The sequence below is a fragment of the Schistocerca cancellata genome, chromosome 8, assembly GCF_023864275.1.
Source record: "Schistocerca cancellata isolate TAMUIC-IGC-003103 chromosome 8, iqSchCanc2.1, whole genome shotgun sequence".
Taxonomy (NCBI): Eukaryota; Metazoa; Arthropoda; class Insecta; order Orthoptera; family Acrididae; genus Schistocerca; species Schistocerca cancellata.
Genome location: NC_064633.1, coordinates 4,247,857 through 4,392,035, shown reverse-complemented (window position 1 = coordinate 4,392,035; position 144,179 = coordinate 4,247,857). Strand labels below are relative to the sequence as shown.

Sequence of the window (144,179 nt, the reverse complement as noted above, 5' to 3'; positions counted from 1 at the left end):
TCCTTGAAACTTTGTTAGCATAGATTCTCATGATATTTTACATCTATCTTCAAGAGCTTGCCAATCCACTTTCCTCAACATCATTGTAACACACTTGCAAGGGCCAAACAAACGTGACCATTTGTGCTGCCCTTCTCTTTACACTTTCAATATCCCCTGTTAGTCTTGTTTGTTATAGGTTTCAAACACTTGTGCAATATTCCAGAATGGGTCACATGACTATTTTGTAAGCCACTGTAGACAGATTGCATTTCCCCAGTATTCTACCAATAAACCGAAGTCTACTGCCTGCTTTACCCACAACTGAGATCATTCCATTTCACATCCCTACAAAATGCTACACCCAGGTATGTGTACTGTTGGGTGATGCCAACTGTGACTCATTGATATTATAGTCATAGGATATTATGTTTTTCCATTTTATGAAGTGCACAGTTTTACATTTATGAACATTTAAAACAAGTTGCCAATCTTTTCGCCACTTGATAACATTTTATCAAGATCTGATTAAATATTTATGCAGCTTCTTTTAGACTGTTCTTCATTACAGATAAATGTATCATCTGCAAAATTTCTGATGTTACTATTAATACAATTACTATTGTCTGCAAGATCATTAATATACAGCATGAACAGCAAGGGTCCCAACACACTTCTCTTGGCCAGAAGTTACTTCTACATGACAATGAATCCATCCAAAATATCATGCTACGTCCTCTCTACCAAAAGTCCTCAATCCAGTTACAAATTTCATTTGGTACCCCATATTATCAAAGTTTTAACAATAAATGTATGTGTGGTTCTGAGTCAAATGCTTTTCATAAATCAAGAAATACTGCTTCTACCTGATTACCTTCATCCACAGCTTTCAGTATGTCATGTGAGAAAAGTGGAAGTTGCGTTTCACATGATTGATGTATTCGGAATTCATGCATGCTGGTTGACATGGAGAAGGTCATTCTGTTCAAGATATCTCATTATGTTTGAATTCAGAATATGTCCTAAGATCCTACAACAAATTGATATCATTATGACGCTGGCAGGTCCCCCTTCCTGAAATGCTGGTTATGGTGACATATTGATCTGCAACGTAGCCATAAATCTAGGTTAAGTTGTAACTTGGTTGTGAGTTGGCAAAGTCAATGAATGTGATACCAAATAAAGGCTGTGGTAACAGACTGACCTGTATTTAAGCCTAATGTTTACATTCAGTCTATTAAAACTGCAAGGTAAATTCAGAAAAAAATATATAAGATTATGAGAAAATTTCCAAGTATTTTGATGCATGTTATGTACATATATTGTAAATAAACCACACAAATCAAGCCTCTGATAGTTAGTAAATCAGTGGCAATGTAATTGTAATTTTGAGTAAAACATTTAACACATATTCCATTGGAGTGCACCTCAGTTGCCTTACAGCTAGATATTAAATGTACACATTTACTCATCCAAATATTTTGAGCAAATTTTGTATGATCACTGCCAACAGTGGTTGTGAAGCTGATATGAAGCTTAATTTCACCAATGTGTGTGTGAAAGTGTTACATGCATACCGTGTAGGTCAAGCCCTGAAATGTGGAGGTGACCTGTGTCAAGGATGGGAGAGGAGGGCACTGAATGGGATGGCTGTTTGAAATAAAAGACAGACATTCATTGAACTTGGGATCAATATTCTCAAATATGGCATACATGAAGGCTCACTCTAGGGAGTGGAAGTTACAGGATGGCTGCCAGTCTAGGATTTTGGCCACAGAAAGTGGGTTATTCATCTGAGTGGTTAAGATTTGGGAGGAATACGTTACAGTAGTTTTTATAGTGCACTTGGGTGGAGGGGCATAGATGTCAGTTAATTTTCAAGTTCCATCAGATCATTAAATAACAAGAAATACCAAATTCCATTTGTTGTGCAGAAAATACTAATGGGAATCATAACTGTCAGAATGGTCAGAGCTTTAAATAGATGAAGCTAAAATCATGCTATAGAGCTTTGTGAAAATGGAGTGAATTATTATGGACTGTGTTGTGTTGAGGACAGTCAGTAGCAGAGAGGTGAGTTTGGGTTGTCTCTTCATTTTGAAGCAAAATTTCAAGTTAAACCATAATGAAAATGTATTCTGGTTCAGTATACAGCATCACCAGGAGGACACCGCCAGTTATCTGTTCGGTTCAGGAGACAGCAGAGAAGAGATCATTACCTTCATGGCTACATCTCTTCATTGATCGCCCCAGGGCCTCACATCATACCTCCCTTGCACACTATTAGTCCCCTCTGAGTGGACCACACTGCGGCAGTACCATCCACCCAGCATTTTTACCCATGGCTGAGTGGTTTTCATACGAACAGCGTGAGGCACAGCCATGGTGGTTAGCCACACCAAGCCATTTCTGATCAGGGCTTCTATGTTAGCTGAAGTTTAAAGACTGATAATTAAAAAAAAAAAACTTTTTTTTCCTCCCACAATTCCTTCTGAAATAGCAGCTTTGCGCACAACTTCCCCTTCCACACGAGCAGCAATTACATTTTTAAATTATTTAAAGAAGTGTGAAGTTGCTCCCTCAGACAGGGTGGCATTGAGCATAGGGATTTTACGGACTAAAAGGTAGGACAGGCTCTACTTTTTACTTTCAGTTAGTTATTTTGCATGGATGGAGTTTGCAATAAATTGGTAATCGGTAATTGCTGCTGCATGGTGGATGGCTGAATGGCCTGCCAAACACTTGATTGCGTCAGGGTGGCATGGTGGACTGCAGAACTGTAGTTTGCAGCTGGTGTCTGTCACCGGGCACACATATCAGCTGGAACACTCGCACAAGGTGTATTTTAGTACAGGCCTTGGAAGAATGCTAACAAATGTAACAGAGGTACATGTAAAAGAGGTACATAATATTGAGGTAACAAAATAAAGTGTACATGGTCTCCAAGGCAGGTCACAGACATGCAGAAGCAGCATTGATTCCTTGCCACATTAAACTTACCTTAAGGTGTATTTACTTGTAAATCATGCGAAATGGGAATACTAGACATTACTGCTGCTAAGTTTTGAAGAGTTACCTCCATATTAGATCAGGTGTAATGCTGTATGTTGTTGTAGAAAGTCAGGGCTATTTGTTGTGTAAGTAATGGCTCATTGTTTGTGTAAATATGCTGTGGCTACATGTGTAAATATAGTATGAATACCCAAACATCACTTGTCTGAAGCTAACAGGATGTTATAGGCACAGGGTGACAGAATACAAGGTGAAAGAAAACTTACTGTGTGTGGAGGAAGAGCAGTACACTGAGCTGCAGCAAAAGCCGGCCTTGGTGTGCTTCGTCAAAAACAGTTATGGTGCCGCAACTGAGTGTTACCATTCTTGGCAGAAAGCTTGCTAACAGCTGTAACTGGTGTGACCATCCATACACGTGTATACATGGATGGTTTGTATAAAATTTCCTTTGGCACTAGGTCAGGGGGGATGCAGAGGTTGTGAAGTTGTGAATGCACAGTGTCTTTCAATGTACATAGCAAATATGCCATATTGCATCGGTGAGTGCACGTGTTATGTAATGGGATGGTGCATGGCACAGTCTTCATGTGCAAGGTACCAATGCGGAAGAATACAGATGGCTCAGTACAGAGGAAAAAATGAAGGGAAGGTTACATGACTCTAACATCAAAACGACTATCACCTCACTTGTCTGGTATGGCTGTTCGTAATTTAGTATTCATGGACAAAAGTCTGTTGGCTTATCACCTATCTACTTACTAATGATGGGTGCATAGATTAATCAGGGCATGGTGGCTAGCACACCAATCCATGATCGGCCAGTCCACCTCATGGTAGCAGCTCTAGGCTTCAACAAACTTCAGCATGAACACAACTTTATGGAGCCTACAGAGGGGTCTGACATCACAGTGGAACCACAAACAGGACTCTTGCATCACAGCTGAGACTCTCAGGTGAGGGGAGAGATACAGGAGGAAAAGCATGCATCGGTTCTACGTGGTGGCTCAAGAATGTGTTACCTTGGGGGGGGGGGGGGGGGGGGGGGGAAGAGGGAGGCACAGGTGGAAGACAAGTGGTAGTAAGCAAGGTGTTCAAAGAAAGAGAGGGGTGGAGTTAGGGTGATGCCTTACTTGTCAGTCTGGCAATAGCAACATTAGTTGTAATATTAACTAGGCTTCTAATTATAGGCTTCTCTAACCATCTTCACAGAATAAGTCTCTCTCCTTTAACTGATAGTTTAGTGGTAAACAAATATGTCAGTAGTAGCTGAATGGAACAAAACACAAAAGATATTTTTCACTACACAGTTGCAAAGATATTTTTAGAAATGGAATTATCTGAAGGCAAGTGGCAGTAGAATATCAGGTTGTATTTAGAATGCTGCTAGTCAACATTTTATAATTCATTACTAGTACAGTACTTACCTTGTTTCTTTGTTTAGTATTCAAGCTAAAATAAATGCAGTGGTAATATTATTCATGACTTTGCTTGTAATTGTTTACAGAGCAATGTAACAAGATGTATCACCTGACTAGTGTAGTTTAAGTCTACAGCCCTCAGAATATAGGTGTAGGAGTAAAACTGATGTCTTCTGTTGGTTTCTGCTTACAGTTAAATGTGGAATACCTGCAATTCATAGAACATGATATGAACTACACAAGTGTGTGAGATCTAATACTTAAGTGATTCTCAGTGACGTCACTGTGTATCCATACCCCTTCTGGTACAACTGTTGTCATTAGATTATATGACAGAGGAATGAAAGATTATGAATCATGGATTCTAGGCTTCATGCAGCAATGTATGGCATGCACAGCATAACACATAGGCAATACCCAAATAATTACCATTCCCTCATAATCATCATTAGTCATTTTACTCATTGCCGAGTGTCGTGACCTCATTTCCTCATTCATTCTTATGTAGTTGAAACTTCAGACAGGTATCTCCATCCACAGTGATCTTCGGCCTTTCTTAATGATGTGAAGTGGCAGGCTGGTAATCTTTTTCACTTGATCCAACCATTTGTTTGCTGCTCTCCCGCCCTCAATTTTTTCCTGCATGATGGTCTTCTCTAAACTGTCCCCTTTCCTTCTCAAGATGTGCCCAAGGAACTGAAGGTATCTTTGGCTGACATGAGAAACTAACCTTCTTGTGATTTTAAGTTCTTCTATTATTGAAACATCTGTTCTTTTTTGTGTCCACGGTACACGTAGCATCCTCCACCAACACATCTCGAAGGTGTCAGTGCGGCTCTTATCACTACCTTTCGCAGTCCAGGTCTCATATCCATATAAGAATACAGGAAACAACAATGCTTCTACCAAGCACATCTTCATTGTTTTGGATATTGCTCGATTCTGCCATATCTTAGTGAGTTTGACCATTGCGGCTCGGCCAAGAATGATTCATCATCTTATCTCTTTATCACACTTTCCTTTGCAATTGATCAGAGAGTCTAGATATCTCCAGATTCCTTAAGCATCCTGTAAGTTGGTTTTGATCAATGCCTTGGTGATTTATAACCATTAGTTTGGTTTTTTTATGTTTATCTCTAGGCCAAGGTTTAGGCTATTATCTATCACTCTTGAGAACAGATTACCAATTTCTTCCTCAGTGTAGTATCATCTGCAAAGCATAAATTGTTGATTTTCCTGCTGTCAACTGAAATCCCACTGTCCCAGCCATCCAGTGCTTTCCTGATTACACACTCTGCATAGATATTGTAGAGCTGTAAATATTTCCTTGTTCATACTTACAATCTCATCTTCCTCTTTGATCTACATTACTGTTCACTTGGATGGTGGGCAGTAATGGGGTGGGCTGCCTGTACTACAACTTTCTTGCTCAATTAGCACAGCAGGTGGTGAGGAAACATTTTCTTTACAGTTTTGCCTTGGATTGTTGGTTTTGGGATTGTTCTGATTGCTATGCTTCCTCTTTCAGTTAATAGTAAGACCCTGGCTTGGCTTCCTCAGAAGCTTAGTGTAGATGGTTGCATTTATCTCACATATGTGTTTTTGTGATTTGGCTGGTTTGCTGGTACAGTGCTATGACCAAAACTTTATTGGTCCCACATCTGTGGACAATGCCTCCTCATATTCCCAAATTGATGGCACTGTGGACAATAAGGAGGCAGTCAATGGTGAGCACTGTAACAGATCTGGCCACATCGGCAACAATTTGTCGCTTCTGTGAACATATGGCATAGTTCATTTCTTTGTGGGGGTGAACCGTGAATTTATAAACTTCATTCCAAGGAAGTCAACTCTGATGGCTTCATCCTGGGAAGGGGTGTGACAACCTTTACCTGAACACCTATGTGAGTGTTTATCCCTCTGATAAAGACATATATTGCTCAATACTCTGTTTCCTCTCTGAGTCCATCATTTCATGCAGCATTTGGCCCTAATACATATGTGTGGCAGAAAACAGCCTGAACTCTGTCACTAAAAGCTTCAAACTTCTCAATTCCCTTTTAAGGTAGATAACTGATCCCGGTAATAACTCACTCCTCTTTTGCCATAATAGCGTTCTAGTATGAAGACAATGATGTAACTGTGGCTGTGTTGGTTGATATTGCTGTGTCTTGGCTGCAAAAACTCCAATTTGGTCTAGTAATCTGCCTAGGCTAGTCTCATTGGGCTCGCAGGTGGTGTCAACAGTGGAAAAGGTAGTCAATTCTACTTAACTTCAGATTTTTTAATGGCTACTTGTGTCCCTCCATTCCAAACTTGGAGGCATGGGGAGGGGGGGGGGAGAAGGAGGGGAGAAGCAGGGATTTTCTCTTGTAGCTCCTCAAGCTGTTTCTCCAATTCTAAAATCTAAATTAAAAACTGTTTGTGATTGAGAATGTCCTGAACCTCCGATTTCTATCCTTACATAATGTGGCTATCTGCATATGGAGTCTCTTGTTTTGTGATGTCAGTTCTTTGTTTTCCTCTAACATTCTAGTTAACTTTTCTTCTAGCTTTTGATTCTTTTGGATTAACCACTGTACTTCTTTTTGAAATGCTTCTGCCAGATTCTATAATGCTTCTTGATCTCATTCTAGATTTTGGAGGTATGGTTACAAAAATGAGGGCACCTAGCCAAGTAATACAATGAATAAAATGAAAATAAACTCTTACAGTGGACACTGTGAACATAAGCACTTGTCAAAAGATAAATTGGAGGCGGTATTTACTGTTTGTATGGATGGCAGTTATGACACTGGCAGCATGCAGGCATCATCAGTGGGGGACACAGCATCAGAGGGGGTTTAGGCAGCATTGGAGGTGGAGGTGATGTGCAGGGATGTGGCAGCAATGTTGGCAGAGTGTTGGCACAGTGTCAATGACACTGCCACCAACATAGGCATGGAAGACCCTGGCGTCGATCCTGGACTCTCAGGCCATTGATGGCAGAATGTTATGGTGACAGTGGTGATTTCTGCATCACATCATCAGGTGGCAGCTACTTCTCCGCAGGGATGAGGGAACATTTCTGCACAGCACGGCAAAGGGTGGCACTAGTGTAGATCATGCAAGGACATGCAAGGACAGCCAGCCAGAGCTTCACTGATGGTCTTCTGTTCTGGTGCATGATGCTAACTTGTAACAACAGCAGGTGCACTACATAATGTGGACTACAACATTCGGCTCCCTACTTGTACAGGTTAAATATCATGGCACCTAGCCATAACTTATCAGATATTTTGTTTATGAAGAGACCAAATGGCAAGGATGCATGCCACTTCTGACACCAAATTGTTCATGACAGTCCGGAGCAGACAAGTGAAGCTGGGGTGGAAATTTATTCAGGTTTGGTGTACAGCACCACCAGGAGGACACTGCCATTTCACAGGTGTTGAAATAGGGGGACTGAGAGGAAGCCATCAGGGAGACACCGGTAGATGCCTCTGCTCAGCATCACCTTTGTGGCTACATCTCTTCATCGATCAACCCAGGGCCTTGCATCGTACATCCCTCGTGCACTACTGGTTCCCTCTGAGTGGACTGTGGAAGTATCAGTGAGATGCACTCAGAATTTTTACCCGTGGCTGAATGGTATTCACATGAACAGCTTGTGGCATGGCTGTTTGGTTAGCCAGGTCAACACGGCTCTGAGCTGGCCTTCAACGTTAACTGAAATTGAAGGACAGATAATAAAAAAAAAATTTAACTTTTTTTTCCTACCATAATTCCTTCATAACTATAGTTCAATTCTTTTATCTTGGCGGCTCGCGCATGCCTGCCCAGACGCGGGAGATTGCTGTGTTGCCAGTTGCACACGACGCACGCGCCAATAGAAGCAGCGCCATAGTGTAGCATAGTTCGCAAGCTTACGTTTAGGGGGGAGCGCGCAGTTCATGAAGTAAAGCCACCATGGCCACATTAACCCTTTCGCTGCTACAAAGACGTGCTCCCTGCATTCCGCGCTGTGCGCGGTTTTGTCACTGCACTGCTCGCCTGTGCAGACACATGTGTTCCGACTGCTTTGACGCTCTTATCAATCGATTCCACAAAAACTATTTGGCCCAAAAATTAGATTTTTACACATCTTCTTGACTGATACCTTCCCCCATAAATGACTTAATTTTGTTTCGATGTTCAACGCAGTTATTATGCAGCATTAAATATAGTAAACCATTGCACGAAATTTTGAAGAGTTTGCAGAGGTAAAAGTCCATAGAGTATACTTTCCGTATGGTCGATTTTAGTTGCCACAATGTTTAGAATGAAATGTGGACAAGGTACCTAAATTTCATATAAAATTTACTGTATAACAATAGCTCATTTAAGTACCACATAGGTGTCGTGTGTAATATTGAGAAATATTCCGTCTTTCACGACTGTAACAAAAGTTTATTTACACTGAGAACGTTTGGCTTTATTTTAAAGCACTTCAATCAATCAAAAGGAAGTAGACAAAATACATTAAACAAAACTGTGGACTTACAAAAACATTAGGACTTGAATATACTGTCTATCAGTGAAGTGCTCTGAGCTATGTCAAATATAATTTTTGTGTGTGGCACACACAAACATCATTTATTTGCTAAAACACTGATCTGCCAACACAAACATTGAATATTGTGTTACCGCAACAGAAAACTACGAAAGGTGACTTGGCAATGGAGGAGACAAAATACTGTCCACTAAATAAGCCCCTTATTACAGTTGCAGAAGAGGAATATATTTCAGTACCATTGGTAAAACTGCGACTGTGGAACAAAAACAAGAAAGAGAACATGAGTACTATTGTGCATGTGCCATACATTTCCTTGATTGAAGTGCTTTAAAATAAAGCCAAACGCGTCCAGTGTAAATAATACTTTTATTACAGTCGCGAAAGACGGAATATTTCTCAATATTACATACGACACCTTTGTCATAGTTAAATGCATTCAAACGAATATAGTTCGTGAAGTAAGGCACTTCGATATCGTTTTTAAATAATGAAAATATTAAGCACCGCTCAAGGTTTGTTCTCATAACCTTTCGCATACCAGCCCAATACCCTAACCGTTATGCTAACGCACCTCGTCTATCTACATAAGGCGATGACGACTATAACACATCATGCAAAATACTGACAAACACTGTTGGTATGACTATGAATTACTCACGCTTCGTCGAAGTACAATAGGAAATAAACAATTACTGCTGTTCTTTATTGCGAAAAAGTGGTTCGTGAGAGTGATACAAACACCTTTCCTTGCTATCGACTGAATTAGGAGTCTCATTGCTTGTTTGGTTTAATTAATTAATAGAATATGAAGCAATTGGTATAAAGAATGCTTTTTCCAAACTTTCTATAAAAGAATGTCTGCTATCAAGACATTGCTTTTGTTCTATTACGTTATTTATGACTGAACATTTCTAAAACTGAAGACACTCGTCCATGCTCTGCACTGCAGTCGAGATGTGGCAACGTCGTTCTCTGTTCATTGGCTGACTGAGTTTTGTGATGTCAGATGCGCAGAACGAACCTAAACTCGGCCGCCAACATAAATGACGCGCACTTTAGCAGCCCTGCACAGTTTTATTGAATAGAATTTCTATAATTAATTTCCTGTTGCAATATTAAACTCAGTGTCATATTGCGCAGATGCTGGCTGAACTGAATCAGCAGTGATGTTTTGTGTGTTACAGATGTTTTACAGGTAGCCCTAGGAATGTGTTGTTGTCTGTGTTGTGTGGTAAACATTATCTCATAGCTACATAGTGGAACTGTGGTGTCACCGCCAGACACCACACTTGCTAGGTGGTAGCTTTAAATCGGCCGCGGTCCATTAGTACATGTCGGACCCGCGTGTCGCCACTGTCAGTAATCGCAGACCAAGCGCCACCACACGACAGGCCTTGAGAGACGTACTAGCACTCGCCCCAGTTGTACGACGATGTTGCTAGCGACTACACTGACGAAGCCTTTCTCTCATTTGCTGAGAGATAGTTAGAATAGCCTTCAGCTAAGTCCATGGCTAAGACCTAGCAAGGCGCCATTAACCATTTCTATAGAGAGTCTCACTTGTATCATCAAGAACGCTGTATACAAATGATAGATTAAAAGTTAAGTATTCCAGCAGCTATGTACTTTTCTTTATAGCATTCATTACGTATCCTGTTCCAGACCTCACACCCGTCTGCGTTAGATTATAGCGTGCATTTCGGCCTCGTCTATCTACAAGGTGTTGGCACATTTGCCAACACATCAGGAACTAATTCAAAAAATGTAAAATACATCTATATTAATGAATACTGGTTGAGTCAATGAATTAAAATTTGTATCCTGGCCAGCATTCAAACATGGATCTCCTGCTCCCTAGGCAGATGTGCTAACCACTGCATCACCCTGGCACTGAGGCTAACACAGCTGCAGAGATTACCCTAGTACATCTCACTACCTAATACAAACTCCAATTCATGTACTAGCGTAACCTGTGCAGCTGTGTTAGTCACAGTGCAAGGGAAATGCAGTGGTTAGCGCATTTGCCTAGTCAGCTGGAGACCTAGGTTTGAATTGTGACCTAGTACAAATTTTAATTCATTGCTTCAGTCTGTATTCATTATCATAGATAAAGTTGAGACTTAATATGTCTCCAGTACATATTATTTCATCTGTAAAGTACACCACCAACGTAACAGAATACTTAGTCCTATGAAAATCAATGTATCTGTTCTTCCAAAAATAATGAATCAACACACTGTAAAATATTAATACTCAACTTGGATTAGAACTGGATTAATTACATTTGAGAAAGAGTAATAAGAAAGTAAAATGCTGCTACATCCTCCATCCGTTAATTAAAGACAACAGTTGACGATAAAAAAGAAGATAAAATAAGTTTTCTCTGTTAATTGTGCCACACAGTTCAATTATAAAATATTCAGGGGTTTAACTGAGTTAGTCTAACAGCAAACTCACAAGTTACTAATATTAGAGTGCTTAGATCTAGATGCAGGTGATACTGTACTTTCTATAACTTGGAAAATTATTGCAGATGGGATTCTATGCTCCTTAAATGCTTTGAACATGACATAATTTTCCCAGTATCTGGTCTACACAAAGTACCAGTCATTTAACTATCACAGTGTAGTATTAGATGTTAACCCAGCAGTGTTTCCACTTGTAATGAGTGCCTTAAAACTATGAAAGTCAGAGGATAATGCTTTAATAATACATCTTAGTATAGGGCACTCAAACATCACTGGCAGATAAACTACATCTCCTGCAAAATTACATTAAGTGCTGGATTCATGTAATGCAAAAAGTAAAGATACACCTATTTGGTTAAAAACTTCTTAATTTACCTCATGGGATAATAGTCCTAATGCACATCACTTAGTTAAAATGATGCAAATAGCTTTACACATAGATTAACTAGGCATAATTGAGGCAAATGAAAATAAACAAGGTTTAAGTGTGACGAAGTTGTGATCAGCTTGGTTATAGGTTTGCACAACACTTCCATAGGTGAATACCTGTAAACCTCACATCAATAGGTGACAGTTAATATTTTTCATAAATTACTGCTCAAGACTGAACACAACTGTTCAATTGCTAAATGAGGATGTGGTGTGATCTTAAATGTTTGTGGAGTGAATGCATCTAGAGTAAGGGCTTTTCAGACAACATATAGTTTGAGCTTAACACATCGACCACAAAGAGGCCACTGGCAGCCCAGCAGAACTATCTGTGGTGGCCACCATTGGTCACATGGTTGTCAGTGTGTTAAGCTACTCATTGGTCATTTAAAATACATGGTCGTTTGGTCAGTTACCAAAAGTCCAGAAACACAAAGTAAATATCATTAATCTGTACCATCTCATTACATCACTGTTATAACAACATGAAGCAAAAAAGTACCTCAGGGAGCACATTCATGTCAAATCATAAAACCTAAATACATGATAAATGCATAAAAGAACAAAATTATCAAAATACATCCCCGATAAATTGTCAATGTCCATCACATGCAAAATGCTACTACACTCATTCCACATCAGTTAGCTTATGTAAGAATGCTGTACACCAATCATTTAGGTATGGCCTCATTGAAAATGAGTAAAACATTAATTATCCTGAAAAGTTTCTTGATATATTCATAAAACAAAATTAAATACACTCCTGGAAATTGAAATAAGAACACCGTGAGTTCATTGTCCCAGGAAGGGGAAACTTTATTGACACATTCCTGGGGTCAGATACATCACATGATCACACTGACAGAACCACCGGCACATAGACACAGGCAACAGAGCATGCACAATGTCGGCACTAGTACAGTGTATATCCACCTTTCGCAGCAATGCAGGCTGCTATTCTCCCATGGAGACGATCGTAGAGATGCTGGATGTAGTCCTGTGGAACGGCTTGCCATGCCATTTCCACCTGGCGCCTCAGTTGGACCAGCGTTCGTGCTGGACGTGCAGACCGCGTGAGACGACGCTTCATCCAGTCCCAAACATGCTCAATGGGGGACAGATCCGGAGATCTTGCTGGCCAGGGTAGTTGACTTACACCTTCTAGAGCACGTTGGGTGGCACGGGATACATGCGGACGTGCATTGTCCTGTTGGAACAGCAAGTTCCCTTGCCGGTCTAGGAATGGTAGAACGATGGGTTCGATGACGGTTTGGATGTACCGTGCACTATTCAGTGTCCCCTCGACGATCACCAGTGGTGGACGGCCAGTGTAGGAGATCGCTCCCCACACCATGATGCCAGGTGTTGGCCCTGTGTGCCTCGGTCGTATGCAGTCCTGATTGTGGCGCTCACCTGCACGGCGCCAAACACGCATACGACCATCATTGGCACCAAGGCAGAAGCGACTCTCATCGCTGAAGACGACACGTCTCCATTCGTCCCTCCATTCACGCCTGTCGCGACACCACTGGAGGCGGGCTGCACGATGTTGGGGCGTGAGCGGAAGACGGCCTAACGGTGTGCGAGACCGTAGCCCAGCTTCATGGAGACGGTTGCGAATGGTCCTCGCCGATACCCCAGGAGCAACAGTGTCCCTAATTTGCTGGGAGGTGGCGGTGCAGTCCCCTACGGCACTGCGTAGGATCCTACGGTCTTGGCGTGCATCCGTGCGTTGCTGCGGTCCGGTCCCAGGTCAACGGGCACGTGCACCTTCCACCGACCACTGGCGACAACATCGATGTACTGTGGAGACCTCACGCCCCACGTGTTGAGCAATTCGGCGGTACGTCCACCCGGCCTCCCGCATGCCCACTATACGCCCTCGCTCAAAGTCCGTCAACTGCACATACGGTTCACGTCCACGCTGTCGCGGCATGCTACCAGTGTTAAAGACTGCGATGGAGCTCCGTATGCCACGGCAAACTGGCTGACACTGACGGCGGCGGTGCACAAATGCTGCACAGCTAGCGCCATTCGACGGCCAACACCGTGGTTCCTGGTGTGTCCGCTGTGCCGTGCGTGTGATCATTGCTTGTACAGCCCTCTCGCAGTGTCCGGAGCAAGTATGGTGGGTCTGACACACCGGTGTCAATGTGTTCTTTTTTCCATTTCCAGGAGTGTATGTGTCTACAATGTAAGAAAAAGAAATATAGCTACTTACCATAAAGAAGACATATCAAGTTGCAGACAGGCACAATCAAAAGACACTTACATAAAGCTTTTGACCACAGCCTTCATCAGTAAAAGAGAGACACACACACACCATTCACCTCACACACACACGACCACCAACTCCAGCATCTCAGGCCGGAATATGTGTCCATAACTGTAACTGAAGAAAAAGACTAAAATGATTCTGTCTAGGAAACTAGTTGCTCTTGATCATGTACAGTGGGATAAAACTTAGATACCTAGTGGTGGAGTGGATATAGTTCATATGTAATAAAGTTAGTCATTGGAAAAATGTGAAGGCAGCTAACTATTAGTGATAACCTCAGAGCATCAGTTGGTGTTGTGCCTACTATGAATCTAGTGAGATACATCAGGGAAGTACAAAATATAAACTTATAGGCAGGAAGAAATACACAAACAAAACTCTGAAAAAGGTAAATAAAATGTAAGTGTTCACAGCAACAGAACAACTAAAAATATTGTTACCTTAGACATTACCTCTAAAACATCACACAAAGAGAGGGAAGGATTGCATTGAGTGTCTGATCAGTTCATGAAATACTAAAAAAGGTCATTTTCAGAATGTTGTATAGTGTGATACAGGTCACAGGTGTTGTGTAAACAAACTTCAGACAGGCAGCTACCGATCACGTGGATGGCTTCTCATGGAAGGAGAGATAAACAATGTAGTGGCCACTCTACTGATGAATGAGGGAAGGGGTGGCGGGGAGAGGAGGATGGGGTACTTCCTGCAGCATACACCATGGTTCTGTGTGGCTAAAGAGGGTAGGGGTGGCTCTGCACAGCAGTCTGTGAAAAAGGGGGGAGGGGGAGCAAGTCATGGTATTGCTGGAGAGGTCAGCAAGGAAAGCTTGTGTTTAGGTGCATGAGAGGGAGATACTGCTGGTGGGCTTAGAGAGGAATGCTTGTAGGAATGCTTGTAGGCACATGTGTGTTGCTAAAGCAAACTTGATGTAAGCATATTTTGTAAAGCACAGCCAGTAATATGTTCCAGTAGTATGATACTAAGTATGCATAAAAGAGAGTATAATAATGTTATTTCTCAGAAACATGCACACCGATAGAAATAAGACAAAGCAGAGGACAAACTGACACCAATTTTGTGCATGAATTTTATGGGGCACAAGACTAAGCACTGATGCTGTTTTGTACAGGCATATTCAGGAATTAGAATAAGGCAACCAATAGCTAATTAAGAGGTAAGACAAGGAGTAGTGGTTCAAACAGGCACCTCTGGTTTGAGATTTTTGTGTTCTCAGTGCTCCTCCATGTCAACTTCCAGTAAAAATAAATTCAAAAGACACTGATCTAGCATCATAGGAATTTGCTACCCACTTATAAACCACAACAGAACTGCCCAAAAATTATGAAAATTTTGATGTTGAAGGACAGGAGAGTGATAAGGAAAACTGCAGTTCAGACTTCAGATACAACATCAAACATGTAGGTAAGAAAAGAGTGCAGATTAATTTCACTGGACACAGGTCAGACAAATTTTATAAACAGAAACTGGGGGAAGCAGCCAGTCCAGCAAACATAAGAATTAAAAACATACGGCTGTTTTTAATCCTTATGAGTGGCACCAACAATGGGCTTAGGTCATCTGCAGAGCAGTGGAGCATTAGTTACAAAGAGTTGATGAAAAATTGAAGTATAATGGTCCATTGAAGAATAAAAAATTAAAACAGTAGACACTTCAAAAAAAAAAAGGCTGGACTTGGCAATAACGCTGAAATGTGAAATGTGTTTTATTCATCTTGTAACACACAGAATTTCAGAACATATGTCTGAAGTACAGGAGACATGTCAAGGTTACAATTCACTGATTTGAAATTTTGTCACACTTAAAATATTACTTTGTGAACAATTTACTTATTTAAAATTTGTCAAACTTACAATATTTACATCCACAGTAACTAATATAAATAAATAATTACATAAATAAATAATATAAATAAATAACTAATATAAATATATAACAAAGCAGAAATGTAAGGCAGTATTGTAGAAAAACTTAGGTAGAAAAGTGAACTTAATGCATTCTTTCAAAAGAAACCCCAAAATAAACAATGTAAAATCCTTGTCAACAAAGGAAATCTCTTCAAGAGACAGTACAGTGGTATGATCATTCATGGCAACACCATGGTGGCAGCTGTAGAAAACGTGAAGGTGTAACTGAAAGCACACTTATTTGAAAGTGCATTCGCCTAGATAGTGGCTGATACCACAATTATATTTATGTTTTCCCCTTAGATCAGATGATGGCCAAAAAAGACTGTTGAAACCAGCCATCTTGGAACAATAAAAGTGTCTACACTGTGATCATGGTTTCTAAAGTGCGTTCATTCTCATATATATTGTGTCATGTTTAATAAAGTATGTTTTGTACTCCATACCAACAATGTTCTCTATTATTTGTCATCGTTGTGTACCAGAGTGCTGCAGCTGGTGACCCATCAATCATCACAAGAGCTTTTCATGCTCCTTAACACACAGTGCTTCTCTAAACAACAGAATATATATCCTCAACAGGAACAGTGGCCTTCACTTTCTTGTTCGTACCAGTTCTCACATTAGCACTTCACCACCTTCACCTTCCCTACCAACATCAGACACACTGCATCTCCAGCCTCCAAAGACTCCATCATTACTGTTCAATTACTGTTCATGGTTCTCATCTCCACATATCTGCTCTGGGATTCTCCAAGCTGTTCACTTGGATGTTAATGATTGCTGGCATAAGCGAACTGATTCCCAGTGCTGATTTCCATTGGAACTTTCACCTCATTCCTTCACATTGCACATAAGTGAGTTAAACCACTTGCCTTTAAAATGTTATGCCAAGGGAATATGTGATCCTGTCAACTCAACAATGTGTCACAAGTGCACCAACCCATGAAAAGATCATACAACTTGTTCCACCAAGCAGTACCTGTGACAATCTATTGATCACATTGAACACATTGAGAACATCAAAACTCTCCAGTTCAGCACTAGTGGATCACAGAGTCAGGTCCAGAATGACAATTAAATGCTTTGCCCTCACATCTGTGTAGCCAAGAAAGCCTTTCTGAGACTTGGCGCATCTTTCTACACCTGGACCTGTGCCAGCTGCACACCAACACAAGTTGCCTGACACACCAGCTACACCCAGAGAGGTACTACAAGTTAGTTACACACCTGCCACTTGTGCTCCACACCTTATCTCTCAGTGCCATTTGGGACTCGACTACTATTTTTGCAATTAGGAATGGAACATCACACCAAATCAACACAACCTCTGGGCTCTCAGTCAGGCAGTTCCCTTGCAGACTACCCCCTGAATGTCTCTGTATGGCAACGGCTACAGTGGATGAACTTCCGGTGGGCATTGTTCATCCTTTGGATTGTTGCTGGGCGTCACTGATATGCCTCATCCCCAAAACAGACAGTTCAATCATATGAGTGGTGACTATTGCACTCCCAATGATCGCACCATCATACACAATTACACTATACTTAACATTCAGGATTTCACACACTACCTAGCCAGCCAGTGCTACAGGTTTTAGCACCTCTGAAGCAATCTGATATTCGTACAGGGTTTACAATGGTATCAGATGGAGTAGGATGGCATTCACATGTTGTACAGCTGTTACAGTGCTCTCCACGACCACCAGTAGTGTACGTCGGCCCCACATAACGCCACCCCAAAACAGCAGGGAACCTCCACCTTGCTGCACTCACTGGACAGTGTGTTTAAGGTGTTCAGCCTGACCAGGTTGCCTCCAAACACATCCCCGACAGTTGTCTGGTTGAAGGCATATGCGACACTCATCGGTAAAGAGAACATGATACCAATCCTGAGTGGTGCATTCATCATGTTGTTGGGCCCATCTGTACCAGGCTACATGGTGTAGTGGTTGCAAAGATGGACCTCGCCATAAACATCGAGAGTGATGTTCCGCATCATGCAGCCTATTGTGCACAACATTCTGTGGCTGCACAAAAAGCATTATTCAACATAGTGGTGTTGCTGTCAGGGTTTGTCTGAGCCATAATCCATAGGTAGCGGTCATCCACTGCAGTAGTAGCCCTAGGGCAGCATGAGCGAGGCCTGTCGTCAACAGTTCCTGTCTCTCTGTATCTCCTCCATGTTCGAACAACATCACTTTGTTTCACTCCAAGAAACCTGGACACTTCCCTTGTTGGGAGCCCTTCCTGGCAAAAAGTAACAATGTGAACACAATCGAACTGCGGTATTGACTGTCTAGGCATGGTTTAACTACAGACAACACGAGCCTTGTACCTCCTTCCTGGTGGAATGACTGGAATTGATAATCTGTTGGACCCCCTCTGTCTAATAGGCACTGCCCATGCATGGTTGTTTACATCTTTGAGTGGGGTTAGTGACATCTCTGAACAGTCAGAGAGACTGTGTCTGTGATACACTATCCACAGTCGTCTATCTTCAGAAGTTCTGGGTACCGGGGTGATGCAAAACTTTTTGATGTGTGTATATGAGTCTTTCCTTCATCACAAATAACATACTTTAGACTCAGACTATTGTATTTCATCTAAAAATAGTTTTACTAAACCAAGAACGTAAGAGAAAATTACTAACATGTATAATTTGTATATGATGTGTCTGGTAAGCATACAGCCAGAAGTTAATGTGGATCTTACTTCAAAAAAATTTCATCCACATTTATCCTCTGCCTATTCTGTAAATCTTTTAAGTTATCCTCTACTGTCATGCTACCCTTCTTCATTAGCTATTAAGAGTACTTAAAATAGAATATTTCAAGTGTAGTTATACAGCAATATAATGAGAAGTTTATTTATAATTTGTCCAAAAGTCATATACGTTTTTGAAATGAAGTATTTATTCATTTGCTTAAAACAGATAAATTTTGTAACATGCTTACACTGAAGGTACTTTACATTTCTATGATTGATAGATATCTTTGCAGTTGTGCTTATATAATAAAGACGTTGTCTTGCATTTTGAGAAGATATATATTTTGGCTATCTTTGAGGAAAAATATATATATTTTTACATTTGATGACACTAGATACTTTGAGTTACTGTGCTATTTGTCTTCATAGGAGTTGCATAAACATGAATTTTGGAAATATCTGAGGAACCATTTTTACTTTATTTGTAACAGGAAAGGAAGGAAGTCAGACTTGTTAATTTACTGTTGTGGTTTACAAGTTCTACACGGTGATTCCTTGATGATACTAAAAACTTTCAGCAATGATGGGAAAGTACAAATGTATCACTTTGAGATAAATGCCAAGGTCCGCGAATACCAATTTAGAAAAGTTATAAGCAAAAATCATTCTGATACCTCTAACAGTGAATCTCTTCTACTGTAGGCTCTTTGCTTTCGATATTTCAGGGGAAGGTAGTATAGACAGAAACAAAAAAAAATTCTAGTGAACAAGGATTCTAAAATGCATACCTTAAGAGCTATGAGCACTTGTTCAGCTGTGCTACTGAGGGACACATCTTTTCTACTGTACATGTACTCATAGGTCTAAAGTTACGCATTTTTCAGACCATGTTTACTAGACTATTTTTTTCTTGTTTTGGGCCACCTAATCCCAAAATATGGAAGACAAAGAGCTTGCAACAGGAGAGATCCACTGTCAGATGTATCAAAACAATTTTTGCTTATAACTTTCGACTTGGTCGTTTCCAGATCTTATCTTAAATTGATGCACTTATCATTCTCCAACATCTCTGAAAGTTTGTATCATCACAGAAACACCCTGTATGGTCAGCAATTGAATGTAATAATTATAATGAAAGCACTGATGAAGATATGTTATGAGAAGAAAATATTAAGCTGAAAATTTCAGACCTTAAGAACACTTCTCTATTATCTCAAGTACATTTTGCTGTGAGAGATGAATAGAGTGAGGAGATATTTCTCAGACCATTTATGTAATTTTTGAATGCTGTAACAGATGAGAAGTATGTTTTATATGAATACCTTTACACGTGAAATGGAATAATATTTAAAATATGCTATAAATGAGGTTTTATGATGATTATGATTTGAAAAATGATAAACTATAGTCAGAATATTTCATTATATGGAAAAAGTAGGTTTTGCATTTATGCTGAAATATGAAAAGTTGATTATGATTGTGTGCTGACCATAAGAACATGCAGATAATAATGAACACAACTCTTTATTACATCTACAATACTTGTATAAGAAGATACTTGCCACAAAGCAGTTGAACTACTAGTCTGATAAGCATTAGCTGAATGTCAACATATGACAGAGTGAGAAGGCCAGCCGGTAGAGTGTACTGTGGAGAGGTTGCACGCACATCCAAGAGTGGCAGCCTCTGCCAGTGCTACCATCTTCCGACTTCTGTGATGTGCTGTACAGTTGTATGTCCGAATCATGAGTGTGGAATCTACACATTTCACTTCACCCCTCCCCCCTTAGAGGTGGAGTGTTGCTGATTCCCTGGGCACAGTAAAGATGACATCCACGTCCAAGGAGTCTGCAGAGGCAAGAGGGGAGAGTGACTACCAGTAACCATAGGTCTTAGAATATGGACAAAAGTGGCTGGCACAAGAGCACCCTGACGGCCCCATTGGAGTACGGGACGACAGGTGTGGTGACAGGCAGGCTGAGTCAGGACCCCTGGTGATGTCTGATGGTGGTGTGGAAGGTGGAGGTGACTGCCACAGGTTGAGGTGGCACAGCACACATCGAGCTGGTGAGGGGCATGTCAACTGGCTGGAGAGGCACCAGAGTCATTGCTTGGGGCTGTGCAGTCGCAGACTGCTCGGGGCTGTGTAGTCACAGGTTCATCAGGCAGCGGTGCTGATGCAGGCAGAAGAGGAAGCTGGAACACCAGCATATAGATGGCACCCACTGACCGGGATGAAGGCAAAGGTAGTGGCACAGAGGCAAGGGGGTGAGTGCCCACCTGGACTCAGAGTCGATTTTGATGGTGCTGGACATCCCACTCTCCCTTCAAGATGATATAAACACAGTGGCCATTCTGAAGACCGATGATTAGCAGTAATCAGCAGGTGTGCTAACCAAAACCATGGTGTGCAGATTGCTGTCCGTGCCAAGAAACTCAGCACAGCTGAACATGACAATGAGCGAGATCCCGAATGCAGGAGATGGAGTAGCGTCCGTGGCTGGCACCCTTGAAGAAGCTTGGCAAGGCTACATGAACCAATAGGAGTCATCTGGTAGGCTGTCAGAAAAAACAATAACATCTCCGCAGCAGGAAAGTTCTGCAAATATTTTGTGATCTGGGTTATAAGTGTGTGAATCATGTGCTTGGCTTCCCCAGTAGATTGAGGGTGAAGGGGAACATGTTGGATGCTCACTGCACATGGAAATCACGAAACACCTGGGACAGGAGCTGAGGTCTGTTGTCAGAAATGAGAGTAACCAGGAGACCTTCCACAGGAAACATTTTTAAGAGAGCATAAATGATGACTTCAGTAGTGTCCAAGGAGCATCAGACCACAAATGGAAAATTCAAAAACTGGAAAAACAGAGAGATAAAAGAGTGTTCTTTGCACAGGGGAGTGGTCATAGGTCCCAGACCTAGAAAACATGAAGAGAAGCTCCAACACAACCACACTGCCCCAGTTATAGGAGAAAGCAAAACATATTAACTGAAAATAAAATTCACTTTCACATAGGAAACTTAGGACCTGTTCAATCATCCATGAATCATCTGCTAATATTAAAGACATGGAATCTAGAATGCTGTACTTTGTATGAAGGGCCAAAAGAAAGGGTCAATCCTCCAATATATGGGATACTGTCAGTCTGTCTCCACAGTCACATTGTTGGAACACCTCATTACAGAAGAGAAAATAATGGATGAGCCTAGTACGATGAATGTGTAGATGGTATAAGACGATAGGACTCCTTCTGAGAGGAGCAGAAGGAAGAGTACCAAACTGCAGTAGTCTCCTTGATTGTGCAGAGTTTAGTACTGAGAGTACTAGCACACCAGATGTCATTCCATTTTTGGGCAAAGAGAGATTTTGTGTGTATCCACATATCTGTGCTTGAAATTATGAAAGGGAATGGGGTGTAAGTATCTGCCTCTTTAGCCAAACGATGAGCCAGTTCATTCCCTTGTATGTCCACATAACTTGGGGCGCAAAGTAAGATAACAGAGTAGGCAGTGCGGCCAAGAACAGAGAGAAGGTCACGGATAGCAGAGAGCAAAGAATGATGAGAGTAGCATCAGCCTATACCCTGCAAGCTGCTCATTGAGTTCGTACATATTAAAAAACTATGGAGGGTGGCCTGAGAAACAAAATGGAGAGCCCTGTTAATGGCTAGCAGGTCTGCTGTGAACATACTACATGAGCCTGGCAGTAAATGGTGTCCCATGTCAGTAGGTGACATGAAAGTTTATCCCACCTTATATATCATTTTAGAGCCACCAGTTTGGAAGATGGTAGCACTCTGGAACTCTTCAAGGATGGAACATACAACATACTGGAATATCATAGTGGCAACAGAGACCTTAGGATACTGGAATAGGTTCATCCTAATCCATGGTTGAGGCGGATGGAGATCCTGACAGAGGGAAGTGAGACACATTCCAACCAGCAATCCCACCCAAGGGTGAATATCAGGAGGGAGACATACCTCGTTTGCAAAGAGGATGGGGTACATGAAATGGTCAGGGAATAGTTGAATGGTGATTGCATAAGAAACCATGAGTTGACTCCATTGTATTTGTATCAGGAGAATTCCCACTTCTGCAAGACCAAAGGCACCGATAGCCAGACACACCCAACAATGATGTACAGGTTTAAGTAGTTACAGTGTGGAAGGAGCTCTGAGCCATAAACCTGACTACCATAATCTAGTCTGGACAAAAACAGAGCACAGTAAAGATGGAGAAGAGTAGCATGATCTGCATCCCAAGGTGTGTGAGCCAGGAGGAGGAGAACATTAATCTTCCATATGGAGGTAGTCTTCAGGTGGCATGTATGGGGCAGCCACATCACATTATTACCAAAAATAAGGCCCAAGAAAGTGTATTGTGCTACAACATCAGGACACCATCATCTAAATAAAGTTGTGGATCAGGGGTACTGTGGGTTGACGACAACAATGCAAAATGCGTTTTGTAGGAAGAAAACTGGAAGCCTTGGAAGAGGATCCTCACAGAGGCCCATCAGATGGTGCCTTCAAGCTGGTGTTCAGCAGATGCTACTGGGTGGGAGCTGATCCAGATGCATAAATCGTCGATATATAATGTCATAGTAACCAGAGGCCCAACAGAGGTTACAATCCCACTGATGTCGATGAGGAAGTGTGTGACACTTAATACAGAATTCTATGGGACACCATTCTCCTGGATTTGAGGGGTACTGAGTGAAGTGCCAACTCAAACCCGGATGAGCCGGCAGGATAAAAATTCACAGATAAAAACTGGAAGGAGGCCGAGAATGCCCCAGTCGAGGACAGTAACTTACGTAATGCAAACGACACAGCTTGGCACTGTGACAGTGCCGAGCCGTGTTGTTTGCATTATGTAAGTCATAGAAAACAGTGACAAGAAGCTGGTGGTCAGTAAAAGCCTGTCAGATTGCTGTTTACAATCTGAGTAAATGGGTAGTTGTAGATCATCCTTCCCGGAAGCCCACTGATATGGGGATAAAAGGCCCTGAGATTTGAGTACCCAACATAATCGAAAGCTAACCATCCTCTCAAGCAGTTTACAAAATGTGTCGGTCAGGCTAATTGGGCAGTAGCTGTTGAGAGACATCGGATTCTTCCTGGGCTAACGATGGGGACAACTGTGATGTCTTGCCTTTGTAAGGGGAAGGCACCATTGAGCCAAATGCAGTAGAAGAACTGGAGGAGATGATGTTTCTGGATAATTTCCAAGCTTTGGATCGTCTGGTTGTTGGTGGAATCTGGGCTTGTGGCTGTGTCATGTGAAAAGGTAAGAGCCTGTAAGAATTCCCATTCAGTGAGGAGTTCATTATAGGGTTTAGCTTGGTGGGGGTTGAAACATAGGGGGGGTTTCTTCACTCAGTGCTGGAGAAAGGTGGTAGGATAGGAAAAGGATGATGACACTGTCATGAAGTGTGTCAGGAGGTTTTCTGTAAGGACCAATGGATCAGTGCAAAGAGCACCCTGTAGGATAAACCCTGGACAGTTGATTGTCACTGGCAGCACAGAAAGCTATGGACCTTGGACCAAACCTGCAGTGAAGAGATATACTTCCCCAGGGAGGAAACACAGTGCTCCCAGCATTCATTTTCACACTGCTCAATAAGGCAGTGGACCTTAACATGGAGATGCTTAAAATCAATGAAGTTGATCTGTGAAGGGTGTCATTTAAATCGCGCAGGTCACATTGGTGGACCTTGATAGAAACTGCTACATCCTTGATTGACCACGGTACTGGTCAACAATGAGAGGGCCCCTCGGTAGGGAGATAGCAGTGCTAGCAGCATGAAGAAGAGTGGCAGAGACATCTTGCACGACCACATCAATGCAGTCCAAGAGAGAGGTGTCTAAATGCACAGCAGACATATATAAAGGCCTATTGCCTCTGCAGACCATCTGGTAATGATAGAATCACTGGAATATGTCACAAAGATCATTATGCTGTAACCAATGCAGAGAAGCCATGAGAGTAGGTGAGTAGCTCATGAGATCAATAGCATAAAAAGTGCCACGAGAGGCACTGAAGTGCATAGGGGAACTATCATTGAGGAAACACAAGTTAATGTCTGTAGTGAGTTGGTCAATTACAAGACTCCTACCTGTTGAAGTGGCACTCCCCAATGCTGGGTGGTGGTCATGTCACCGGGTCAATGGTTGTCATCAATGAGGATGGTGTGACATCCATAAAAAAGATGTCAGACTCAAGTTGTGAAGGGAGAGACAATAGCTCTGGGGGTACCAAGGAGGGCCTTGTCTTGGAACTTGTGTTTCTTCTTCTTCTCTTTTGGAGGATGAGAAGGTCAGAGGAAAGAGGGAGAGCAGACTTCTGCAAGATCTGGAACTGAAAGAATACATGTGACCATGGGGTGCACAGATGATATGTCCCATGGCCAACTTCTGCTAGCAGGCCTCAGGACTGAGAGATGTCAGGGGAAGGGGGCCCAGGGTGTAGTTCCATCACTGGTGGGTGCCAAAGAAGGAGGGCACTTCTTTGCCCAGGGAGAGGGAGCGGCACGCAGAGGGGAAAGTGTGAGAATCACAGGGGAGGGGGAGATGAGAGGGGGACAGAGCTGGACTAAGAAAGAGGTAGGAGGGGGAAGCAGTCATATTTTTGATGAGCCTCAGCATAAGATAGATGTTGTTAAAACTCTATTAATTTCTTTGTTTGAGTACCCGTTCTTTTCGAAGGCCTGTTTCAGATGATTCAGTTCCGTATCCAGATGTTCCGGTGTACAAATCCGTTTTGCCCTGTGCGCTAAACTTTTGATTATGCCTCTTTTTTGTTGTGGGTGGTGATTGGAGTTCTTATGTAATCTATCAGTATGTGTACTCTTCCGAAACACTTTATGTTTTAGAACTAATTACTGCAGGCCAAAGGACAAGGATGGTACACAGCAATGGAGGAACATGGTGTCTTTACCTTTCATTAGTAAGGTGACAGTTCGAATCGGCAAAATTTTGCTGAAACATAAATTGAAACCGGTATTCAAACCTACCAGAAAAATAGGACAAGTACTTCGTTCTGTTAAAGATAGAAGGCCACCATTATCATCTAGCGGTGTGTATAAAATTCCGTGTACCTGTGGCAAGGTCTATATTGGTACTACGAAAAGAAGTGTGAATACGAGGATAAAGGAGCATAAAAGTCTTTCCTGACTGGGAAAAATAGATAAATCGGCCATTGCGGAACAAGCACTTCAGTCAGGTGACCGTGTAGTTAAGTTTTCTGAAACTACAGTTTTAAGTGCTACCACGAACTATTATCCACGACTGTATGGGGAGGCTATTGAAATTTATAAACATGAAGATAATTTTAATAGAAAAGAAGAGGCCTTGAAATTAAGCGAGATATGGACAGTGGCGTTACAGAATCAATAAGTGATTTTTATCTATGACGGGCTATTATCAATAGTTACATTTTATCTTTGACTAGTTTTCTCTCTGTTACGATGTGCAAGCTAGACCACGCCCACTTTCCTCGGTATTTAGGCCGCTATCTGACGCCCGACTCGTCAGTCGGCAGGACTCAGCAGGACCAGCCATACCTCTGAAGATGTCCAACGTAGTATTGGACGAAACGTTAGGAATTGAAGAATTCCATGGACCACGGCCTTATAACCCGGAAGAATTATCAACAACAGTACCATCCGGTCATGAAAGCCTTCATTGTATGATAAGATAGGTGATCCAGGAATTTGTGCTCTTGGCTCTACTTTTCTTTCTTGTAAACTGGCCAATCTGACAAGCATGGAAAGTAGCACTCACGGCACTTGACACACATGGGTGGTGGAACACAGAGGTTCCCTCAACAAGGTGGTGGCCACAGTCACCACACACAGGGTCCACCATACAGTAGGAAGACATATGCCCAAATCACATGCACTCAAATCGCCTGATGGGTGGCAGGACGTGGGGTTTCACATCGTATCGATAAGAAATAAACTTGACCTTCTCTGGGAGGGTATACCCCTCGAAAGTCAGAATGAAGGTGCCAGTGTCAGTGTGGTTGTCTTTATGACCATTCTGCACACATCAAACAAAATGTATGCCACATCACTCCAGATTAGCCCAGAGTTCTTCATCAGTTTACAGGAAGAGGTCCCTATGAAAAATCGCTCCCTGGACCACATTCAGAGACTGGTGAAGGGTAATAGAAACTGAGACATCACCAAGGTGATCACAAGCACAAAGGGCTGCACATTGGGCAGCAGAGCAAGCTTTGATCAACAGGAAGCACAACTGTATCTTACTGAGAGACTTCATTTCGCTGAACTTGTCCTCTATACTCTCCACAAAAAATAATGGCTTTGTAGCAGTGAATCTGTCCCCGTATGTCCTAGTACAGGCCAGGTAGCAGGGAAAGTGTTTCATCCCAAAATGGTGAGCCTGGCTCACCTCCCACATTGTAGCCAGGGAAGGGAAGACTGCAGGGTCATATGAAGCAGCATATTATGATCTGCTACCACCCAAAGAGACAGCCATTTGAGAATGGCCAGATTTTTGCAGCTTGATATGATTCATGCACCAAGCATCTGGTCGGATATCACCCACTCCAATCATTGGCTCTCTCCATGGGTGCCACCTAGCCTCAACAATGGCCATCTGGCACAGTGGCTGTTGCCCGGAGTTCTGATGCTCCAAGATGACAAGCAATCACTCCTTGGTATACATGGGAAGGGAACAGCTCAGATATCAATTCTATGACCCCTGTGTTGTGAGGGGACCCACCATATGGGTACATAACAACCCCACTACACAGACTGGCTACCCATACCGGTGACCTAGTGGGGCAGAGGACAACTATGGTGAAGAAGGATAAAGAGAAGGAAAAGGGGGGGGGGGCAGGTCAAACCCCAAGGGGAGACCAATACTGAGAGAGAGGAAATAGGGGGCAGCAGGGAAGAAGCTAGGTTGGGGATGGAGGTGCATAGTGAAGGAAATGCAGCCTGGGAGGGAATAATGGGACCCCTTGAGTGCCATGCATGAACTCGGTAAGAACTGTAAGCACCTGTGTAGCAAGTACAAAGGAAAACAATGAAATACTGTCTATGACAGTGGCTGAAGATTGAGGAGATGCTGATGATAAGGTATTGGTACTGGATTCAAGAGTGTCACCTCATATGATTAGTCACCATGAGATACTACAAGACTCAGGGATAGGTAACTTAGGAGAAGTGAAATTGGCTGATGGGAAAGTTACTAAAATGACTGGTATGGGAAGTATTATCATGAAAGCATTAAAATCATGTGGTGGTAAGTCATTCCAGTTATAAAATGTGAAACAACTGGATGGGAACTTATCTATTAAACAAATGGAAAGAAAGTAATGTGTTTTAGATTCAGAAACAGTGATTTTAGTGTGTTTACTGGTGAGTAGGGAGTGTTGAGAAGAAGATGACAAGTGGTGATGCCTGATTATTACACTGTGAATATACAAAGTGAATAAGAGTACAGTGAGGCTTCACAGTAACAAAATGCATCAACAATAGGAAAATGAAGCAATAGCCATATAGGCAGAAGTTTTGTGGCACCAAATACTTGAACACAGAGAAGCTTTACCAAAAGTATGTGGAGCTACTAAGCACAAAGAAAAATGTGAAGTGTGTATGCAAGGAAAAATAAAAGACAGCCTTTCAAATCATGTCAGACTGCTACTGAAAACACTCTAGAACTGGTACACAGTGATGTAGGCTACATTAGACCTTCTTGAGTGCAGCACATGCTATGCTACCTACCTGGGCAGTAACTCAAGGTGTTGGGCAGTGAAAATGTCAAAGCAAAAGAATGATGTGTTTGAGTCCTTTCTTGAGTTTAAGGGATGTGCAGAGCTTGAGACAGGGAGGAAACTGTGAAGTTTCCCATTGGACAATGGGACTGAGTACATCAACAGCAAATTTGTAAAGTCGTTCAAGGTAAAGGAAATATTACATCAGAAAAGCCTAGTTTACTCTCCTCCACCTGATGGAAAAGCTGAGTGCCTGAATCAGACAGTTATATTCATTGTTAGGCATTCACTATTCGAAGGTGGTCTGCTCAACAACTTTTTTTTTTTGGGGGGGGGGGGGAGGGGGGGGGGAGGGGGGGGGGAAGCTTTGATATTGGCTTGCTACATCCAAAATAGAGGCCCAACAAGATTCCTTGTGGGAAAATTCCATATGAAGTCTGGAAGCTGAAAAAACATGTTAAAAAGATTTGAAAATACTCACAGTATTTGGCTGCAGAGCTGTGACAAACACATTGACATCTGACACACTCAGAGAACAAGTAGAGGAATGTGTTTATCTTGGAGTGGATGCAGGCTCAAAAGGATATTGTCTGTGGAGCCTAGGACAGACAAAAATAATTTTGAGAAGATATGTCATCTTTGATAAGAGAGTATTCTCTCTGAAGGCTATGGTAAACAAGGAACTGTGTCTTCCAGAAGAGGTGAAAAGGAAGCAAATAACAATAGCTGACCAAGACAGCCATGAGGTGACAGCAGATGATGCCAGTTGAGCTTCCTGGTTCAATCACCAGATGGAGACAACACTTGACAGAGGAATGCCATATCAATTGCAGATGACGCAGTTGAGTCAACAGCTGTTCAATGAGAATGGGGCCAATAAAGGGTCAGAGAAGAAGATAGCTGGGTCATTCCACGTCAGTTCAACCTGGGGCTCCAGCTCATAGTCTCATGTTGTTGTTGTTGTGGTCTTCAGTCCTGAGACTGGTTTGATGCAGCTCTCAATGCTATTCTGTCTTGTGCAAGCCTCTTCATCTTCCAGTACCTACCGCAACCTACATCCTTCTGAATCTGCTTAGTGTATTCATCATCAAGATGGCGGCTAGTGTAAAAACTCGTTGTGCGTGTCCAAGAAAAAGTGTGAATTTTGCCATGAAAAAGAAAAATTGTGACAGTTGTAAATATGAAATTACAAAGCTCAGCGAACGGGTGTCTAGTTTACAATTTATTATCAGTTCCTTGAAGATGGATATCAAGAAACTTAAAGAAGAAAAAAGTGAACGGAACATGAAAAACACGTGCCATGAAAGTACGAATATGTCTGAGAATTGGACGGAAGTGAAGTACAAAAGACGCAAACAGATAATACAAGATACAGAAAACGGCGAAAGAAACATAAATATAGTGAACGAAAATTACTTTCAAGCTCTTTCGACTACGGATTGTGAAAGTGAAGTTAACAGTGTGAGTGTACCATGTGGAAAACCAAACGACTTTGTGAATAAGGTAAAACATGGAATATTTCAGCAGCAGTTAAGTAAAAGATCATATGCGAAAGTGCTCACGAAAAATCTTCCACCGCTAAGCTGCTCTACTGAGACAATATCGACATGAGTTAGCAAAAAAGGCACAATAAATAGTGCCAAGCAAGAATTCGCTTACTGCAAAGGTAGGCAGAAAACAGGTAATCTCGGAACAGCAAGTACCGGTAAAATTGAACTGTATGCCAACAGCCAAGGACGAAATACAGCCGCTGAATTTCGGCGTACAAGTAGTCAGAATTTTAGTTTTAACTGTACAATAAAACCAGGAGCAAAATTCAGTGCTGCTACATCAATGAGTCAAGAAAAAATTTCCTCATTGAGCAAAAAGGACTTTTCCATCTTCCTGGCGGGATCAAATGATATAGCTAGGAACGAAAAAAACGATCTCTTAATCTCGCTAAAAAGAAAACTGTATGAGCTGAGAGGAACAAATGTTATTGTTTTTTCAGTGCCACACCGTTACGACTTGATAGAATGGTCCTGTGTAAATAAAGAAATTGAAACTGCAAATAAAGAGATGCAAAATATTTGCAAGCGGTTTGAAAATGTAACATTTGTGAACTTCAGCAATTTAGGGACAAGATTTCACACAACACATGGTTCCCATCTAAATGTACTTGGAAAAAATGTAATAGTAACAAAAATTTTAGAACTTGTAAATAAAATCTCAAATGTTCAGTGTGATGATAGAAAAGTCATACCTCTCATGGACAGGAAGTGTGTGTATCCTGTAGACTCCAATGTGAAATCTGCTGTCAGTGAAGCTACACCTCTCCAAGACAAATGTGAAATTTTATTAATGCAAGTGAACACTCCAAATGTTAATAATTCACAGAAAGGCACAGCAGTTATGGAACAACAAACACCAGAAATAAGTGAAACAGCAGCAGCACCATCATTATCAGCAGAAGCAGCAACAGCACCAGAACCAACAACTGGAGCAGCAAGACAGCAATGCTTAAGGAGGAGCCAAAGGAAAAATACATCTGTGTCATTCAGTGATAATTTTTTATGGTTTCAAGCCAAGAAGAAAATAAAAATGTGAAAAACCAGCCTGCTAACTCACAAATAAGTCACAACAACATCCTATTTTTAAACATTCAGGGTCTTGAAAATAAAATTGAAATTCTGGAGGAGTCATTGCCACAGAATAAGTATTTTTTCTTATGTCTATCAGAACATTGGCTTAAACCAGAACAAATACAATACTATGTACCAGAAGATTATAAATATGGAAACAGTTTTTGCAGATCTCAGTACTGTAATGGTGGTACTGTTATCTATGTTTCACATGAAATAGAGTGTAGAGAACTAGATCTTAGTTGAGCATGTGTAGAGAAACACTTTGAAATTACCGGGATCATATGTGATATAATGAAACTTATCATAGTATGTATCTACCATTCCCCTGACTCAGATGATAAATCGTTTTTAGATAATTTAGACAGTGTACTCTGCTACATAACGAAATGGAAACAGTATGTAACTGTAATTGGGGGAGACTTTAATTCAAGCTTTGATGTAACATGTAACAAACCCAGTGTAAATATGTTACTGAATATGCTAAGGCAGCACAACTTCCATCATGTAAATTCAGAACCAACAAGACTACAAGTGTGCTTGGATAATGCTTTTGTCAACTGTGCTCATGATATGTACTCCACCAAGGTAAAGGAATTTGTTTTCTCAGACCACTCCATGTTAACAGTAGAGTTAGGACATTTTATAAAAGGGGATGAGAGCAAGGCTGCACAAAAGTTAACAAAATCTAATACCTTAATATTAACAAAACACAATCTCATAAAACTGACACACCAGCTAAGCATAACAAACTGGGACAAATTATTTAAAAACTGTGATTCCAGTGCCCAAACAGTTTATGAAACATTCCGCAATTACTTAACAGGTATTTTAAAAGCCCATCTTGTTCAAAAGAAATACCATAAAACAAGAAAGGGTAAATTTTGGTACACCAAAGAACTGGAGAATCTAAAAAATAAGCTACTGCTGTTGAAGCGCCTTGCCAAAGTAAACAGTTCTAATGAAATTAAGGATCTCGAAAAAATCACTAAGAAACTGTATAAGAAAGAGTTGCAATTGGCGAAACTAAGATACAGCACAAATTTCATAGAAAATAGTAAAAACCAATGTAAAACAGCCTGGTCGGTAATTAATACTGTTAAAGGTGAAGTCAGAAACTTCGACAAGACAGTCCCAATACCAGCAGATACATTCAGTAAATATTTTGTAAGCTGTGCTGATGATATCAAAAAGCTGATCAGTAAACCCAATGTAACATGTATAGATTATCTGAAGAGAGCAAACCTACATCATAATAGGGCCAGATCATCATTGAAACACTTCAAAGAGGTATGCCAACATGAAGTTCTTAAAATAGTCAAAGAAATGAAAAATTCATACAGTACAGATATTTTTAATATGTCAAACAATCTATTGAAAGAAATCATACATTACATTGCAGCACCATTAACATATTCTATAAACCTGTGTCTCATAGGAGGGTTTTTTCCTGATCCTCTCAAACTATCCAAGGTAACTCCAGTCTTTAAGAAGGGTGTCAAATCAGATCCTGCAAACTACAGACCAATTTCACTAATTCCAGTACTAGGAAAAGTCTTTGAAGGCATAATATATAAGCAGATGTATGAGTACCTAGAACTAAATGGTATGTTAAGTGCATCACAGTTTGGTTACAGAAAAGGAAGGTCAGCTATACATGCCATAGAGCTCTTAGAGACATTCTAGCAGCATTTGAGGACCATGCGCACGCACAGGTAACCTTATGTGATCTGAGCAAAGCTTTTGACTGTGTTGACTACTCACTTCTGCTCTTTAAACTTGAGTACTATGGAATATGTGATAAAAGTTTATAAAACTCATCAAATCATACCTCAATAAAAGGAACCAGGTGGTGAGTTCAGGAAGTCACCTGTCAAACATACTCGAGGTTCAACACGGAGTGCCACAGGGATCTAAATTGGGACCACTTCTTTTCCTTGTACACATAAATGACTTACCAGAAAATATAGATGTAAAGACATATATGTATGCAGATGACACAACTTTTCTATCTGTAAACCATGTACTTGATAACCTTGTAAGTGATATGAAATTGGCAAAAGAAAATGCAACATCATGGTTTAATGCCAATGGTCTGCTATTAAATGAGGAAAAGACCCAGAATATGTGGTTCAGTCTATCAAAGACTACAAAAATAGAAAAACAATAGGCAAAGTTTTTAGGTATTGTACTTGACAACAGTCTAACATGGAACTCTCATGTTGATCACATAGTGGTTAGGTTGTCAAAAGTTATATATTTGTTGAAGAGACTGATGTGTTGTGTGACATTTGAGTACATAAGGACAGCGTACTTTGTCTTTTTTCAATCTTTATTAAGGTATGGGTTAATACTCTGGGGAAACAGCAGAAAAATAAATGAAATTATGGTGATCCAGAAGAAAGCAATCAGAGTAATGGCTAAGGTAGATAATAGAACACATTGTAAACCATTGTTCATTAAATATACAATTTTAACAGTAATTAATTTATATATTCTTGACAGTGCTAACTACATACTTGCCAAACTACCTAATTTATGTGTAACAAATGAAAGGCATGGCTACTATACAAGAACGTGTACTTCTCTGCTGTTGCCATAAAATAGATTAGCTAAAACTAACAATAGTCATAAGTATATGGCAATTAAAATATATAACAAATTGTCTAAAAATTGGTCAATCAAGCCTGACAAATTATTTAAAGATAATGTTAACCAATCCATTCTATTCATTAGAAGAATTTTTAGAAATGCCCAATATCAACTTAAATATGTAAAAATTTATTTTGTAAAATTAATAAGTTAAGTGAACTGACAAAGTCTATTGCATGTAATAATGCTGAATGACTAATAAAGAATCTGAATCTTGGTCTCCCTCTACGATTTTTACCCTCCATGCTGCCCTCCAGTACTAAATTGGTGATCCCTTTATGCCTCAGAACATGTCCTACCAACCGATCCCTTCTTCTAGTCAAGTTGTGCCACAAAGTTCTCCTCTCCTCAATCCTATTCAATACTTCCTCATTAGTTATGTGATCTACCCATCTAATCTTCAGCGTTATTCTGTAGTACCACATTTCAAAAGCTTATATTCTCTTCTTGTCCAAACTATTTATCGTCCATGTTTCACTTCCATACATGGCTATACTCCATACAAATACTTTCAGAAATGATGTCCTGACACTTAAATCTATACTCGATGTTAACAAATTTCTCCTTCAGAAACGCTTTCCTTGCCATTGTCAGTCTACATTTTATATCCTCTCTACTTCGACCATCATCAGTTATTTTGCTCCCCAAATAGCAAAACTCCTTTACTACTTTAAGTGTGTAATTTCCTAATCTAATACCCTCAGCATCACCCGACTTAATTCGACTACATTCCATTATCCTCGTTTTGCTTTTGTTGATGTTCATCTTATATCCTCCTTTCAAGACACTGTCCATTCCGTTCAACTGCTCTTCCAAGTCCTTTGCTGTCTCTGACAGAATTACAATGTCATCAGCGAACCTCAAAGTTTTTATTTCTTCTCCATGGAATTTAATACCTACTCCAAATTTTTCTTTTGTTTCCTTCACTGCTTGCTCAATATACAGATTGAATAACATCGGGGATAGGCTGCACTTCTGTCTCACTCCCTTCCCAACCACTGCTTCCCTTTCATGCCCCTCGATTCTTATAACTGCCATCTCGTTTCTGTACAATTTGTAAATAGCCTTTCGCTCCCTGTATTTTATCCCTGCCACCTTCAGAATTTGAAAGAGAGTATTCCAGTCAACATTGTCAAAAGCTTTCTCTAAGTCTACAAACGCTAGAAACGTAGGTTTGCCCTTCCTTAACCTAGCTTCTAAGATGAGTCGTAGGGTCAGTATTGCCTCACGTGTTCCAACAGATCTACGGAATCCAAACTGATCTTCGCCGAGGTCAGCTTCTACTAGTTTTTCCACTCTTCTGTAAAGAATTTGCGTTAGTATTTTGCAGCTGTGACTTATTAAACTGATAGTTCGGTAATTTTCACATCTGTCAACACCTGCTTTCTTTGGGATTGGAATTATTATATTCTTCTTGAAGTCAGAGGGAATTTCGCCTGTCTCATACATCTTGCTCACCAGATGGTAGAGTTTTGTCAGGACTGGCTCTCCCAAGGCTGTCAGTAGTTCCAATGGAATGTTGTCTACTCCGGGGGCCTTGTCTCGACTCAGGTCTTTCAGTGCTCTGTCAAACTCTTCGCGCAGCATCGTATCTCCCATTTCATCTTCATCTACCTCCTCTTCCATTTCCATAATATTGCCTTCAAGTACATTGCCCTTGTATAGTCCTCCTACATGCTCCTTCCACCTTTCTGCTTTCCCTTCTTTGCTTAGAACTGGGAGTCCATATGAGCTCTTGATGTTCATGCAAGTGTTTCTGTTATCTCCATAGGTCTCTTTAATCTTCCTGTAGGCAGTATCTATCTTAAGCCTCGTGAGATAAGCCTCTACATCCTTACATTTGTCCTCTAGCCATCCCTGTTTAGCCATTTTGCACTTCCTGTTGATCTCATTTTTGAGACACTTGTATTCCTTTTTGCCTGCTTCATTTACTGCATTTTTATATTTTCTCTTTCATCAATTAAATTCAGTATATCTTCTGCTACCCCAGGATCTCTACTAGCCCTCGTCTTTTTACCTACTTGATCCTCTGCTGCCTTCACTACTCCATCCTTCAAAGCTACCCATTCTTTTTCTACTGTATTTCTTTCCCCCATTCCTGTCAATTGTTCCCTTATGCTCTCCTTGAAACTCTGTACAACCTCTGGTTCTTTCAGTTTATCCAGGTCCCATCTCCTTAAATTCCCACCTTTTTGGAGTTTCTTCAGTTTTAATCTACAGTTCATAACCAATTGCCCCTGGAAATGTCTTTCAATTTAAAACCTGGTTCCTAAATCTCTGTCTTACCATTAGATAATCTATCTGAAACCTGTCAGTATCTCCAGGCTTCTTCGACGTATACAGCCTTCTTTTATGATTCTTGAACCAAGTGTTAGCTATGATTAAGTTATGCTCTGTGCAAAATTCTACCAGGCGGCCTCCTCTTTCATTTCTTAGCCCCAATCCATATTCACCTACTATGTTTCCTTCTCTCCCTTTTCCTACTACCGAATTCTAGTCACCCATGTCTATTAAATCTTCGTCACCCTTCACTATCTGAATAATTTCTTTTATTTCATCATACATTTCTTCAATTTCTTCGTCATCTGCAGATCTAGTTGGCATATAAACTTGTACTACTGTAGTAGGAGTGGGCTTCGTATCTATCTTGGCCGCAATAATGTGTTCACTATGCTGTTTGTAGTAGCTTACCCGCATTCCTATTTTCCCATTCATTATTAAACCTACTCCTGCATTACCCCTATTTGATTTTGCATTTATAACCCTGTAGTCTCCTGACCAGAAGTCTTGTTCCTCCTGCCACCGAACTTCACTAATTCCCACTATATCTAAGTTTAACCTATCCATTTCCCTTTTTAAATTTTCTAACCTACTTGCCCGATTAAGGGATCTGACATTCCACACTCCGATCCGCAGAACGCCAGTTTTCTTTCTCCTGATAACGACATCCTCTTGAGTAGTCCCCGCCCGGAGATCCGAATAGGGGACTATTTTACCTCCGGAATATTTTACCCAAGACGACGCCAAAATCATTTATCCATACAGTAAAGCTGCATACCCTCGGGAAAAATTACGACCGTAGTTTCCCCTTGCTTTCAGCCGTTCGCAGTACCAGCACAGCTAGGCCGTTTTGGTTAGTGTTGCAAGGCCAGATCAGTCAATCATCCAGACTGTTGCCCTTGCAACTACTGAAAAGGCTGCTGCCCCTCTTCAGGAACCACACGTTTGTCTGGCCTCTCAAGAGATACCCCTCCATTGTGGTTGTACCTACGGTACGGCTATCTGTATCGCTGAGGCACACAAGCCTCCCCACCAACAGCAAGGTTCGTGGGGGGGGGGGGGGGGGGGGGGTGGCATAGTCTCATATTTGACTGAAATTCAGTACACTAATTCTACTATGTGTGTACAAAGTATTCGTTTCCCCTGCCAATTAGTTTCAGAATTATGACTTGTAAAAGAAGGTGGCGTGACCTGGAAATTGCAACCAACATCTGGCAATATATCTTCAGACCCAACTTCAGGTCTTAATAACTTTGAAACTATTCCTCACAGTCCAGCAAAATTTTTACAACCCAGTAATATCAATTTAGATAACACACTCCATGAATCAAAACACCAACAACATATTTTTGAGGGAAACTAAAAAATTCCAAAATGTGATTAAAAAAATTTAATACGTTAAAAGGTACATTTTGTAGGTGCCCACTATGCCAAATATAATTCACTCAAAAAGGGTATACATTTTTTGTGGTAAGCTTAATGTGGCCTAAACACACGCAGAACTCATCATGCCCATATCAGTCACAAAAGCTGAGTTACATGCACACGAAAATACAAAAATTTGTAAAATTACCTGAAAAACATGGATTTTCGAAGTGTGGTAGCACAAAAGGGACAAGTGGTATCCCAGCCAAATTTCACACACTGCATAAGTAGACCATAATGATATATATCTCAAAATTTCAGCTTGCTATTGCAAGACATTTGTGTACAATGGAAGTTGAGAGATGCATTTGGTGATGTGGCCATTGTTCCACAACACAATTTTGTAAAAACATATCGTAAACTTTTCTGCTTCTTCGTATCCTCTTCCATTACTGTTAAATTACTAAGTAACAACATATAGACAGATTAACACAACCTATCATTAATGTTTACTGCACCTTAACTGCTAAAAGCCAGTCGATTGTGCTTCAAACAGACGCTCTCCCACACTTTAACTACTGTACTCTGTACACTGAGTGGCAAATTGTACTGTCTTCCTGACACTGTGGTAGGAACTGGAACTGTCATAAGAATATGTTCAAAAAGAATCCAACACTTGTCTGCCAAATGTGGCCAATGAAACGATCTTGCTGGTCCTGCTGGTACCATGAAGTTCACAAATACATCACCTTATGCTTCACAGCACTCTGCAACATATCCTAAGTACCATTTGTCATCATAAACAGCAATAACATAGCAACCTCATTGTAGGTTGCTGCTTTTGCTTCTGAATCCTGAATCAGACACACTGTGAAGACACATGTTGTGCATGAATCCACAATTTCTGATACTCCACATGCTTTTTCTAGACACAAATAACTGCGCTTAATTTTACCATTTCGTCAAAGCAGATCGGTGTTGACAATTCAGGTGAATCTGGCACTGACATATGGACAGCTGAACTGGCTGCTTGTGTGCCATAGGAGTGTTTTACAGCTTTAGACGGATTTGTGCCAGTTTCCTCTTCATCGTCAGTTGAGGCGACTTATTTGGAATTCCAATCAATGTGGTTAACTACATTCCACACGAGTATATTATTGTCTTCATTTATGAACTGGTTTTGTTCAACGTGTAGCGACAAAATTTAACATTATTGTAAAGGTAAACATGGTCTTTTTTTGTAAGATCTTCTCAGCTGCTATTCACTAGCCATTTTCTGCTCCTAAAGCAAAACAGTAATCACCAATATGCATGTAGTTTGCAAGCGAATCCTAACGATACAGGTTAGTATCATGCTGGTATATACTTCTCAAGGTCCTTAGGAAACCTAAAAAAAAGACAGACGTGGTATCATCTTCTTCTTGTTTTTACTGCAATCTATTGCGCTACCCTATGCTCCCATTTGTAAAAGCCATTGTACAAACCTAAATAAACAACTACTATTCGCTTTCGCGATCGCGCCAATCTCAACAGTTTAACTTACTGGCGACTTGGCAGGCTGCTGGCTCAGTAGGCAACAAAATCGTAGTGAAGTGTCACTACTTTTATGTTAGACTGTGGTAACAATGAATTCATATAAATACATTTTCATAAAAACTAGTTATTCCACAGTTACATATTCACATTCTACATATTTGAATCAACATTGAAGCATTTTATTTAACACTCTATAAATTCTTTTTATTGATTGTTTCAAGAGATATCTCAGCAGTTGTTATTTTCAAAGATGTAAACTCATTGGCTTGCATGTTATGTCCCTGTTGTTCTTCACTGTGTACTGTCTTGACAGGGACGTGGTTGTAATTAGATACTCTTGTTGGAAGAGATGTTGAAAATGGAGCTGGTCTGCTTTTCTAGAACTGTTGAGGTGACACATATTATGTTACCGGTAATAGTTCGGAGATGAAATACTACTGATTACCATTATTTAGAAGTTCAGAAACTTCATTTCATTAAGAAATCTTTGGAAGGCACCTGCGTATCACAATCCTTTCATTAGTTAATCTTTCTTCATAAGAGAGTAGTATCTGTGAAGTGCATCAAGCATTACAGGAAATAACGAGAGCACAAACGAGATAAACAACTAAGTAAAAACTTAGCATTTTAAATAAGGATGTGAAGTTCGATTCAACTTATTCAATACAACAATAAAAGTCTGTTTTAAAGATAGATCATTTATATTAAGCACTGAAGAGGCACATTAACGAAATCCATTAAATATTATACATCCAAACAACAGCTGGCACACACAGGAAGCTGACTGGCTAAAGTACACTGTTGAAGACAAGAGAAGCTTCAATCTTTTAACAGTCTGTTAGTTCCAAAAGTTGCCTATCAACCACTAATTTCAGTTATTGAAGAAGCTCCAAAAACTTCCATTCATATGAGTGGACTCTCCGTTGCAGAGTGAAAATTTCATTCTGGAAACATCCCATAGGCTGTGGCTAAGCCTAGTCTCTGCAATATCCTTTCTTCTTCAACTGCTAGTCTTGCAGATTTCGCATGAGAACTTCTGCAAAGTTAGAAGGTAGGAGACAAGGTACTGTCGGGGTAAAACAGTGGGGAAGGGTCATAAATTGTAATTGGGCAGTTCAGTCAGTATAGCACTTGCCTGTGAAAGGCAAAGGTCCTGAGTACAGGTCTTGGTCCAGCACACAGTTTCAGTCTGCCAGAAAGTTTCATATCAGTGCGCACTCCACTGCAGAGTGAAAATTTCATTCTGAAAACTTTTATCTCGCCGAAAGATACATATGGATTCACCTCTGGAATAAATTAAATGGACAATATCTTATAGTAGCTTGTGTCTCACATGGAACAATCATCAGCCCAGTACTCTTTGTACTGTACACCACTGAGGAGGAGAGAATTACCCTTTCTCCTGAGAAAATCTTGCAATATGCAGACAATATTTGTGTATGTGTATCGACCAACAGGGTGGCTCAGGCAGAGTGTGAGTTGTCAAAGGTGATGGACATGCTGTATCAATATTACACACCTGTGTGTTGCATTTTTCTATGGAAAAGTCAGTAATTGTTCCTTTCATGAAACGAACTGTACCAGCAAGTTTGTTTGCGTGGCCATCTTTCGCAACTAGCATATAAATACTTGTTTTGTAAATAAAACTGCCTTTCCAGTTGCTAATTAATTTATTTGTCCCATACGCTTTTTGACTTATATTGTTCTAAGGCATCATCACTGAGATGATTTGCTGATCTGTGTTTCCTCACATCTGGTCTGGAGGTCGCATTACCACTTCATTACTGCTATATAAGAACAACTTTGCGTTTTGACCTTCTTCACACTTTTCACCTTGTTTCTCATTCTTTCCTGTGGTGTACTATGTTCTTTTGCCACTCTTTTCTGAGTGGAAAACACTGTGAAGAAGGTCAAAACGCAAAGTTGTGCTTATATGGCAGTAATAAAAGTGGTAGTGCGACCTCCAGACCAGATGTGAGGAAAAACAGATCAGCAAATCATCCCAGTGATGATGCCTTAGAACAAGATAAGGCGAAATGCGTATGGGATACATAAATTAAGGAGCACCAGGAAAAGAATTGTACAATATTGTTTCGCCAGTGTCCAACTCCCTGCTCATAAGATACAATGCTAGGTTTCTTGGTGTTCTCTTTGATTCAAGAACAAGTTGGGGACTGCATGATCAAACTGTTGACAGTACCAGTGGAACAGCAATGAACCTCATTAGACTGGTGACGAGAGAATAGTGAGGAACTCACCCCAATATTTTGTTCCCACGTGTTGAAATGTTCCCATATAGATTACAGATGCACTGTAAATAATGATGCTGCCAAAAAGTCGCTAGCACTGCTGGACAAACTACGGTACATATGTCTATGCATTTGCCTCGGAGATAAAGTTTCCTCCTCCACTCATGCCCTTCTTTTGGAAGCAACAGAAATGCCTTTACATCTTGCCACAGCCAAGTTTATAGCTCAAGAAAATTTAGAAACCTAAAAGGACCGCAGGTATCGATCTTGCCTAAATAAATGAATTGCCTGTTTCATATAAACAAGGAGTTTGCTGTTGATTATAACTTCTACACTAACTGAAAATGCGTCGCAGGTGTAATCTGAAGACGCATTTACAAATGTATCTACAACACAGTCTGTCCGGCTGATGTTAAATGTTATCTTGCTATAATTGTCACTTTTCAAATCATGGTGGCTAAATAGTATATGCTAGAAGTAAAATAAAAAGAAAGATGTGGTAATTTCTGTGAAGCTATGTATCTGCTGAAAAGTCGTGTTGGTAGATTTTGCTTGGTGACTGGATCGTGTATGGTCGACTTGTCTATGGTCTAGGCGAGCAACCGATTGCAGCGATATTGCTTGCAAACGAACAGAGTTTGTCTTTGCCATGGTCTTTGCTTGCGATGGATACCATAGTCTGTGATGGATACTTTGAGTACGATGCAATTGGCGTTCGTCTGAAGTCGGTCTCTTGATATTTATTGTTGTTCTGTTTACAATCTTTGCCTTGAGCGGCAAATTTGTTGTCGTTTTGATCATCGCTGTAGCCTGCTAAGTGTATCTTTTTAAGGGAGAATTCCCGAGATCTGTAACAAGTTTGTACTTCAACAAGTAGTTTTTCTACCCAGAAATAGCTTCCGCATAGGCAATATTGTACTTCCGTGTTTCATTGCATATTTTTATGGAAATATGGATTCGTATAAGGCATTATGCGAAATATGTGGTATCAGTTTTACGTTCAGGAAGGATTTATACAGACATTTGAGAGTATTTCACGACATGGACGTAAATTTAGATAAGGATAAAGTAACATGCGACTTGTGTGATAAAAAGTTTTCGACTGTCGCTGCCCTCGAGCGTCACAAGAAAACTCACAGACCCGCTCCACAAAAAGTACGTAAAATATATCATTTTACAGAGAAATGTTTAAGTTTTGGTGTAAAATGTTAATTTTCTTGGAAAGCGATACTTTCATTCCATGTGTTTTGCGAGATTTGTGTCAGTTTAAAGGTCATGGTGAGTTGTAGTGGAAGTGAGGTAATGTGTTACCATTCTAGTTCAATTTTTTATTTATTTATTTTTTTTTATTTCTTCCCTAAATAGCGCACTCGACTAGTACAACTCCTTGTACATGTTGTTTTTAATTCTGTATTTTTCTTTGTATTGTTGGCCAATGAATTTACTTGGTTGGCAATATGTTTGTTTTAATTCCGTAAATGTTACTTTGTTATGCTGTCCACATTTGTGCTCAGAATTGGTGGCCCCTTTGAATTGTATAATCTCCTTTGTTGTTTTTAAGCTGTCGTGCACGGAGTGTGATGATTTCATATGTCGTACGAGGGAGGAGCTAAGAAGTCACCTGGAATGTGAGCATGGAATAAGTATGGAAAGTAAAGAACTGGTGTTTGATTCAATGGAACGTAAGGAAGCACAATACGTCTATGCACTATCACTTTCGAAATGAATACATGCTTGCTGTGTTTTCAACTTGTTACTGAGATTAGTTTCATTTTCAGGGTTTCTGCAGTGGAAATTGAAGATGGAGGGTGATGAGAAAGTTTTCTTTACAAAGAGAACTGGTGAAAGGATGGTTGACAGTGAGAAATCCCGTTTATACTACATTTGCCACCGTTCGCGATCTGCCGTGAAAAGTAGTTTTGGCAAAAGATTGAGAGCATCAAACAAAATTGACCAAACGTGTCCAGCATCTTTGATAGTGACAAAGATGCCATCAGGCAAAATAAGTGTCAAATTTTACATGACCCACACAGGTCATAACTTTTCTGTGGGGCCTCTCCATTTTGCTCATGCTGACAGAGCAATGGTTACTGGCCAAATAGTACCTGGTAAGTAATAATTGGACTAACATCACAGTGATCTTATAAATATTAGCCTGGCTGACAGGTCATAAATGAAATTTTAACTAAAAACATGAAGACAGTGTGCTTGTTTGCAATTACCCCTAATGGTCAACATTTGGGACACCCCCCCTCCCCCCCTCCCCTCCCCCCTGGCGTTGGCATTCCACACACACACACACACACACACACACACACACACACACACACACACACACACACACACACACACACACACACACACGCGCGCGCGCGCTTTGATCTCTGTAGTAAGGCCCTTGTGTTGTGTGTGTGATATCAAGGTGGTGGTGTTTGTCAGCTCGTGTTTGTAGATTGTGTGTTGTAGTATCTCGTGACTATTTCAAAGTTGTTTGTGTTAGGTATGTTAGTGGGTCAGTGTTCACTCATTGTGTGAACTTGAAGTTGCAATAGTGTGTGCTACAGCAGTAGCGAGTTACTTTGATTTTACGTTGTTTCTTACACTCCAAAATATAATTATGTTTTTCAGTTAGCAATGGATATGATGGAGGAGATTGTCATTCGTTGCTGGTTGCATTAGGAGATGACTTGATGTGAGCAGGGTATTGACTTGATTGTGGAATATGCTTGGTGTAAGATTTGTCGTGAACATACATAGTTGACCTAAGTCCCTGTTTCATGGGCCAGGAAATGTTATATGTGGCGGTGTCAGTGATAATGTGTCGTGATCCATATCTAGAGAGACCTGGACTGAGGAATCTAGGTTCACCATCCAAGATATTTAGTTTATTATTCTTTCATCATTCTTCTATTTATCTCTGTACACAGGAGACTGGAATGAGTGCTTTTTGTGTTTTAGATTGGTATTGGTTTTGTAGGGAAGTGTGTTCTGAATACAGGGATAAGTTGGCAGAGCTGGGGGTGATTGTGGAAATCCATGATCAAAGTTTGGGAAAAGAAAGTATGGGAGGGGTTCAGAAGTTACCGTTTGGCACTTCAGAACAGAACAAAGGTTTTTAGTTTGTGTGGCTGAGGAATACAGTGAGGAGGGGGCTACTGTAGTTTGATACATTTTCATCATATAACACTGTAGGGGAAAGGATGTATGATCATTTAGTTTTTGATCAGTGTTTTGATTCTAAAAATTATTGTACTGTGGTATGTACCAATACAATAGAGGTGTTTTTGGGGGGGGGGGTATTAAATCCTTTACATGAAGGGGAAGATGCACTCTTCCACCTTGCAGTCACACATGAGTACTGCTGTCAAAGGAGGGTGCTTAATAAAAATGTGTTTTGTTGTTTACTGAAGGCAGTAGGGGAAAATATATAGGCCAATGGTTGTGAGGTGAGTAGGTTGGGGTTGGAATAGGGTGAGGGGGTTGTGGAGGGTTGGGCAGGTTTTTGGGTTAAGTGCGGTGGGTTGATGCATTATTTAGTTTCATCTCCAAGTGACTGGTTTGGGCTTTCTTTCTTAATTAAAAAAAAGATAAGTAAATTAAGGCCGTTAATTTTTGTTTTTTAAATTTTGGTATGGGTGTTGTGTTGGGCAGTGATATTGGATCAGTTAGTTTTAGTTTTCTGGGGAAAGTGGGAGTTAGAAGATATTGTTCCTTTTTGTGTGTTTGGGGGGGGGGGGGGGGAGGAGAGGCAACCTACGTTTATTTGTCTGTGGCTTTGATTGATAAGTATTTTCTTTTCTTGGTTTCTCCTTTCTTTGTGTATTATGTACGATATGTTTCATTAAGTGCCTGAGGAATTGCACAAAAGCTGGATATGCCTGTAAGTATGGTGCATAAAACCCTATGAAACAGCCTGTTTTGCTATCAATACAAAATCACTGAAGTTCAGATAGATTCCATGGTGACTCCTGTTACATTTTGAACTCGGTGTTTTATTATGTTGACCTTTTATTGATCTATAAACCTTTATTTTCTAATGTAAATAATCATTATATAATGTGTTATTTGGACAAAGATCTGAAATTAATATTTAAGCAGGGAAGAGCATTAAAATTAAAGAACAAGGTTATTTATATTGTGACTCGTGTTACAAATTTGGGACATCGTATTGCTAAGTATGTTTTACGTCAAAAGTGTCCTCAAACTATTAGGTGTGTGGATCTGGTTTTTATCACAGAAAATGCATATTAGGTTGTCATTCAAATGACACAGGTACAGATTTCTATAAATATTTATACCATGTAAAATATTGTAATATATTGAAAAAAGTGCGTGACTCTTGTTACTTGCTACCTATTGTTGGAAAAACATTTTCTCGCAGGAAGAGCAAATGAAACTGTTATTTACCAAATATGATAAGCTAAATATTAACATTTCAGTTTTTAAACAATATGAAAAATTATAAGAGCATAGCATCTGGGAAAATAATCTGAGTAAATATTGTGTGTTTTGTTGTTTCCTGAGGGCAGTAGGGGAAAATATATAGGCCAATGATTGTGAGTTGAGTAGGGTGGGGTTGGAAAGGGGGGGAGGGGGATCTGTGGAGAATGGGGCAGGTATTTTGGGATTAGGTCAGTTGGGTTGATGCATTATTTAGTTTCAGACATACCATGTTGTATTCCAACTCAAGTGAAAAGTCAGAGAACTGAAAACATCGTCTTGCATTGACATCATCAGGTGGATTAATTTTCCTTATAATTTTGTCCTGTGTGAACAGAATTTCTCACATTTTGCAGGCCATTTCCAATATTGACCAGCATGCTCCATTTCACTGATTAGGTAAGAATTTCCAAAAATTGCATGTGCTTCTTCAGCATAGGATTTACCATCACTTCTACTTTGTAGCAGTCTCCAACTTTCACACTTTCTATAGTTTCTTCAGAATGATGATCTGCAGCAAGGAAATTCTTTGGAAACAACAGATATGTTTGGTATTGACTATGCAGAAGAAAATATTTTAGCCAGATAAAGTTTCACTTTGAGACCTTGAATTTCATCAGTGGACATATGAAAAACCCTCATAGTTGTGGTGCTTGCAGCTGACTGTGCAAAAGCTAATGCATCACCTGCTATGAATTTTCACTTTTTTACTACATTCCACACTTGCCATTTCGCAACTGCACCAATTCCATGTATAGCTCCTTTACTGTGGGATGTAGCAAAAATGTTCAGTTTGATTTCCAAATTGTGGAACATTTGAAGTTGAGGTACAGCAGCAGTAATATACTTGTTTTGAAATTGTGAGGCAGGTCCATCTGACCAAATTGAAATGACCTTCAAATTTTCAGTTATAGCTGACCAGTGATGTAATCACAGCATCCATGGAATGGGTTAAACTGTCTGAAACAGCAGCAGCTTGAGAACCTGAATGCCACAGTGACACAGTAAAAATACTAACTTTTGCCTTCGCAACTCATCTTTATGAACAGAAGTGTAGTTTTCAGCAAAATCAATATGCAGCAATGCTAACTCCTTAGAATCTTCACTCAGAACCATTTCTTTTTGCTGATAATAAGATGCAGACTGAGTTACTTGTATAGCAATGAAGAAGAAATTAAGGATTTATGGAGATTATGTATTTTGCTATATCAGCTGCAGAGCCTTCTTCTTTGACTATAATAATTTTAGTGTCGTTTTCTTCCATCTTCCAAACATACCGTGATAAATTTACAATTTCCAGCTTGTGAGTTTTATAGGTTTCATTAAAACCTCTGCTATTTTGATTTGTCTCACTTTCATTCTGCCAACAAAGCTCACTGGGTGTCTGGCATATGATGGTTGATAAAAATGTGTTACTGTAAGCTGGGATATTATCATGTTTCTTGTGAAGGTTTCTGATAGCATTTATGAAATTTTCATGATTTTTGCACAAACATACATTATGAGGTAATTCGCTGCTTAATTGAACGTGTAGTGGCTGTACTTCTGCAAACTTAGATTTCCCAATTTGAACTTCAGGATGTTCCTATTTCAATACCCCGTATGTTTCCATGCTTGACATGACTAAGTGATAAATATGAGGTGTCCTTTTCTCATTATTTTCTCTGATCACTATTGTATCCTGTGTACCTGGTGACTGTGACTGACTGACTGACTGACTGACTTCGTCGTGATAGTAGGAACCAGTTACCAAGTCACTAGTTTCTATTTTGTGGCTTACTGCTAAGACTGGGTCTTTCAGACTTCCCATCTGATTAATTTCCACACTGAACAACTCACGAACAACTAAGACTTTATGTCATCGTGAAGATGGGAGAAAAGGTCGGCTTGAGCCGTGGCTTTACGTAGCGCGCTATGTGACTTACACAATGACAAAGCTGCTTTACTAGGTTGCTGATCTTACATTGTGCTTTGTTTTCTAAATCTCTCCCTAGTTTTAGCTCTTCTTTCTTCTAATAACAATCATTGCTTTTGTGGACTCAACTGCCGGAACTTTTGTTTCTGCTTCTGTTGACTTTTTCTAACTACTTCCAGGTGCTTCGTCTTAAATTCTTCATATTTTCCTACCTTCTTTTCTGTCTTTCTTCTTCTGATAGAGTATCCTATTCTTTTAACCTTAAAAAAATATAACTGTGACTTAGATTATGTGGCTCATGTTACACATTTAATTTTGCATTTTTACAATATTGATTAAAATTGGGAAATTTTTAATAATGGTATTAGTTATGCATTGAAACAAAGAAGTAAATTATTGAACATGATGAATTTAGCTCTTAATATGAAAACTTAATTACATGGAAGTGGCTCATGTTACATGGAAGTTCATGTTGTTGTATTATATTATATATACCAACCTGTAATTTACGTACTTCGATTTTATACTATCTATGCAATACGTTAGGGTATGCAACTGTAATATAAATAATGATATACTAATTCTTACCTGCTAGTTAGTTGAAGTGAAGGTCAAAAATCACCAATAATTCACACTTCCATCACATGAAAGACATACGGCCTTTTATAAATGGCTCCATACAGTAAAAAGTCCAGCCTTCTCAATCAGTGTATAAAAAGTACCCAATTTTTAACATTTAAAAATTGTAAGTGTGTCCTACTTTACATGGAATATCCCTTTAGGATTTGCTTCCTGCTGACTTGCCGACAAGTAAAACAGTCCCGGAATATCGTGCTTGCATGTAAGTAGACAGTGAATGGCAATGAAACATTCTGTGCACAGACAAAGCCCATTTCAATATCTAGAGACATGTCAATATGCAGGATTGCAGAATAAGGGCAACAGAAAATCTGCACATATATCAACCAGTACCACTTCATCTCCAGTGGTGTGGGTTGGTGGCATCATTTATCATAGGGCCACCTTTTTTTGAGAAGATGAGTGGTGAGGGTCCTGTTACCTTTACTCTCACTGGTTATGAGAGTCTTTTGTGCACCAGCATCATTCCAACCCTTCAGCAGTGTAGATAGGATAATTGCCATGCAAGAGCATGCTGCTCCACACTTGCACAGCCAGTAGAGTGGCAGAGACCGGATTATATGCATTTGCATGTTGCATATGCATTTGCTCTTTGGCTCCTTTTCAACGGTTATAGCATATTTTCACTCTTATGTTTACTATATTTTAAAAATTTAGACGGGCTGTTCCTAGCTCAATCTAGTTTTGATGTCTCACAAACTGACTGCTACCTAGAACTACATCCAATCACTGATCAAGAGGCCACTGACTAGCGAAATCGTTACAGAAGAGAAACAGGAATAGGCACATAGTCAATGTTCCGCATCTGTGCCCCAGTTAATCCCCTCTGCTGTCATATTGTACACACCGGCAATAATTAAATTAAACTACACAAGCTTTTAGTTGCACATCCATTGTTTCAGTTTAGTGAACTATTTGCTTGTACATAGTTGAACATGTTTACATGTGTAGTGTGTAACATGTTGTGTGCCATGCCGCCCGAAAAAAGAAACAGTGTTACCGAGCAAGGTGGTGCAGTGGTTAGCACACTGGACTTGCATTCGGGAAGACGATGCTTCAATCCCGCATCTAGCCATTCTGATTTAGGTTTTCTGTGATTTCACTAAATCGCTTCTGGCAAATGCTGAGATGGTCCCTTTGAAAGGGCACGGCTAACTTCCTTCCCCAACCTTCCCTAATCCGATGACCTCACTGTTTGGTCTCTTCCACCAAATCAACCCAAGAAACGTCGTTTTGTGAACAGCTGACCAGCCTGAAACATTTACATGTGACAAAATTGTTTTCTATTGTTGAGTTTGAAAGGCCATACAATATATTCTGTTTCTTCGATGTTTTGAAACTGAAATTTAAATTATGTGCACAATGTATTTAATAATGTTATGGTCGCAATATTTTATTTGCTGGAAATAAGTGTGTCTGCCATCTTGATAACGTCATGGGTCAAAGCAGACAGGTAGAATCATAGATGTTGCTATTGCCCACAACTATAGCCCATAAAGTGACATCATACATAATTTTCAAAATAATTGCACAAATGTTCTATAGAATATGGTATTAACTCTAGCTCATCTGATAAGGGTAAAGTCTGTTCATGAATTTAGTGGTGGTGTTAAGGAGGTATCTACAAAAAGGATTCTTCGAATATGTAAATGCTGATGCTCTTGCTATTAACACGGTAAGGTAAGGGTATAAATGAAAGAAGCATAGCTAAATCAGGAGAATCCTTTTCGGTTATTCAAAAGTTACACGAGTTCATACAAATACTATAGTAATGAATAAACTGCATAACAGACAATATTACCAGCAAAATAAACAACATTTACAGCACACATTTTAAATTTTCCTCAGACTTTAATATGCTTTCAAAAGCAATAGTGTATCTGCAAGACATATGAGGCCCTGCACCTACGAAAATTTGTGGGAATGGGTATCCCGACATTTGCTCATACCACCTCCATGATGCCATCCTCCACCACTGATAGGCTCACAAGGAATCCCTTGAGTGCAAAGTCGCAAGCTCAATCTTTAGTAATACTCATTTAAAAGTGTTCGATTATGACAGGAAAAATATTCACTGCTAATGACTCACCATGTGCATCAGGAGGGCAATAGAAAATGAGTATCTGGGAGGTGCAGAGATCAACCTTCTGCAGGATGTATGTATTGCACTTCATGAAATGGATATCATTGACATTCAAGAAATGTTCAAAACAAATCATTACCATGCTCCATGAACACTGATGGAAAAATGGCGCACCACAGTGATTAGAAAGGTTCACACCATCAGGATTGAAGGTGAACTCCATGGAAGCTACAAACTGTACAGGACATTCAGCTAGGTATCTTCTCTGAAAGAATGCATATAGAATCATATTGAGTGGTGAGAACTGTTGAAATGTGACAGTATGTTACCGAATGTGAAACAGTCTTTCATGGAGCTTATTTTGAAACTGGCTCTCACTTAATGTGTGGCTGCAGGTACTGTGATAATATGTTCTATAGGCAAAAAAAAAAAAAAATCATCCAGGTGTTGGATTTGTCCAGTGATTCTAGGTAGTATGAATTGCAATGTCACACACTTCTCAGGAGGGATAGTTTGCTCTAAAAGAGTATGATGTTTATAAGCAGACCACGAATCAAGAAAAAGCAAGTTACTTTGACCAGGTGTTTGCCAAAAGCAGTGCTCATACCACAGTTGTAGTTCTCTTACACCCATTTTCCCACTTTTGCTTGTTGTGACATAATTATTCCATACTACCCTTGCAAGATCTCTCACAGGAGAGAGAATAATAAGGTGCAGAGCACCTTCAGCTTCTCGCAGCACAATAAATAACTTTCCAGCCACTTTATCATCCAGATTAACAGTCAGCATAATTGTATACGAGTGCGTTAAGGCATTGATGTTAATTGATCTTGATGCCTACATCTACTTGTACATGTATACTCTGCAAATAACACTTAAGTGCCTGGGGGATGGTTCATCGAACTATCTTCACAAAAAATTCTCTGTTGTTCCACTCTCGAACAGCATGAAGAAGAAATAAACACCTACATCTTTCTGTGTGAGCTCTGATTTCTCGTATTTTATTATAATGATCATTTCTGCATACGTAGGTTGGCATCAATAAAATATTTTCGCATTTGGAGGAGATTTCGTAGGGAGATTCTGCAACGAAAACCACTTTTGTTTTAATGGTGTCCATCTCAAATCCTGTATCATGTCAGTGACATCCCCCCCCCCCTTTTCTCAATAGTACAGAACATGTTTCTTTTCTTTGGACATTCTCGATGTACTCTGCTAATCCTATCTAGTAAAGATCGCAGACTCTGCCGCAGTACTCCTAAACTCCGAAAGAGAATGGACAAGTGTGGTGTTGGCAGTCTCTTTAGTAGATCTGTTACATTTTCTAAGTGTTCTGCCAATGAAACACAGTCTTTGGCTTCCCTTCCTCAAAACATTTTCTATGTGTTCTTTCCAATTTAAATTGTCATAATTCCAATTCCTAGGTATTTAGTTGAATTTATGGCCTTTAGATTAGACTGATTTATCATGTAACCAAAGTTTTAACATTCCTTTTAGTATTCATGTGAATACCTCACACTTTTCATTATTTAGGGCAATTGGCAATTTTCACACCATTCAGACATCTCTTCCAAGTTGTTTTGTAGTTTGTTTCGCCGGCTGAAGTGGCCGTGCGGTTAAAGGCGCTGCAGTCTGGAACCGCAAGACCGCTACGGTTGCAGGTTCGAATCCTGCCTCGGGCATGGATGTTTGTGATGTCCTTAGGTTAGTTAGGTTTAACTAGTTCTAAGTTCTAGGGGACTAATGACCTCAGCAGTTGAGTCCCATAGTGCTCAGAGCCATTTGAACCATTTTTTGTAGTTTGTTTCGATCTTCTGATGAGTTCACTTGAAGATAAATGACAGCATCATCTGCAGACAACCTAATAAGGGTGATCAGATTGTCTCCTAAATTGTTTATATAGATAAGGAACAACAGAGGGCTTATAACACTATCTTGGGACCCCCCAGGGGGTCCACAACTCTTTTGTGGATACGTGCGTAGCGAGCACGGGACCCCGAGCTAATGTGGCCCTCCTTCCTTTCCGGGCTGCATACCTTCCTTTTCCACATCCTTCCCTATCCCCCATCTTCGCGCCCCCCCCCCCCCCCCCCCTCCCCTCACCACTGGCTCTTTCCCTTCCCTTTCTCCCCCTCTGGGAGTATGGTTTGTGCCTACGTCTGGAGACGGACACTCGTAAATGTAACGCATTCTTCGCCTTCTCTGCTTGTATGTCTTCATCCTTCCTTTGTCCTTCTCTTTTCCTTACCTCTTCTCTTTACCCTTTTCTCCGCTGCGGCGTTTGAGACCTCTCTTCTTTCCTTTCCCTTTCTTTGTTTTTTCCCTTTCTCTTTCTTCCTCCCTGTGCATGTCTGAAGGCCGACCCACGCATTTTCGTGCGTAGCCGGTGACGGGGTAACACGTAATTCCCCGCCCCGGGTAGACAGGTAGGACACGTACGTACCCCCTGGTAACGGCCAGGCCCAGGGAGGGGTGATTACCCGAGCTGATACCTTCCGAAAGTGCCGATTGGTCCCTCCATACGTTTCTCGGGAGGTGTGACCTGAGGTGTGAACAATCACCTAAGGCGGGAGTGCCCTCAGAGAGGGCCTCCACAAGGGAGGAGCGTGCCATCGGAGACGCCGGTAATCATGGGGGATTCTTCCGCAATGGTTTCCTCATCTTACACTATGTCTGCTCACAAGCGTAAGTTCACTGAGTCTCAGCCACAGACAGTTCTTCCATCGTTGCCACAGCTCATTGTTGTTTCTCGGTCTGACGAAGGTCACGACTTCTCCACGGTCAATCCTTTCATTATTCAGAAAGGTGTTGACGCAGTTGCAGGTCCTGTAAAGTCTTGTTCCATATTACGGAATGGCACCTTGTTGTTAGAAACAGTCAGTGCCCTCCAGACACACAAATTGCTGCATACTTCACTGCTCCACACTTTCCCTGTCCGGGTTGAAGCACACCACACTTTAAATTCCTCACGTGGAGTCATTTATACACGCTCCCTCGACCCATTGTCTGACGAAGAAATTCAGCACTACCTGTCTGACCAGGGCGTAACGGCTGTTCATAGAGTTATGAAAAGGGTTGACACAAACATCATTCCAACCTGTACCGTCTTCTTGACATTTGACAGAGTTCAACTCCCATCAAAAATAAAAGCGGGGTATGAGATAATTTCCATTCGCTCCTACGTCCCAGACCCTACGCGTTGCTATCGGTGCCAGCGGTTCAATCATACCAGCGAGTCCTGTTCCAACCCGGCCAAATGTGTTACTTGTGGCAAGGATGCCCATGAGGGTGCTTGTCCACCTCCATCCCCTCGTTGCATCAACTGTATGGGTGACCACGCTGCTTCCTCTAGAGATTGCCCCATTTTTAAAGACGAAAAGCTCATTCAGGAAATGAGAGTGAAGGAAAAGGTGTCGACCTTTGCTGCTCGAAAATTATTCGCAAGTCGAAAGCCCACTGTGCCTCAGACAGGAAAATACAGCACTGTCCTTGCCTCTCCTCGGCCAACAAAGAAGGCGGCCACGCAGACTTGTGATCTCACCTTTAGTGCCACGGTCGTCAGATATGCCAGCGCAAAGATCGCCCGTTCAACCTCCCCACTTTCGCCTGCTCAATCTATGGATCACCCTTCATCGGGTTCTGCTAAATCTCGATCCCAAAAGTCAGACACCCGGACTTCCAAAAAAGAGCGTACTTGTGAAGATTTTTTACGTACCCCAACTACACAACCATCGGTTCCTCCTTCATCTAAACATCATGTTTCCAAGAAAGCTAATAAGAAACCCAGTTCCTCTCCTTCTCCGCCACAGCGTGTCTCATCTACAGCACCACCTGGCGGTAACCGCCCTCGGCCGTCTTCTGTGTCGCCGAGGCGCACTGCTGGCGGTCGATCAACCGGCCAATCGCTGGTGGCAGGAGCTGCTCCTGAACAACTTATGGATCAGGATCTTTTGCCTTCGGCTGAGTGCCGTTCCACGCTGTCGGTTGCAAGCTCTGAGCAGTCGTTGAGTTGACGGCAACCTTGGTCACATTCTTCCATTTTCTGTCCACCCTATGTCCATTATCCATTGGAATATGATTGGCATTCGAGCCAATCGGGATGAATTGACGATCCTCCTACGATCCTACTTGCCGGTCATCTTCTGTCTTCAGGAAACAAAGCTGTGTCCCCACGACCGCTTTGTCTTCCCCCATTTTCAGTCAGTCCGATTTGATCTCCCCTCTGTTGAAGGCACTCCAGCACATGGAGGACTCATGATTCTTCTCCATAATACTCTCCATTATCACCCAATCCCCTTAAACACTTCCTTCCAAGCAGTCACTGTCCGTCTTTCCCTTTCTGGATACACCTTCTCTCTTTTTACTGTATACATTCCATCGTCCACATCAATGGCACGAGCTGATCTCCTTCATCTTCTTGGTCAGCTTCCACCCCCCCTATTTTCTGGTTGGGGACTTCAATGCCCACCACCCGCTTTGGGGATCTCCACATCCATGTCCGCGTGGCTCACTATTGCTAGATGTCTTCCACCAAGCGGATCTTGTTTGCCTCAACACTGGGGACCGTATATTTTTGTCTGCCTCCACGACAAATTTCTCTCATTTGGACCTTTCGGTCGGTACTGTTCCGCTAGCTCGGCACTTCGAATGGTTCGCCCTTGCTGATACACACTGGAGTGACCACTTTCCATGTGTCCTTCGATTGCAGCCACAACTGCCATATATCCACCCGAGACGCTGGAAGTTTGCCCAAGCCGATTGGCCACTTTTTTCGTCTCTAGCGACATTCGATGACCATCACTTTCCTAGCGTCGACGATGATGTCACTCATATTACAGACGTTATTCTTACAGCTGTGGAACGTTCAATACCACGCACCTCCGAATTGCCCCGGCGCCCCCTAGTTCCTTGGTAGAACGAGGCATGCCGTGACGCAATACATGAGCGGCGACGTGCTCTTCGCGTTTTCCGCCACCATCCTACTTTGGCCAACTGTATCCGCTATAAGCAGTCCCGTGCGTGATGCCGTCGTGTCATCCGCGATAACAAGAAGGCAAACTGGAAATTCTTTACTAGCTCATTTAACACCTTCACTCCCTCCTCGGAAGTTTGGAGTTGGATTCGACGGATATCAGGCTCGCCTAGTTTCTCCCTGGTCTCTGGGCTCACTGCCGTGCATGATACGTTAGTGGACCCCATCGCAATTTCTAACTCCTTGGGTAAACACTTTGCTGAGATTTCGAGCTCTTCAAATTACCCGCCAGCGTTTCTCCCGAATAAACGTGCAGCGGAAGTACAACCTCTTGCTTTCTCCTCTCAAAATCGCGAAAGCTATAATACTGTTTTCTCCATGCGGGAACTCCAACATGCACTCTATTCTTCTCGCTCCTCCGCCCCAGGACCAGATGGTATCCACATCCAAATGTTGCTGCAATTATCAAACCATAGTCTGTGTTACCTCCTTCGTCTTTATAATGGAATTTGGACCGACAGTACTTTTCCCAGACAATGGCGGGAAGCTATTGTCGTTCCTGTTCCGAAACCTGGAAAGGACGAACATCTCCCCTCTAGCTATCGCCCCATTTCTCTCACGAGTAGTTTATGTAAGGTTTTGGAGCGTATGGTGAATTGCCGTTTAGCTTTGTGGCTGGAGTCCCGCAGTCTTTTAACACCTGCCCAATGCGGTTTCCGAAAGCATCGTTCTGCAGTTGACCATCTTGTTGCTCTCTCCACTTATATCACGAACAATTTTCTCCGGAAACGCCAAACAGTAGCAATATTTTTTGATCTGGAGAGAGCATACGATACCTGTTGGAGGACAGGCATCCTCCGCACACTGTTCTTTTGGGGCCTTCGAGGTCGGCTGCCATTTTTTTCTTCGCGAATTTATGGCAGAGCGCACATTTAGAGTGCGGGTGAACACTACTCTCTCCCGTACTTTCTCCCAAGAAAACGGGGTACCCCAGGGCTCCATGCTAAGTGTTGTACTGTTTGCCATTGCCATAAATCTAATTATGTACTATCTCCTTCCCGATGTCTCAGGCTCCCTCTTTGTGGACGATTTTGCGATCTACTACAGCTCTCAATGGACGATGTCTTCAAGGATGTCTCGATCGCCTCCACTCTCTGAGCATCGAAACCGGCTTCCGCTTTTCTCCCAGTAAGACCGTTTGTGTTAATTTTTGGTGTCGTCAGGAGTCTTCCACCCTCCTTACATCTAGGACCTGTCAACCTTCCGTTTTCAGACGTCGCTAAATTCTTGGATCTTATGTTTGACAGAAAACTGTGCTGGTCCTCCCATGTTTCCTATCTTTCGGCTCGCTGTCTGCGATCCCTCAACACCCTCCGTGTCCTGAATGGTACCTCCTGGGGAGCTAACCGAGTGGTCCTTCTCCGCCTCTATCGCGCCTTAGTGCATTCGAAATTGGACTATGGAAGCATAGTTTACTCCTCTGCTCGGCCGTCTGTTCTTCGGCGTCTCGACTCTATCCACCACCGTGGATTACGTTTAGTGTCTGGAGCTTTTTACACTAGCCCTGTGGAAAGCCTTTATGCTGAGACTGCTGAACCTCCGCTGTCCAATCGGCGAGCAGTCCTCCTGAGTCGTTATGCTAGCCACCTGTCTTCCATGCCTGCTAATCCAGCCCATGACATTTTTTTCGACGCCTCCTTGGATGTAGGGTATGCAGGCCGCCCTTCCTTCCTACTACCACCGGGAGTCCGCTTCCGTCAACTGCTCCATTCTCTTTCCTAAGACCTTCTTGACAACTTGGGGTACAGCACCGCCTTGGCTCCGTCCCCGGATCTGCCTGCTCCGTGACCTTTGTCAGTTTCCCAAGGATGGTACCCCTTCACTTGTTTATCGTCGGGCATTTGCTGCTCTATGTGCGCAAATGAAGGAAGCCGCATTTATTTACACTGATGGCTCGAAAACATCGTTAGGTGTAGGGAGTGCCTATATTGTTGGCGACACCCCAAATCGATTTCGGCTTCCCGACCAGTGTTCGGTTTATATTGCAGAGCTTTACGCTGTTCTCCAGGCTGTCCAATACATCCGCTGCCATCAGCGGATACAGTATGTTATCTGTTCAGATTCTCTCAGCTCTCTCCTCAGTCTCCAAGCTCTCTACCCTGTCTACCCTCTGGTCCACCAGATTCAGGACTGCCTGCGTTTGCTCCACTTGGGGGGCGTCTCGGTGGCGTTCCTCTGGCTCCCAGGACACGTTGGTATCTGTGGAAATGAGGCGGCCGATGTAGCGGCCAAGGCTGCAGTCTCTCTTCTTCGGCCGGCTATTCGATCGATTCCCTTCGCCGATCTATGGAGTGTTTTATGTCGTCGTGTTGTTCTTTAATGGCACACACATTGGTCAACACCTCCCCATAATAAATTGCGGGACGTGAAAGCTCTTCCCTGTGCTTGGACCTCTTTCTCATGAACATGTCGTTGGGAGGAGGTAATTTTAACTGGACTCCGGATAGGGCACTGTCTTTTTAGCCATCGGCATCTTTTAAGCGGCGATCCTCCCCCACTCTGTCCCCACTGCTCTCAGCTGTGGACGGTAAGACACCTTTTAATTGAGTGCCCCTATTTTACTCCGTTACGCGCCCGTCTACAGCTGTCGCCTGATATATCGTCCAATTTAGCAGATGACATGCGCTCGGCCTATTGCATTCTCGAGTTTATTAGTGCCAGTGAGATGACATCAGTCATTTGAAGCTCTTTTTGGGAACAACCAACCCCTTTCTGTAGTGGATTTTTAAGCTTTCCTTCTGCTTTTAGTTTCTCCAATTTTTTGAGTTTCGTTCCCATTGCTGCCGGTTTCCATTTTCGTTTTTTACCGTTTCCTAAGTCACAGACCGGGCACTAATGACCATAGCAGTTTTGTGCCCCAAAACAAACTAAGAAAAAAACAACTACTATCTTGGGGAACACCAGAAATCACTTCTGTTTCACTTGAGATCTGCTGTCAGTTATTGCAAACTGTTTTTTCTGGTTGGAAATCACGAATTCACTCACATAACTGAGATGATATTGCATAAGCACGCAGTTTCAGTGCAAGCTACTTGTGTGGTATAGTGTCAAAAGCCTTTTGGAAATCTAGAAATACAGAATCAATTTGAAGTATTTCACAAGAACAATGTTTAATAAATCCATGTTGACTGTGTGTCAATAGACTGTTCTCTTCGATGTAATTCAAAATGTTTGAACACAATATATGTTAATCCTACTACATATCAGTGTTAAAGGTATGGGTCTGTAATTTAGTGGATTACTGTGAAGCTTTCCAGTCTTTGGGTATGGGTCTTTTATCAAGTGAACAGTTGTATATGACTGCTACATATCAGTGTTAAAGGTATGGGTCTGTAATTTAGTGGATTACTGTGAAGCTTTCCAGTCTTTGGGTATGGGTCTTTTATCAAGTGAACAGTTGTATATGACTGTTAAGCATGGAGCATACTCTGAAAGAAACCTAACTGGTGTACAGTCTGGACCTGGAGACTTGCTTCAGTTAAGTGATTTAAGTTGCTTCACTACTCTTGGTATATTTATTTCTTTGTTACTCATGTTTGCAGCTGTTCTCGATTCGAATTCTGGAGTGTTTACTTCATCTTCTTTGATAAAGAAATTTAGGAAGGCTGTGGTTAGTAACTCTGATTTGGCAGCACTGTCGTCATTAGTATTTCCATTTCTATCATGCAGAGATGGCATTGGTTGTCTTACCAATAGCATACTTTGCATACGTCTGGAACCTCTTTAGATTTTGTGCCAGGTTTCAAGATAAAGGTTCATTGTGGAAACTATCTCGCCTTGAAGTCCATAGTAAATTTCTAGCTTCTTAAAAGATTGCCAATCTCAGAGATTTTGCACCCATTTCAATTTGGCATGCTTTCTTCGTTGTTTCTGCACCAGTGCTCTGACCCATTTTGTGCACCAAGGGAGATCAGCTTCATCGTTTGTTAATTTATTTGGTATAAAACTCTCATTGCTATAGATAGTGTTTCTTCGAATTCAAGCCACATCTGGTTCTCACTTACATTGTTAATTTGGAAGGACTGGAGATTGTCTCTCAGGAAGACAAGTGACTTTTTATTTACTTTTTTTGAGTACGTACTTTTTTGTCCCACCTTGCTGTTGGTGGGGAGGCTTGCGTGCCTCAACGATACTGATAGCCATACCGTAGGTCCAACCACAATGGAGGGGTATCTGTTGAGAGGCCAGACAAACGTGTGGTTCCTGAAGAGGGGCAGCAGCCTTTTCAGTAGTTGCAGGGGCAACAGTCTGGATGATTGACTGATCCGGCCTTGCAAGACTAACCAAAACGGCCTTGCTGTGCTGGTACTGCGAACAGCTGAAAGCAAGGGGAAACTACGGCCATAATTTTTCCCAAGGGTATGCAGCTTTTCTGTATGGTTAAATGATTTTGGCGTCCTCTTGGGAATGTGAGATCCCTTAATCGGGCAGGTAGGTTAGAAAATTTAAAAAGGGAAATGGATAGGTTAAAGTTGTATATAGTGGGAATTAGTGAAGTTTGGTGGCAGGGGGAACAAGACTTTTGGTCAGGTGAATACAGGGTTATAAATACAGAATCAAATACGGGTAATGCAGGAGTAGGTTTAATAATGAATAAAAAATAGGAGTGCGGGTAAGCTACTACAAACAGCATAGTGAACACATTATTGCGGCCAAGATAGACACGAAGACCATGCCTACTACAGAAGTACAAGTTTATATGCCAACTAGCTCTGTAAGATGATGAAGAAATGGATGAAATATATGATGAGATAAAAGAAATCATTCAGGTAGTGAAGGAGACGAAAATTTAATAGTCATGGGTGACTGGAATTTGACAGTAGGAAAAGGAAGAGAAGGAAACGTAGTAGGTGAATATGGATTGGGGCTAAGAAATGAAAGAGGAAGCCGCCTGGTAGAATTTTGCACAGAGCATAGCTTATTCATAGCTAACACTTGATTCAAGAATCATGAAAGAAGGTTGTATACATGGAAGAACCCTGGAGATACTAGAAGGTTTCAGATAGATTGTATAATGGTAAGACAGAGATTTAGAAACCAGGTTTTAAATTGTAAGACTTTTCCAGGGGCAGATGTCGACTCTGACCACAATCTATTGGTTATGACCTGTAGATTAAAACTGAAGAAACTGCAAAAAGGTGGGAATTTAAGGAGATGGGACCTGGATAAACTGAAAGAACCAGAGGTTGTACAGAGTTTCAGGGAGAGCATAAGGGAACAATTTACAGGAATGGGGGAAAGAAATATAGTAGTAGAAGAATGGGTAGCTTTGAGGAATGAAACAGTGAAGGCAGCAGAGGATCAAGTAGGTAAAAAGACTAGGGCTAGTAGAAATCCTTGGGTAACAGAAGAGATACTGAATTTAATTGATGAAAGGAGAAAATACAAAAATGCAGTAAGTGAAGCAGGCAAAAAGGAATACAAACGTCTCAAAAATGAGATCGACAGCAAGTGCAAAATGACCAAGCAGGGATGGCTAGAGGACAAATGTAAGGATGTAGAGGCTTATCTCACGAGGGGTAAGATAGATACTGCCTACAGGAAAATTAAAGAGACCTTTGGAGAAAAGATAACCACTTGCATTAATATCAAGAGCTCAGATGGAAACCCAGTTCAAAGCAAAGAAGGGAAAGCAGAAAGGTGGAAGGAGTGTATTATAGAGGGTCTATACAGGGGTGATGTTCTTGAGGACAATATTATGGAAATGGAAGAGGAGGTAGATGAAGATGAAATGGGAGATATGATACTGAGTGAAGAGTTCGACAGAGCACTGAAAGACCTAAGTCGAAACAAGGCCCCCGGAGTAGACAACATTCCATTAAAACTACTGACAGCCTTGGGAGAGCCAGTCCTGACAAAACTCTACCATCTGGTGAGCAAGATGTGAGACAGGCGAAATACCCTCAGACTTCAAGAAGAATATAATAATTCCAATCCCAAAGAAAGCAGGTGTTGACAGATGTAAAAATTATCGAACTATCAGTTTAATATGTCACAGCTGCAAAATACTAACACGAATTCTTTACAGAAGAATGGAAAAACTGGTAGAAGCCGACCTTGGGGAAGATCAGTTTGGATTCTGTAGAAATGTTGGCACACGTGAGGCAGTACTGACCTTACGACTTATCTTAGAAAATAGATTAAGGAAAGGCAAACCTATGTTTCTAGCATTTGTAGACTTAGAGAAAGCTTTTGACAATGTTGACTGGAATACTCTCTTTCAAATTCTGAAGGTGGCAGGGGTAAAATACAGGGAGCGAAAGGCTATTTACAATTTGTACAGAAAGCAGATGGCAGTTATAAGAGTTCGAGGGACTTCAAAGGGAAGCAATGGTTGGGAAGGGAGTGAGACAGGGTTGTAGCCTCTCCCCGATGCTATTCAATCTGTATATTGAACAAGCAGTAAAGGAAACAAAACAAAAGTTCGGAGTAGGTATTAAAGTCCATGGAGAAGGAATAAAAACGTTGAGGTTTACCGATGACATTGTAATTCTGTCAGAGACAGCAAAGGACTTGGAAGAGCAGTTGAACGGAATGGACAGTGTCTTGAAAGGAGGATATAAGATGAACATCAACAAAAGCAAAACGAGGATAATGGAATGTAGTCGAATTAAGTCGGGTGATGCTGTGGGAATTAGATTAGGAAATGAAACACTAAAGTAGAAAAAGAGTTTTGCTATTTGGGGAGCAAAATAACTGATGATGGTCGAAGTAGAGAGGATATAAATAAAATGTAGACTGGCAATGGCAAGGAAAGCGTTTCTGAAGAAGAGAAATTTGTTAACATTGAGTATTGATTTAAGTGTGAGGAAGTCGTTTCTGAAAGTATTTGTATGGAGTGTAGCCATGTATGGAAGAGAAACATGGACGATAAATGTTTTGGACAAGAAGAGAATATAAGCTTTTGAAATGTGGTGCTACAGAATAATGCTGAAGATTAGATGGGTAGATCACATAACTAATGAGGAGGTATTGAATAGAATTGGGGAGAAGAGGAGTTTGTGGCACAACTTGACTAGAAGAAGGGATCGGTTGGTAGGACATTTTCTGAGGCATCAAGGGATCACCAATTTGGTACTGGAGGGCAGCATGGAGGGAGACCAAGAGATGAATACACTAAGCAGATTCAGAAGGATGTAGGCTGCAGTAGGTACTGGGAGATGAAGAAGTTTTCACAGGATAGAGTAGCATGGAGAGCTGCATCAAACCAGTCTCAGGACTAAAGACCACAACAACAACAACATTTTTGTTTATTTTTGGAGGATTTGGTGGTTACAATATTCAATCTCAAAATGACTACCCTGTGTTCACTAATCCTTGTATCCATTTTGATGCTCGCTATTAGCCCAGGATTATTTGTTGCTAAGAGGTCAGGTGTGTTTTCACAACCATTTACTATTTGCAAGGGCTCATGAACTAACTGCTCAAAATAATTTTCAGAGACTGAGTAGCACAATTTCGGATGATGTTTTATACGTACCTCCGGGTTTAAACATGTATTTTCACAAACATATCAAGGATAAATTATAGTCACCACCAATTGTAATGTTATGAGTTGAGTACATGTTTAAAATTAAACTCAAGTGTACTTTGAACCTTTGGGGCATTGTACCCTCTGAGTTGGGAGATTGGTAAATGGATCCAATTATTATTTTATTCCAGTTGCCAAGAATGACCTCTGCCTGTACTAGCTCATAGAAACTCTTCAGTTTTACTACAAGATAAGCTACTTCTAACAGCAACAAACACGCCATCGCCAACTGTGTTTAGCATAACCTTTCGGAACACCGTTAGGTTCTTAGCAAAAATTTCTACTGAACTTATCTCTGGCTTTAGTCAAGTTTTCAGTGGCCACAACGATTTGAGCATCAGTGCTTTCTATTAGCGCTTGGAACTGTGGTACTTCCCCAATACAGCTACAACAATTTACGGCTGTTATTCCGATGGTTCCTGTATCTGTGTTCTTCCTATGTTCGACCTGCACCCTTTGAAGCTGAAGCCCTTCCCACTCCACCACTCCACTTCCCCCCCCCCCCCCCCCCTCGAGACCCTCTATCCTAAAAAATTGTCCAGTCCAGCCCCTGCTACCCGTATAGCCACCTCCTACATGTAGTGGACTCTTAACCTATTCAGCAGAACCCGAAACCCAACCACACTCTGGCACAAGTCGAGGAAAATGCAGCCTTCAGTCGCAGAATTGTCTGAGCCTGTGATTCAGACCCTCCACTTGGCTCTGTACCAAAGGTCTGCAATCGATCCTGTCAGCCATGCTGCAGATGGTGAACTCTGCTTTCCCCTTGCAAGCAAGACTGGCAGCATGTACCACTTCTTTTAGCTGCTTGAAATTAAAGAGAATCTTTTATAATCCAAAGTGATACGTATCACTTGTAGCGACATCAGCCACCACCAGCAGTTGGCTGCACCCTGCACATCTGGAATGACTCCATCCGGTATGCACACGGAGTGCACATTGGTTTTCATCCCCCTCTGTCACAGCCATTTCCCTAAGGGGATCCATAACACACCTAACTTTGGAGCTCCCAACTACCAATAATCCCACCCTCTGTGATTGCCCTGATCTTGCAGGCTGAGAGGTTTCTTCTGAAGCAGGACAGGCGACGGCATCTGGCTGAGCGATAGTGCCAGCCACAGACAGCACATAGAATCTGTTTGTCAGACTAAATGGAGAGGCCTTATGTGCGACCCCCTGGGAAATCTTTCACCGCCTGCCATGCCCCGAGGTGATATCCCATTCGACAATGGGTGAGCAGTAACTTGGCTGGTCACTAGTGCAGGCCGATCGATGAACTCAGACATGCTGGATGTCCATTGGATCTGCACAGCCGGCCATCATTAGTGATGCCAATCCACTGCAGTTTCAAGCTGTGTAACCAAAGCCATCACAGCCTGCAGCTGAGAGCGAAGTGTCACCAACTCGGCTCATATCCGCACACAGCCCCTATTCATACTAAAGACTGTGGACAACTACACTAAACAAACAAGGGCAATTGACGCGTGCTGCGGTAGTGTAGCGTAGACACAAAGGAAAATGCAATAATTGTGTCGAATAAATTAAGTTAACACGTAGCGATTCAAAAAACTGAACTACAAAAGCACAAAGATGAAACTATACAACTTGCTCCTGTTTATGAACTTGTAAAATGTCAGAAAATATTTTACTTCTCTGTGGCTACTTGTGTCTTGGCCAGCTGCTGCTGACGACCTCTAATTTCCTCATGAGATCCTGATTGGACACAGTTACTGCCTGAATGATGGGATAAGTTTGCTTATCCCATCTACAAATGTTCAGCCCAATTTCTCAGTTTCCTGTACATTGTCAAGTTGATGCTGCATTTGAAATTTTGTTATCTTAAGTCTTCCAGTTTAGTAGCGCTGTTTTAAGTTGTGCAACCATCCACTGCTTCCCTGGAAGTCCCTGTAATCTGTCGTACACTGTTTGGTGTGCTTAATGTAGTAGGTCACTATCATGCACATCCTGAAAACTGTATCGAGCATCCTTGAAACACGCAAGTACAAGTTTTTGTAACAAGTGTGCCTTGTCCTCCTTTGAATATCCGTAGTTTTTCCTATTCACTACATGATCATATTGCTGTGGACTTATTCAAAATCTGTTCACGATTGTTTTTTTATTATGCTACAGATGATCTTCCACGTACATACTTATGTTTAGTGCCCGCTCCTTGGCCAATGATTGTCCTTTAGTACTTTTCACTCGAGATGGGATTTGTAGCTCCCTGTCTGACAAGGATGATGAACTGCGTCACTCAATACTTGTTTCAGTATAACTTCCACTTTTTAAGCATATATCATCATCATCATCATCATTATTATTATACTCCTCGTGTATATTGTCCGCACAGTTGAGTGTATACGACACCATACATTTTACTGACTCATCCTGCAGAAATGCTAATATTTCATCTGCCACTTTCTCACTTTGCAAAATTCCTTGGATTCCTTTCTGATGAAATGCCAACAACGACAAATGTTGGTACTGATATAATGCAATGTTAGTTTTGTTTATCATTACCATTTCTCTGCTTTGTATTAACACTGCTAACACCGTCGTGAGTTACTTGTTGACTAAGCAGTTCGAATATGCTTTGTAGCCTCATGCTGTGCCCACCATTGGATATCTCCAGCCCTGATCATGGTGCCATTAGCTGTGAATATTGTGTTTGCGTGGTTGACGATATGTGGGATGTTAAATGCTGTAAACATTATTGACTTTCTGCGACTCTCTCTGAAGGGGTTCTTTTTTCCCATTACCTAAGATCCTTCAGGATTTTAAACATGAGTGTGAACACTTCTGGTACCAATATTCTTGCCGTGCAAGAGACTCTCCTCATTCACCAGACTTTCTGAAAATGATGGTGCCAATACGGCCCTCATTATGTATCAGTTTTTCTAATGTTTCCATAATGAAAGGTACAACTTCTTTGGAAATATTTGCCTTCATTGATTGAAACACTGCACTTTTGTTGAATATTGTAGCTTGTCAGTTCAAAGTGCTGGCAACACTGTCAATGCTGCAGTGCTTTCTCACGATTTGCCCCATCTTGTAAAGGGCCCACATTTTTTCCCTAGTGCGTTGCAGTTGCATGACTGTGTTTACATTAGTTGCCCTTCACCACATAATCTATGCAGGAACAAATATACCTGTGTACTCACACCTGTAATTAATACAGGTAATTGGTGACCACCAATTATACATGCTGGATAAGATGTAAGATAACCAACACTCTTACTGTCTGTAGTGGCCAATGTAAGTGGGAGACAATTTGAAGGTGATATCACTTGCCACTTGCCGTCCTAGTACTAAGACCTGCTTTGAGGCCCAAATTATTCTGGCAATGCATCCAGATGCCAGTGCTTCCTTGCTCAACCTTATGGCCCCCTCAGAGAGCAAGTATCTTGTTTGATGCAGGATGTGAATGCAAACTCAGGGATTAAGTTTCAAAGAGAAACAGTGAAGTTTAAGGGTTTTAAAGTGGTGTCTACAAATACTTGGAAGTGTTCAGGCCTAGACTTGCACTGTACAGTAAACCCAAATTTCTGGCCTCCCTGCATTATTCATTTTGGAAATAACTTCCACACTCCTTAATCTGTTAGGTCTGTGCGCACCATCTTCAGAACCCTTCTAACATCAGAAAGAAAATTCTCTTTCTGTCTCGAAGTGCAAAGTTTTCATAGCTTTGGGGTCCACAGCTCGTGGTCTAGTGGCTATCATTGCTACCTCTGAATCACAGGGTCCCAGTTTGATTCCTGGCTGGGTTGGGGGGTTTTCTCTGCCTGGGTCCTAGGTGTTCTGTGTTGTCCTCATTTCATCATCATCATCATCATTTGTGACAGTGCTTACATTGGACTGTGGAAAGAATTGGACTGTGGAAAGAATTGGACTGTGGAAAGAATTGGACTGTGGAAAGAATTGGACTGTGGAAAGAATTGGACTGTGGAAAGAATTGGACTGTGGAAAGAATTGGACTGTGGAAAGAATTGGACTGTGGAAAGAATTGGACTGTGGAAAGAATTGGACTGTGGAAAGAATTGGACTGTGGAAAGAATTGGACTGTGGAAAGAATTGGACTGTGGAAAGAATTGGACTGTGGAAAGAATTGGACTGTGGAAAGAATTGGACTGTGGAAAGAATTGGACTGTGGAAAGAATTGGACTGTGGGAAAAAAAGTGTTATAATAGGCTATAAAAAACCACGGCATAACAGCCCGGATAATTATAATGGACATGATATAAAATTGTCTGATGCAAACATCTGTAAATATTCAAAGATCAAATTATAGCTAATGATACTTTAGCAAACGAAAAGCATGGAAATTTGTCAGTTAAAACTGTTTTTCAACTGTGTTTTGATGTTTGTGACTCACTTCTTAACTGCCTGTATGAAAATATCACTGACAGTGTGTTATTGTGTGTGCTTAGGCAGAATGCTACAGGGCACCCAATCCCAACTATCATTAGGGACAGCATTTCTCCTGGAACAAGTCCTGAAAATCCCTCCCCCCAACTGTCTGTCCCTGGCCTTGACACCTATCAAGTGGCATCTGCATCACCAGAAAGCTAACCCAGGGTGTATACGCCCCGGGACATCCAGGAGATCCGGGAAAAACCCGGGAATTTTTTCATCCGGGAAAAACCCGGGAATTTTTTAGAATTCCGGGATTTTTCATTGTTTTAGATTTTAGTTAAAGTTTTGTAGGTTTGACGTGTAAGATCTGATACGCTGACAAAGAACTTTAGTCCACTACTGCAGAATAATACTGCAGCAATGAAACATAAACCAGAGAATAACACCAAAATAAAAGTTTAGTTGCATAGAAAATGGGTAATTTACACAAGGCACAGACCAGTTTGCCGACACCGAAAAGTGTCAAAGGCTTTAGGTCGAAGTTTATGCAATACGTCCGTAACAACTAACGTGCATTCGATGTGCGTGACGTCACAATTCTTTACATTTCTAACAGATGACCAGAAAATATTACGAATAGTGGCTTGAGATGCGTTACTTTCACAGTAAATTTCCACGCAAGATGATTTATATTACGTGTGAGAATGTGCAGTGAATTTCTTAAATCACAGGGCGTTATAACTCTCATTCAAAATGTAACACTTTGAGGATCAGCCATTTGAAAAATGTCGGGCCGAGAAGATAAGTCATTTATGCCACTATTCAAAATTTTACCGGCACATTTGTATTTGATATGACTTAACGTGTAACACACGCTAAAAAAAGACCTACCTTCAAGGTAGTTTTCATATTTAATGTTGTTCTTTCATAGATAAAACATTATGCAATCGATGGCAAAAAGCGTAATTGACCTTCAAAAAAATGTGCATAATGTGTTACTGAGCAATGTTACAAGTCTCTTCATGCCAGAACACTTCACTTTTATACGCGACTGATAATCATTTTGGCACGATTTTAATTGCCAAATTAGAGCCTGTTAGTAGGCCCACGGACTTCTTATCATTGTAGGACTAATAACAGTGGATGCCAATAGACGATGCAATTCTCGTTCGTACATACACTTCTACTTACGAGTTAACCGCTGTAGAAACGCACTTTGCTGAGTGGAGGAGGATGAGGAGATTAGCGTTTAACGTCCCGTCGACAACGAGGTCATTAGAGACGGAGCACAAGCTCGGATTAGGGAAGGATTCCCAAGGAAATCGGCCATGCCCTTTCGAAGGAATCATCCCAGCATTTGCCTGAAGTGATCTAGGGAAATCACGGTAAACCTAAATCAGGATGGCCGGACGCGGGATTGAACCGTCGTCCTCCCGAATGCGAGTCCAGTGTGCAAACCACTGCGCCACCTCGCTCGGTACTTTGCTGAGTCGAGCGAGCTCGGCCTACCTTCGTAACGTAAGCGCCGCGGCCTGTCTTTCTCGTAGGTCTCGTGTTCCGAATAACTGCCGTCATTCGCTAGCGAGATCACGTGACATGTGCTATGATTGGCTGATAAAAGGGCATCGCTCAACGTAATCTCTATTTTAGAGTTTCGGAAACTACCGTGCTGTAATTTGTGGAATTTGTGTATATACTTTACTAATACGAAAACAAACTCTGTGCATATTGTCTCGCATCAAACAACTTTCCAAACACATTGTTTTTCCTGGATTTCGTTTCCTAAGGTGCTGGGACGTCTTTCGCCGTTTTACAGCTCCGAGGGAAAGTATACTGTTACTTAACCCGGATGTATTTTCACCCGCTTTATACGTAATTTCATCCGGGAGAAATAGTGTTTTTAACCGGGAAATCCGGGAAAAATCCGGGAATTTTTTTTTCTTGTCCACGTAGACACCCTGTAACCAGAACATTCAGGAGTATCTATGAACTGCATGGATTCTTTGCTCCATTCCTCACAGTGCATGTTCTGTGGTCCTTGCTTTACAGTTTGGTTTATCATATTTTGTTGTGCAGTTAAAAATGAAAATGAGTGCTTTTTAAGCATGGAATTGGGAGATGTGTAAAATTATCACAAGAATCAAAGGTGCATGTTTCCAAAGAGCACTCACAACAGTTGAACTATATTATATCTCCTGTTACAAACAATAATCTTTTAGTTCCTACCATTGCTGCTTATCGGACAAGGATTTTACTCGTGAAGGTGACAATCTGTGGTGCTCTCTCTCTCTCTCTCTCTCTCTCTCTCTCTCTCTCTCTCTCTCTCTCTCTCTCTCTAAGTATAACGATGAAATACATGGCAGCGTGCACTCTTTGGGAATAGCAATGAATAAACTGTTCTATTAATTAGGCATTTTAGATCTACATGAGGAATGAATTGGTAAACATTCATATTGATGAATCAGGTGAAAAACATTTACACTTTGTAATTTTAATTGGTTACCACTGGTATGCACATTTACCAGTATCACTTACAGGGTTAAAATGTCACCAACAAATTTTCTGGAATAATGCAACTGACAAGATTGAAGTTTGTCGCCTACATCTGAAGCTGGTACTGAAATGTACGGCTGGATCACTTCCAATAAGTGTGAAACCTAAAGATTTGGAGTTATCCAGGGAAGGCAAATTTGTGAAGGGGAAAGACAAAATGGAAGGTACTACAGACTCCAAATTTGTCAAACCCTGTGGCACTAAGTTGTTGATGATAGCTCAATTGCTACGTCTAAATGTGAAGGGAGCAGACATCTAAAATTGACGGGTAGTAACAAGAAGATTAGAAAGTGTCTTGCAGAGATAAAATTCCTTTACAAGGAAGGAATGTGCCAAGTCAGTTTTGTGTCCACCTGTGTTAACCATGATCTAGAGTTAGTAATCTGTGGCTGACAGAAGAAGAACAGAATAGCATAGTGACAGGGATTGCTGTAGGAATCCAATTTCCTCCTGTTCTTGACAAAATACAAGGAATAGTGTGGGATTCAAATCGAGAAGATCGCATAATGATGTAGGACATGCATAACTTTGTGGCTACTTATAACCTGGCTTCAGTCAGATATTTGAGCTATGAGATCAGGAAAAGAGCTTGGTTACAAAACATACGAGTCACATGAAATGACCAATACATGCATTCAGAATTGAGAAGTGAAGATTCTGTGTTAGTTATAATGAGCAGTGCACCATGGGAAATATTAGCAAAATAAGGAAATAATTGTATTTGTAATGATGGGTCTCATGTTTGCAACTGGTTTGATTCTGAAGCTATGACATTACTAGTACTAAGTGATGTGGGGCAATGCTTTCCACTTGCTTTCATCATTTCAACATCTGCATACATGCTTTGCAAAGCACCATCCACTGTGCATGGGGCATTCCTTGTACCTCTTCCAGTCATTCCCATTCCCGTTCCACTTGCAAGCAGAGTGAAGGGAAAAATGACCCTTCTATGCCTCCATATGAGCCATAATTTCTCTTTCTTGTCCTTAAGGTCATTACATGTTGATAGCTGTAGAATCATTCTGCAGTCAGATGCAAATGCCAGTTCTTGATAAATTCTTCTCAGTAGTGTTTTGCAAATTAAGATGGCATCATCTTCCTTCTGCGAATCATCTCTTTAATGCTTGCATGCTATTCGAACCTATCAGAAACAACTGTACCAGCATGTCTCTGTATTCATATAGCTTACAGGAATGCAGCCAGGTGGTGTCGTTGACATTCAACAATATTTTGACAGGAACACACACTGCCATTTTCAAGGGATATCTGCAGCAAGTAAGTGCATACTTGCTGCAGTTATGCCTTGAAAATGGCAGTGCATGTTCCCATTGAAATATTGGCAGTTATCATCGATATCACGTGGCTGCAATCACGTAAGTTATTTGAATATTCTATATCTCAATAGAGATTCGGATCTGACATGCCTCTGAATTGCTGTAATGTTTTCCTTTAATTCAACATAGTAGAGATCCCGAACACTCTAGCACTTCCCAAGAATTGGTCACACTTGTGTTCTAAGTCTGGTGTCCTCTGTAGATGGGCTACACTTTCCTCATTACTAAGGTAGACAGTGGTTGGTAAGTACCATCCTCAAAAGCACCTGAAGTTTATGTTGTGAAGGAAATAACTGACAGTTCAGTATTTATTAGTGTGCAGTGACGGTAAGACATGCATTCATTGGTATTCTTTGTTACGTATTGATTGCAGCAATAAATTGAATGCAAGCAGACCCTATTTATGCAGATTAGTTATCAATGTGTTTGCATTAGTGCGATTTTTAGTTTCTCAGTCCAGTGCTGCACCTGTCAACGTTATGCAGAAACAGTAATGCATTAGTGCACATCAACATTCATTAGAAATAAAGTTAAAAGGGTTGGATCACTATGAGAAAGGTGAATGTATAAAATATTCTCCAATCTCATAGAAAATGTGATTCCAATGACAAACTATCAAGTTTTTCTGGTGACAGTCTAAATTTTAAGGTGAGTGATGTTCTTAGAGATGTATAGATTGACATCATTGCAAAATATATGGATGATGTGTGGATGAAACTGTGGCCCAAAGCTGTGTTAGTGCAAGGAATGACGTGATCAGTGATATCAGCATTGTAACAAGAGAAAGTGCGACATGGCATTGCTGACTGAATTAACCCATGTCCTTCTGAGGACCTGAGCAACAAAGATTTGATCATTTTCAGTACTAAAGAAGGAACAGAAGTTGAGGAAATTCAGCTTGTTAGAGACCGGACAATGAAGAAAATGCCTGAGACCTCCAGAGTGATTGACATGGCAATGACAATTTTTAAAGAATATGATCCTGGAGAAGTCAAATGTACAATACTGAAGAGGGAAGTTGAACATTCTCTTAATGTTACAAAGAGTTGTATAATCAACTGGGCAAAGAGGACTAGACAGCCAACAATTAAACATTTCTTTGCAAACCAGTGTGGCACTTCAAATGAATGTTAAGCACCTATCGAGAACGCTTCAGCTACAAAGGATTTGCATATAAGGAAATCAGTCACAGAAACTGAACTGACTATAGCACCATGAGATGTAGATGATCCAGAGCCTACTTAGAACTTTGCTGTTTTAAGCTTGATGTGTGAGTAATGAGAACCTAGCCCCATACTTTACATATAAAATGACCCTAGATTTACTTAAATTCAGTTTGTGTGAGGATTCTGTGGAATGTTACTATCACTTATAAAAGATATTTACCTGTATGTGTCAGTACATACACATTGTTTCCTGAGTGGAAGGCATGGTTGAAATTCCCTTGCAAATACCTAAATCTTTCAGATATGGTTGTTATTGATGCTGTAGACAGATCAGTAGTTGAAGAGAGGGGAGAAATTTTTGGTGAAGTGGAAATGCTAACTCCAGCATGCCAGCTAGATTGTCAGATGAGGAGAAAAAGAGTATTTCAGTGTTTTCTGAAAATGTCACTGGAATGTCAGGTAGTGAAATTCAGTTAGCCAAAATAATGGGACGTTATTGAAGGCGAACATAGCTGCCTTTCGAATCCATGGTAGTAGTACCCTCACTAGCCCAAAGAGGAACCACAAAAGAACTTGTGCTGCAGAAGAGGCTATTTTCTACAAAGAAACCAAAACTGTTATGCTCTCCCTGATGCAGGAGAAAGCTGCAAAATCTTAGGAACGCTTCTGTGTAAAGAGTTGGCATGACAAATTTGCAGTCAGTTGGTGGTAATATTAAACCAATTGTTCATGTGCTCAGCTTTGTGGAGATTAGATCAACATGAGTATATATGTACAATGTCAGTTCAGTACCTGTCAGTATTATCTGAACTCTGATTTGAAATTTATTTGCAGAGCCCAAGAGTACGTATGATGTTACTGTGATGGAAGACAGTGGCACAACATGGCAGCAAGAAGTACAGCACATCACACCAGGTATGAGATGGTGAATTCCATATAGTGCACTGCATGGCAATGCAGTGTGATTATTCTCTACATTCATATGTGCACAATGATACTTTTGTGTTCCAGTGTACTGTGTCTACATCCTGATTTCAAATTTATTTGCAGGGCCTGTCATTGTGACAGTGGAGGAAGTAGATGCCATGTCATGGCAGCAAGAGTTGCTACACAGCACACCAGGTATGAGATGGAGGATACATGCAGTGCTCCGCATGACAGAGCTTTGTGATTCACCCTTCAGCAGCCGTAATTTATTTTCAAACAACTTTTTCCTTTTCATTACATAGACAAAGCAATTCTAATAAGTTATTAAAAGTTTAAGTTAATAGTGGAACCCCCATGCATTTTTCATAGCTTATATGAAAATAACAGCTCAGTGGTAAAATGCCAGACTGCAAATTGAAAGGTCTTGGCTTAGATCCTCCTGTCAGTCCTATGATTTTTATCTGTCACTTCTTTCACCTCTGGCAATGTTTTGTTGTAAAAAAGGCCAAGTTGCATCATGATTCGGAGTACACCTTAAACTGTAGGTTCCCCTAATCTGGCTGGGTAAGTCAGTTCAAATATCGGAGCAAGGCAATGGCATACCACCTCCAGAACTTACAGTTGGTAGGATGGTTTGTGTCCCTCAGTGATACAGATAACCGTACCATAGGTGCAACCACATCAGAGGGGCATATGTTGAGAGACTAGACAAATGTGTGGTTCCTAAATGGGGTCACCAGCCTTTTCAGTAGTTGCAGGGGTAACTATCTGGATGATTGACTGATCCGGCCTTCTAACATTGACCAAAACGGCCTTGCTGTGCTTTTACTGCAAATGGCTGAAAGCAAGGGGAAACTGCAGCATTACTTTTCTTTAGGGCATGCAGCTCTACTGTATGATGATGGCACCCTTTCAGATAAAATATTCCGGAGCTGAAACAGTCCCCTATTTGGATCTCCAGGAGGGGACTATTCAGGAGAATGTACTCATCAGGAGAAACAAAATTGGCCTTCTGCATGTCAGAATGTAGAATGTTAGTTCCCTTAATTGGGCAGGTAGAGTAGAAAACTGAAAAAGGGAAATGAATGGGTTGACATTAGATATAGTGGGAATTAGTGAAGTTCTGTGGCAGCGGGAGCTGTACTTGTGGTCAGGTGAATTCAGGGTTATAAATATAAAAGCAAATAGGGATAATGCAGAAGTTGTTTAATATGAACAACATAGTGAATGTGTTATTGTAACCAAGATAAACATGAAACCCACACCCACCTTAATAGTACAAGTTTATGTGCCAACTAGCTCCTCGATGATGAAGAGATTGAAGAAATGTATATTTGAGATAAAAGAAATTATTCAGATAGTTATGGGAGGTGAAAATTTGTGATGAAGGACTAGAATGTGTCAGTACGTGAAATAACAACAGAAAAGTAAAACCAGATAAAATAAAATGTTTATGAATCCTAAAAAGACGTCAAGCTATTGTGTAAATGCAACCAACACTATAACACCTCCCTCAAGGGGCTTGCCGCTCTTTGGCTCATTCGTGCTGCGGTTCCACAGGCCCCCAGTCTTTGCAGCATCTTTTCCCTTCCATGCTGCATGCTCTTGCTGTTCTTTTTCCCCTCCCTTGGAGAACATGTCTGAGCTGTTTTTGGAAATGTATTCTGCATTTTTGGTAGTCAATATCAGAATATTCTCCGCTGTTCCTTTTTTATTTCTTCATTCACCTTCTCCTAACCTTCGTCTGCTTCAGCATCTGGAGTTTCTCTTTTTCTTCTTCCTTCCTGTGCTCTCCTGAAGGCCGGCTCGTGTGTCTGATGTGTAATAGGTGACTGGGTAATGCGTAATTTCCAGCCCTGGGTCAACAGGTAGGGTTCGCACATACCCCCCTGGCACAGGCCAGGTCCAGGGAAGGATGATTGCTTGAGCTGCTACCTTCCCAAATTACCGATTATCTCTGGAGGTGTGACCTGAGGTGTGAACAACCACCTAAGGTAGATGTGACCCCTGCTGAAGGAGGCTCCCAGTTGGAAGGAGTGAGCCATCAGAGATGCTGACAATCATGGAGGATTTTCTCCCAATGAGCCAATCATCTTCCTTCACAGTCACTGGCTACGAAACGTAAATAGAATGAGGCTAATGATTCAAAGACCCTCCCAGCTGCACCAGAGTTCTTCATGGTTTCATGTACTGTAGACGGTTAGTCCTTCGCTACTATAAATCTGTTTATTATTCAGAAAGATGTTGATGTAGTTGCTGGCCCTATGAAATTGTGCTCTCATTTATGCAATGGCACTTTGCTACCATTTTCATCATTACAACCCATTTGAGAGTCCTGTCGACACCCAGGCAATGTGTAACCTGTGGTAGGGATTTTCACGATGGCAAACGTCCATCTCCTCCCCCCCGCTGCGTCAACTGCAATGGCAATGATGCCATCTCCTCCCACGATTGTCCCGTGTATCTTGATGAACGGCCTCTCCAGGAGATGCATGTGAGGAAAAAAGTCCTTTACATGGTCGCTCGCAAGTTGTTGGATAGTCGGAAACCCTGCATCCTACCATCTGGCATATAAAGTACTGTTCTTGCTACATCTTGCTCCACAAAGGACATGGCCACACAGACATGCGACTTCAAATTTACCACGCAACTGTGAAATCGCGCAGCCACCAAACTCTCACCTCATGTGGCGAAGTCACCAGCTACACAACTGGCAGCCCAGAAAGGACAGAAGGAATACTCCTGTGAAGACTTCCCATGTCGTCCAGCCAGCCAACACCTAAGTCTTCCTCTGCTAACCAGAAAGGCTTGATGAAGTCAAACAAAGGCAAACAGTCATCTCCTTCGCCGACCCAAACATCCTCTTTGAGGGTGTCATCACATGATCCTCTTGCCAGGCTGACCTCTGTGTCACCAGTGTGCACTACCATCTCCTACCCCACTTCCGGGAACTCCCAAATAACAGAAGATTTTACTCCTCTCTGGCAACCTTCGATGAAAAACATTTCCTCAGTTGCGATGACCAGGTGAAATATCTTACAAATGTTATCCTTACCGCTACAGAACATTCCGTTCCTCGCACTTCCTCTGTACCACACGGTGTCCTGGTCCCTTGGTGGACTGAGGCATGCTATGATGCAATTCACACACAGAGACGTGCTCTCTGTGTTTTTAACCATCATCCTACGATGGAAAATTGCATTCATTATAAACAGATGTGTGCACAGTGTCATTGCGTTCTTCGGGATAGCAAAAAAGTCAGCTGTAGTTCATTCGCTAGTTCGTTTAACAACTCCACCACCTCTTCTGTCATGTGGGCCAACCTCTAATGGCTCTCTGGGACCAAGATCCATTCCCCAATTTCTGGCCTGACAATAGCAGACAATGTCATCATGGACCTTATTGCTATTTCCAACACCTAGGGCCACAATTTGCAGAGATGTCGAGCTCCTCCCACTATTACTCTGCCTTCCTCCATCAGAAACAAGCGGAGGAGGCTTGTGCGATACCCTTCTCTTGTCAGAATCATGAGTGCTACAATGCCACCTTTACTATGAGGGAGTTAGCTCGTGCACTCAATTCATCCTGATCCTCCACCCCCAGGGCCAGTCACTATTCACATTCAGATGTTGCAGCTCCTTTCTCTTGCCGGCAGGCGCTTTCTGCTTCATACGTACAACTGCATCAGGGCAGATGCTGGGATGAAGCCACTCTCATACCTGTACCTAATCCCCATAAGGACAAATGCCTTCCTTCTAGCTACCACACTATTTCTCTCACCATCTGTGTTTGCAAGGTGATGGAATGTATGGTTCATACCCGGCTGGTATAGAGGCTAGTCTCTCAGAATTTACTAACTACTGCACAGTGTGGATATCAAGCAAGCCGTCTGCAGTTGAGCACTTCATCGCTTTGTCCTCCCACGTCATGAATGATTTTCTGAAGAAATCCGAGACTGTGGTTATGTTTTTCGATTTGGAGGAAGCCTACATCTGTATTTTCTATATGTGGGGCTTCCATTGTCGCCTGCCCCATTTCCTTCAGGAATTTTTAAAACACCAAGTTTTCAAGGTACATTTGGGTTCTTTCTTGTCAGACACCTTTATCTAGGAAAATGTGTGCCTCGACCTTCATCCTCTTTGCTATCGCCATAGACCATGTAATGGCCTGTCTTCTGCCGGGCATCTCCGACTCCCTTTCCGTTGACGATTTTGCGATCTATTGCAGTTCTACATGAACCTGTCTCATTGAGCAGCATCTCGATCTTCTTTACTCGTGGAGCATTGACAATGGCTTTCATTTCCCCACTTGTAAACTGTTTGTATGAATTTCTGGCGGCGCAATTGGTTTATTCCACTGTCTTTACATCTGGGACCTGTTGCTCTTCAGTTTATTGAAACAATGAAATTCCTGTGGCTCATGCTCCATAGGAAACTTTCTTGGTCCTCCCATATGTCTTACATGGCAGCCCGCTGTATGTGGTCCCACAATGTCGTACATGTCCTCAATGGTACTTACTGGGTTGCAGATTGAACCACCGGTTTCTTCTTCTACTGGTCCCTTGTCTGTTCGAAACTAGACTATGGGTGTTTTGTTTATGCATATGCATGTCTGTTCCTCTTACACTGTCTCAATACTATGCACCATCGTGTCATCTGTTTGGCCACTGGTGTCTTTTACACTAACCCGGTTGAGAGTCTGTATGCAGAAGTTGTCGAACTACTGCCATCCTACCTCCGTGACTTTCACCCAGCAGATATGCATGGCATTTGTCTGCCATGCGTGGCCACCCATCCTACGCCTTCTTCTTCGATGACTCCTTTGATCACCAGTATGGGCTGCATCCCTCTTCTCTGTTACCTCCTAGAGTTTGCTTTCGGCTCTTGCTCTGACAGCTTAACTTCATGCTGCCTGCAACTTTCCCGGTGCATGTAAACCCTTTACCACCTTGGCTTCGTGCAGTGGCCCATATTTGCCTTGGCCTCCATTCGCTTCCTAAGGGCACTACTCCTGCCTCGCTTTATCGCCTTCCGTTTCACGGCCTTCGCATGGAATTTCGTGATAGTACCTTCGTGGGCACTGATGTCTCTTGGACTGAGTGTGATGTCAGGTGTGCCTTCGTCATTGGCACCAACATTTTTCAGTATCAGCTTCCAGAACACTATTCAGTATTTACAGGAAAGCTCTTCACCCTGTAACAGGCCACACAATACATCGAGTGACATAGACTTTTCAGTTGTGTCATCTGCCCAGACTCTTATCAGTGCCCTTGAAAGACTCTGTGTTCTGCACACCATCCATCTCTTAATGCATTGGGTCCAGGAAAGCTTTTATTAGCTCAGTCCTGATGGAGTCACTGTAACGTTTTTGTGGGTTCCTGGTCATGTTAGTCTGACAGGAAATGAGGCTGACGATGCTGCTGCCAAGGTTGCAGTTCTTGAACCTCAGCCCACTAGTTCTTACATTCCTCTGATGATCTCTGTGTTGCTGTCCGTCAGCAGGTGGTGTCATTTTGGCATCATCACGTTCCTCCCTTAATGGGAACAAGCTCCAAGTTATTAAGCCTCTCACAATGGCTTGGCCCTCTCGCCATGAGACTATTTTAACTAGGTTGCATATAGGGCACTGCCTTTATAGCCTTTGCCATTTGTTAAGTGGTGCTCCCCCATCACTTCACGCACATTGCGTCCATCTTTCGACTGTCCACCATTTCCTGATGGAATGCCCTTTTTTTAACTGCTTATGTTCCCTGTCTGAGTTATCAGCCATTTTAGCCAACAACACGCAGCCTGTCTGCCACATTTTACTTTTTATCCATTGTAACAATATGGCAAAGGCCATTTAATTTTTAGTTCTGGACCTCCGTTTCTCTATGGCATATTTTATAGACCTTCCTCCACACCCCTTCTCTTCCATCAGTTGGGATTGATGTCTAGTCATTTTTAACTCCTCTCTTCGTCTTCATGTTCCATGGTTTTGACGTGGGTGTGTATGACCTAGTTGTTTTTGCACAAAAAAAAAAAAAAAAAAAAAAAAAAAAAAAAAAAAAAAAAAAAAAAAAGACTACTACAGCACAGAAATCAGCTTCATTTTTCAAGGACCTCCTTGACAGAATCGGAGTGACCTATTAGGAAACTCTCCACTTTAGATTTGAAAGGGCATGGATTACTGGTAAGATTTTTGCCCTGCACGCTTTTCTGCACAAGATTCGAAGAAGTGTGATAGAAATGCAGATTGGATTTTCGCCTAGTATTAACTGAGTGAAAGCAGCTAATTCTTGGGAATAACCTGATACTGTTAATAAGAAAACACAGTAAATAATACCATACTCTAACAGTTTCGGTGACTTGAGAAGCGGTGCAAAACTGGATTGCAACATTTGCACCTCTCTCACTTCAGTTGACTTACTTGAAACGTTCAGCCGATCCTCTTCTCTTGATATGTGGTTGTGTCAATCTCCACAACTTCTTCTCTGAAGAAATAATGCTTGTTAGAGGAACTAAAAAAATACTCTCTCTCTCACTAGAAATAATTTGGTACCCTCATATTTTCAGTTAGGCTCAGGTGTATTTTCGTATCCACAAGTTTCACACAAGCATACGAACTCTAGCAAGTCAACTATGTCTGTAACCATTAGATACCATTAAATATAATCACAATTGCATGGTTGTAACAACCAAATAATTTGTAGATGTCACATGCGTCTTGCTTCGATCAGAGCTAAGACATGAAGCAGGTTAAAAGTCTATAGTCAGTTGTTCACTTCTCTTTTTCTACAATAATCACTTTCACTAACACATCAAAGAATACTACTTAATTATTCCTTGTGCTTTTCATCACAGCTTCTGTGGTGCTGGCGGCAAACACTTTTTGGCATCATTGAACCACTGTACTTACAGTCTTCTCATAACAAACTTCTAACTTGCACACAGAAACGGGTGGCACAGTATATATGCTTCCCCTTGTACACACTCATACTTTAAATGTTGGGTGTTCGAGATGGTGGAAGGCCGAGTGTCTAGAATTTACACCGAAGTTCTCGAGGCACTACAATACATCACAAGCAAATGTCAATCAGCAAAGTAGACTAGTTTTTGTGTGGACTATCATTTACTTCAGATACTGTTCTAATGATAATAATGGCAGCATTAAGTCTTTGAACTAGTTCCTGAACATGATTTTTCCATGATGGTTTGCTATCTGAACACCTACATATTTGAACTGTTCAATCTCACTAATCATATTCCCATTCTGTCTAATTAAAATGTCAGGTTTTGTTGAATTGTGTGTTGGAAACTGTAAAAACTGAGTCTTATTGTGATTTAGCATCAGTTTAATGACTACAAGCCAGGAACTTATGTCTTGAACTGAACTACTTGAAACTGTGTGAACATTGCACACAACATCCTTTACTTCCAAGCTAGTCTTATCAGCAAACAGAAATATTTTAGAATAACATGTGATACTAAAACACTTATAATTAATGTAAATAAGGAACGAGAGTGGCCCCAGCAGTTATCCCAGGGGCACCCTCCTTTAACCATGCCCCACTCAGACCCCACATTATTGCCATTCTCAATACTATGGAGAATGACCTTTTGCTGTCCTTAAAGTAAGAGGTGAACCAATTCTGAGCTACTCCCTGTATTCCATAATGGTCCAACTTCTGGAGCAATATTTTGTGATCATCACTAACATGTGGTTTAAGAATCATGAAAGAAAGTTGTATACGTAGAAGAGACATGGAGACATTAGAAGGTTTGAGATTGATTATACAAGGTGTTCAAAAAAGGTGTTGAATTCTTTGAGAGGTCATAGTAGTCACCGGAACAAGAAAAATAAGTCCAACAAAAAAAGGGTCTGGAGACGAATACTTTCTGAGACAAACGTGTTTTATGGGAAGGGTTGCACAATGCCATGTTGTAGATATTAGCGTAGTCATTGCATTGGCACTCTGTCAAATGTGTCGACGAGGTATTATGTCGTCTTACTCACAGTACTCTACCTACTAATAGGTGGCCTGCAGTCAGCTGTGTGGTTGGAGTTGTGTTGTTGGCTTCATTAGTTTTCATCATGTTTGGGTGCCTTATTGTACAGTACTATCAACCTTGGGTATGTGTCATGGTGTTTTACCTTATTCCAAACATGGTATTATCTCTGTGTTTGCTGTTATTGTGTTATTTGTGTGTACAAATGGTATAGTGCATGTACATTTTTCTCTTCTACCTCTTGTTAGCATGTTAGCAATGGAAGCTTATTAGTCAACAAGCTTGCACATCGGAAGACCGACAGTGGAAGGCCTCACACAGTCTGTGTGCCTGACATGGAGAATCGTGTGCTACCTTTGGTGGAAGAAACCCTTGGGACCAGTGTGCGATGATTAACAGCAACAGAAGGCTTGTCTCACTCTTTTACATGGGGTACTTCATGAACAATTGCTGCACCCGTATCATTTACAGCACACTCACACTGTAAGGCCACAGGATCATAGTGTCAGATGGTGGCTATGTCAGTGGCTGTTGCAGGAGTGTGCCACAGATCCACTGTTCACATCCAAGATTTTTTTTACCAAAGAGGCAGGGTCCACAAGAGATGATGTGAATTTCCATAACCAGAATGTATGGTCAGATGTAAGTGGGCAACAAATTCAGAAAAGACCGCATCAGCACCAATTCTCAATTAACATATGGGCAGACATATTTGGCGATAGATTAATAGGGCCATACGTGCTACCACAAAGGTTAACAGGAGTGCATTGCTGTGCCATTGCAGCAACGAATACAAATGTGGTTCATGTGTGATAGCACACTAGCACACTTTCATTACAATGTGCACAAACATCTGACGCAGACATTTCAGGTCTGCTGGATTAGTCAGAGGGCCCCACACCTTGGCCTGCCTGTTCTCCAGACTTCAGTCAGGTAGACTTTTGGTTATGGGGACACTTGACAGAATTGGTCTGCGATACACCAATCACCAGTCTGCACACAATAGAGGGTCATGTCTCCAAAGCATGCCAGCAAGTACAACAAAGAAGTCATTCCTTATGCTGGATGGCAAAAGGGTGCATTGTCATGAATGGATGTCACATTGTACACCTCCTGTAAATACGTGTTTATTGCAGAAAGTATGCATTTCACGACCAGTGTTCATTGGACTTATTTTTCTATTCCACCTCTCAAAGTATTATAGACATTTTTTAACACCTTCTATAACAGTAAGACAGAGATTCCAGAACAAGATTTTAAATTTTAAGATATTTCCAGAACCAGATGGGGACTCTGGCCACAGTTTATTGGCTATGAACTGTAGATTAAAACTAAAGAAATTGCAAAAAGGTAGGAAATTAGGGAGATGGGACCTGGATAAGTTGAAATAGCCAGTGGTTGTTCAGAGTATCAAAGGTATCATGAGGCAATGACTAATTATAACAGGGGAGAGGAGTATGGTAGATGATGAATGGGTGGCTTTAAGAGAGGGAGTAGTGAAGGCAGGAGAAGATCAAATAGTTAAAAAACAAGGCATAGTAGAAATCCTTGGATAAAGCAGGAGATATTGAATATAATTGACGAAAGGAGAAAATGTAAAAATGTACCAAGTAAAGCACATGAAAGAGAGAACAAACATTAGAAAATGAGATTGACTGGAAGTGCAAAATGGCTAGACAGTGATGGATAGAGGACAAATATAAGGATGTAGAAGCATATATCAGGACAGGAAAAGGTAGATACAGCCTACAGGAAAATTAAAGAGGCCTTTGGAAAAAGAGAGCACAGGCGTAAAATCAGTCCTAAATAAAGAAGGGAAAACTGAAAGATGAAAGAGTATATGGAGGGTGTGAACAAGGAAGATGAACTTGCAGGCAATCTTTTAGGAATGGAAGAGGACATAAATGAAGAGGAGATGGGAGATATGATACTGTGAGAAGAATTTGACAGAGCACTGTAAGACCTAAGTCAAAAAAAGGACCCAGAAGTAGTCAGAACTATTGATAGCCTTGGGAGAGCCAGCCGTGACAAAACTCTTCCGTCTGGTGAGCAAGGTGTAAGAGACAGGCAAAATACCCTCAGACTGAAAGAAGAATGTAGTAATTTCAATTCCATAGAAAGCATTTGCTGACAGGCTGAATATTATTGAACTATCAGTGTAATAAATCATGGTTGCAAAATACATGAACTTTTTACAGAAGAATGGAGAAACTGGTAGAAGCCGACTTCAGGGAATATCAGTTTGGATTCCATAGAAATGTGGTCACATCCAACTTATCTTCTAAGCTGGTGTTAAGGAAAGGCAAGCTTACATTTATAGCATTTGTAGACTTAGAGAAAGTGTATGAACTAGTATACTGGAATACTCTCTTTGAAACTCGGAAGGTAGCAGGAGTTAAATACAGGGAGCAATAGACTATTTATAACTTGTACAGAAACCAGATGGTAGATGTAAGTGTCAAGGGGCAGCAGTGGTTGAGAAGGGAGTGGGACAGGGGGGTAGCCTATCCCCAACGTTATTAAACTGTATGTTGAGCAAGCAGTAAAGGAAACCAAAGAGAGATTTGGAGGAATTAAAGTTCAGGAAAAAGAAATAAAAACTGCGAGGTTTGTCAATGCCACTGCAATTCTGTCAGGCAGCAAACAACTTGGAACAGCAATTGAATGGACTGGACAGTGTCTTGAAAGATAGATATAAAATGAACATCAACAAAAGCAAAACAAGGATGATAGAATGTAGTTGAATTAAATCAGGTGATGCTAAGGGATTTAGATTAGGAAACGAGGTGCACTTAAAGTAGTAGATAAGTTTTGCTATTTGGGCAGCAAAATACCTCGTTATGCCTGAAGTAGAGATGATGTAAAATATAGACTGGCAATGGCAAGAAAATATTTCTGAATAAGAGAAATTTAATGTCAAATACCGATTTAAGTGTTTGGAAGTCTTTTCTGAAAGTATTTGTATGAAGTTTAACAGTGTATGGAAGTAAAACATCGACAATGAACAGTTTAGACAAGAAGAGAATAGAGGCTTTTGAATTGTGGTGCTACAGAAGAATGCTGAAAATTAGATAGGTAGATCACATAACTAATGAGGAGGTACTGAACAGAATTAAGGATAAAAGAAATTAGTGCCACAAACTGCTTAGGAGGAGGAGTCAGTTAATAAGACACAGTCTGAGACATCAAGCGATCACCAATTTAGTGCTGGAGGGAAGTGTTGGGGTAAAAATCATAGAAGGAGATCAAGAGATGAATACAGTAAGCGCATTTAGAAGCTAGTACCCCCCAGGGGGCTTGCGATTCTTTCATGAGTTTGTGCATGGCGCACATGGTGCCCCAAGCTATTTCAGCCCATTCTTCCTCCCCTGGCTGCATTTCCTCCACCCTGCCCCTCCCTCCCTATCCTCATTCCTTCCACACTATCCCCTCCTTCTCTCTTTTCGGTGTTCTGATTTATGTTGACCTGACTATCCACCTGGTTCCCTGTATTGCTTGCAGTTTTGTTCCTCCTGCCAGTTTTTTTCATCCTTTTTGGCATTTAGGTCCTCACTTGGGGTTTGACCTCCACTTCTAAATTTTCTGTTCTTAGTGTGAGCCATCTGGGAACAACTCCCTCCGTAGCGTGTATGGCTAGGTAACCAACAAGTGTAGCCAGTCCGTGTGATAGGTCTGTAGTGTACCCATCTGGCTAAGCCCACCGACAACACAGGGATCACACTACTGATACCCGAGTTTTCCCCTCCCTATGTATGCAAAGGAGTGGTTACTTGTCTTCCTGGAGCATTGGAAATCCTAGCAACAGCCGCCATGCCAGGTGGCCCTTGCTGTGGCTGGGTGACGCCCATGGGGAGAGCCCCCAATCAGAATGGGTGGTATCAGGGCAGAAGCTTGACACATGAAGCGTACCAAGCTGAAAAAATCTGGCCAGTCTCAAATGCTCAAATGGCTGTCTCTTCGAATGATGAAGGATCTTTGAATGCTGCTTCGTATGACCCGGCAGCCTTCTCTTCCCGGACTACACCGTGGGACTGGGCCAGGCTCGCCTCGTGGAAGAAACACTTTGTCCACTACCTGGTCTGTGCTAGGGTGGATGGGGAGACATTCACTGTCACAAAGCCATTGTTTTCTGTGTTGAATATCAAGGGCAAGTTTGGTAAAGTGTAGTTTCTCAGTTAGATACAGTCGGGTTCCCTGTTAATGAAAGCTGCTTCTTTTGTAAACCCTCGTGGCCAGTTTTGTAAAGGCCTTTTCGCTACTGCTGTGGAGGCTGAGTTGCCTCTGTAGTTGCGGTAGATAGAGTTTGAGTTTGTGAAATGGCTTCTGGTGCAGTACACCGCTAAGACAATTTCTCCTTCTCACTATTACACAGCTATGCCCCAGGGTCAGGTTACAGGATAGGACGACAAAGGTTCTACAACACTCCAACAAGTTAGTTACAGAGACACACAAATGAATTACAAAGGTTTACTTATCTTTGAGATTAGTTTAAATATTGAGTCTGCAACACTGCTTGGAATAGAACACAAAAAAAGACCCTCAATGGCTAAGTGCAAATAATCATAGGTAACTTTCACAGTACATAGCAAATGCAATTTACAACAACTGTCTGTTCACTTCTAAAGTGTCCACTAAATGATGTCCGCTTTCTAAGGCAGCCCTGGATGATGATGATGATGATGATGATGATGATGATGTATAAGCAAGAAGGCAAGAGCTGCTCTTCTGTCTTCCGAGTAGGCTTCTGTCCGTTGTCCAGTCATTGGCGCATTGTTCTCAGTCTACAATTGGCCAAGATGAAGTCGATATCTTTATTCTCAGCGCTGGTGGAACTTGTGCAAGTGGGAAGTCTCTATGGCAACCCAGTTTGCAGCCCTTATTGCTGTGTTCCCCTTGACGATGTCCCTGCATCTGCTACACCTCATCAGTCTTTGAATATGGTCCAGGGAGTGATTTTTCATAGGGATCTCATCCTCCAAACTGATGAGGAACCCCAGGCTAATCTGGAGTGATGTGGCATTCATTTTGTTCGATGTAGAGGGGTTGCAAAGAGAACTGTACCAATACCGTAACCTTCGTTCTGGCTTTTGAGGGCATACCCTTCAAGAGGAGGTTTTGTGCTGCAGATGTGATGTGAAGCTGCACGTCCCACCATCCATGAGGTGCTTTCGGTGCTCGCGTATTGGGCATATGTCTTCCTGCTGTATGGTGGACCCTCTGTCTGGGGACTGTGGCCACCCACTCCATAAGGGATGCCTTTGCATTCTGCCACCCGTATGTCAACTGTCGTGATTGCCATTCTCCATGCTTGCGAGATTGCTCAGTTTACAAGAAAGAAAAGAAGATCCAAGAGTACAAGTCCCAGGATCATCTATCTTATGCTGATCTCTCCAAAAATATGACTGCCTCCACCCAATATTGGTTTCTTCTACTTTTGCCCCTGTTAAATCCTTTCCCCCTCTTACTTCAGCCCTGTCTCCTCTCATCTCCCCCTCCTCTGCAGTCCTCTCGCTCTCGCATCTGTGTGCTGCTCCCGCTCCCTGGCCAGAGAAGTGCCCTCCTTCTTCATTGTGTGCTGGTGGTGGGGCTAGCCCTCTGGACCTCCTCTCCTCGGCATCTCTCAGGCAGGATAAGTCCCAGGACAAGCCTTCTCCCAGGGTCTCTGGAGGTGCCTTCTCCCCCTCGCAACTTGAATCTGACATGTTATTTGTGGCTGTCACACTATTCTCGTTGGTGATAACCACTCACCTAGTTACATGACATCTCCTAAGGTTCTTTACATATAACCTGGACTGTCACGTCTGCAGCTCGTGATCTCATGGTCTCATTCTCACTTCCCGAGAACAGGTCCCGGGTTCGATTCCTGGCGGGGTCAGGGATTTTCACCTGCCTCAAGATGACTGGGTGTGAGCACAGGGTCCCGGGTTCGATTCCTGGCAAGGTCAGGGATTTTCCCCTGCCCCAAGATGACTTGGTGTTTGTGTTGTCCTCATTATTTCATTATCATTCATGAAAGTGGCAAGATTGGGCTGAGCAAAGGTTTGGAATTTGTATGGGTGCTGATAACCACGCAGTTGAGCGCCCCACAAACCAATCATCATCATCATCATCTGGACTCTTGTCACACAGTAATCAAGTAGAACTGTGACCAGATATTATCGTCACCTACTGGAAATACAAAAACTTGTTTCCTTTTATCCTGTGTTCTGTCTGTCTTCAAGAAATGCACTTCCATGATGACCACTCTCCAACATTTCAGGGTGATTGGGCATTCTGTCAGTATTGTGTGTGTCTCGTCATAGCACCTGGAGGAATCAGTACTTTGGTTCAGACCAATGTCATCAGTGACTGGATCCCCCCCCCCCCCCTCATACCAACCCAGAAGCAATAGCGGTATGAGTGCAAATGACCCCAGCAATAACCATTTGCATTATCTACCTCCCTCCAATTAGTCCGCCGCTCGTGGTCTCGCGGTAGCGTTCTCGCTTCCCGAGCACGGGGTCCCGGGTTCGATTCCCGGCGGGGTCAGGGATTTTCACCTGCCTCAAGATGACTGGGTGTTTGTGTTGTCCTCATCATTTCATCATCATCCAGGAAAGTGGCGAAATTGGACTGAGCAAAGGTTGGGAAATTGTACGGGCGCTGATAACCACGCAGTTGAGCGCCCCACAAACTAAACATCATCATCATCCCTTCAATTAGATCACTTCCTTACATTGATCTGCCTATTTTAATACAGCAACTCCCATCCCCCTACCACCTCCTCGGGGACTTCAATGCGCACCACCCCATGCCGAGGGAGAGCCACTTCAATTAGTAGGGGTCTTCTAATTGACCAACTTATAACAGACTTTGATTTGTCCCTTTTCAATGATGGTTCCCCTACCCACTTCAGTACTGCTCATAGCACATTTTCTGCTATCGATCTCATGATCTCCTCTCCTGCTCTCATGTCTTCCCTACATTGTTCAGCCCATGATGATCTTTGTGATAATGATCAGGGTCCTATCCTGCGGGTGCTCTCTTGCAGAACACATTATGACACACTTTGCAACACATCGTCATTCTCTTCCTATCCTCTTATGACACTGCCCCAGGCCCGGATTCCATCTACAACCAGATGATCCAACACTTGAACAGTACCCAGAGGCAACATCACCTCTGGGTGTTCAACTGCATTTGGCTCATTGGTGCCTTCCCCTTGCAATGGCAAGAGAGCATAGTTATTCCTGTCCTTATGCCTTGGAAGAATCCAACATTTCTGCTACCGCCCGATTAGCCTGACCAACATACTTTGAAAACTGCTCGGGAGAATTGTTTACTTCTGACTTTGTTGGATGCTCGAATCTCTGACCCTTTTGCCCCCATATCAATGTGGCTTCCGGGAAGGATGATCTGCAACTGACCATTTACTCATATTGGAAACAGCAACCTGAGAGGCTTTTATTAACTGCCGGCACCTTGTCCCAGTCTTCTTTGACTCACATAAGGTAAACAACACAGCTTGGCTCTGTTGCATTTTAGTTACTGTTCATGACTGGGACTTTTGTGGCCCCCTTCAGATTTTTTCTGCAATTTTTTATCTAACTCGCTTTTCCAGGTTCAAGTTGGCACTTCACTCAACACCCCTCGCATCCAGGAGAATAGTATCCCATGAGGTTCTGTTTTAAGTGTCACACTCTTCCTCATAGCCATCAATGGGCTTGTAACCTCTGTTGGGCCTCTGGTTACCCCAGCGTTGTACGTTGATTTTTGCGTCTCGTGCAGTTCCCACTCGATAGCACCTGCTGATTGCCAACCCAAAGGCACCATCCGATGCGCCTCTGCATGGGCCTTCTCCCATGGCCTCCTGTTTCTTCTTTCAAAATGCAGGTTCTGCGTTTTTGCCATCAACCTACAGTACACCCTGATCCAGAACTTTGTTTACAGGATCAACTCTTCAATGTTGTAGCACAGTCCCATTTCTTGGCCTTAGTTTTCATAACAAGGTGACATGGCTGCCCCATATTCAATAACTGAAGACTTAAGTGCATGTGGAAGCTTAATGCTCTCCTGCTCATGGCCCACACATCTTTGGGTGCAGACCGTGCTACTCTTCTCCATCTTTACTGTGCTCTGGTTTTGTTCATATTAGATTATGGTTGTCAGGTTTATGGTTTCACAGCTCATTCCACACTGAAACTAAGTGACCCTGTCCATCATTATAGTTGCATCTGCCTATTGGCGCCTTTCACACTAGTCCTGTTGACAGTCTCCGCACTGAAGTGGGGATTCTTCATCTACAAATACGACAGAGCCAACTCATAGTTTCTTATATAATCACCGTTTGACGATTTTTCTGACCATCCTGTGTATCCCAAACCTCTTCTCAAATAAGGCATATCTCCCTCCTGATACCCACACTTGGGTGGGATTGGTGGTTGGGATACGTCTCACTTCCATCTGTTGGGATCTCCATCTCCACTCACTGGACAGTGGCCCATGTACTTCCTCTGACACCCCTCTTGGATGCTGCCTCGACTGTGGATTCGGACTGACCTATTCCAGGATCCTAAGGTCTCTGTTGCCCCTAAGATATTCCAGCATCTTGTAGTTCTATCCTTGAAAAGTTCCAGGGTACTTCCATCTCCCGCACAGATGGTTCTAAAATAATAGATAAGGCAGGATATATTTCACGTCTTTACTGGCATGGAACACTACTGACTGCCAGGATCGTGTAGTGAATTCATGGCAGAGCTGCTAGCCATTAATAGGGCCCTCCATTTTGTTCTGAGGCCTCCCGCCACAGTGTTTTATTACTTACCAACTCCGTTTGCAGCTTGCAGGCTATACACTGATGGCTAGAGGGGCAGATACTTGCCCCCATTCCCTTTCATGATTCCATGTGCAGGTATTTGGATACACATCAAATCTCTCTGCCCAAAAGTGAAATAACATCTGGTGGGTTACTGATGTCAATAATAAACTCTGCACAATCCAAGTGACTACTGCAGTTTGGCCTCATCCTTCCACTCCTCTCAGGAATCCACTGTATTATGCTAACTACACCTTCATTATACTAGGTCACCCATTGTTTTCTCATGCGTTAATGAGGCACCTCCACTAAGTATAGCCTTCAAGATTCCTTGTCTTTAATATTAGCAGACAATCCATGGATGGTTGAAATGGTTCTCAGTTTCGTATGTGAAAGTGATTTTTATTTTCCCTTTACTCCTGGAGCAGGGTCAGGGAGATTGTGGTTCGGGCACCTCTTCATGTTTTCTAGGTCTGGAACCAATGACCACTCCCCTGTGCGAAGACAGCTTTTTTATCTCTCTGCTTTTCCAGTTTTTAGATTTGGCCTACTCTTTTATGTCTTCTACTGTGTGTGTTTTAACTTCCTCACTTTATGGTTTGACACCTCTGTCTGGTTCCATCCACTTTTAGCTGAATGACTATCTTACACAAGTAACTTTTGAATCGCGGGACTAATGACCTCTCCATTTAGGCCTATAACCCCCCTCAATCAGTCAATCAATAAGAAGGATGTAGGTTGCTGTAGTTATTCGGAGATGAAGAGGCTTGCGAAGGATAGAGTAGCATGGAGAACTGCTTCAAACTAGTATTTGGACTGAAGACAGCAACAGTAGCAACAACAGGATAGAGTACCATGGAGAACAGCTTCAAATTAGTATTTGAACTGAAGACAGCAACAGTAGCAACAACAACAACAACAACAGCAGCCACCTCCTACAGGATCATACCCAGTAAAGCAGTGTGATGTTCAAAACAATTTAGGGGTTAGTGATAGCTTTACTTTGATTTTCATCAATATACTTTTAGGAAATTTGTCTGTTATCTAATATAGATTTTTGTAATTTAAGTGAGTTTTACTTCTTATGACAAAAGATTGTAAAAAAATTACACAGTGCATTAAATATGTCCCGAACATAAATGTGAGACTACGGTGTAGATAAGTCTCTTACCACAAACTTTATTTGGCATTCACAGTTTTTGGCTTCCCAACTTTCAACCACATTATCACGTACCAACCTAATATAGACCTCAGACTATGGTACAGATCATTCTGTCACACTCCAGCCATAGTTTGAATACACATTTGGGGAAAATTTATGTAATCATTTGGTCCTAGTTGTAATATTTCCTTTAGCAGTTTTCTTATTGATGTATTTGTCTCAGTTCCAGCCATTCCCTGGATTTGGGGCTCAGCCATTCGTGGCAAGATAGTATAGAGAAGTATTCCTCCTATCCTGAGTCCATTAGATGGAATTTCTAATCATGAAATGCAATCCCTGTGTACAAAAAAAAAAAAAAAAAAAAAAAAAAAAAAAAAAAAAAAAAAAAAAAAGAGAGAGAAAAAAAGAAAAAGAAAAAGTTGTTTGCATGGAAAAAAGTATGGATAACAACACTAGTGATTACAGAACAACATGGCTGTGTGACTGAACAATTTCCGGCAACGTGACGATTTCCTCTCGTAGTTAGGTTTTTTAATCCAAGTCGTACCTCATTGTTACATTCTATTCAATGAACTCTAGCAGAGGAATTTTGATGACGTGTTAAGTATTGAATATGTATCTCAATTCCTTGCACTTACGGCCTCACTTGACATTGACCATAACTTGGAGCCAGAAGAACCACATGCAAAGTGGGCACGTTTCACATACTGTAGACACTGTGACAGTAACAGTGATTATCTCAGTTTTAATGACCACTTGTCAGTTCCACTGTTGTTAAAAAGTAATTGTAAACTTTTCACACAATTTTTCCACATAACGTTTTTCGGATAGGTAAATTTCGCAACCTTCCCCAATATAGAAACCACTAACCACACCTGCTTTAACAAAATTTGCACTTATTCTGTAATTATGTTTAAATTTGATGTGGTGTAATAAGCAAATCTTTTCTCTTCTTTATGTAAATAGCTACCAGGTAAATAGTTTATTCCAAATTTCCATACAGACGAGTATTTAGATGTGTTTACAGGAGCCGTATATTATGTCTGTTTCTGGTTGCAAAAATGTTGCCATCAATATTGCTGCAATACATGACAGTAATGCCACATGATATGGTGTTATTGCTGAGGAAGCATGCTGTTCAGATTTGCTTTGAATGTGTGCATCTGTCATCGGGAATTCATCCCCCTCTCTGTCACCCATAAGATAAATGATCAAACTTGGTTGTCAGATTCCTCCTTTGCTTTCCACTGGTTTGTCAGACAGATGCAACAAGCAACTAAAATGAATACAGTACAACAAGCATTCAGCTGTGGGGTGCACTCTCGCTCCTGACAGCCAAATTTACAAGACATGGTTAAGGATTCGATCACAGTTATCTGAAAGTGTACATTTTCTAGAAAGAATTTGAGGTCGTCAGCAAGTTCATGTTTTCAACATGTAGTTTTTGTAACAATAAATAGTTGCCACCTGTACAAGACCATTAACAATTTTGTACTTGCGTATTTTATTTCAGATTTTTGTGGAAATATGTGCGAAAAATGTGGTACCAGTTTTACATTAAGGACGGACTTATACAGACATTTGAGAGCATTCCACAACATGGACATAAATTTAAATAAGGGTAAAGAAACATGTGACTTGCATGATAATAAATTTTTGACTATTGCTACCCTCGATCATCACAAGAACATGCACATACCTGCTCCTCAAAAAGTAAGTAAAATATGTCACTATACATAGAAATTTTTCAGTTTTGGTGTAAAGTATTAACAGTTTCCTTCTAAAATAACACTTCAATTTCATATGTTTGTGACAAATTTGCTCTGGCTCAGCATTCATTTGCTGGGTATGTGCCTGGTGACCAGATGTTCATGAGCTAGGGACTTGTTAGAGCTGCCAGTCCTCCATCACCATAAGCTCTGGGCATGCTTCAGCAAGTACTGCATGGTGCAACAGCAGAACACTATGTGTCACAGGAAATGGGGATCTTGGTTTTACCGCCCAGATTGTGAGGATGGTAAAAACCTCTATATACAGGATGCATTTGACCTGGGACAACCGTTAGATCTGTGAAAAACTTGGGATTTTTTTAGAATTCCAGGAAATTTTTTGTTTGGTTTCAGTTTTCATTCAATTTTTTGTAATTTTGACTGTTAAGAAACAATACTCTGACAAAGCATATTACTGTATCCGGCTACAGCAAAATAATACTGCACCAATAAAAGATGAATGAGAGGGGAAAAAGTAAGAAAAAAAAACAAAGGAAATGAACCATACACAACAAAATACAGTGCTCATACAAGCACCTGCCAACAGCAAAACGTGTCAAAGGCTTTAGGAAGACTGTGCAGTGCTTCATAACAACGAATTGCCTCCAATGAGGCCAGCCGCTGTGGCCGAGCGGTTCTAGGCGCTTCAGTCTGGAACCGCGCTGCTGCTATGGTCGCAGATTCGCAGCCTGCCTCGGGCATGGATGTGTGTGATGTCCTTAGGTTCTTAGGTTAGTTAGATTTAAGTAGTTCTAAGTCCAGGGGACTGATGACCTCAGGTGTTAAGTCCCATAGTGCTTAGAGCCATTTGAACCTCCGATGAGTGCGACGTCACAACTTTTTATATTAGATTCGTTTGAGTAGTTGCGAGTGGGCTCATGTGCACCCTCAGTTGATTTGTCCTTGTGTAGTACGTTCTCCCACTTCTGGCTACAGAATTTGACTGTTAGCTGTATAAGCAGTAGTGGCAAGCAGCAAGATGCTTCCCAGAAAAATTTTACTGGCGTACACTATCCAGTATTGCTGCAGTTCGGAAATATTGTTGATCCGGCGCTGATGCACAGAGCAGTTTGAGCTGTAGTGGGGAGTTGGATAGTCTCCACATGACCCATGTTAATGTTTAGTGATTCCTTTCCATTTATTGCTCTCACGTCGTATGAAAACAAAATGGATTTCTGTGGCCGGGAGCTATCAAGTCAATTAAAATACATTCACATAATTATGGAAGGCTAAAATATGTTATCGGTTTCAGATTTTATTTTATTTTCACATTTCTGACAGTCAAGCATTAAATGCCTTACAGAGCAATGAAGTTGTCTTTGTCAGTTTCCTAAAGAATTGTGGCATTTATTAATCTTTTCCATTAAGGTAGTCAATTTATTTGAAACGAAGTGTTTAATTCCACACTATTGACTAGTTTCATCTGTTTGCTACATTTCAAAGGTGCATGTTTTCATCTTCTACCACGTATAGGGTTATGCCATAATAAAGAACCAAACATGAGGTAATACAGTACTGGTACTCTTTACAACCGAATCTGGACATATGAATGTGCATTTTAAGCCGAATTATCATGTTAGTATGGTTCACGAAATTCCAATACTCTGGAGTATTTCATTTATGACAGAATGTAAGATCTTTTACTGTTTTACACATACGAACATACAAGCTTCCTACATCATCGTAGTTGCACAAGCATGGTGACGCCTGTTATCTGGCGCTCTTTGGCAACTGCTGAAACAGATCTATTTCTCTAACAGGTCGTGGGAAAATATTGCGGTTGTTTGAAAAGCGTTACTTTCAAAGTAAATGTCCGTTTATGCAAGATAAACTGTGTGCGAGAATGTACCATGAATTTCTTAAATCACAGAGCGTTTGACTCTCATTTAAAAATTAACTACACTCCTGGAAATTGAAATAAGAACACCGTGAATTCATTGTCCCAGGAAGGGGAAACGTTATTGACACATTCCTGGGGTCAGATACATCACATGATCACACTGACAGAACCACAGGCACATAAACACAGGCAACAGAGCATGCACAATGTCGGCACTAGTACAGTGTATATCCACCTTTCGCAGCAATGCAGGTTGCTATTCTCCCATGGAGACGATCGTAGAGATGCTGGATGTAGTCCTGTGGAACAGCTTGCCATGCCATTTCCACCTGGCGCCTCAGTTGGACCAGCGTTCGTGCTGGACGTGCAGACCGCGTGAGACGACGCTTCATCCAGTCCCAAACATGCTCAATGGGGGACAGATCCGGAGATCTTGCTGGCCAGGGTAGTTGACTTACACCTTCTAGAGCACGTTGGGTGGCACGGGATACATGCGGACGTGCATTGTCCTGTTGGAACAGCAAGTTCCCTTGCCGGTCTAGGAATGGTAGAACGATGGGTTCGATGACGGTTTGGATGTACCGTGCACTATTCAGTGTCCCCTCGACGATCACCAGTGGTGTACGGCCAGTGTAGGAGATCGCTCCCCACACCATGATGCCGGGTGTTGGCCCTGTGTGCCTCGGTCGTATGCAGTCCTGATTGTGGCGCTCACCTGCACGGCGCCAAACACGCATACGACCATCATTGGCACCAAGGCAGAAGCGACTCTCATCGCTGAAGACGACACGTCTCCATTCGTCCCACCATTCACGCCTGTCGCGACACCACTGGAGGCGGGCTGCACGATGTTGGGGCGTGAGCGGAAGACGGCCTAACGGTGTGCAGGACCGTAGCCCAGCATCATGGAGACGGTTGCGAATGGTCCTCGCCGATACCCCAGGAGCAACAGTGTCCCTAATTTGCTGGGAAGTGGCGGTGCGGTCCCCTACGGCGCTGCGTAGGATCCTACGGTCTTGGCGTGCATCCGTGCGTCGCTGCGGTCCGGTTCCAGGTCGACGGGCACGTGCACCTTCCGCCGACCACTGGCGACAACATCGATGTACTGTGGAGACCTCACGCCCCACGTGTTGAGCAATTCGGCGGTACGTCCACCCGGCCTCCCGCATGCCCACTATACGCCCTCGCTCAAAGTCCGTCAACTGCACATACGGTTCACGTCCACGCTGTCGCGGCATGCTACCAGTGTTAAAGACTGCGATGGAGCTCCGTATGCCACGGCAAACTGGCTGACACTGACGGCGGCGGTGCACAAATGCTGCGCAGCTAGCGCCATTCGACGGCCAACACCGCGGTTCCTGGTGTGTCCGCTGTGCCGTGCGTGTGATCATTGCTTGTACAGCCCTCTCGCAGTGTCCGGAGCAAGTATGGTGGGTCTGACACACCGGTGTCAATGTGTTCTTTTTTCCATTTCCAGGAGTGTATTTGAGGATCACCATTTGGAAAAATTTCAAGCCCAGAAGATCAGACATTTATGTCATTATTAAAAATTTTACTGTCACATTTGTCTGATGTATCTTAAAGTGTTACATATGCAAAGCTTAGCTTATGTTACAGCTTATTAATCTTAGAGACCAATATTATACATGAAAGCTTTGATTTTCTCATAGCAACACTATGTATATTAATTTAAACCATTAACTTTTCCTATTTGTGTGCACACACTACTTAACAATGATATTGCTATTGCCTGACTACATCATGTGTCCTTTGCTCTGAATATCCGCTGGCGAGATCATGTGACATGAGCTACAACTGGCTTACAATCGCGATTTCAATGCTTTGGAAATAACATGCGGTGTTTGATGGAATTCATATTAATACTTTCATAATACAACAATATGCAATATACATGTTGCTGCACATCAAAGATTTTTCCAACACTTTTTTTTTTTACTAGTTTGGTTTTCTAAAGGACTGTCAAATGCTATGCCGGTGTATAAAACCATAACCATTCAAAGTATTTATAAATTTTACAGTTCCAAGGAAAAGTGTAGTGTTACTTAACATGGAAAAAGTGTATTTTCACCCAGGAGAAAGTGTATTTTTAACTGTGAAATCCAGAAAATAATCTGGATTTTTTTTTTTCTCCATGTATACACCCTGATAAAGAAAAACCTCAATCTCAAGGTGTGCTGCATGCCGATGAGATGCAGGGCTGTTAAGGTAGAGCAGTCATTAGCAGGCAACCTCTGGGGAAACTGTTGAACTTCAGTTGTACGAGGCTTATTCTGGTAAGCAGGGCTCTGTCTGAGTGGACCTTTATATCCCGAGCTGCTCATGGGTCCAAGATGGAAACCTCTAAATTTGCTCCTCCTCCTCCTCCTCCTCCTCCTCCTCCTCCTCCTTCCAGGGGAATGGGCGGGCTGCAGGTAGGTACTAACACTCAATCTGACAAGAGGGTTCATGTAACCAATCCTCTAGACTCAGGAACATTTCATATTTCTTGTGTATATTGTAACAGAATGCATGTTGCTAGTCAGAATAAGGAAAGAGAGCAGCTTTGTAAAAGTATCACCATTTTATTTTGAAAAAGATTTAGGGTGGATTGCAGGCACATTATTTAAAATTTGTCAAACAGGTGTGAAATGGGATATTGTTGGTTGAAACCCCAAGTTCCCAACAAGTGGCAAACCTGCAAAAATCCATTGAGACTGAGCTCCATACTACTCTGAACTACAGCAAAAGTATTTTAGCGTGCAGGGATCTGGTCGGCATTCCCAAAGATAAGCTGAATGGACCAAAGAAGCCACTGTGGGTGTCTAAAATGTAATGAAAAGGATGGATGGCAAACTGGTTAATTGAGACTCACTTATACTTGCTTTAAACAGCAAAAAATACCCAGAATGCATCAAGGCAGGTTTCCTTCACACAAGCATCTGGCCTGATGTCCCCCAACCAAATGCGCTCTTTCAAATACCAGAGCTTTGGGCATACTACTGTTGGACATAAAGGAGAAGTCACTTGTGGCAAGTGTGGTAAGGTCGCTAACGGATTTGCTTGTTCACCTCCTTCTGACGTGTGTGAATGCTCTGGGGATCATCCTGTCTGGGGTAGGGACTGCAGTGTATGTGTTGAAGAAAGGAAAATAGAACAGCTTAAAACTGTGAAGCGCATCCTATATGATGAGGCCAGAAAAATATATAAAGCCATGCTATCCCCCATTTTCACTGCCTCCTTTGCTCCTTTTCTTAAACAGCCAGTTAAGGAGACTAATGCTGCAACATAAACTGAAGTTACTAGTGTTAGCACTAGCACTAGTACTTGCATTTGTCAATGCACTTGTGCTGCTGCAGTTACTTCAAAACCCATGCTTCCTGACAGAATATCAGAAAAGTCTGTGGAGCTTCTTGCCCCTCTTAAGGTTCAGTCCAGTCCACCATCTAGTGTTACCACCACCGCCACCACCACCACCACCACCACCACCACTTGTGTGATGTGGCTCTGAAGCTTCCCCAAGCAAAAAAATCAGCCAAAAGAAAAGAATCAGCCACTGATGGAGTCAGGAAGGAAGCAGTCTGATGATAATGATGATGATGATGATGATGATGATGTCATCAGTGTCAATGTCACTCTCTCTGATGTCTCTCACGATTCATCTTCAGAGCTGATGGATGTTGATGTCAGCCTGGGGCACTCATTGCACCCTAAGACCGAGTCTCCATCCATTATGGGTCTCCTCCAGGGCGGAAAAAAACAGGTGAAAGTGCAACCCCCATGATAAATGGCTTCCATAGTGCAGTGTGTAATGGTCGCCTAGTCGTAGATATTGCTAATTGCTATAATCGCACTATTTCACTCCCATTTACGGAGCTTGTTAGCACGTGATGTTAGGTTGGCACCATTAAAATGCATTGTGTTGTGGCAATCACTGCTACTTGCTGGATCGCTGCTGTGTCTCGATGCTGATGCTGGCTCTAAATCTGGTTGTCTAGGGTTAAAAACATGAGGTCCCGTGTTTTTTATGTGCTTTTGATGATAAAGAATGAGCGAAACCAACAAATATGTAAACTTCAAATATTTATTACTTTGGTGGCCATCTTAATTCCACTGTCCACCAAAGACCATGACACAACACAATGTAGTACTTCCTTTACATGTTCTTTGCATTGTTTATCCACCTCAAACAATAACACACAAACACACTTTACCAAAGTGACATTCCGACTGCACCCCCGACCCTTCTTGCTGCTGGTATTTATAACATTGTCAAAGAACTACTAAAAAGAGATATAGTTTATAAGTCACATGTACATCTGTTATCATAATTTGTGCAGAAAAGTTATTAATTTGCATCGAGTGACATAATTTAACATGTTATTAAAATGACAGACAGATTTGTTGACTTGACAGAATAATTCTTTGTTACAAAAAGGCCGTTTTTTAGAAGTTTGTCAATTGACTTCTCTAATTTGCATAAATAAGTAAATAACATGAATTATTAAGAATTACATTGGTTTTCGTCTAAAATACGATTGATTACATGAATACTGAGTGAAAACGCTCCTAGTGAACAAATAGGTTTCACTGGGTGATTTTTATTTAAGGAGATCAAAATACCTAAGTTAGCCACTATTTTTCGTACTTCATATTAATTATTTAAGTTGAGCTTAGTGTTTTTACATGATGACATTTGCTGTATCAGTGATCAAGAGATATTAACTTTTGTGTGGGTCAGTTATTCAGTATAATTTAATGGGTTGACTGTTTATGGAGACATGTTATGCAATCATTGTTAACATACACAATAACTTTTCTATAATCATAAATACTCATTAAACTGGTTGAATTTGGAGGGTATCGCATACTTCGGTAAAGTAAAGCCTTTAATATGTTCCGTTACAAGTGGAACATTCATGGGTTCAGGACACGTGGAAACTCCATGCACAGGAATGCCCCTGCGCTTTTGTTTAAAGCATTTGATACCCCTGTACTAAGGGACTATGTCCTCTGTTGCGAAGATGACCCCACTAGGGATAGGGCCAAGAGAGGGATTACTGTATTTGTCAATAATGCGCACCACTGTCTGCTCTCCCCGTGGCCACTGATCTGCAAGCAGTTGCAGTTGAAGTTTGTGTGTCAGAGGATCACTGCTTCACAAGATGTGATAAGACTGAGTTTCTCATGGATCTTGTAGAACAGCTCCGACGATTTCTCCTACAGGAAGGCTTCAATGTCCATCACCTGTTGTGCGGCTTGACCTCTACTTGCCCTAGGAGTCAGGTTTTGGTGAGCCTCATTGAGTCTCATAAGTTGTGCATCCTCAACACAAGCACTCTCACTCATTTCTTTGCTGCTACTGGGTTGTTCTCGGCCATCAACCTCTCTGTATGCTCTCTAGCCCCTGCAGTCTCTGTACAGTGGGAAGTCACTGGTGACATTTATTCCAGTGACAACTTTCCACTCTGTTTTCACTTACTGGATGGAGCTCTCACAGAAAAAATGTCACCATGATGATGATCAGTAGGGCCAGTTGGGTGCTGTGCAGCCAAACACTTCATGAAAGCATTGAGGAATGGATGGACCATATCACACAAGTAATCTGCCAAACCACTGACTTTTCCATCCTAATGTCCTCTCTTGTCATTCTAGGAGGCTACCTGTCCAATAGTGGGCTTATGAGTGCTGTTCAGTAATCTGGGTAAGGCGTGTGGCTCTGCGATGGTTTAACCACCGCCCAACGGAGGAAAATCTCACAGCCTTTCACTTAACAAGGGCCAAGGTTTGACACTTCATCAAGAAGAGCAAACAAGAGGTCATAGCAAGTGTTCTTGGACTCTATCAACTGTTCCGTTTATTTCACTACAGCATGGGAAGCCATCAGGAGGATGTCTAGTAAAGACAGTTGGTTGCCTATAGTGGCATGGTTGAAAAATGGGTGTATCCAAACAACATCTGGAGACATTATGCGAACAATGGTAGAGCATTTTGCAATGGCTACTTCCACTGCCAGCAAGGACCTAGTGTTCTATCTTTACTGTGCCAAATGGAAAGGGGTGAGTTGGAACTCAGATCCATCAATTCAGAGTCCTACAACTGCCCATTCTGTTTATGAGAGCTGGATTCACCACTGTCTGTGGTTTGTTTTACTGCACCTAGCCATGACTGGACATGCTGTGGAACTTGAAACCAGTGTCAGAGGAAGTCCTCACACAATGTTTTTATTCATTATGACGGACAGGCCACTTTCCCAACTCATTCAGGGAGGCAATTTTGATATCTGTTCCCAAAGCAGGAAAGGGCAAAACGTGTCGCAGTAGTTACCAGAGCATCGTTTTAATAACCTGTTTGGGAAAGACCTTGGTGCAAATGGTTAACCATTGTCAGATCTGTATGTGTCGATTAACTTCATCTGACCATCTCATCCTCTGTCTTTGTTTTCCTTCTAGGGTGGTTGCAGGGAGCATATCCTGCAAAACACCTCTATTTGGATTTAAATCATTTTCCAGTTGGCTAGCAGTGTCGTTACCATTGTGGGCGGGCATAGGGTTCAAGCATCGTCCCCGACCATGACGGCGCTTGTCCGAGGCTTCTTTAGTTCTGTCATTATTATTATTATTATTATTATTATTACTATTAATTTTTTGGAGATATTTTTTTTCAAAATTTTATTGTGATTTCTATGTGACTAGCTATGATTTAAAATTGAAGTAATCGCTCAATAAAATAAATTTTTCACAATTTTTAAAAATTTTATTAACCTTCAAAATAAATAAGATGTTCCATCAACGTACCAAGATCCTCACAGTGTTCCCTCAGAGGAAATGTTGGGCAACCACTGTTCTAGGGCAGCTCCACCAATGGGACGTCGTGGCCGTCGTGGCCGTCTCCCCATCTCTGTTTTTGGTGCCAAGCTGGTGACATGCTGTCAAATTGGTTTGTACAGGAGAATGATGTTTCTGAGGGCAGTGTTGTAAGCGTCCCCCGTTTGCCACAGCTATAAACCATGTCATGTCTATGGTAAGGAGCCCAGTGCTATGATCCTTATTTGTGGACGATTTAACAGTTTCTGATCCTCCTCAAATACTGTGACAGCAACTCATCGGCTGCAACTTACAGCGAAGAGGTTGGAGGAGTGGACTAAAAACACTTGTTTTACATTTTCTGCCGAGAGAGAGAGAGAGAGAGAGAGAGAGAGAGAGAGAGTGTGTGTGTGTGTGTGTGTGTGTGTGTGTGTGTGTGTGTGTTAATCATTCTCGTCTTATTTTTAATGTACCTGAATTGTGTACATGGAACACCAGTCTCTCTTTTAAACACTCTGCACTTCTTGGGCCTCAGTTTTGACTCCACATTGTTGTGGATTCCACAGCTGAAAGACCTAAAGGCAATGGCCCAAAAAGCACTGAACATTTTGAAGTACCTTACCCATAGGGATCTCCTGGGGGGACAACTTGAAATGAGGCAAAAAATCAAAATGAGAATTGATACCTGGAATGTTAGAACTCTGCTACAAGCAGGAAAACTAGAAAACCTTAAAAGAGGGTTGGAAAAGAATCATGTGGACCTCGTAGGAGTTACTGAGGTAAGATGGTATGGATATGGAGAGTTACAGTCAGATGAATATGTATTGTACTACTCAGGAGGAGAAGTAAAAGGAATGAATGGAGTAGGAATGATTATGATAAAGGAATTGGCTAAATGTGTGGTGTAAGGCTGAAAAGAGCACAAAAAGATTTACTGATTGTCCAGGTGTATATGCCAACTTCAGAACATTATGACCAAATTGTAGAGGAAATGTACAATGTAATAGAGAGAATAATGGATGAAAATAAAAGATGCTGCAAAATAGCAGTGGTAGACTGGAATGCCATTGTGGGGAAAGGGGGTAGAGGGAAATAGAGTAGGCAGTTATGGTCTTGGAAAGAGAAATGATAGAGGTGAATGGCTAATTGACTTCTGCAGGGAAAGGGAGCTGATAGTGCCAAATACATAGTTCAAGAATCACATGAAGAGGCTCTGCACTTGGAAATCACCAGGGAATAAATACAGAAACCAAATCAATTTTATGCTGGTAGAAGAAAGATACAGGAATGGAATCAAGAAGGTACACACATTACCAGGTGCAGATATTAATAGTGACCACAACTTAATTATGGCAGAAATAGAAATAAGAATGAAAAAACTGAAGAAGGCGACCATGGTGAAGAAGTGGGATCTAGAGAAGATAAGATCCCACAAAGAACAAATTACAGAAATGCTGTCGTATAAGTTTCTAAACACATTACGAGACAAAGAGTTACCTGATAATGCCAATGAGTACTGGAATATGGTGAAAGAAGGAATCATTAAAGCAGGACAGCAAAATATAGGATATGTAAAAGGGAAAGGGGCAAAAAAAACATGGGTAACGCAAGAAATGATTTCCAAGATGGAGGAGAGAAGAAAATTTAAAAACATGAACACTGAAGATGCAAGAAAGATGTACCGAAGGTTAAATAATGAACTCTGAAGAGAAACAGAACAGGCTAGGAAAAAAGGCTAAAAGAGGAAAGCAATGCAATTGAAAATCTGGACAGGAAGGGAAGATATGACTTATTATACAAAAGAGTAAAGACTATGTCATGGGATCAAAACAGAGCAGAAAGTGCTGCTATGGACGTTTTGAGTAAAGATGAAGAGGTAGTGTACAAAGATCGTGACGATGTCCTTCAGGGATGGGAAGAATGATCGCAGACCAGAAACTCTAGAACTTGAATCACTCAACAGTGTAAGTGAAGAAGAGAAAAGACCAACCATCATAATGGAAGAAATGAAGTCTGCCATAGCTGTAATGAAAAATGGCAAAGCAGTAGGTACAGATACGATACCGGTACAAATATTAAAATACTTCAACCCAGATGGAATAAGAGAAAAATTGAAGTTATGTAATAAAATATATAACGGTGGTGAATGGCTGGAGGACTTTCTGACAACAGTAATGATTCCATTACTGAAAAAACAAGGAACCAAGAAATGCAGTGAGCACAGGACAATCAGCCTCATTTCACATGCAGCCAAAGTGATGTTAAGAATAATTAATAAGAGACTTGAAAAAGTAATGGAGGAGAACCTTGGCGAGGAGTAGTTTGGCTTTAGATGGAATACGGGCACCAGAGCTGCAATAGGGCTCCTACGAATCTTAAGAGAAAGGTTTATTGAAAAAGGAAGAGACCTATATATGTGCTTCATCGATCTAGAAAAGGCATTTGACACTGTGGCTTGGGACAAGCTGGTGACTATAATAAGGGAAAAGAGAGTGGACTGGAAAACCAGAAGACTTACAAACTCATTATGTCTTAATCAAAAAGCCTCAATTAAAGTTAGAGGAGAAAGTACAAACTGGATCGGATTAGGAAAAGGAGTAAGACAGGGATACTGTCTATCACCTACCCTTTTCAACCTCTACTTGGAAAATATGATTGACCAATGCTCATTAGATGACAAAGGAGTACAAATAGGAGGAAGAAGAGTAGGGTGTTTGAGGTTTGCTGATGACATGGTCCTTCTCGCCACCCGGGAAGAAGAATTACAGGATTTAGTGGATGCCATTGAAGCTAATGGAAAAAGTTGTTGTTGTTGTTGTTGTTGTTGTTGTTGTTGCTTCAGTCCTGAGACTGGTTTGATGCAGCTCTGCGTGCTACTCTATCCTGTGCAAGCTTCTTCGTCTCCCAGTACTTACTGCAACCTACATCCTTCAGAATCTGCTTAGTGTATTCATTTCTTGGTCTCCCTCTACGATTTTTACCCTCCATGCTGCCCTCCAATGCTAAATTTGTGATCCCTTGATGCCTCAGAACATGTCCTACCAACCGGTCCCTTCTTCTTGTCAAGTTGTGCCACAAACTCCTCTTCTCCCCAATTCTGTTCAATACTTCCTAATTAGTTATGTGATCTACCCATCTAATCTGCAGCATTCTTCTGTAGCACCACATTTCGAAAGCTTCTATTCTCTTCTTGTCCAAACTATTTATCATCCATGTTTCACTTCCATACATGGCTACACTCCATACAAATACTTTCAGAAACGACTTCCTCACACTTAAATCAATACTCAATGTTAACAAATTTCTCTTCTTCAGAAACGCTTTCCTTGCCATTGCCAGTTTACATTTTATTTATATCCTCTCTACTTCGACCATCATCAGTTATTTTGCTCCCCAAATAGCAAAACTCCTTTACTACTTTAAGTGTGTCATTTCCTAATCTAATTCCCTCAGCATCACCTGACTTAATTCGACTGCATTCCATTATCCTCGCTTTGCTTTTGTTGATGATCATCTTATATCCTCCTTTCAAGACACTGTCCATTCCGTTCAACTGCTCTTCCAAGTCCTTTGCTGTCTCTGACAGAATTACAATGTCATCGGCGAACCCCAACGTTTTTATTTCTTTTCCATGGACTTTAATACCTACTCCAAATTTTGCTTTTGTTTCCTTTACTGCTTGCTCAATATACGGATTGAATAATATCGGGGACAGGCTACAACCCTGTCTCACTCCCTTCCCAACCGCTGCTTCCCTTTCATGCCCCTTAACTCTTATAACTGCCATCTGGTTTCTGTACAAATTGTAAATAGCCTTTCGCTCCCTGTATTTTACCCCTGCCACCTTTTGAATTTGAAAGAGAGTATTCCAGTCAACATTGTCAAAAGCTTTCTCTAAGTCTACAAATGCTAGAAATGTAGGTTTGCCTTTCCTTAATCTATTTTCTAAGATACATCTTAGGGACAGTATTGCCTCACGTGTTCCAACATTTCTGTGGAATCCAAACTGATCTTCGCCGAGGTCGGCTTCTACCAGTTTTTCCATTCGCCTGTAAAGAATTCGCGTTAGTATTAAGCAGCTGTGACTTATTAAACTGATAGTTCGGTAATTTTCACATCTGTCAACACCTGCTTTCTTTGGGACTGGAATTATTATATTCTTCTTGAAGTCTGAGGGTATTTCGCCTGTCTCATACAACTTACTCACCAGATGGTAGAGTTTTGTCAGGACTGGCTCTCCCAAGGCCGTCAGTAGTTCCAATGGAATGTTGTCTACTCCCGGGGCATTGTTTCGACTCTGGTCTTTCAGTGCTCTGTCAAACTCTTCACGCAGTATCGTATCTCCCATTTCATCTTCATCTACATCCTCTTCCATTTCCATAATATTGTCCTCAAGTACATCGCCCTTGTATAGACCCTCTATATACTCCTTCCACCTTTCTGCTTTCGCTTCTTTGCTTAGAACTGGGTTTCCATATGAGCTCTTGATATTCATACAAGTGGCACTCTTTTCCCCAAAGGTCTCTCTAATTCCCCTGTTGGCGGTATCTATCTTACCCCTAGTGAGATAAGCCTCTACATCTTTACATTTGTCCTCTAGCCATCCCTGTTTAGCCATTTTGCACTTCCTGTCGATCTCATTTTTGAGACGTTTGTATTCCTTTTTGCCTGCTTCATTTACTGCGTTTTTATATTTTCTCCTTTCATCAATTAAATTAAATATTTCTTCTGTTACCCTAGGATTCCTACTAGCCCTAGTCTTTTTACCTAGTTGATCCTCTGCTGCCTTCACTACTTCATCCCTCAAAGCTACCCATTGTTCTTCTACTTTATTTCTTTCCCCCATTCCTGTAAATTGTTCCCTTATGCTGTCCCTGAAACTCTGTACAACCTCTGGTTCTTTCAGTTTATCCAGGTCCCATCTCCTTAATTCCCACCTTTTTGCAGTTTCTTCAGTTTTATAGATTGTGGTCAGAATCCACATCTGCCCCTGGAAATGTCTTACAATTTAAAACCTGGTTCCTAAATCTCTGTCTTACCATTATATAATCTATCTGATACCTTCTAGTAGCTCCAGGATTCTTCCATGTATACAACCTTCTTTTATGATTCTTGAACCAAGTGTTAGCTATGATTAAGTTATGCTCTGTGCAAAAGTCTACCAGGCGGCTTCCTCTTTCATTTCTCTCCCTCACCCACTATGTTTTCTTCTCTCCCTTTTCCTACTCTCGAATTCCAGTCACCCATGACTATTAAATTTTCATCTCCCTTCACTACCTGAATAATTTCTTTTATTTCATCATACATTTCATCAATTTCTTCATCATCTGCAGAGCTAGTAGGCATATAAACTTGTACTACTGTAGTAGACGTGGGCTTCGTGTCTATCTTGGCCACCATAATGCGTTCACTATGCTGTTTCTAGTTGCTTACCCGCACCCCTATTTTTTTTATTCATTATTAAACCTACTTCTGCATTACCCCTATTTGATTTTGTATTTATAACCCTGTATTCACCTGACCAAAAGTCTTGTTCCTCCTGCCACCGAACTTCACTAATTCCCTCTATATATAACTTTAACCTATCCATTTCCCTTTTTAAATTTTCTAACCTACCTGCCCGATTAAGGGATCTGACATTCCATGCTCCGATCCGTAGAACGCCAGTTTTCTTCCTCCTGATAACAACGTCCTCTTGAGTAGTCCCCGCCCAGAGATCCGAATGGGGGACTATTTTACCTACGGAATATTTTACCCAAGAGGACGCCATCATCATTTAACCATACAGTAAAGCTGCATGCGCTCGGGAAAAATTACGGCTGTAGTTTCCCCTTGCTTTCAGCTGTTCGCAGTACCAGCACAGCAAGGCCGTTTTGGTTAGTGTTACAAGGCCAGATCAGCTAATCATCCAGACTGTTGCCCCTGCAACTACTGAAAAGGCTGCTGCCCCTCTTCTGGAACCACACATTTGTCTGGCCTCTCAACAGATACCCCTCCGTTGTGGTTGCACCTACGGTACGGCCATCTGTATCGCTGAGGCACCCAAGCCTCCCCACGAACGGCAAGGTCCATGGTTCATGGGGGTAGGGGAAAAAATCATGGAATGAAAATTAACTCAAAGAAAACAAAAGTATAGGCACTAGGAGGAAATAGAGAAATAAAAATTATGCTAAATGGAGAAATATTAGAACAGGTGCATAATTTTAAGTATCTTGGAAGCAGGATAGACACCGACTGGAAGTGCAGTACAGAAATTAAAACAAGGATAGCAATGGTGAGGCATTTTATAAGAAAAGAAGAATTCTCTGCAGCATTCTGGACAGAGAACTTGGGAATGTCTTGTATGTAGTGTTCTTCTGTCTGGCGCTGAAACATGGGTTTGAGAAAGAAAGACAGACAGAGAGAGACTGGAGGCTTTTGAGCTGTGGACATGGCGGAGGATGGAAAGAATAAGTTGGATGGACAGAGTAAAAAATGAAGAGGTACTGAGAAGAGTGGGAGAGAAAAGACAGTTACTTGATGTAATAAAAAGAAGAAAAAGAAATTGGATCGGGCATATATTACGAAAGAATGATGGACTGATAAAAACCGTTTTAGAAGGTTATGTAGAAGGGAAAGGAAAGCAAGGAAGGAAGAGAGTTCAGATACTGAATGACGTGATGGATGATACAACATACAGCAGCCTTAAGAAGGAAGCAATGGATCACAGAAAATGGAGAGGCAAAGGACCTGATAATATAGCAGAAAACTGATGATGGTGACCCACTGGTCTTGGGGAGAGGACAGGGCATGCCTGCTCCAGTTTGTATGTGTTTCATGTGTTAGCAGCTGGACTCTGGGTGCACTGTCTATGGGTTAACGAGGCCTTCTTACATGATGATAATTGATGCTGTACGTCATGAGGGAATCAGGCTGGCCACAGGCACTTACAGGACCAGTCCCATACCCAGTCTCTGGTCTTAGACTGTTGAACTGCCACTTATCATCTGATGTCAGAGTTTCGTGGTGCATCAGATTAGTACATTTCTCACTACTCCCAATTTATCAGCATATAGTACTGCGAACTGTTTCCAATCACCCACGGGCAATGAGGCTTTTTGGGATGTGCACAAAGTGTGTTTTAGAGTCCCGTAGTAAGTGGCACGTGCAAGCTGAAATCTGGGGTATTAACTGACTGCTTACCTGTTTACTGCTGAGGCCCAGAATAATTTTATATTTTGTGCTGTACAGGAGAGATTGCACCCATGCTTCTGTTTTTCATATGTTTTCTGACATTTTAAATGAGCACCACAACTATGTAGCTGTGTCAGTGCGAATTAAGAGTAAACTTAATATTTCAGATTTTTTTTATAAGTGATAATTTCTCAGCACAAGTTACCCTCTCAATAAATACATTGTTTCAAATTTTATATATATTGTGTGTTGTTAGTCAGTGGATTTTCTTGATTAGACATAATATTTTTATTTTTATTTCATAATCATTTCTTTCTGAAATGCTGTTGCCATGCATGTGTGTTCAGAAATGGTGGCCCCATTTAATTAGGTAATCTCTTTCATTATTTAGAAGCTGTCATGTACGGAGTGTGGTGTTTTTATATGCTATACCAGGGAAGAGCTAAGAGGTCACCTGGAATGTGAGCATGGAATAAGTATGGAAACTAAAGAACTGGAGTTCGATACAATGGAACGTAAGGAAACACAATATGTCTATCCACTATCATTTTCGGAATGAATCTATACATGCTATGTTTTGAACTTGTTACTGAGCTTAGTTTTATTTTCAGAGTTTCTTCAGTGGAAATTAAAGATGGAGGGTGATGAGAAAGTTTTCTTCACAAAGAGAACTGGTGAAGGGATGGTTGACAGCAAGAGATCCTGTTTGTGCTACATTTGCCACCATTCAATATCTGCCATGACAAGCAGTTTTGGCAAAAGATTGAGAGCATCAAACAAAATTGAACGAACCTGTCCAGCATCTTTGATACTGACAAAGATGCCATCAGGCAAAATCAGTGTCAAGTTCTACATGACCCATACAGGTCACAACTTGTCTGTGGGGCCTCTCCATTTTACTTATGCTGACAAAACAGTGGTTACTGGCCAAGTAGTACATGGTAAGTTGCCAGTTAATTGTAAGAACTGCGTAAGATGTCAAACCATTTTCTGAAGCAGGCTTATATTGTTACATATTGGATTAACGTCACAGTGGTCTTATGAACATTAAGCTGGCTGATGGGTCACAAAGCAAATTTTAACTGAAATCATTAAGCAGTTGTACTACTTTGCAATCTGTAAATGGCCAACGTGTTGTTTACTGTACCATTTTGTCTAATGATGTCATAATAAAAGGCACTCTTACTTCTTTGCTGACATTTGCAATCATAACTAGAAACAATGCTCCTTTGCTGAATAATGCAGCCTCCCGGTTTGAAGAGCTGGCAACTGATGATTGCTGTAGTGCTGCTTCTTGATTTGCTTTGTCTTGTAAAGGGTCCACAATGTTTTCAAGGCGCTTTGTAATTGTGTTAACATTAGTTGCACTTCACCATAAAATCTATGGAGGAACAGATATACCTGTCCATGCATACATGTGGAAATAATTGGTAATTTATTAAAACAGCCACTCACAGATGTTTAGTAAGACAGTGGCAAAACATAACTATAATGTTGGAAAAGAGTACACATACCTTGCAGCTGGACAGGACATGGGATATCCGGCACATGTGCTGTCTCTAATGGCCATTGTAAATGGGATATGATTTAAAAAGAGTATCACTTGCCACTTACCTTCTTAATACTGAGACCTGCTTTGAGGCTGCAAATTATTATGACAATTCATCTGGATGCTAATGCTTCCTTGCTCAACCTTATGACCCTTATAGAGAGCAAGTCCCTTGTTCGATGCAGGACCTGAATGCACCTATCAACTCAAGGATTATTTTTTGAAGAGAAACAGCAAAGTGTAAGTGTTTTACTAGAGTGCCTACAAATACTTCATAGTGTTCAGGCCTGGAACTGCTCTGTAACACAAAGCACACTTTTCTTGGGCCTCCCTGCATAGCCATTTTTGAAATAACTTTCAAACTCCTTAGTCTGTTAGCCCTCTGTACCACCTTAATAACTCCTCTAATATCAAAAAAAATTTTTCTTCCTGTCACAAAGTGCAATGCTTTTGTAGCTTTGGTACACTTTACAATTATATCTTTCATTTTATTCCTTCAGTTTCATTTCTATACTTGACCACCATCTCAAGCACACATTAATCAAGGATTATATTGGCCCATTACAGCAGTACAGGTCTTGTAAATGTTGTAAGATGCAGTACAATGTGGCAGAGCCATATACTGAATACCATGGTCTTCCCTCTCAGGTGCACCACATGGCTGTCTGGAGTCCAATCTTCTCGCAACTGTGCATTCTTGTGACCACTTCTGCCAGCTGTCATGTACAGTGGCTGCATTCCTGCCAAGTCTTTCTGCAATATCATAGAAGGAACAGTGAGCATGTTGTAGCCCTATTGCATGACCTTGTTCAAACTCGGTGAGGTGTTGACAGTGATGCCTTTATCACCTTAAAGGCATTCTTGACTAACATCAACGCACCACGTCCGATCTCGGAGATAATTAATACTCATGACAATTACAGCATTTATTTAAAGCAAACCTGATCTGCATCCTCATTGTGGTCCTACTGGCACCACTCTTATGTGACTGGTGAGAAATTTGAAAAGACATTATCTTTCAGATGTAGAAACATTAGAAACCTGCCTAACAACTTCCGTTTATGCCACACAACTGTCATGTTTCCGGTAGAGCTTTGTTGAGAAGCTTAAGATTCTAGTAGTGTGCTGGATATTCTTTCTTGTCCATGGTACAACAGTTTTCTTGGGGCTGACCCTTAGATCCTGTTTCCTGCACCAGTTTTTCACAATGTTCAGTGTTATGTCAGTACTAGCAAATTTGCCAAGTATTGCTATGACTAAATCATTGGCATATCCTTGGGAAAAGCAGTCTAGTATTTAGCTCTTCAGTGAATTCATTCACCACTAGGTTCCACAGTAGTGGAAACAAAACCCTTCCCTTTGGATGCCCTCTGGTTTTCTCATTCATCATGATGGTTCCTACCTTTTTCTGCTCAACATGATCTTCATTATCTTAATCCACCTACATGTGATTGTCTTTATGGTGTGTCTTCTGCATTTCTAACCATGGATCCAAAGGTTGCATTGCTAAAGGCCCCTTTGATCCAGAAAGATTGCAGAGAGCAAATTCCTGAAAGTGTAGTTCTTTTCCACCTTCCCAAGTTGGTGAAGTACGGTTTCACATGATTAGCCTGGTTGATATGCCTGGTGACTTACATGTAGAGGAGCCTCAGTTAGCTTTGTTTCTCTAGTGTGCATATTAACCAGTTTTTCTGATGTCTTTAAAAGAAAGGACAGACAGATCTGTATCATATCCTTAACCTTGGTATGATCTGTTCTCCCTGGTTTCAGAATGAATACAATCTTCACTGCCCTCCAAGAATGAGAAATGGTTCCTGCCACTAGGCTAACTGTAAGCAGCCTGCATAGAAATCTAATTAAATGCTGTCTTGCTTGTTGCAGTAGAGCTGGAAAGATTCCATCTGGACTGGAAGTGGTGACTTGAATGTCTGAAACATTCCCACCAACATTGAATTGTATTTTATTATTATTTGTTAATCAACATATTCTCATGGAGGTTCTCAGTTTTCCTTCTGATTATCTGTAAACTGCTGCCTCTCTGTCTTGGACTGTGTGCATTAAGGACAGTGAGTCGTAATTAGCCTATCCTATTGTCCCTGTATACTCACTTGAGAGTGAGTGCTCTTTCCTAGAGTACTTCATAAATTAATTGGTAGTCTGGTAAGGATTTTGTGAAGTCTGGCACAAGTAGCTGTACCTTCCAATTCCTCACAGAATACCTTCCAGGATGATAGTTGGCAAAGGCCTTCCGATATTTTGCTCATTGTCCTTTCAGTCTTGCAAGGTTGAACAGTCTTCTTACCTCCTTCTTTTGAAGTTCCAGATTCCTGTTCCACCAAGGTACATTTTTGTTTGTGCAGTTTTCTAAATGAGGTCAGAATGGCAGACAAGGGTTTCTCCAGTGTCACATGCTGTAGTTCTACATATCTATCTATTAGAATGGGCTTAAAAGTTATGTCAGTTACTTCTTCCCTTCTTATGTTCTTAAACACAGTATCCCTGCCCATATTTAGGATAAATATTAAAGGAGGTAACCAGCTCTGCTGTTCGCATCACTGCTTCCTCACACCAAGTTGCAGGCACTGCCATCACCACCAGCCAGCAGTTGTTCATGCTGTCAGCAGCTGTTAACTAGTCTTCTCACTTTCTGGAAAGGAGGAGTACTGACCTCATAAGGAAGGTATGCTGAGGCCAATACAATTTCTCTCTTGCTTCTTTCCTCATGCTGTTTCGTTCTGATCCTCACTACATCCCTGGAACAAAAGTCCGGCGTCACCTGAATGCAATTCTATTTTTGCATAAAAACATCTTCTGGAGTCCCTTAGATTTCTAGCATAAATCAGCTTACCTCTGTTCCCTCAGAGGCCTGAAACACTCCCTTTATATGGATTGGGGGGGGGGGGGGCGGCCTTCCTGGATCAGTCATGTCTACCTCCCATCTTCTCAGAAGATGACTGAGGCTGTTAGTTGCTCCTTTACTGTGTTGTAGGTTGATCTCCAACACTTACAGTTTCCATATTGTCATGATAGTTACTTCAGATATCTTTGATACCCTAATGGTAACCTGCGAGAACTCTAAGTACACTCTCAGGTCCTGTTCTTGTACTGCCCTCGTGGCTATTTTACTGACTCCAACCCCGATAGTTTAGCCATCCAGTACAACCTACTGATTGATTACTGTCCGATACTGTGACAAGATCTTTGGTTCTGCACCCTTACTTTCCTGAACAGTCTTTGGAGGAGTATCCTTAAGAAGTTCTGGCACCCAAATTGGTAACTTTGTGGTCTCAAAGAGCTCAGCCACAGTCTTGACCAGCAACTTCGCCTCCTCCCACGGAGATATCTTGGGCACTTTCTCCTTATGCTAGAGCACGATTCCCGTCCCCTCACAAGAGCACCTTTATACAGACAGATACTCCTGAATTTTGGCCCTGGACCATTACCCTTCTTGATCTTTTCAAAGGAAGCCGTCAGAACAATCTCCACTTGCTGCGAGGTCATGTTGAGCAGTGGATATCCCTGTTAGATAACTGCCATCCTGAAACATGAGAATGTAGGGCTGTTTCCTCAATTCATGCCTCGGCTTTTTCTGGATACAATTATCCTGATAAGTGGGAGTGTTGGATCCCTCCCTTCTTTTCTTGTTTTCTGCTTTAGAGGTGGAAGATGACCTTTTTTTTTAAAGGAGTCTATTGTCTGCCTTCCTTCTGTTTTTGTTCATTGAGAAGTTTACGCCTCTGAGCTCCAGATGAAGATTTAATAACTGACATGTGAAGCCTGCTACGAGACAGTTTCCTCTTCTCAGACAAGTCTATTGACTGATCCAGTTGTAGAAACAGCTTCCATCAGTTTCAACCCAGGTGTTTAAGTGTTTGAGGTCTCATTATGTCCCTCATATTTTGTTTCTTCTTGTTTCATGTTCTCCATTTTGGTCCCATGGTAATTGGGGGTATATTCGGTCAACACCACAGAACCCCACATAGTGCGTGGCTATCACTCGGGGAGGTTGCCCGATATCCCTGAGGCTTTATTAATAATTCATCTTCCCAAGTGCCACACACCTCTCGCCATGGCATGCGTCATACCTCAGGTTGGGGTCTCTGGGGAATTTGGAAAGGACTATGGGATTGAATATGGGAGGGATTAGATGTAGTGGTACACTCTCCATCAGGTTCTGCTGAAGATTGTCCAGCATGGAAGACCCTGTCAGTAGCTGTTCTACTGCCAGCGTAGCCCTCAGCATCTTGTGGACACCCAAGCCCGTCCGGGCACATGGACAGTGCTTCTACAAGGCGGTGACCACTGGAGAGTATAAACAAACGTGCTCAATTTATTATATATTTTTTAATCAATCGTGAGGAACAGGGTGGTAAATATTCTTATCAATGAATTAGGAGAAAAAGTTTACACATTGTGATAGCAGTTGTTTTCAGTAGTATGTAATTTGCAACTGTCACAGGGCAAAAATAGTACCAGTAAAATATTACGAAATGAAACAGACCCATAGTGCAGTAGTGTATCTTGCCTACATTTGAAAGTATAAGTATTTCTTGATTTCTGAAAAGCATTTGACTACCGCATCTATGGTTATAGTCAAAAGTAGCATCATAAGGAGTACCAAGCAATATTTAAGAGTGAGTGGGTTGAGGATTTTTTTTGTAGGGAGGCCGCAGCATGTTATTTTTGAATGAGTCATCATCAGTTGTAGAACGAATTTTGGGTGTACCTCAGGGAAGAGTGTTGGGACCCTTGATGTTCATGTTGTATGTTAATGACCTTGCAGACTATATTAATAGTAACTTCAGACTTTTATTAGTTGGTGCAATTACCTATATAAGTATTGTTTGAAAGAAGCTGCATAAACATTCAGTCAGATCTTGATAAAATTCAAAGTGGTGCTAAGATTGGCAACTTCCTTTAAATGTTCAGAAATGTAAAACTATGCACCTCACAAAATAAAAAAAAAAGTTAGTATCCTATGAGCACAATATCAATAAGTCACAGTTGGAATCAGCTAACTCATACTAACAGGGATGTGAAATGAAATGATAACATAGGCTCATTCCAGGGTAAGCAAGGTGATAGACTTCAGTTTATTGGAAAACTGCCATCAGTCTGCAAAGGAGATTGCTTACAAATCACTCATGCAACCCAGCCTGGAATACTGATAAAGTGTGTGGGACCCCTATTAGATAAGACTAACAGGGGATATTAAACATATACACAGAAGGGCAGCAGAAATGGTCACAGGTTTGTTTGACCTGTGCCGCACAGAGATGGTGAAGAAACTGAACTGCAGACTCTTGAAGATAGAGGTAAATTATCCTGAGAAAGCCTACTTAAAATGTTTCAAGAATGAAATTTAAATGATAACTCTCAGAATACACTACATTTTCCTACTTATTGATCAGATAAGAATTGTGGGAACAAGATTAGATGAATTACAGCATGCAAGAGGCATTTAATCAGTCTTCCTGCACTCAATATGTGAAATGAGTGGGAAGAAACCCCAATAACTGATGCAATGGGACATACCATGTGGCATGCACTTCAGAGTGGTTTTGCTTGAGTATGGGTGTAGATGTAGAGCACATTGGGGCAAATTTTTCCACCCTCTGATTTTACATAGCTGAAAAATGTATTTAACCATCTGGTTAGAAATGGGGCAAGTACATATAGAAATACTTACCACGCATCATCCAATCATAGCAATGTGGTAACTTCAGAATCATACCTGTTTTGACCATGCGTCCCATCAATACAAATACAATCACTTCCATATTTTACTAACAATTCTCAGTCCACACTGCTCATCACAACTAACACAAACACTACTCAATTTTGGATACAATTCACTGTTTGTTTCTCGTGGCTTATAATACAATACACACAGATTTAACAATGAAAATCAATAAAAAATTTACTCACCAAGTGGCAACAGGAGAACACACACACACACACACACACACACACACACACACACACACACACACAGAGAGAGAGAGAGAGAGAGAGATATATATCTTACCAAACGAGAAAGCACTGGCATGTTGATAGCCACAATAAAATAAAAAGCACATAAAAACACACACACTCACACACACACACACACACACACACACACACACACACAAATATTCAAGCTTTTGCAACCCATGGTTGCTTCATCAGGAAAGAGGGAAGGAAAGAGAAAGACGAAAGGATGTGGGTTTTAAGGGAGAAGGTAAGGAGTCATTCCAATCTCGGGAGCGGAAAGACTTACATTAGGGGGAAAAAAGGACAAGTATACACTCGCGCGCGCGCGCCCACACACACACACACACACACACACACACACACACACATCTGCACATATAGACACAGGCGGATATGTCTGCCTGTGTCTGCATTTGTGCAGATGGATATGCGTGTGTGTGTGTGTGTGTGTGTGTGTGTGTGTGTGTGTGTGTGTGTGTGTGTGTGCGCGCAAATAACCAGAGCCACTTCCTCATCCCCTAAAACCCAGAACCTCCCACAGAAGAACCACAAAAGTGCCACACTTATGACAGGATACTTTCCAGGACTGGATCAGACTCTGAATGTGGCTCTCCAGCAGGGATACGACTTCCTCAAATCCTGCCCTGAAATGAGATCCATCCTTCAGGAAATCCTCCCCACTCCACCAAGAGTGTCTTTCCACCGTCCACCTAACCTTTGTAACCTCTTAGTTCATCCCTATTAAATCCCCAAACCACCTTCCCTACCCTCTGACTCCTACCCTTGTAACCGCCCCCGGTGTAAAACCTGTGCCATGCACCCTCCCACCACCACCTACTCCAGTCCTGTAACCCGGAAGGTGTACACGATCAAAGGCAGAGCCACGTGTGAAAGCACCCACATGATTTACCAATTGACTTGCCTACACTGTGAAGCTTTCTATGTGGGAATGACCAGCAACAAACTGTCCATTCGCATGAATGGACACAGGCAGACAGTGTTTGTTGGTAATGAGGATCACCCTGTGGCTAAACATGCCTTGGTGCACGGCCAGCACATCTTGGCACAGTGTTACACCGTCCGGGTTATCTGGATACTTCCCACTAACACCAACCTGTCAGAACTCCGGAGATGGGAACTTGCCCTTCAGTATATCCTCTCTTCTTGTTATCCGCCAGGCCTCAACCTCCGCTAATTTCAAGTTGCTGCCACTCATACCTCACCTGTCTTTCAACAACATCTTTGCCTCTTTACTTCCGCCTCGACTGACATCTCTGCCCAAACTCTTTGCCTTTACAAATGTCTGCTTGTGTCTGTGTATATGCAGATGGATATGTGTGTGTGTGTGTGTGTGTGTGTGTGTGCGCGCGCGAGTGTATACCTGTCCTTTTTTCCCCCCAAGGTAAGTCTTTCTGCTCCCGGGATTGGAATGACTCCTTACCCTCTCCCTTAAAACCCACATCCTTTCGTCTTTCCCTCTCCTTCCCTCTTTCCTGACGAAGCAGCCGTTGGTTGCGAAAGCTAGAATTTTGTGTGTATGTTTGTGTTTGTTTGTGTGTCTATCGACCTGCCAGTGCTTTTGTTTGGTAAGTCTCATCATCTTAGTTTTTAGATGTATTTTTCCCACGTGGAATGTTTCCCTCTATTTTATATATAATATATTGAGTGGTGGCAGAAGGAGAAAAAAAAATCTATTTAATGCAAGCTTTCAGAGCCAGTGGCTCTTCCTCCCAGCAGAAGGATGGAAAGGGAAGAAGAGTGGTGAAGGGAAACGAACTAAATAGTTTTAGGGAAAGTCATCCAGAACTTTGGGTCAGGGGATACTTCCCAGACAGAATGAGAAGGAAAGACTCTTTCAAAAAGAAGAGATTTAGTGAGGACAGTTTGGAGTGGTACAAATGGTGGGAGTGGCAAAAAGAAGCAGAGAGTGGAAAAAGATAGAAAAATGGAAGAAAAGCAAGCAAAAACAGACAGTGGTTAACAAGAGGAAATGAGTGGGTGAGAGTTTCTCACCACAAAAGTGGTCTATATGATACAAAAAATTATTGGAAAAGAAAAAAATCTATAGGGAAAGTTGTGAAAGAGACAGAATTGTAAAAACTGGTCAAACAGAAAAAGAAAATCTTTCTTTCTCATCCTGTCCGGTTTGTGTCCCCTGACCCAGAGTTCTGGGTGACTTTTCTGAATTCTACCCATTTTCTCACACCTCTACAGTTCATTTCCCTTCACCCCTCTTCCTTTCCTTTAACCCTTCTGCTGGAAGGAGGAGCCACTGGCTCTGAAAGCTTGCATTAAATAGATTTTTTTTTTCTTCTTCTGCCACCACTCAATAAGTAGATTTTTTATCTACACAATACACACAGATTGTCACTTTACTTAATTCCTTCTAACCAAGCTTTGTCACTCATCCTATCACTTGGATATCTGTCTGATTGAAGCCTGCAAATCTATGCCAGCCATAGGACTTTGTGGGATCTCCTTTCTCCAAACTTGTAACCCATCCTATTCCATGAATTTTGTCAAGAACAGCACAAAACAGGATTCCGACAGCAAGTCAACCACTGTACTCTCCCGCTTTTGTTCCATCAGCTGCAGATTACTAAACTGTGATCATGGCCGACATGAGTGGACACAAAATTGACTCCCTATTACTTCCTAATAAAGGACTTTCATCGCTGCAAGACATTTACCATTGATTTTGCTACTTCCTGTCAATTTCAGTTTTCTGCTTACTTAATCCTTGGACATAAATTGACCTGACAAATAGAAAACACAACATCATGTTGAGCTATCAACAACAAACTTAGTGCCAAAGGGTTTGATGAATTTTGAATGTGTAGCACCTTCCAGTTCCACCTTCAAAATTTATCTTCTCCAGACGATTCCAGCTCTTTATATTTGTATAGGGCTGAAAATGTAGCATTTATTTTTAGCAAAATTCACATTTCTTTCTTTGTAAATGATTAGACATAGAAATTTAAAAGGTTATCACACTACATGCCCGAAGACAAAGTTGTAATGGTTTGAAATAAATTTCTGTTCATTAGGGAGGTTTTTGACTGAAATGTTTGCTTTTGCAAAAAATTCAGTATGTTATTTTCTGAAATGAGTGTTGCTTGTTTTCCTTTTTTGTCTCTCTTTAAGCTTTGAACTAATGACTGTATCTATTGAGAAGCAGCAGCATTTTGCTACTGGTGAATTGAATGCTTTTCTGGTTTAAGGTGTTTCACTGTAGCCATATTTTCACTACTCAAGGTTAAATCTAACTTTGGCTCAGAAGGGGGTAAATTATGCTACCACAAAAGTCTTTGGTCACTTACCTAATAGCATCGAAAGTCTGACAGATAGCCATATAGCATTAAAAGGAAATTAAAAGAATTTCTGAGTGGCGACTCCTCCTGCTCACTAGATAAATTTTTGTATATAGTTATTGGGTAATTTCCCCTTCCCTCAACCAAAAAAAAAAAAAAAAAAAAAAAAAAATTTGTCATGTAATATTTTGTGTAATGTAATATCTTGTATAGACACCTTTTATTAACCTGACTCGTTCCACATCATTATGAAGTGTCCTATTCATGATCTGTGGAACAAGTACTAATTTAATCTAATCTCAATATTGTTTTCCCACCTAATTCGGTAATTACAAAAATCTGCAGAATATTAATTTTGTCCTTTTGTGGGCATTCATCACCATACAACCCACACTTGACAATGCTACGGATAGAACCGACAAGGTATGTAGCTTAGAAGTAGAATGAAAAATAACTATTTGCATATCGGGAAGAATTTTGGTGCAGTCGAAATACAAAGGCCGTTCAAAAAGTTTTGCACAGTTGTCTCTAATTTTTTCATTTTTTGCAGGAGGAGAACGAAATTTTTTGTGAACATACTTGGAACATTGAGCTATACATTGAGCTTATTCAGTGTAGCCTCCATCAGCTATGACGCATCTGGCCCAACGTTCTTTCCATGATGTAAATGCACTTCGGTAAAATTCTGGGGATTTATTTTTACATCATCACTTTACACAGGAAATACAGTCTTTCTCACCGTCAAATGTTTTACTGCGCAGGTGGGCCTTCAGACGACCAGAGAGGTAAAAATCAGACGGAACCAGGTCCGGACTGTAGGGAGGATGAAGAACAATTTTCTCCTGTGTCATAAGGGATGAATGGGTTTGGCAGTGTCATGGTGTAGTCTGATGAGCTGCACAGATTTTTCTGTACCCTAGTGACTGTGCCAGTGATACCACACTACCCAATGACAAACGAGTCATTTCAGCAAGCTGTCGTCACACATGTTATTTTGGATGATTTGATCAATGGCCTTCTTATTCACATCACTGACTGACGTCGATGGTCTACCGCATCATGGATTGTCCAGTAGAGAGAAATCACCTTCTTTAAACCACTGCAACCACCGCTGGATACTGCTGCGATCCACTGTGTCCTCAACATAAACAGGGAGCAACTTCCTGTGAATCGATGTGGCAGAGTCATTGCCGGTCGTAAAGAGGAACTCCGTCACTGACCGTTCCCGCAACCTGACATCTACTTCAAGGTCCATTATGGCTCACCTGTAAATAAAAGAAAATACTATTAAATACCAACTTATAGCTAAATGTTCCAAGTATGTTCACAAAGAATTTCATTCTCCTCCTGCACAAAATAAAAAAAATTAGAGACAGCTGTGCAAAACTTTTTGAACGCCCTTGTACTTTGAACAGATTTGTTTTTTAATTGTTACAGTGCCAAGTTCGGGCACTATAAACTGGCAGCCACCTGTGAGGCTAAACAAATTGCAGTTATGACCCCCAGAGGGAAAAGAAGTGGTATAGGGAAATAAGCAGTGGCACAGCAACAGCCTACACTCATATTCTGTGTTTCTGCAGGAACATAACTGACACGTGGTCACCAGGACCACTGATTCCTGCTGGTATTGTGAGGTTCATACTCGAACTCCATAATGGATCAGGATTAGTCTCTCCACTTATTTCAAAATACAAAATGAACAACAAGCAACACACAACAAAAGACATCTGATAACAGTTATTGTGCAATTACTTGCCGAAGTCTGCAGTGTCGTAAACGAGGTATTTCAGACGCAACCTCTACAGCTATTCAATGCAATCACAGTTCAAAACATCTGCTCCCTAAAACTGCAACATTAAATCTATTCACATTATGTCAATTTTTTAACTGTAGTCAGCGAACAAACATATGCGTTTCTTTGTTCTAAGGTGCTAGATCTCACAGCTTAGTACAACACTGCATTATGTGGCAAGTGTTTTACACAGACCATTCCACTGCTCACAGTTGGCATGGCACCAGAGCATTGAGGCACAGATGTGTCATTGCATTTATGCACTCTTTTTGTTTTGCAAACACATTCTTATGCACATTACCTTTTCAAACCGGACTTCACCAGGCAGTGCACAATACCAATAACCAAAAACTTGTTACATTTTAATATCTATATGCAGAAAATTATAAAAGAAGGTTGTATACCTGGAAGAATCCTGGAGATACTAAAAGGTATCAGATAGATTATATAATGGTAAGACAGAGATTTAGGAACCAGGTTTTAAATTGTAAGACATTTCCTGGGGCAGATGTGGATTCTGACCACAATCTATTGGTTATGAACTGCAGATTGAAACTGAAGAAACTGCAAAAAGGTGGGAATTTAAGGAGATGGGACCTGGATAAACTGAAAGAACCAGAGGTTGTACAGAGTTTCAGGGAGAGCATAAGGGAACAATTGACAGGAATGGGGGAAAGAAATACAGTAGAAGAAGAATGGGTAGCTCTGAGGGATGAAGTAGTGAAGGCAGCAGAGGATCAAGTAGGTAAAAAGACGAGGGCTAATAGAAATCCTTGGGTAACAGAAGAAATATTGAATTTAATTGATGAAAGGAGAAAATACAAAAATGCAGTAAATGAAGCAGGCAAAAAGGAATACAGACGTCTCAAAAATGATATCGACAGGAAGTGCAAAATGGCTAAGCAGGGATGGCTAGAGGACAAATGTAAGGATGTAGAGGCTTGTCTCACTAGGGGTAAGATAGATACTGCCTACAGGAAAATTAAAGAGACCTTTGGAGAGAAGAGAACCACTTGTATGAATATCAAGAGCTCAGATGGCAACCCAGTTCTAAGCAAAGAAGGGAAGGCAGAAAGGTGGAAGGAGTATATAGAGGGTTTATACAAGGGCGATGTACTTGAGGACAATATTATGGAAATGGGAGAGGATGTAGATGAAGACGAAATGGGAGATAAGATACTGCGTGAAGAGTTTGACAGAGCACTGAAAGACCTGAGTCGAAACAAGGCCCCGGGAGTAGACAACATTCCACTTGAACTACTGATGGCCTCGGGAGAGCCAGTCATGACAAAACTCTACCATCTGGTGAGCACGATGTATGAGACAGGCGAAATATCCTCAGACTTCAAGAAGAATATAATAATTCCAATCCCAAAGAAAGCAGGTGTTGACAGATGTGAAAATTACCGAACTATCAGTTTAATAAGTCACAGCTGCAAAATACTAACGCGAATTCTTTACAGACGAATGGAAAAACTGGTAGAAGCCGACCTCGGGGAAGATCAGTTTGGATTCCGTAGAAATGTTGGAACACGTGAGGCAATACTGACCTTATGACTTATCTTAGAAGAAAGATTAAGAAAAGGCAAACCTACGTTTCTAGCATTTGTAGACTTAGAGAAAGCTTTTGACAATGTTAACTGGAATACTCTCTTTCAAATTCTGAAGGTGGCAGGGGTAAAATACAGGGAGCGAAAGGCTATTTACAGTTTGTACAGAAACCAGATGGCAGTTATAAGAGTCGAGGGGCATGAAAGGGAAGCAGTGGTTGGGAAAGGAGTAAGACAGGGTTGTAGCCTCTCCCCGATGTTATTCAATCTGTATACTGAGCAAGCAGTAAAGGAAACAAAAGAAAAATTCGGAGTAGGTATTAAAATTCATGGAGAAGAAGTAAAAATTTTGAGATTCGCCGATGACATTGTAATTCTGTCAGAGACAGCAAAGGACTTGGAAGAGCAGTTGAACGGAATGGACAGTGTCTTGAAAGGAGGATATAAGATGAACATCAACAAAAGCAAAATGAGGATAATGGAATGTAGTCAAATTAAGTCGGGTGATGCTGAGGGAATTAGATTAGGAAATGAGACACTTAAAGTAATAAAGGAGTTTTGCTATTTAGGGAGTAAAATAACCGATGATGGTCGAAGTAGAGAGGATATAAAATGTAGACTGGCAATGGCAAGGAAAGCGTTTCTCAAGAAGAGGAATTTGTTAACATCGAGTATAGATTTAAGTGTCAGGAAGTCGTTTCTGAAAGTATTTGTATGGAGTGTAGCTATGTATGGAAGTGAAACATGGACGATAACTAGTTTGGACAAGAAGAGAATAGAAGCTTTCAAAATGTGGTGCTACAGATGAATGCTGAAGATAAGGTGGGTAGATCACGTAACTAATGAGGAGGTATTGAATAGGATTGGGGAGAAGAGAAGTTTGTGGCACAACTTGACTAGAAGAAGGGATCGGTTGGTAGGACATGTTTTGAGGCATCAAGGGATCACAAATTTAGCATTGGAGGGCAGTGTGGAGGGTAAAAATCGTAGAGGGAGACCAAGAGATGAATACACTAAGCAGATTCAGAAGGATGTAGGTTGCAGTAGATACTGGGAGATGAAGAAGCTTGCACAGGATAGAGTAGCATGGAGAGCTGCATCAAACCAGTCTCAGGACTGAAGACCACAACAACAACAACAACATGCAGAAAATTAGGCTATTTCAAGTTATCTCTGATAAATTAGTTCAACTGAATACATTTCGCTATGAAATAGCATCTTTTAGATAAATTCACATTTTTGCATCTTGAGGTAGAATTCACATCTATATTTACATTTATCACAAAATGTGAATTTTTCAGGTCCTTATGTATTGGAAATGATCCACCCACACTTGATCCAAAGCTTTCAGTATGTCATGTGAGAAAAATGTGAGTTGAATTTCACATGCTCCATGGTTTTGGAATCCATGCTGTTTGGCATGGAGGAGGTCATTCTGTTCAAAATACCACATCTTGTTTGAGCTCAGAAAATGTTCTAAGATTCTACAACCCATCAGTATTAGGCATATGGGACAATAGTTTTGTGGATCACTTCTGCTACCCTTCTCGTAAACAGGTATGATCTGTGATTTCTACTAACTATTGCGCACAATTTTTTGTTTGAGGGCTCCACAGTAGATTGTAGTTATAAAAGGGGCTAATTCAGCTACAGGTTCAGTATGGAATCTGACAGGGATTCCATTGTGTCCTAGAGTTTCATTCAGTTTTAGTGATTTCAGCTGCTGACACTAACATAAAGTTCACTCATCTTTTCAGTAGTACAGGAATAAATTTAGGCCAGTTCTCCTGGGATTTCCTGTGTAAAGGAATATTTGATAATGAGGTTAAGCATATCAGTTTTTGCTTTGCTACTCTCAATTTCAGTTCCTGCCACATTTGCGACTGTGCGGACACTAAATTCAATGCCACTAACAGACTTCACAGACAACCAGAAGTTCTTTGGGCTTTGTAAAAGATCATTTGACAACATTCTTCTGTAGTTATCATTGAAGGCTTCACACACTGCTCTCTTGGCAGCCAAATGTGTTTCATTCAGCATGTCTGTATCTGTAGCCCTATGCTTTTTTCCCCACCTGTTATGCAGTATTCTGTTTCTTTAGAAGTTTCTTTGCCATGACTGTAGACTGTGGATGGACCCTCATGTTAAGAATTGTTCTACAGTGTACATATCCATTCAGTGTATAGTCAATGATTTTTTTAAATGTGAGCCATAATTCCTTTACATGATCCTGTCCTGTGTTGACAGTTTAAAGTTCTTCGCTGAGATATGACATTACTGCCTTTTTCTCTAGTTTACTGAACGTTGTATATTGGTGATCATTTCTGCCCCAACCTCGTCTGACGTCTACATCCTCAAAGGGGTCAGGCCTATTTATTGCCATTAGATCTAATATATACTGAGGTCCATCATGAGTGGGGCTCTGAACTATATGTTCTAGTTAGTTTTCTGAGAAGACATATAGTAGTTTTTCACAGAAAGTCATGTCATGCTCACTACTAACAAGACTGTAATTTTCCCAATTTATTATTGGATGATTAAAGTCTTCACTGATGATTACTGTATAATTGGGGAACTTATGTACAAGTGAACTGAGGTTTTCTCTAAATTTTTCAGTTACATCAGGAGGTGAATCTTGTGAGTGATTGGATCCAATACTGTTTTATGTTCACTCCTGATACTGAGTCTTGCCCAAACAATCTCACGTGTAGCATCAATTTTTACCTTGGTGAATTTGAGTTTCTTGTATACTTTGACAAATACACCACCTCTATTTCCTATTGGCCCGTCTTTTAGATATACACTGAAAAATTTTTGACAAAAATCTTACTGCTATCAACTTCAGGTTTCAGCTAGCTTTCTGTATCTAGTATTCACTGCTTTTCAGGAGCGCTTCAAACCCTGGCACTTGACTGTGAGTGTTTTGGCAGTTAACTACTAGGATTTTAACAGTGTCTCGTGTAAGGGCCATTCTTTTGAATGTTAGACTTACCGGTATACTTCTGGGCCATTCCATCCCAAGTGGTCTAATTTGGGAGGAGTTCCCACATGACCATCATGGATTCTGCTGATATTTTTTGTGAGCATTCAAACATGTTTCCAATAAACATTGGTAAAGGTTCATGATCACTAGTTCAATGCTTCCAGGGATTTGTTTGACCCCATAGTGCAGCTATCAACAGTGCACATGTGAGTTTTCGGCAACTTTGAGGCATAATATCTCTGGCGATATTTTCTTGAAAGAAACTAAACTAGGCCATTTTGGACAACTCCTTACACTTTCTTAAGTTACATAATAAAAAAGATTTCCTGATCAATTCTTATATGGATAATTTGAAGCAAAGTTGCCTGAAAAAATTGATAAAGAAAATGTGAAGTTGAGCTTCTTATACCTCTGGAAATAATTACGGGATGAACTTGAAACAAAAACTTACCAAATTAAGGTGTTAGCAGAAACGTTTATTTTTGGCTCACTTTCATAAAAAAATGTCTTTTGCAAACTCCTTTAAACCATTTTCATTAGAAGGATGATGATTTAAACAACAATGTGATCATGCAAGATCCTAAAAAATGAAAGTGTGGAAGTGCTTTGAAAACAGATCTATATTCCGGTGGTACTCAAATCTGACATCTTTAATTATTTTGTACAATAGTTTAGTACTCTCTGGGGAATGTAATATAAGAAGTCCTGATGACTAGAAACTGAAATAAAGTCTGAATATCTCGAAAAACTTCAAAAAAGGGATGTTTTTTGTCGCAGCTCATGACATGTTTGTGATTTTTCTGCTGTAACTACAATATCAAACTGGCTATAAACTTCACAATTTAACTGTGCATTTCCAAGGCAGTGGAGGTCACAGTAGTAAAATTGTTGCATAACAGCAGCAGCACACATCATATAAATAGCTTTCAGGTTTTACACCATTGTAACATTGATGAATTTTGGTGAAGTGCTGCTTTTTATTATGTAATGCTCTTGATGAGCTAGTTTAATTCCAGTTTAAGGTATAGCATATTTTATGTTAGCGTAGTTTGCAGTTTGTGGAACATTTGTGAAAAATTGTATGAGTGTTGCTGTGGTCCATGGTGGCTTAACCACTGCTGCTTTTAAAGTGATGAAACCTGATTCGCTATTGCCATAGGGGCCATGCGCAATTCCTATGCAGCAGTAGCCATGGGTGGGTTTCTTTACCACAAGTTCCCAACTGTGATAAGGGTTTCTTTACATGGGAGCCCAGACTAATGATACTTAATAAGTGTCTATCAAAACCCAAAGCTAGAAGAGGTCCCGTTTAGGATCCTAAGCCTATGTTTACTTCAAGCTACATGAATTTTTGACAGATTTCATTAATTTGCTGCAGAATGTCGTGAGAAAATGGGAGTGTTTGGGAAGAAATATTGATAAGACAGAACCCAAAAAATTAAACTTTTCAAATGTGATTGCCTCAAATTATTATTTGAGCCACAAAAAAGAAATAACTGTTCTTTTTGTTGGATTCCTTATTCCACTTCATTTTATGTAAAAAGAATTTTGTAGAGCTGAGTGCTGTAGAGATGTCTAAAAAAATGAAAGACTACTTATTTGCAGTTTTTCTGACTCACATTCATTTCCTAGTCACCAGGAGTTTTGATATTATCTTCAACAGAGGGTATTAAAGAAATGTTGAACATAATAAAAGATGTCAGATTTGGGTACCTGCGGAATATGGGCCCATTTTCAATGCACCTCCACTTTATCAGTTTTTAGGACCGTGTATACTTACATTACAAAACCAAATATAGTTTTTAGGTGGTTTAGAACATGTGCTTTGTAATGAAAATGGTTTAAAAGAGTTTGCAGAAGATTTTTTTTTGTTGTAAAAGTGGGTTAAAATAGCCATTTTTGGCAAAATCATCATCCTTGCCCTCAGCTTGTAAAGTATTGGAAAGTGATAGGAGAATAACATTTTAAATTCTAACACCTTGTGTTGGTAAATTATTACACTCTATGTCTCAAGTTCATCCCACAATTACTTCCAGAGACATAAAAAGCTGAACTACACATTTTTTTGTGTGTCTATTTTTTCAGCCGTTTTTGTTTCAAATTGTCCATACGAAAATGATTCAGGAAGTCTTTTATTATTATCTCACTTAAGAGAGCACAAAAAGGTGTACAAGATTGCTTGGTTTATCTTTCGAGAGAATGTATTGTCACAAAGCTGCAAAAAGATCACATAATTATTGAGAGAGATGTGAGCTTGGATCAAGTAACTGGAAATGATAGTTTCAGCACAAGTGAAGGTTTGTCAGATAATAAAAAGAATATTTAACTACCTCGGAAGCTGTTGCTTGAATGATAGTGCAGTTCAGCTGGTGAAAATAGTGGTAACATCACTGAAAGGATATGTAGATGTCTTTTGAGCTCAGAATAGTAGTTCTTTCACTGGCCCAGAAAGGAGCCACAAGAGAGAACTTGTTCCACAGATAAGGCTATTTTCTACAAAGAAAACAAAATTGTCACATGACGTACCTATGGCAGAAGAAAACCATTTGGTGGCATCACTTCGCCATCTGCTTGTCTCATACAAATTTATTCACTTGGCGCTGGCAGTGTTAATTAGGATTATTTGGCTTGTCGCCAGCTGCTTGTCACCTTTCCATTGATGACAAGCTTCAAACACATTGACTTTTGCACACTTTAATTTTTCCAGAGATCCTGTGTTTTGCTGTATTGTTCCACAAACTCGAATTTTCTTCTCAAGTAACTTCTCTGCAAGTTCTACACTGTTACAATAATTATCCATGGACAGTTGGTGATGCTTTCCTTGAGAAGGTGTCAGTAGTTCCATAACTGCCGGCCGGTGTGACCGAGTTGTTCTAGGTGCTTCAGTCTGGAACCGTGTGACCGCTATGGTTGCAGGTTCGAATCCTGCCTCGGGCATGGATGTGTGTGTGATGTGCTTAGGTTAGTTAGGTTTAAGTAGTTCTAAGTTCTAGGGGACTGATGACCTTAGGTGTTAAGTCCCATAGTGCTCAGAGCCATTTTAGTTCCATCACTGTTTTTGCTAAAGGCGGTCCAGCACCGGAATATATCTTGAATGAGGAAATGTATCCCGTACTCAAATCACACAGCATCTTTATGAGTACGCCATATTTCATAATTTTCGACAGATTGTAAACTTTAACTGTCAATGCCACAGTATAATTCCTTCATCAACTGAGATGTTTTTACTTAGATTAAATGTTTCTTTAAAGTTTTTGGAAAAATAATCAATTATGAATTGCACTTTGAATAGCTGGTCGGCATTATCTGGTTTATTGTTGTTGTCAGAAAAATGTAAAAATGATAATATTTGTCTGAATCGGTTGCGGGACATCATTGTTGTTTTTTTTTACACTTCTCATAAGGCTAGCAAGCCCAAACAATTTTCTAAGTTTGGGTCCCGCAACATTGACAAATTTGGCTTTTTTTTAAATCCAGTTTCCTTCTATTACAATTTTGACTTTAGTACTTGTTGGTTTCATTGTTAATATATTCAAATAGATCATTCCCAATTTATAATTCTACGATATCCTCAATGCTCCGTGTCTCTTTAAAAAATATGTTTGTACCCAGAAAGCTTTCAAATTTATTATTGGTCCTAGGTTAATCATAGTCTGATCACTGTGCACTGTCTTCTTTGTCTGATTCATCCAAATCAGTTGGCAACCATAGTGTTCACTGAATTCTTCTTGGACATATTTCACTATCTTCCAACGATTCTGCTTCACTTTCATTTTTTTAATGTCCAGTGTCTTCTTCTCAATCAACCAAGTCGTCCGGAACATCAGACAGAACATCCGCGCATTCATCGTAAATAATCGTATCGTCTCTTTCATCTGCCATGATGAAACGGCACAAGTACTTATAAAAACAGAAAACTTGTTGACATGTGTAAATTATTGTTACTTAAACAAAACATCAACAGAATGCAAAAGATACTAAACTGCTGTCGCCAGCCACTGCATGATACTGTGCTCACGACACCACTGTGGAGTCGTCTGCCACTGGATGATACTATACACACAGCACCACTGTGGTGTCGCCAGCCGTTGACTGCTGTTTCACGCTCAACACCATTGTGGTATCGCTGGACAGCAGAGTGTTCAGAACACTTCAGGATGTGGGTTTGTACCACTAATTTACAAGCAGTGGGTAGTAATACTAAAATACATAAAATGTTCATGCTCTTAGCTCTGTATCGAGTAGGTCTATGCCAGTATATATGTACAATGTCAGTTCAGTACCTATCTGTATTATCTGAACTCCAACTTGAAATTATTTTCAGGGCCCAACAACACTGTTGGAATTACTGTGGTGGAAGATGGTACTGAATTATGGCAGAAAGACCTGCAACAACACAGATTACCTGGTATGTGATGGCTAAATTCCTTTTAGTACACTCCTTTTCGTGTGATTTATCTTTCACTTCATGTGCGTACACTGCTGCTTTTTTTATTCCAGTGTACTTTGTCTGCATCCTGATTTAAAATTATTTGCAGGGCCTGTCAGTGTGACTGTGGAGCTTAATAGTGCCATGCCATGGCAACAGGACCAGCAGCACTTCACACCAGGTATGAGGTGGTAAATTCCATGTAGTGCACCACATGGCAGTGAATTTGATTCATCTCTAAATCCATCCGTGCACAACTTTAGTTTCTGTTCCAATGGACTATGTTTGCAAACTGATTTAAATTTTTTTGCAGGTGTCAACACTAAGCAAGGTGTTGCTGTGGAGCATAGTTATGCTATGCCATGGCACTTAGCATAGCGATACAGCACATGAGTGTAACAGCTTCAGCAGTGCTGGGTAGTGTCAACTCCACTGGATGGTATGGGATCAGAAATAAACATGTCAGGGAAACCCTTCTGACAATTTTATCCCAGATGTGTGCAGGAGCAGGAGCAAATCTAGTCACGGTCAGGTTGGAACCGTTTGTTATATTTCTCTTGAATATCTTAAAAAACAGTCTTTAGTGGCTACATTCAGCAGGTGCTGAGTGGGCATCAAATTCATGGTTCTTGGCAATCATTCCAGGCTGGCGGCACGAGCTGCGCCAGTTGCCGGCTACATTGCGAGGATGGTATCGTGGCAGTGGGTGACAGAAGCAATGGCATTCGGTCACTGATTCACTCCCTTTTCCTGGCTGGGTGGCCAGTTCTTAGTATGTATCATGTTACTTCTTTGTTCCATCATACTGTATCTGTATTACAGATTAAAATGTATTTTCTGGGCTCAACAGTAATCAAGAGTAGTCCTGTGAAGAAGTGCAATCCCATGCAGTGGGAGCCACAACTGTATCGCAGCACACCAGTTGTGTGATAGAAGATCACTTGGTAGTACATGAAATTACTCTGTTTTGTGGTACTACCATAAGTTTGTCACTACTAACTCGAGATTCCAGATTAGGTTAAAAGCACAGTGTAGCTTTCCGATACCTCCCTTATGTGGCTGACAAGGGGGCCCTCCATACTGCAAATCATGGATTTTGATGCGCTTCACATATGTTGCAGAGGCACTTACCCTGAGTACCTGGCTATCTGGTTGTTTAACAACGGGCCTTGGTTTTTCAGAAAATCGATTTTGAAGTTCATTGCACGATTTGTACATCCGTAACGTTAAATGTATTTCAAGCAAGTCATCGTAGCACATCGGTAAAGGTTCACAGCTACCGCACTGGAGGTACCGTGTACAAATCCTGCTTGTGTACTCCCCCCCCCCAGCCCCCCCCCCCCCCCAAAAAAAAAAAAAAAAAAAAAAATCGGCCGCATTTTTCAATTTTATTTCAAAGAGTATCAACAAACAGTGTAAGGTGTGCGAAATTATAAAGATGTATTCAGTTATTACATCTACACACATCCATTGCTTTGCATTAAACATATTAAAATTTTGTATGGATACAGCTCAAGCTGTGTGTCTTACACCTGTAAGTCCTAAGGTATGGATGGAAATATAAACTATTGAAATATGAGACGTGTTTTTTAAGTAAGGTCCGTTTGAAGATAAGTATGCAACAAAAGGTTATTTCAAAAAAGTAACTTTATTTTCAGAAAATACATAATTCACTCTATTTTTTGACATAGTTGCCAAGTTTGTTGAAACGTATCATACCTCTCAACCAATTTTAAAATCCCTTCTTCATAAAAACTTGCAGCCTGCTCCGATAACCAAGAGTTCACTGTTGTTTTCATGTCGTCGGCGTCATTGTAACAGTTGCCATTGAGGTGTTGTTTGAGGTGGAGGAAGAGATGGTAATCTCTTGGCGCAAGATCAGGACTGTAGGATGGGTAGTCTAAAACTTCCCAGCCAAAACTTCCCAGTCAGAACTGTCCAATAAATCGTGGATCTGACCTGCAGTGTGAGGTCTTGCATTGTCATGGAGAAGGACAATTTCCTTTGTCAGCATGTCGTGTCTATAGTTTTGAATTGCATTGCATAGCTTTCTCAGGGTTTGGCAGTGTGCTTCTGCATTTATAGCGGTTCCTTGTTGCATGAAGTCAACCAGCAAAACACCATTCCTGTCCCAAAATACTGACACCATGATTTTGCACTGAGATGGAGTCTATTTGGCCTTCACCTTTACAGGCGAGTGTGTATGTCTCCATTCCATGCTCTGTTGCTTTGATTCAGGCATGATATGCGAAACCCATGTTTCGTCTCCAGTTAGATCTGACTTAAGAAGCCGTCACCTTATTCATGATAATGAGTCAAGAACTTCATCACACACTCAAATCTTTGGTTTTTGTGGTCCTCTGTTCGGAGCTTTGGGACCCACCAGGAGCACAGTTTCCTAAGCTTTAGGTGTTCATAAACAGTGTTGTAAAGCACTGATCTCGACACGTCATGAAATTCGTTTGAGAGACCTGTTATTGTGAGATGCCTTTTCTCACGAATCCTCGCTTCAACTAAAGCCACCAAATCATCTGTAATCAAAGAAGGACAACCGGAGCTGTCCTCATCACGGACATTGTCACGGCCATCTTTGAATTCTCCTACCAACTTATGCACTTTGCTTTCACTCATAACAGTATCCACTACACTTCGCAAATCTGTCGATGAATTTCTCCAGCAGACAGGTTCCTTGCTGACAAAAACTGTATCATTGAGTGAACCTCAGACGCAGCAGGTGAGTTGATAGTCTTAAACATCTTGAAAGCACAGAACAGAACTGTACAGGGTAGCTACAGAGCTGAAACTGAGCACAGTTGTTCCCGTGGCATGCCGGTACATGATGCAAGTGCTTGTTGTCATATGCATGCAAACTACTAGTGTCTACAACGAAACAGACCTTACTTGAAAAACATGCTTCGTAGTTTTACCCAACCAACTGTGATGTGTATCTGCATAGATTGTGCTTGTTCACGATGTTGAAATAGTCTTTGTCTTCTCAAGGAAAACTTGATACATCTGTATAACAATTTTTGCAACTAGAAGAGCAGTATTTGTGATATGCATCTGCAGCCAGATTATAAGCACTACTACTACTACTACTACTACTACTACTACTACTACTTCTATTACTATTACAGTGAACTAATGTTTATGTAAAGTCCTTGTTTCCAACCACATTTCACTTCAATTTTTTTTTTGGACAATTCAGAGAGCATAAATATATGCTAATGTCTATTTTCGAATTATTGCTTGTGCTGTTGTAATGTAATGACTAAATGCAGAAGAAACTACAGTTGAGGCTAGTCAGACAGTCAGCTCAAACTAACGGAAGTTAACTGTCATAATGTTTTATTTCTGTTCATTGCAATTTTAAGTGAATAGTTTCTATACAGTTTTCACTAAAATCAACTTGGGTGTTTTGTGTAAAACGTCCTTTTCTTCTTCAGGTAGATGATGTTGGCACATTGAAGGATGGTGATTCAGCTCCAGCATCTTGCAAACTGAAGGTGGATCTTGCAACAAACAATGTTGCGGATGTCTACAGTAACCATATATTTATAGCGAATAATCCAGCATCCTCACAGACAGTTCATGAGTCACTAGATATTCAGACATCCACACCTAGGTCCTCAACAACTAAGAAAAGAAAGCAAAGTGAAGAATATGGATCTGCAGTTCAGCTGATAGCAAAGGCACTCCAGGAAGATGTTGATGGTAATGGTGATGAAACAGTCCTGTTTGTTAAATTTCTCGGAGCAGAAATTAAAAAAAAAGAAGTGTGACAAAAAGAAGACATCTGAGATTATAACTAATGAAAGTATTGTATCGAGATTGATGAATAAATTTAATTTTGAAATGTAATTTGCTTCTAGACTATGGACTTATATTCTGTACCTGTCTCACGATGTATCCTAATATTACCTTCAGAGAGAGAATAATATGGGATCTTCCATGTCTCCAGGCAGTGTTTCTTCATATGATCAAACTGACTGCATTTATTCACAAGCAGTTATAAATAATTAACTGTGTGCAGCAAATCTCTCTAAATCTGATCAAATAGGGAACAGACTGTTGTCAGTATTTTTGCACACTACGATCAGTTTATTTAGGTAATTCAGCCATCCAATGTGAACCGTGGTATAGGAGCATGTGAAATATTGCATTATAACAACCTATTTCGTGTAGAATTAAATTCAAGGTTAGAGCAACAATATATAATACTGGTATTTCCCATCTTTATGTACTTTCATTTTGTATGATGATAAACTTTCGGTGAGGTGAAATCGGCCTGCTTTTTTTAGTCCTGTTTAATAGACAGTTTGAAATGATCAGCTCAATCATCTACATAATGAAAGGGTTACATTTCATGCATCTCTGTTTAAAATGTCATTGTTTATGTGAATGCAGCATGCTGTGTAACTTATTTTTGCAGAAATTTGGGCACAGCTCCCTGTTCAGCTAAAGTGCACCTCACATAGGAATGTGGCCCAATATTCAGCAGCTAGCCGTTGGTTACAAGAATTCTCTTTCCTGCTAGGTGCACTATTGTCATACTTCACAACAATGCAATTTAATTCACAAAGTGGGCATATTATTCATTCAATTATCGGGTTGTTTTCTTGTTGCCTTATAGCTGTGAACGTCTATCTTTAAATGTGTTAGTGCGATTTCCAGATAAATGTGTCAAGTGATGGCAATAAACGTGAAGTGCTTAACAAACAGGCGACGGGGATAATTTACCATGCTTACAGCTTTTTCAAACGTTAATCTGAAAGTGAGGCTCCCATTGTTGACATTTTGAAGACACAAGAAAGAACTTCAGAAGCGTGTGGTATAGGCAAGAGAACTGTACAGTGAATGATAAATAAAAGTTTCAGAGCTATAGAAACATCAGGAGAAGTTGCTTTCGTGTCGCCCTGGAAAGCGTCGAAATCGCAAGGAACCTGTAACACAAATGGACGATTTTGACAAGGATGATTTAAGGCGCTCCATCTTTGAAATGTATACAAATGGTGAATATCCGACTTCACAAAAACTTGTTAAAATTATGAATGACAAAACTGGCTTCAAAGGAAGTGCTTCATCAATGCAAACAATTTTAAAAGCCATTGGTTTCAAATATGTTAAAAGTAATGATGGGTGAAAGTTTTTAATGGAATGAAGCGACATAGTTGCAACATGAGCCACATTCCTTGGAAAGATCCACAAAGTAAGAAAAGGTAGTTCAACAGTGTATTACCTGGATGAAATGTGGGTGAATCAAAATCATTCCAGAAACAACTGCTAGAAAATGAGTGATGGTAGTGGCAGTTTTAATGTTCCCATAGGGAAGAGTTCTCGAATAATTATTCTGCATGCTGAGCCTCCTTCTGGTTTTGACTCTGAGAGTAAACTTGTTTTTAGATGTAAGAAAAACAGCAGTGACTACCATTTGGAAATGAATGGAGTCACTTTCAAGAAGTGGTTCATTGAACAGTTCTTGCCATACCTGGCTCCGCTATCAGTCATTGTAATGGACAACTCAGCTGTGACAGATAAAACACCAGGAAAGCGGATATTGTGCTCTAGCTTAAAAATAAAAATATTGCACACAGTATTAGCTAGACATATGAGTAACTCCTGCAGCTCGTTAATTTAAACTAGTCACATGAGAAAGCATACGAACTTAATTTACTTGCACGTGATTGCAGTCACACAGTTTTGCGTTTACCATCATACCACTGCCATATAATCCTATTGAATTGATTTGGGCACAAGTTAAAGGCTATGTGGCAGAAAGAAACAAAACATTCAAGATAGCAAACACTGAATCGCCTGTGCATGAAGCAATAGACAACAGATTGTGTGCGGCACACTGAAAAGCTTCAGGAAGATGTCTTGATAGGGAGGTGAAGATGGATAGAAGCCTTGAATCCATAATCGTAAATTTGTTGTCAGATGGTACACAAACACACTCAGATGGCAGTGACGATGGTATTAGTACAACACAGACTCAGGAACAAAGTAAGGTAATAATAGTTCTTGTTTTTACAGACTCGTAATTTAAAAAATATTATTTTTGTGTTTGAAAATATCAATTGCATATGTAATATATGAAAAGTCCTGGCTTTTACGGATTTGGAATTTGTATCCTAAGAAGTATGCAGACATTAACTGTGTGTACCTATAATTTTCAATGTATCGACCAAGGCAAATAAGCTAGTTTCTTTGCTAGTTGTGAACTGTAAGCTTTTCTCAGCATTTACTATGCACGTGCGAGAATACAGCCAGATAAATTTGTCAAAAACTCTGATATTTTGACAGGTAACAACCTGTCATTTTTAAGGCACAAATTGGAAAATGTCTTAAAATAGCAGGAAGGATTACCTGTCGAGATATCGGTCAATTTCAGTGGACTTGTAGGGCAACATTCCCTTGAGTTATTTGAAGATGATGTACATTGTTTGGTTGCTTCGTGGATAACAGGTGTGGTATCTAACTCTACTGTGGAAAGTGTTAGTTTACATTCACACTGCAGTCTTTTGCATTAATCTTTGCTACCAGTCATTCATTTTTGCACCCAGTGGTTTAGATTTAACTACATTCAAACACACCCACATAAACATATAAAATTTCACATTTTTTCAAAATTCTATGGAGATGAAGTTGTCAAGCAAATATAATGATTTTGTCAAGCAAATATCATGATTTCAGTTTGTGTTTGAAGTTAATTCTGTTACCCATTAGAACTTCACTTCAGTGATTAAGTTGCGAATGATTTTTGTGACAAAATACCTTACTCATTTTTGTGCCCAGTATTATGGATCATTTCTCTTCCTCTTATTGTAATGATGAATGCTAGTCTACTGTTGTTTTCAAACTTCAATTGATCATTGAAAACAACTGTTTAATGAACTGCCTTCAACAAGTTCTAGAGTGGACTTTATGTATTACCCCTGTTACAAACCGAGCGAGGTGGTGCAGTGGTAGCACACTGGACTCGCATTCGGGAGGACGACGGTTCAATCCCGTCTCCAGCCATCCTGATGTAGGTTTTCCGTGATTTCCCTAAATCGTTTCAGGCAAATGCCGGGATGGTTCCTTTGAAAGGGCACGGCCGATTTCCTTCCCAATCCTTCCCTAACCCGAGCTTGCGCACTGTCTCTAATGACCTCGTTGTCGACGGGACGTTCAACCCTAACCTAACCTAACCTTGTTACAAGTTTCTGTGTTACAAACACTATTCCTTCAGAAAAAGTTATCAAAAGCCATGATGCAAATGCAAATTTCTACTTCTGTTCTCTAATTTATTATGGCATGTCTGCTATTACCCATAATGGTATAAGTTGCAGAGCTTTTATGCTAAAGATTTGTAACCAGCGAATTTCATTTTCGATTTTTATCTACAGGCAACTGTGTATTACAGTTCTACTTATATTCGCACCAAAATGACAAATATTGTAAGCAGTCTCGATGGCCTTGTTGCTACACAACCGCCTTTTTGAGAAAAACTGTACCTGACACATTCACAAAACTGCGTCGATTTTTCTTGCCTTCCGATATTATGCGGAATAAAGCTGTTGAGCACCTGTAACAGCACATCAACATTTGTGTTAAGATTTCTCTCACACAGATGACTGATCGAATGAGTTATAAAATTTATTATGTTCACTTTATCTGTTATGAGTTTCTCTGTAATTTTAAGTCAGTGTACCATACCTTTTCTTAATATCCCCACCCCCAAATTGTGCACTCCGTTCTTCAGTATTCTTGTTGAACATTTTTCTTTATTCAGTGATATGATCACGTCATATCAGAGTTTGGAAATGATAATTACAATGTTAAAGGCAGCAATTTATTCTAGTAAGCCTATATGTTGTGTTTGTGAAGATTGATTATATCTTCCAGTACATAAGTTGGCATGTAAAGTTTTGTCAGTCTGTAAATAATTTAACAGTAAAGGTAACTCACAAAGTAGTAGAAGCATTAAGTCAGAGATATACAGAATAAAGAATAAATTTGGGATGAAGAGAGACACAAGTACATCATAGATCTGACAACTGTATAGTAAACAAAGTAACGTAATTTGCTTCTGTGGAAGTGATTACTCACTGGTACTTAAGGAAGGTATTGATGTGCTGTGTCTTCTGGTAAAACTGTAGAATTGTAGAGAGGAAAATGGAAAAACTAGTACAATAGATGATAATACCGGGCCAGCTATTCTTGTAGAAGCTGAATCCAGACACAGATGAATAGAGCAGGCTTTGTATTTTTCATTACACTCTACAAATCATTCACTTGCTGGTAAATTTTTTTGACAGTATAAATGAAAGTCTAAGATACAGCTCAGGGATTTTAAGTTGGGAGGAGGTGACTGTGCAAGGAAGGCCTCATGACATAATTTGTGATTTGGATGCTTGGTACGCACACAAAAGCTAAATTCTCAATATGGTTGCACATTGAATCCAATTCATATAAAAAGCTAGCATTCATCGGTAGCTGCTGTGAATCCAATTCATATAAAAAGCTAGCATTCATCGGTAGCTGCTGTGGAACCCAAGATTTATTTTTTGTCAAATTTAGCCCGATATTGTTAAAGGAAATTAAGTTAACAAGGACTCCAAGTTGATATAACAAGAATAGAGGGAAAGAGGAATTAATTTCCTTTACCACCAGAATATTAGGAGATAAATGTCAAAGCAAGTGGGCTGCTAATTTGATCTGGAAGATCCTAGTAGTTGGAAAGGAACTGATGTCAGTTGTCTGTCCAAATGACACAATCACAAGGATGGAAAATCGCATGGAAGCTGTTATCAGTTGGCTAACTCTACTGTAGAAACATTCAGGTCCAGCTGCTTTTGCCATAAGAATAACTGTCAAAAGTGGGGATATAAAATTCAGTAAGTTAATATATTTTCATTCATGATGTATTACAGGTGAATATTTTGGGATATCTCCTCACTTAGAGAAAAAATATTTATTTGACGAAAGTAAATAATTAAGAGCTATGTGTGGGGTTTATGTAAATACATCTTGTAGACATATCTTTAAGCAGCTGGGGTTATTAACCACAGCCTCACAATGCATTATTTTATTCACTTACATAATTTGCTATCAACAATTAGAGTCTGAGACTAATAGAGATGATCAAATGGATCACACTTACTCTTCAATGAATCTGTCACACAAAAATGAATGTAATGTGCAGCTATAAAACTCTGATAGTCTACCCTTGCGAATATAATGTCTGGCAGATGGCACAAGTGTTTTCAAATGTGAGTTCAAGATGTTTCTTCATAATACCTCCAGCTAAACTTAGGGTAATTCTTGAACAGAAACAGTCATACATACTGAAAAAGAAACCTGTAGACAACCAGTGTGTATCCATAAATATGTTTGCTTTATTTTTTAAGTGTGTCTTATGTTTGTTCAATACACGAGTCCCACATCATAATGTTTAATGTAAATGTTATTTATAGGACACATAGCTAATTAATTTTGTCTATGTTAGTAAATGTAATCTTGGGAACAGCCATTCTTGTGAGTTAGTGTAAATTATTTATTATGTAAATGTTAGAAAGTTTGGATGCTTGACAGACAAAGACTACATTTTCTACTCAGCTGCACAATAAAAGCAATGCACATGAAAACAGTAGCTCTTATTAACAGCTGCTGTGCGGTCCAATAAGATTTCTTCACACATAAATGAAATGGTTTGTCATAAGCAGCAACATACGTCAAACAATACATATCGGTTGTGGGATAGAACTTAGGTACAACCTGTCTCAAAACTCTATAGATAATGTAATTAAAACAAAATTATTTTGATATGCAATCATAATCATTTTATTGTAACATGTATTTCATTACTACCCTTGAGCTATCATTGCACTTTAACATGTGTCTACCACCTTTCTGCGTAAACACACTCCTGCTGCCTCGGCACAGAACCTCCAGTGTTGAAGTACCTCCTGAATTGGTCCCTAATCCTCAATGCATTTACTGTAGAATTCCGTCCATTTTGTTGCCGAATGCCTTCTATAGTAGACATGAATGTTCTGTTGCTAATTTCATTAGGAATGTAGCACTGAGGTTTCTGTTCTAAAATAAAATTGTGCAGCACATAAGAAATTCTTATAACAATGTCCACCTTCTCTGCTGAAAGTCAAATTGGGCTGAGCAGAACCCCACTCTTATCTCTTTCAACCACTCTGCAAGCCCTTCTGAGTCTATAGCTGAAAACTCTATTTTCTTTTGGGGGTATGTTTCGGGATACTCCATCATATACTCTTTCAATGCAAATGCATCATCAGGAACAAATACATAAGGAGTTCCATATCACTGAAACACACTATCTTTTCTGGCACTGGCAAATTCAGGTTTTTATTATTGAAGGCTTTGGCCAATTTTCTATTGTTGAAAACTGTGCCATCATTCACCCTCTAATTTGCACTGTAGTAACACGATTCACGTTTCCATCACACTTCACATAGTGTAGACTGGGAATTGTCTGATAGGCATGCCCGATGTGAACTGACTGGGCACAGCCTGTGCTGCCTGGGTGGTTGTTGTTCCGCCGGCAGAGGTTGCGTCCGAATTCTCGCGTGCCGTCTGGTGGACGGGACTTGACTTGCAGGAACTACTGTCCGTGACGCGCCGTGCCGATGTGTGCCTCTCGCAATCTTTCTGGTGGCTTCTGCACTCCTCCTCCTTCGGGGGGAGAAGCCACTGTGGTCCACTGCGTCAGAAGGTAGAGCGTCGTGCAGTAGCGATGACCTCCACGTCCATTGGAAGGCTGGAGTCGAGGGGATCTGCCAACCCTCGAGCCGGAACTTTTGAGTGGCTGGAAGTGACCCACACGAAGAGGCCCCCATCGTCCCACCCCCGGAGACCGGGACAGAAGGGGCGACAAGCCGTCGAACTCCGGATCCTGGCCCACCTCGGCAGGGGCAAGACCCAGCGGCGGGTACGATGGGGAAGGGACGACCACAGGTGAACCAGCCTCCTGAGAAACCGGGCCTGCAAGGGGGGGCCGGCTCTCGCTGGGGCATCTCTAACGATGGCGATGCCGGTGCTGGAGCTACAGGAGGCCGCCAAGGCTGAGAACCATCACAGCGGGGCGGAGTCACAGGTGGGAGGGGCGGTAGCGTCCCCTGAGAAAACAACACAGGTACCGGCAATGGGGAAGCCGGCGCCCGAGCGGTCAGGGGGTGGGTGTCCAAACGTGAACGTAGCTGATTTTGGTGACGATGTACCTCCCGGTCTCCGGCCTGCAAGGTATAGAGCCGGCTGCCATTGCGGCGCAGGACCACCGCCGGAATCCAACGTGGATTGCGACCAAACCCACGTGCCCAGACCGACATACCCGGTGGAAAGCCGGGTACCCCGTTTTGCGAAGACTGGTGAGGACCAGACCGGAGGAGATGCAGCAGAGTCCTAGGTTGGCACCCGTGGAGGAGCTCTGCAGGGCTGCGTTCTCCCATCGTTGTGGTCCAGTATGCCGTCAGGAAAAACGTCAACGCCTCCTCCGCAGGAAATTCGTGCACATACTTTTTCATCTTCATATTAAATGTGCGCACCATGCGCTCGGCTTCCCCATTCAACTGTGGATGAAAGGGGGGAGAGCAAATGTGCTGAATACCGAAGCGCTTAAAAAAATCCTGGAAGGTTTGCGAAATAAACTGAGGTCCATTGTCCAATACCAGGGTGACTGGCAGACCTTCCACACAAAAGATTTTTGCTAGCGTGGATTGCAACTTCTGAAGTGGTTGAGGAGCAGTGAACCACATATGGGAATCGGGAATAAGCATCAATGACAATGAGCCAAAAGCCATTGAGAAAGGGGCCCGCAAAATCTATGTGAACACGTTCCCATGCCTGGGTTGCAGATGGCCATGAAGAGATCACTCACCTGGGACACGCCTGTTGGCTCGCACACTGGAAACAGGCAGTTACCAAGTGCTCAATTTGTCTGTCAATACCGGGCCAGTAGACATGTCTGCGAGCCAAGGTTTTAGTATGGGAAACTCCCCAGTGCCCCTCATGTAATAACGTGAGGACCTCCCTTCGCAAACTTGCAGGAACAACCACGTGAGGAGCTGTATCATTGGTATCCAGAAGGAGAACTCCTTCCAAGACTGAGAGGCGGTCTCGTAGAACAAAATAATTACGAAGAGGATCCGAGGCCCGGCCTGGGGGTCGGGACAACCACCCCTGCTGAACGAGGTGAACTACTTCCCGGAGAACCGGGTCAGCTGCCGTTTCCCTGGCGACTCTAGAACTAGTGATCGGGAAGCCATCAACCGCGTGGCAGGATGCCACATCCAAATGAAAACACATCATCTCCTCCCAATCGAACTTAGGATCCGGGCCCACTGGAAGATGGGAAAGAGCATCGGCGTTTTCATGCTGTCCGGTAGGGCGAAAATGAATGTCATAATGGTACTTAGAGAGGAACAACACCCAGCGCTGCAGTCTGTGGGCCCCCCTATCCGGTATCTGAGAGGCGGGGCCAAATAACGATATTAATGGCTTATGGTCAGTGATTAACTGAAACTTCTTCCCATACAAGAAAGGGGGAAACTTGGTAACAGCATTTGACAATGGCCAAAGCCTCTTTTTCCACCTGGGAGTAATGGGCCTGCACGGGACTAAGAGTTTTAGACGCAATCGCCAGTGGCTGCTCAGAGCCATCCTACCCACGGGTCTTAACATCATTATTTCTTCGCCAGACAATTGTCAGCCTCATTTTCATAATCTGCCACCACAAAACCACTCCTTTAAATACATTTACACGCAGTTTTTTCGAAATTTTCCCGAATTTCTCCATCCTTTAACGTGTTTTGGCGGCAACACAACTACCTAACCTTTGTACCCATCAATGTTCCCCAACCTAAGTTCAGCACAGGATCAACATAGCCCATCTCAAACCAACACTTTTTCGCTTTTTTTCACAACAGATCTCCAGTTACTTTCTCCAGTTACTTTCTCCAGTTACTTTCTCCAGTTATTTTCATTTTCATTTCAACCTCATGTTACACTTTCCACCTTCTAATACCATGTCACCCTCACAACACCCCCACAACGACCCCATTAAGTTTTATTTACATTCCCTCCACAAACATGCCTTCACCCAAGCCAGATTACGCTCGCATATTTTATTTTCTCAGGCTTGTCTGACATTTGGCATTACCCCCAAAGGCCTCACACTTAAAGTTCCCATCTCTGGCTGCAACCCTTCTTTCCATAAGTCCCTATACCAGTTCCAAACTGAACAATCCATTGCCCTCACCCACCTAATCCTTCACCTACACATCAACTCAGCCAATGAACACACCCGTCAACTCCTATCCTTAATAAAAGTCCTCAATCTTTCCTCTCCCACATCTACACCGGCTGTTCAGAGCATCCTCCTACAGGCCAACCGCCAATTAGAACAGCATGCCACCCTTCACCTCAAAAAACTATCCAATCTCCTGGTTTCCCACCTCCGGAAAGGCAACTCACTCACCCTTCACAACCTTTCCAGCAAACCTCAACCTCCTCTCATTGCACACAAACCCAGTCTCTCCCATCTACTCAATCTCCCACTTCCAGCTCCACTCCCTCCAAAACCTCAAAATTCCAATCAACACAATCTGGTACCACAACACCCTAATTCAGTAGTTAACCTTTCCTCCAAACCTCTCTCCCAATCCGAAACCTCTGTCCTATCCAAAGGCCTCACCTTCAGCCCAACTCCCAGATTCAACCAAACAGCCCTCGTCAAAGATTTACTGTCCTACACTCGTACTCTCTGCTGGAAGTATCACTTTGCCACGAAGAAAAATGATCGTAATCCTACCCCTAATGATCCAACTCCCCAAGACACTATCCAAATTGAACCCTGCCTGGAACAGTTCCGTCC

The 144,179-nt window shown here is 41.3% G+C and overlaps 1 protein-coding gene and 1 non-coding gene across 3 annotated transcripts; both read left to right on the top strand.

Moving 5' to 3' along the window:
• Window positions 1-41,881: 41,881 nt before the first annotated feature.
• Window positions 41,882-134,125, top strand: LOC126095130 (zinc finger protein Xfin-like). Of its 2 annotated transcripts, XM_049909839.1 has the most exons (13): window positions 41,882-42,357; window positions 42,764-42,884; window positions 42,981-43,310; window positions 73,083-73,163; window positions 73,299-73,370; window positions 92,633-92,832; window positions 109,096-109,219; window positions 109,316-109,645; window positions 130,190-130,273; window positions 130,404-130,475; window positions 130,608-130,826; window positions 130,940-131,066; window positions 133,741-134,125. In XM_049909839.1, the coding sequence occupies exons 1-11, from the start codon at window positions 42,154-42,156 to the stop codon at window positions 130,670-130,672; spliced, it is 1,683 nt and encodes a 560-aa protein (XP_049765796.1). In that variant the 5' UTR covers window positions 41,882-42,153; the 3' UTR covers window positions 130,673-130,826; window positions 130,940-131,066; window positions 133,741-134,125. The 2 variants fall into 2 exon arrangements, with proteins under 2 accessions (XP_049765796.1, XP_049765797.1); XM_049909840.1 differs by lacking the exons at window positions 130,190-130,273; window positions 130,404-130,475; window positions 130,608-130,826; window positions 130,940-131,066; window positions 133,741-134,125 and adding an exon at window positions 110,902-111,104.
• Window positions 134,126-137,242: 3,117 nt separating this feature from the next.
• Trnaa-cgc (transfer RNA alanine (anticodon CGC)) lies at window positions 137,243-137,314 on the top strand. Its single transcript has one exon. It is a non-coding gene; the product is annotated as a tRNA-Ala (tRNA).
• Window positions 137,315-144,179: the final 6,865 nt, after the last annotated feature.

Bases quoted from the DNA above. Each gene is read 5' to 3' on its own strand.
- LOC126095130 (XM_049909839.1), top strand. From the start codon at position 42,154: ATGGATTCGTATAAGGCATTATGCGAAATATGTGGTATCAGTTTTACG. The intron at 42,358-42,763 runs GTACGTAAAATA...GTTGTTTTTAAG, and splicing joins ACAGACCCGCTCCACAAAAA to CTGTCGTGCACGGAGTGTGA. The intron at 109,646-130,189 runs GTAAGTTGCCAG...AATTATTTTCAG, and splicing joins TACTGGCCAAGTAGTACATG to GGCCCAACAACACTGTTGGA.